The 144,179-nt window shown below is 47.7% G+C and overlaps 2 long non-coding RNA genes across 2 annotated transcripts; one reads left to right on the top strand and one right to left on the bottom strand.

Moving 5' to 3' along the window:
• Nucleotides 1-58,556: 58,556 nt before the first annotated feature.
• LOC114017399 (uncharacterized) lies at nt 58,557-127,816 on the bottom strand. Its single transcript, XR_003562451.2, has 2 exons — nt 127,358-127,816; nt 58,557-59,756 (listed from the first exon to the last, which is right to left on the bottom strand). It is a non-coding gene; the product is annotated as an uncharacterized LOC114017399 (long non-coding RNA).
• Nucleotides 99,362-102,233, top strand: LOC114017398 (uncharacterized). The gene is made up of 3 exons (XR_003562449.2): nt 99,362-99,517; nt 99,970-100,068; nt 101,705-102,233. It is a non-coding gene; the product is annotated as an uncharacterized LOC114017398 (long non-coding RNA).
• Nucleotides 127,817-144,179: the final 16,363 nt, after the last annotated feature.

Below are 144,179 nucleotides of genomic sequence, written 5' to 3'. Positions count from 1 at the left end.
TTATTTTTTGCATTTGTTCCTCTTGACTTCCTGGCCAGCCTGCCAGGCAATGCAAAGGGTGATCCTGGAGATTTCCTCAATCTGGATGTTGTGTCTTTATCCACTTTGTTTTCTGCATGTGACTCACAGAGATCTCCCTCCATGCCTGAGCACTCCCTGCTTTGCTGCTGAGAATTGTCAGTGCTGTTAGGGTAAGATAGTTAAGAGCGAGCAAGAAATTTTTGCCATCCTTGTTGTTAGATCACACTTGGTCCTGTTTCCTTGAAGATAACGTGGAATAAGCTAGTGCAAGAGAGGGCAGAAAAAGAAATCAAAAGAGAGAAAATATGGCATCTGTAAGCAAGCTTGATGGAAAGGCAGCCTCGGAGGGCCCCAGGAAACTTGCAGCAGGATGGAGCAGTTGCATGTTTGGACAACTGCTCACAGCAATGTTGCAAAACCTGCAGTCCTGGCTAGGAAAATCAAACAATTTCTCATGAGATGGCGGAAGAGGGAAAAGGAAATTGTGCAATAAGTAAGGAGGAGGAAAAAGAGTCATGAGGAAGGGATGGAAAGCAGGATTCTGAATTTTATGTTCCACCTCGTTCAGGATGGGGCCTGAACTGGAGGAAATGAAGGGGCTTTTGGGGCCCTTTCCCTGGTTCAGGCCAGTCATGTCAGCTCTTTTAGTCAACCTCTGTTACTGGGTCAGCATCAAATTCGGGACCTCCAAAATGGGATGATGGGGCAGGGAGGACCATCACCTCATCATTTCCTTCTCCGTGTATGTCTCAGCAATGCTATCCCACAGGCTGCGCCATCGATAGTCACCCCCACGCTTCTCCGCTTTATCAGATGCCCCAGCAGAACACATAGGTAGTGTCACAGGGTCTTTTGGGCAGCATCCTTCCCTTGCTGTTATTGGGCCTGACGTCTGCCAACAGCTGTGTGGGGCAGGCAGAGCCAGATGTGGACAAAGAGCACTCCTGGCTGAACACGAGTGACTTCTTGAACAGCTCTAGATCATGCCCGAGAGGACACTGCAGATTTGTGGCCTCTGAATCTCTCAGGTTCAGCCTTCCTCTCCCTCGCCCGGCAGAGATTTGTCTTGGCTCCAGGGAACCCGTGTAAGGGAGGGGAGGAGGGGGCAGAGCAACGGGATTTGCACCGTGGTGTGCTAGCTGGAATGAGTTATGGAAATCCTTAAATCCTCCTAAGAAAGGGCAGTTAAAGCTGAACTGAAAATTAAACACTAAGCTGGTACAAGCCACCTCACCTATAAATCCAGTCCTGGTGCAATTTATTCCTGCACCACACTTACTACATGAATGGGGATTTATGACGGGTGAATTTTTGCATCCCCGTTCCGCCAGAAACATCTGCGGAGTTTTACAAACTGCCCCGTGCCAAGGGTGCGCTTCCAAACCTCCACCCGCCCGCAGCCAAGGGCAGTGATGGGCAGGGAAGGGGGAGAAGGGAACAGGCCTGATTTAGCAAAGGCAGAGAGCCGGAGGCACCGAGCCCCTTTCTGTGAGTGCTCAGAGTGTTTGGATAAAGGCATCTCCTAAAGGGGGAATTTGTTTGGTTTGGACTTCATTGAGTGAAAAGCTCTCAGCCCCACGAGTGCTTAGTTATTCTCTTGTCTAGTGGCTCCTCAACAGCCCCCACCAACAGGGAGGAGGCTTCCTATTTGTGAAAGTGGCCCTGCTTGTTGAAATTCTCTAGTGACTTAAATTTATTGGTTTTTCCTGAGGTCCAGCCATTTGAATTGCAAACAATGCCCCATCTCTACCTCCTCCCCCTGCCTTCCCCAGCCAGAACAATGTGCAGAGCTGAAATAAAGCCAGGCAATGTGGACTCTTGAAACTGAGTGCGATTTCTTTCCGCATGAGCAGGGAGGTGGAAGTTTGCTGCCTTCCGGTCCCGCTCATTGATGCAGAGGATGTCTGTGAAAGGGGAGGGAGGGTGCTGCAGGAAGAAAGAGGAGAGGGAATGAGGCCAGCTCATGGATGATGATCGGAGATCCTTTTTGCTTTATTTATTTATAACCCCTCTTGCTTAAAAGGCCATCCTGAGAGGAGATTAGTGCTGGTGGCTCCACGCGTACCTCTCTGTTCACCCCACAGCATCCCAGGAAGGATGCAGGGGATGGGGAGTGGGATGTACGTGAGTGTGCTCCAAAATTATCCCATGTCTGGTAAAAGGTAAACTTTTGTCATAATTCTGGAAGTGACCAAACAGCTCAGGTGAGCCTGAGCTTATTGAACCACAGAGAATGCTGGGTTGCTGCTGCAGGGGAGTTGGAGCACTGTGCATTTAGATGTATATAAGTGAGAAGCAGGAACACAGATGCAAATGAATAGAAGTAGCCCTTGCCTATGTCAATTTTAAGGCCTGATTTCTCCTCTCATGTTTGCTCAGGGAACTTCTGTGTGGGTTCACTCACTTGGGCGCAGCTTTCTCCTTATTTATGCTGCTGGGAGGGAGGGAGGAGGAAGGAGGGAGAGAGGTTGCTCCCCGGAGGTGCTCTGGTACTGCTGGTTAGTTAAAAGCTGCAGGATAAATGATAGAAACAGCACACAGCTTGTGTTTCACTTATTTATTTTAATTCATGGGGTGTTTCTGAAGTCTTGCCTCTGCCTGGCTCTGCACTCTTGGAAAAGCACAGAAATCTTGTCTGCTAGAGCAAGCCTTTGAGGTTAGCTAACACCCATCTGGATGCCTCAGCGACGCACCATTGGGGCAGAGGTGTGCTGGGGCAGCGTTACCCACAGGCGCTGGGCAGGCACAAAGAACATAGGAAACCCCAAAGGAGACAGCCAGGACACCGCCATGGCCTTCATCCCGAGCGTCGTGCAGAGAACTGGTCAGGGGCGCAGGGCAGGTGGAGGAAATATGGTTCGTGTGCCCGTGAGGACAAAGGCAAGGAGGACGAGGTAGCTCCTGGCAGGGGACTTTGTTCATCTGTGAGGGATGCTCAGGCGTCACCACACCAGCACCCGGGGGTACATCTTGCAGGGTCAGCCACGCTGGTCGGGGGTGCCCGAGCTGTTGCGTACGATGAAACTCACCTCGGTGACATTCCAGCCAGAACCACCAGGGCCCAGAGCTGTGCAGGGGCTCTCCGCTTTAGCAACCCTTTCCGAGTTTTTGGCGTCACTTGCGGGCAAGGATGATTCAGAAGAACCCGTGGCCTTTCCCGGAGAGCCGATGTGAATTTGGTGGCCTTGGCTGCAGAAAGCCCCCGGTGAGAGGGCATGGCGGGGGTGTCAGAGGGGAAGGCTTTGGCGGCAGAGGGCAGTGGTGGAGCGCGGAGGTCCTGCCCTTTGCTGGGGTCACAGCACTGTTCTTTTCTTTTCCAAACTGGGCATTTGGGCCATCCTCACAGCACATCCTTTTTTGACTGATGGCTATTCATGTGCAATGCTCTTTCTATCACAGAATAGCACTTGTTTCATTTTACTATGAGAGGAAGGCGGGCAGAAGTCCGCTATAAAAGCACAAGACAGAAAGTTGGGGGAGCAGTTCTCTCCCTGGCCCCTGCTTTGGTGAATGCCCTCAGTCAAGTCTCTTTCTGTTTTACATTCCTCGCATAGAAAATAGCAATAGGGACCTTGTTCTTTGTGGCAGGGCTGTGTGACACCTGCTGATGAAAAGAGCTTTCTACAGGAGCTATACAACAGTTGAAGGAACGTTTTCTCAGTGACGGGGGCTATAGCAAGGTGCGAGGCGGGAGGAGAACAGACCCAGATACAACCACAGGAACATGGGGCTAAGGGCAGGCTTGAAGCACTGCCAGCCCTCAGCCTGGAGAAGAAATCCCCAGGGAGAAGGCAGGCCAGGAGCAGTCATCATCCTAGTGATAGATCCTCCTGGGGACCTGATCCGAACTCCATTCCCCTCCTTGGGGAGTCAAGTCTTGGCTCCATCCTCTAGACAAATGAAAGCAGACCAGCATCAAAAGCTGGTGTCTGAATATCTGTGGCCCAATTTGTTGTTCCCGTGACTGGCTCTTCCTTACCAGAGCAAGCTGTCCTGTGGGCTGTAGAGGCTTTGCCTGGTGCTCTGATGCCATTACCTGCTTCCCTTTCTGACCCCCTAACAGTGAACACATTTGATCTCATTAAACTTTACCCTGTTCAAGAGGGTTGGCTGCTCTGAGGCATCTTGCTGGTCTTTGCTCAGCAAGTAACCTAAGCTGAGATCAGATATGCTAGCTGTCCGGTGGGTGAATTCCTCTTTATCTGATGCTGACACCTTCACCTTGTGGACTACTGCAATTCCTGGGAAAGGCAGCTCTGAGCACTGCCCTGAGCCACACATCACTGATTCAGACCCTTCTCCTCTGGGAGGGGAGAAAACAGAGTAGGTTTCAGTGAGTAAAAGAGGAGCGATGCTTTCAGCGGACTGGGCTTTGTCTCTGTAAGAGCCTGATGTGCTGCAGGAGGAAGCAAACGGCAAAATCTTGCTGATGCAGGGTGATTATTAATTGTAAATCTGTCCAGTTTTGTCTGTGATTGGAAAAGGGAGGCTACTGGTGTGTTTGGATAGGGTTGTTCTTGCAGGAATTGCACCCTTCCCAAGGCCAGAGGGTGCTGAGGATCGGGGGTGGGTGGGGTGGGGTGTCATTTGGTGTGCAGAAGAATCCAGTTTATTGATTGTAATAATTTTTTCTAAGTAGTTCTTTGAATGAGCTTCAGAAGTGGAAGTAAATTTGATTTGCTGCTTTACCAGCACTGGGAAAAGATGCTCCGACCTACAAGTGCTGTGTAAATGGGGGAGAAAAGGAACAAAGATCTGGAGGCCACATAAAAAAACACAGAGAGGTCTCAGAGATATCAAGGACTTCGTTATCCTGGAGGAGTACGGTTCAATAGAAAATGTATCCTAAGCAAAATCTGCCTGCCACAACACATTCCTGGAGGTGGCAAACACATAAAACCAAGGCTGAGCTAAGACTTTTGGGGCCGGTGGACACCTCAGGAGAGGCATTTCCAGCCCTGGGGCTGAATACAGCAGTTGGCACCTTGCTGGGCTGCAGTTTCCCAGCTGCCTTCGTCGATCATAGTTAATTCATATTTATTTTTCCTTTTCACCTTTTCTTTAGACGATAGAGGTTTAGAAATACCCACACATGTACTCTGCTTGATGGGAGCTGTGGTCCTGCCTCTGCTCCCAGCTCCTGGAGCTGTGGTGCCCCTGCCCTTGTCCTGTCCCTCGGCAGGGTTGTGTTCGGGCGGATCAGACTCTGCCGTGAGTTCCTACACCTGCTTGTTCTCCTCCACTGGATCTTGGGGTGCCCGGCCACTGAATTCAGCACCTGTTTTCCAGTGTTTTGGCCTCGTTATAATTGTGTTCAATACAAATCTCATCTCACGGCCCAGGAAGTGGCAGTTCTTCGAAGGGAATCCCCTCTTTTAATTCAATTGATGTTGAAGCTAATTTCCACCCTGAGGCTGAGTCCCACTGCCTTTGAAGTCAATAATAGTTTTGTGCTTGCCTTCAAGCAGAGCAGGTTTGAGCATGCCCCTCCCAGCTAAAGGCTTTGCCCAGCATTTCAAAGAGCTCTGTGCATTTGTGTGCCAAGGGAGCTGCGTCCCGCTCCAAATGGAGGGGTAGGTTTCAGCAGGATGAGGCCATAAGTCTTAGAAATGTTTGTCTGTCAGCCCAGGTAGATGTTAGAAGATGGAGTGCGTATTTTTTTCGAAGTACATTCAGGATCTTAGGTGGAGGGTCCTTCGTAAAAGACAAGACTTATTGCTCTGTAACTGCTTTGAGGCTTACAGGGTTTGCAATGAAGCACATATTTGCCCTCTCTGGGTTTATTTACTGCCAGAGTTTTTATGTATGTCTTTAAAATATCATTTGGATCATCCTTTCCTGGTTTGATTTAATGGAGTGAAAACCGCAATCAACTGGCAACAAGACTTTTTCTTATTCAGGGGGAAGTGTGGAGAGCCAAATGCTGATACATTTGCCCACTGCCAGAGTGGTAACCCCGACACTCGTTTCAGACATCCAAAAGGTGATTCTCTTCACCAAAATTTGGCACCTAACTGACATACTGCAGATAAGAATCTAATTGTTTTTCACCACCCTTATTATTAGTGACAAGCAGAGGCACCTCCAGGAGGTTTTTGCACCTTAGAAGGATCTTTGCTTTGACTGTGCAGCAGCCCAGAGCTGTTGAGCCTTGATTGATCAAGGCTAAAATTAGGAATAAGCTTCAGAGGAAGGCAGCATTGGTCCACATCATGGCTTTTTATTATGCCTTAACAAAGGCATTGAGCAACTTCAGGCTTCGTAGTGATTTTGGAATAAAACTAATCAATGTCATAGAAATAAATGCAGGAATCTTTGATGTGTAGATGGAGCCATAGTGGGTAACATGTAACCCAATTGCTGGCAAAAGCATATTACATATTTTGTTATGGTTCAACTACCTATTGAAAAATACTTTTACAAGGTCTTAACGTGAAAAAAGTGCTGTTCTGCTAGACTTTGTGTCCCTCACGTAGGAGGCAACAAAACTGTAGCTTTTGGTCAAGGTTTAGTGTAGAAAGCCAGTGTATAAAGTTACACAAGAAGGTTGAAGTTGTCAGCGTGAAGTTCCACCGAAGTGAGAGGGATAGATTTTACATCATTGGTGATGCACTTCTCCACTTATCTAAAGCTTTTCCCTGTAAAGGAAGGCAGCACAACACCCCGGTGTGCCCCTCCAGCTGATTTCTAAGCTTATCAGCCTGAATTGCTGAGGGCTGCGCAGTGTGAGGGGACAGCAGCTGCTTCCCGTGATGTGATAGGAAATGATGGGTATGACACCAGGAACCGAATATGTAAATAGTTATATGATCCCCAAGGGATAATTGCTTTGTTGTGAAATAATCTTACCAGGAAAGCAAAGAAACATGACAAGTCTCATTGTGCTTTTGGGATAGACGAGCAGCCCCAGATAAATATCTGAACCGTTTTGGCTGTTGTTGGGATTTGATTTGGCAAATGAAGGTGGAACACGCTCTTTCTCACTGCCATTATTTGGTCTGACACTGTAGGGTTCCATGCGAGCTCGCTAGCAGGGTGAAAGGCATTCCCATTTATCGGATTGGACAGGGAGAACTCCCAGCCTCAGCCTCCAGCCACAGTCCAGAGTGAACAACTCCGGGCTCCAGAGATCAACCCTGTCTGTAACCCTCTGGAGCCTGCGATACCGCAGCTTGTTCCAAGGGCACGGTCCTTCTCCCTGAGATGGACAAAATGATCCTGATAAAATGAGAACTGACCCGTACCTTTGCCCCAGAATTTGAAAGTAATGGAGATCTAAGCTTTCCTTTGAGATTTAAAAAAAAAAAAATAATTATAAGTGAGGTTGGCTGGTCAGTTTGTTTCGCTTCTCTTTCCTGCTCACAGCCCCTGTGCCAGGGGCATCTTCTGATCAAGCTGGGAAATTTCCTTATGAAAGGACTGAATAAAAATGAAGTAAGGCAGCAGCCTTTACAGGTGCAGATCTGGAGTTTAGGATAAACACCTACAAGTTTGGATTTCCTGCCTTCCACTTACCATAACTGTCTAATCTAGCTACCCATTCACCTTTCCTTTCATCCCAGGATGTCTGGTCTGATCTAACTGTCTGTCCTTTCATCCCTGCTATCTTCCTCTTGATCTGTGTTTTTTAGAGCTCATTCATCACACCTTACAACATCTAAAGCACCCACACAGGGCCACAGAGTTTCTCTTTGCTGATTTAGCCAAAGTGCTTGAAGGGATGGAAGGCGCAGCCTCTGCTGAGAAACCTGGGGAGAGGAGCTGTTACTTCTTGTTTGAATCACACCCGAAAGCACCTCGATGAACAGAGAAGCGAATTGTTCACATCCTTGAAGCTTTTATTCAAATCTTTGCCCACTGGAAATGGGCAGGTTCATTAATTATGTGGCTTTCCTGGCTGCATTTTCCTCTGCGTTGGGTAGGGGATGGAAGTACGTAGGGCACCAGCGTGCCTCCAGTGAAAGGATAACGGAAGACACTAGGGCAAAAGGGGATACCCCAGAAGGGCTATTACATTCACAGACACATTTTTGGCCTGTCACTTTGTTTCCAGCCCGGGTGGTAGCTTGATTTTGATTTCTAAAGAGGGGTGGAAAGCATAGAGAACATCTGAACAGGAATAAAAACCTGAATATGGGACAAAAGTGGCTCTTTGAATATGGGACTGCATTAGGGCTCTTTATTCCAAGGTCTGAAACTAGGAAGGTCAGGGTGGAAACGGTCAGTGGAGATGAGAGAAATGAATCATATATCAGCGAATGCCGTTGTGAGTGCCAGCATCGCCTGGCTTGAAAGAGGTGCACTGATTTCTTAAGCAATTTCTAACTAGCAGCCAGCTTTAGACAATGATTTAGGGACAAAATTAGCTTTACAGGGAACACCTCTTTTGGAAGGTCTCTCCCTCATTCTCTCTTGCTCATTCCTTCTGTTCTTTTATTTCTCTCCTCCCTTCAAAAGGCGAGGTTGTTACTTGGGAGCCCTTTTGAGGGGAGAGAACCATGGTGAGATTCTTGTGTTGGCATGGCTGATGTTAATGGGTAACACTGGGGCCAAAGGTCCTTTAAAGCTCCCACATCTGCAGCTTTGTACAGACCTCACCTCCGAAATGCCTCAAAGTGTGTAGCCAGGCAGGGCTTAATGTGTATTAGCAAGACAAAGGCCCAGGGAGGGGAGGAAAGGGGGATGAGTTTTAATTTACTGAAGATTTATTAGGCCTCATGAAATCGGCCTGAACCACCCATTTTCTATATCATCTGCGCACATCTAAAGGGGGCGGCTTTGTTGTGGGGAGATGGTTGTTGAGAATTATCCCGCAACAAATCTCACCAGCGTGAAAGGGACACAGACAGGAGCAGGACGTGGAGGAGGGTTCACGCTCTCTACATAGAGCCCAAAATCTGGAAATATGGAAATGTGGGAATGCCATTCAAGATCATTCCTGCCTTCCCTTGACTTTTGTTTGTGGGGAGCATGTTCTCTTTGCTAAGCCTTGCTTGCTCCAGCAGGTGAGTGAGATATCAGGAGGGTAGAGAGAGGGAGGAGGAGGTGCCAAGGTGTGGGCATCACATGAGGTTGTGGAGCTGAGGGGATCTGTTTTGGGGGTTAGTGAGTTGTCCACACAGAGATGATACCCTTTTCCTTTCAAGTAGCTGTCATGTGTCTCCAAACCTAAGCTTCTAAGTAAGGCTTTGATGTGGCCCACAGAGCTTTAGAGAATGACCCGTCTTGGACCTCTCCAGGCTGCAGCTTGACCATGAGTTTTGCAGGGTTGAGGTTCTCCTAAAGGCCTCTAGGAAAAGGATTTTTAATCATACCTGGCTCTGTGCCTCCCTGTGTCCCAGTTTCACCGTAGTAGTAGATTTGATTATTTAATTTCTGCCATTAGCCAGCCCTGGAAAGAGCGCTTGTGAATGTTTCCGTAACACGCAGTGATGTGAAACGTCACCTCCAAGCTGACTGAGGGTAGGAGGGTTTGGGGGTACAGTTACAGGAACCACCTGATGGGGGATCACCAGGGCTCCAGTGGAGCCTTTGGGATAATAGAGCAGGAACAGGGGTTCATTAACCAGCCCCAACCTGGAGGTCAGCCCGTTGGTGTCCCCAGGAGAGAAGGGACTGTCTTTGAGCATAAGACTGACCAGGACCCCCTCAGTATTTCTTCTTGCTCCTAACATCTGCAGAGAGGAGATGATCCTGGATGGTGAACTATGTATGTTTATCCCAATGTAAAAGATGTACAAATCTCAGACCACTGTGGGTAGTTAAGCAAAGCATAAGGTGTGAGAGCCGGCAGCAGGATCCTCCGGACAGGGAGGCTGTTCAGAGCTGGCAAAATGTGTCTGGAGGTTACACAGAGGGATGCAACACCCTGATTCCTGATGGTGGGCAACTAGATATCTGACATGCGTATCCAGTTATATGTACATGTGATATGTATAAGTAAACGGGTAGCCCAATTTTCAGTCCTTGTCCAATACCCATGTTCTCCTTTCCTACAGTGCCTAAGCCAGACAGAGGTGAGCCACCCAACCTAGATGTCCAATTGCTTCTGGGCATCACAGTTTAATGGTTTTCATCTTCTAGACAAGGTAGCATCCGAACTATCAGCCATGGGAAGTGTGCCCTCCTCCAGACAGTTATCCCTGGTGTGGTTGGTTGTTTTTTTGGGGGGATGAATGGAATAGAACAGAGAGGATGTGAAAGGAGGAAGAAGATAAAGGACAAAACCTGATCTGGTCTTCAGAAACGAGGCATGGTGCCACCCCTGCGGCAGTAAGTGCTATAACCAAGATCAGGCTCCCAGTGCAAGTGCCTCTTAGTGCTGCAGTCAGTTTGGAAGAGGTCACCCTCTCTCAGAGGAAAGAGCAAAGCATTTTTGACACAAAACAGGAGAGGGAACAGTCCTCTTACTGACAAGGGGGCAAACAGGATACCCTGAGAAATCTTCTTTTTGTTCAGTTTATAGGACTATGTAGAGGACAGACTGGAGAGAAACCTATAGAAACAGCATATGTGCGCTCACACGCACACACAGCCCACTCCCAGGCATTCCCTCTATTCGGTGCCGTAATTAGCCCACATGGAAAGGTTGTTGCAGGGTACAAAGGGGGCTGGTTCCCCCAGACAGCGGCTGGGATAGCTGTACTGTGTGGCAGAGCTACAGAGTAATTGCACGGGGTCTTTCTGTGCTTACACCCGTGGCGGTGACCTGGGCAGGGACCATCCCTGAAAGGCTGGCTCCACACGCTTCGCTGGCACGAGGGTGTCCCAGGGCAGACAGAAGACATGGAGAGACATGAGGGAGGGAGAGATGTGAAATAAAACTTTCTGTGGTGAGAGGAACACAGTGAGGGAGAAAGGGAAGGAGAAGGGAGAGGGGTTGCCTGAAATCAGTAATCAGATGGAGTGTTCTCCGTGCAACATGGAGATGTCTGGCTTTGTGGGCTGATAAAAATCACACCAGCATCCGTCTTTCTTTACTGTATTAGCTTCCTGACATGAAGGGATGCTCAGCAGCTTCTGCAGATGAAGGCATCAAAGTCTTCTCCTTCACTGGCTGAAGCAGCCAGCGTTCCTTCCTTGCTGAGCCACCCCACGCTCCTGTTGCCTTGCAGTTGCCCCAGGGCCATGGCACTTCATCTCTGGCTTTCATCCCACCAGTCCAGATGGGATTCTTTTTCTAGCGGAAAAGTAAAGGAGAATCAGGAGCTAGAACCTCAAAATGTGCCTTTTGGTGGCCTCAAGTAAAATACCTTTCTGGTGCTGGTCCTCACAGTGCCAGCGTGAGAGCTGGGAAGTGAATCTTGCACCCTTGCAGGGCCAGAAACACTCCAAACCTGTCCTCCATGTCCAGGGTGACATGCAGGTGGGACAAGAACAGATCTGTAGCAGTGATGTTTGTATCAGACTGTCTGCATAGCACAGCAGCGTGTGCCCCTGAGAGTGACTCGTGGGTCTGATCCTGTCTTGAAGGACCCAGATGTAGGTCTGAGGCTGTCATGCAATGACAGACCACATGCTGTGATCTGATTAACCTGTGTCAGATGTATGTGTGTGCTTAAAAGACTGTTCCCTTCACTTGCAAGCTCCACCTGCAGTAAGTGGAAGCCTGCTGCCAGACCCAGCACTTGATTCTTCACTCTAAATTGAATAAATACTTTTGCTTCACTTGAATGATGGGTGCAAGTTGCATTATCTCCTGAAACTATTTACATCTTCCTGCTCCAGACAGTAGGAAATTGCTGTGCCTCAAATGCTGGCCAGGTAGTCCTTCTGGGGAAAGATTTCCCGAAACCTGGAGTCAGGCATGTGGTGTTTCTGTACCTTGAAATTCCTCACGTTGCCTCTGATCCTTGTAACATCCCTCCCTGGGCACGCTGAGCCAGTGCCGACAGGGAGGCTGTGTGGCACAACAGGCGCTGCATGTCGCGTGCCTCTGCAGGACATGCGCGATGAGGATGACTTGATTCCCCAAAGCAAGTGCTTGTAACCCTGAAGGTGAAAAAGAAACATTTGAGGAACTGCTAATTCCTAGGTCAAATGTCCGGTAGGCAAGTTGTTGTAGTCTTAGGAACTGCCATCTAGCAGTAAAATTTAAATAAAAATCAAATGAAGTTCTCAATTGATTACAAAACTTAAAAGCTGTTACCTAAGGTGGTAGTTACATTTTGCAGTGGCTCGTGTCACAGATTTGGCAATAGAGGTGTGCATGGGTATTTTTTAAAGGATCTTCTCTTAGAGAAAGGGTTGTGTGTGGTTGGCAGGAGGAAACATCAAAATCAAGGTCCCAGTGAGAATGTGTGTGTGTTTCTTCTTGATTTGGGTTTTGGGACCTCAGCCCACTGCTCTGGTAGAGTCAGGACCCTGCTCCGTTTGGGATGGGGTGCTGTGGGTGCGCACTGTTGGGCTGCAGAGCCACAGGGCAATACATACAAACAAAAGAGTCTAAACCCAGCGTGTTTGCAAGGGTGTTGCAGGTGCTTGGGTGAAAGGCCCCGTATACAGGTCTAGAATCACTCCCACAAATCCCCTTCTCGGCTGTACTTTGTGAAGTTATTTCTAATACCTTATTATATCCTTATGATACGTGTCACAACAAAAGTGTCGGAGACCTCCCTTGTGCTTCTGATTTTCTGTGCAAATGCCGTTTGCCATGTGATCAGCTGTGGCTTCACAGCTAAGTGCCTTGCATTGACACTTTCCAAGCCAGCTCCCTGGGAGCTGCATGGGCTTGTCAAAGGGTTAAGGTTTGTCCTATTGATACAGAAATGCCTTTAGACATCGCTATTCTTGAAAAACACTGTCTGAACCATTGAACCCCTTTGGAGTTAGAAAGCTGTTCATCCATCCTCATGAGGAAAGATGAATGGTGAACAGAAAAGTTACAGTCCATGGTCAGGCTGAGCAAACATGTAACTTTTGGAAAGCAGTCAAAGGAAGCTGAAAAGCCATCTTAGATACGGAGCTGAGCATGAGTCACCCAGGGAAGTCAAAATAGACTGCTCAAGTACTTCACTTCAAAGCCTTCAACACCATCAACTCTCAAGCATCCCAGGAATGTCATTGCTCTTCAAAGGAGGCAGGGACTGATCCCTGTGTGTCCTGCATTCATCTCCTTTGTAAGGAGAAGACTTAACAAAGCCCTTTGCAGGACATTCAGCCCCTGCTCCCTCCCTGGAGGCTGGGTACCCGCTACCCTGTTTCAGTCTGGACTCTGTTGGCCAAGTCCGGAGTTTGATCCCATGCCGTGTTTACACCAGAGTCCTGCAGCTTGCGATTCACTTTAGATTTACTTAATTGGGAAGAAAGTAATGCTCACCGACTTCCCAGGCATCGCAATGAGATCAACATCCAACTTTTAGCTGAATCCCTGCTGCTGACAGCAGGGTTCAGTGGGTGTGATGGAACCAGCCCTGCTCGCAGCCTGACCGTGGCTGCACCCTGTCCCCAGCTGAGCTGCCTGGGTACCCCTGGCTGACACCGCTCGCCGGCCGTGGGTGATGCCCCTGCCATGGGCAGGGCTCTGCCACCTGCCAGTCCCGCTGGCAGCACATGTGTGACTTTGTGGCAGTTTCGCTCAGAGAACAAAGCTGAAATTCAATATTTGATTTTGTCAAGTGTTGCAAATGCAGCTGATCGTTCTGATGTGAAATGTCTCTCTCTAAACATCCAGTGTTGTCTACAGGAATATTTCAAGTCTACTTACAATTCTCAGTTATTATTTTATCAGGGAAGGCTGAAGTGAGATATCTGATGCCTTGGTAGACAGCTCTTAGCAGAATCTGCAAGCATCAAAATCCTTTGGGGTGACCAGTCCACAAGCACCACAGTTCTTTTTTTCTGCAGACCTCTTCCTCTGACCTTGTTGTTGGTGTCCTGTCCCCCACCCCACCCCACCCCACCCCTAATATTTTATTCTCAACTCTACTGGGAATGAAAAAGTAAAACCTGGGCAGATCAAATGATCACGTTAAGAGGAAAATACTGTATTTTTGTATTTATTTTCTTGGAGGAGGACAATGCAAATCCTGCCATTTCTGCCACTGGTGGAGCTGGGATGGGTTTGTAAATGAATAGAGAAAAACCTAATAAAATTGCAGGGCTTAGTCAAAGTGAAGAGGGACACAACACAATGAGCCAGAAACTGGAGAGGGAATTTGAAGTGTTAGAGGCTGAATTCAGTTGCTTGAGTTGGAACCGGACCAGAGTCCTGGGGCTAACACCTCTCCTCCACGGAAAGCACTATAGGAACGTTAATATTTATAATGTTCAGGATTCTGGGTTTGTGCCTTGTCCAAGAATTGGATTTAAAAAATAAATGTTGATGCTTCTGAGGATTCTCACGTGGAGGAGAACCTGTGGTCAGGCCACAGATTTGGTCAAGGTTAAATATCAATATAACACCTAGGTGACTTAGATGCCAAAGTCTAATTTTCCTAAGTGACTTAGATGCTTAGGCCCAGATCCAACCATAAGCTTTAGGTCCTAGCTGGGAGGCAGGAGCTCATACTGATATTACACATGTGTACTTTGTTGGATCTGGGCACTGCAGCCCAAATTTCAGTGTAAGTCTATAGAACCATAGAATTATTGACGTTGGATGAGATACAAGTTAAGTCACTAAGCACCTTTGAAAATATTACCTGGGCTTATGGGAAATACAGTTTCCAAGCAATTTAGTGCTTGTAAGCAAGGTAAATCAGACTAGCTCAGTTATATTGGTAAGCCCAGGCTATCAATTTGCGCCGTACCTTTTCCAAGCTGCATGTCTAGCTTAATGCAATCCGGCTGACTGGGCTGCCTCAGCGGGTGGCCACGGTGGCCTTGCACCTCCTGAGGGAGGGTGGCAAAGCTGGGCAAGCAGAATGGCCCTGTCTCTGTGCAGGGTGGTGAGATGGGTAACACCTCACCTGCTCGCGCAGGTGTGTGCTGAAGGGTTTTGCAGCGTCAGAGCTCAAGTGCATGACCCTGGCAGGATGCTGCCCTGAAATTATCTTAATGGGACCTTCTGTCTCCTATTACTTTTAGTGTCCAGAAGGCAGCTGAGCTGTGGTGCATCATCATGTCTTCTGCCTTGACATCCACGCCAATTTGTATGTAGGATGTTATCCCAAACATGCCTCCAGCTGCTTACAGTAAAACCAGCATTTTGAGGCTCTGCTGGACCTGCCACTGGTAAGCGGCAGAGAAAGAACCATCTGTAGAAGAGCCAAGACAAGAGCAGGGCCAAGGCATGGTGCATCTGCGATGCTCATTCCAGGTTGGTTTGTCTGCTCACTGAGCCAACGGGACTAAGGCAGCTGCCCTTGGCTATGGAGAATTTTTCCATGATAAGACCTTCCCATTGTTTATACCGGAGTCAGCATAATTAATGGGTGCTGTGCGCAGTGGTGCTGCCATGTTGCTTGCCTTGCAGAGCAGATTTACTGTATCTGGAAAGAAGCCCAAACTCAAAAGCCTGTAATTGTTTTAATAGCAAATTAAAGCAATGTAGGACGATACTGTATTAAGGCCTCTCATGTAAATGCCGTGAGCAGCAATGCAGGAATGGCTGAGATATCACTACCTAAGACAGCCCCGGAGCTGTAGTTTTGAATGACTTATAGTCACATCTAAGGACACCACCAGGAGAAATATGTTTTAGGGTTAAATAAGCAATGCCCATCTTTCCTGACCTCATCTGATTAGCTATGAGATTGGTGCTAGATGGTGGGATATGGTTTCTGCGTCGTGCTGGAGATGATAAGACTGGGTCTTCTCTGTAAATAGTTTCAGGATCTGATCTAGCTTTTTTCTGAAGTCCGTGGGAGCTGCGTATGCTCAGCCATTTCTAAGCACAGCCCATTGCTTTTGTTCCTAAATATGAGTTTAGATGCTTTTGGTTACATCAGCAAATCTGAAAATACAGGACTCTGAGTTAGGTGTTACGATGTTATAGGGAGGATAAAGCTAACAGCCCACTTTGCAGCAGGATTAGGAAATTTGGTGTCAAATGCCATGTCCCTCCGTGCCGCATTACTTTTCTGAAGGCCCAGTATTCCCATCAGCTGTGCAGCCAGGGCCGGTCCCCAGCCCCACATCCCTAACTGAAATGGAGCCAGGCCAATGTGTGGCTCTGCTGCCCCTGCTGCGAACATGTGTAGGGCGGAGAGACCGGGGCTGAGCGAAGCTGCTTTAATGTGCATCAGTTGCTGAGCAGGCCACCATCTGCAGACCCATCTGGCAGGGGGAAAGGCTGACACAGCAGTGGTGAGAGGAGTGTGGGATCATAGAAGTTAATGTTGGAGAAGCTTTTCCATTCTTTATGGGTTTAGGGTTTGTTTTCTTCTTGTGCCCATTCTGTGCGTGAGTGAATGCCTGAGCCTGTGCTCCCTCCTTCCAAGGACCACAGTGGCTTGGTGAGGCTCCTGCCAAGCTGCCTTTGAAGTCAGGGACCATACACCCACCAGGGAGCACGGCCACAGCTGGCCGGTGCTCTGCCAGCTGCCCTGGCTATAAAGCCAAGGCAGACTCCATCCCAGCTGATGCTGGAGGGTTCCTGCTGTGTGTGTTGTGTCCTGAGAGCCTGTGGGTTTGTACGGCTGCTCTGTCCCAGGAGCTGCTGTCACTTGCAATACTTGTATTAAAAACACTCTGCAAGCTGTGGCTCTCACCCTGGTTTTCCATCTCACTTCCATGGATGTGCCAAACTATTCCTGGGTTCATCCTTGTGGTGTTCCCCTTCGGTGTGAGCTCAGGAAAGAGCTTTGCTGCTGAAAGTGCTGTTTCGAGGACAAACCTGCCCAGAGCTGGCAATGATTGCGGGCGGTTACCCTGCTGCCCCCCTGCAAAGCTGCCAGGTGTGCTGTGGTGGGAACTGGAGGCTCCGAAAAGAAACTGCTCATTCCCCAGGGATGTGGTTTGCCTCTCCTAGAGCGTGGCTCGATGCGTTGTGTGGGAACACAGGGCCAGCTGGGCAGCGGGTGGTGGTGCACAGGCTGGAGGGGTGCGACTGGGAGTTGCCCTGTCAGTGTGGTCTGCGGGGAGCAGCCTTGGCCTGGACCCCGAGAGCTGACTGCACCTAGACTCTGTCTCCAGATTTAGCACATTCAGTTCAAAAAATACAAGGAGCAAGCCAGCACGTGGAGGCTATGGGCCAAGAAGGATGAGGAACCACAAGTTAACTAGCAATGCACACACCCCCCACAGCAATGCGCTTGGCCATTCAGTTTTTTTTGTTGTGGAAACTGCCATCAGCGAGTGCACAGAACCCAGAGCACGGCCATGCTCTCTGCTGCTGCACAACGGATGCAGGTTCCCCGAGCAGCAGTGTGGCATTCGCCTCAATATTACAGCCCACTTCTCTCCTACAAGCATCCTCCACCAGATGTGACATGGGACACAGGGGAGTTCCAGATCCCTTCTGGAGCAGCCAGGGGTTCTCCATGGAATAGCTGCTAGATGCTGTTGGGGTACCAGGATCTCTCCCTCTGTGCCAGATACCTTGTACATTTTTCCAATTGACATTTGGGTTCAGGGAAATGTGGAGAAATGTTCCCTGCATGCTGAACAAAGAGGAATGATGCCCCACTGAACTCAAACACTGTGAGTCTGGACCTGCTTGGGATGTTCCCTGATGGCTCCCAAATGTCATGCTCAGGCACCACGGCACTGGGAGTGCTCAGCTGCTGCTGAGACATGCACTGCATGGCTGCTGCGGGCTGGCCACGGGCTGGAGAGGGCCCTGAGCTCAGGGACAGGACGGCCACCGCCACACAGGGCACTTCCAAACAATCTAGGGGCATGGAGTAAAAAGGAGTGCATTTGCTTTGATCTATCAGCTTTTATCATTTGTAAACATCTATTAATTGGCTGTGTCAGGCCCAGATCCTTATCATCTTCTAGTCTAATTTCCCCTGTTCGATACATTTCCTCCACTATAAAAATACCCATCACCCACCCCTGTCAGCACAGATTAAATCTAACGCTCTTTCTTTCAGCTCCTCTCCCTAGTGAGGCTGTAAAGCTGTCAGCTCCACACTTGACAAGAGCCAGGCTGCCCTCCTTCCCTTTGTCTCCTGAAGGAGGAAAATATTTAGGTGTCACTGGCTGGATAGCCACGGTGGAAGTCGACAGACCTCGACCCACTCATTGAGCTGAGCCATGAGAAGAGAGAAGAGTTTCCACTGCCAGCAGCTGTGATATTCCCCCTGGCTGGGGCCAGGGTGCATCTTTGGAGTGCACTGATCCCTGCTGCTGCCCCCCTGCCTTCCCAAGAGCTTTGGCATGCTGGCACTCAGCCCCTCGAGGCCTCGATGAGGACACTTGTCCCTTGGAGTCCCCCAGCTGCTGGCATACATGTGACACCTAAAGAGCTTCCCAGGCAGCAAGGTGCTGGCATCTTGGATAAGAGGTTGATAAAGGGTGTGATGCTGGGGCCCTTCAAAGGAGATGTGCCCCCCCCGCCCCTGTTCAGGTCTCCAAAGCACAGCTTAAGGGCCAAACGTTTTCCAAACCTGCTGAGTGTTAACATCGTGTCCTATGCCTGTGTTTATATAAAGAGCAGAGGAGTGGCTGCAGATGGCACATGTCTGCATATTTGCAGTAAAATAGGTGGTGCAATATCCCTGAAATCCCCTCTTGCCTGTGCCCTGCTAACGGGCTTCTCTCAGCAGTTCTCTGCCCACCTCCCCCAGCGACGTCTGAGCATCCCTGCAGGTGACTGTAAGGCTAAACGCTGCTTCCCTGCTGAGTCAGCAAAACAGGCATTTCCACGGGGGCAAGAGGAACAAGAGGAAAAACTTCCCAACACAGGCAGAGCAGGGATGTCCATAAGCTGTGGCATAGCAGGAAACAGCGAGAGAAGAAAACAGCTGCTTGGGGCAGAGTCTAAGCCCAGTGGAAAGGAGCAGAGCCAGGAACCAGCGTGGAGGACCAAGCTGAGCAGGCAGGAGGGTGTTGTGGGATGCTGAGCTGCAGCAGCTTATCCTCAGCTCTGGCAAACAGGAGGGAGTGTGGTTCTGCCTAATCCTCTTCGACTGCTGGTTCAGTAAGGTTACAGGTAGTCAATGTAAGGGCTTAAAAAAAAAAAATCTCTCTCCTCCCACCCCTCTCTACCTAATACAAAGCATTTTCAGGCCAGACCAGCTTCTTCTCTGAAAGCCAGGTGATGGGGAGGTGAGCACCCAGGAGCAGGGTTTCCTCGGGCAGGTGCCACTGCTGAAACATCGTGGTGATCACAAGCCCAAGTTGCCTCCTCTGGCCGTGAGCTGGAGGCACTGGCACCACGGGTCACGGCAGCTCAGCCGGCACCTTCGCCACTTGCCGAGATCCCACAGCCCGCCCGTGTGTCTGAGCCTGAAGTGTCTGCTTTGAGATAACAAGTGTTTCAGGATGGTCTCAAGAAACAGCCCAAGTGTAGTGGAGCAGAGCTGATGTACCTCCTGCCATGGATTGCTCCGGAGCTGTTCTTGTTGCTGTGCAACTCAGGACATCAGGCCAAGAGGACTCACAAATACATTTAACGTGCATGTTAGCACTCCATTAAATATTGACTATGCTTAAATAAATGATGCAGCCAACTTTCAAGGAAGAAAGTGCTTATTTTGTCAACACAAAATATCCCTCTGTGCCTTTATCCTTGTTAGTCGGTCTGTGGCCAGAAAGTGCTCTGAACGAGGTCTTTGTAACTGGTTTCGCATAACGTCACTTGTCCGAAGGAGACTCTGTTAGAGCTGAAAACTTGGTTTGGCTTTAAAAAGCAAAGTGTTTGAAGCTGAGAAAGTCAGAATGGTGACTTCAAAACTTTCTTTCAAAAAAGCTTGCATAGAAGAAATTTGTCAAACCCAACTCTTTCCCACAAACTGTTTTGACATAAATGAATCTGCATTTTGACAGAGATATGCTTCAACTGAAAAATCCCAGAAGCACCCAGAATGTTCCTGACTCACCACATTGCGGTGTCGTGTGTGTCCTCCAGCTGTCCCCAGCCTCACACAGGCTTGCTAGACTTTGTGTAGGGGGTGTGCTAATTTGGGGGCGCAGCAAGTAAACCTATCAAAAAAGGTGGACCAGAAGTCTGGATTCAGCCCACCTAAACTTAGAAGCTAAATTAAAAGAGATAAGTTGTCAGCAAAATAGCACCCAGGTTCCCTCAACAGCCAGCGGGAGGGGACAAATCATAGTCCCCCCTCTCCAGAGTGCATAGGAAGGTTAGATTTACTTGGCTGAATCAGGGCAGAGCTTTTCCCATGGTGAGGGGCAGTCACCACGGTCACTTGCCATCACTTTGGATGTCCTTCAGGGGAGATCCCAGGCTGGGGCAGGGGTGTGGGGCAGACTGTACTCTCTTTGCTGCCTTTCTTTTTCTTTTCTGCTTCACCATTGCTTTTCTCAGGCTCCCTCTCACCGCTTCTCTTTACATTTGTTTTCACAACACCTTACAAATAGCTGGTTTTAATAATGTATCATTGGAGGCTCTTTTATATGCTTTTGGTGCATCAATTATTGAAGCCCAGGACTAGCATTCTCAGTTAATAATGGGTTTTTTTGGTTTGTTTATTTCTGTTGGTTAAATTTTTCATGGGAACATTGTTGCGGTGGAAGGTATTTACCCTGGCTGCTACAGGACATGCAACTCTTTGTAACGCTTTTCATCAGTGACCTGAGTGCATCGCCGCTAGCACTGAGCTCAGCCTCCATGGGCCGGGCAGGTTTCCATGTGCCTTGGAGTAATGTCAGCCACAGTACAGAAAAGTCCCCCTGCAAACCAGTACTCGGGAGAGTCGTGTCTCCTGGGGAATCAGGACACCGCCAGCAAGCAGCTACCTTCCTGCGTTTCTGAGAAAGGCTAGAGCTGGACGGCTGGGGTTTGAACCAGCTTGTCCCCAGCTGCAGCTGTGCCAGCAGAATGGTGCCTGGGCATCCTGCTAGCACTGCTCGTGCCCACAGACAATGAGAATGTTAAAATCAGTGTTGACAGAGAGAGCTAAGCATGATGCTCAGTGCTGCTAACTGTGAGCCAGTAAGCACTCCCGGGACCAGCCAGCCAGATGGACCTGCCTCCTGATCTTTTATAGGGCACTAATAGTTACCAGTGGGCATTTTCCTCTTGAGTATTTCCACTCTTTCAAAAGAATTGGCTTGGGTTTTAGTTTGAAAAGTATCAGGATGGAAAATGTCCATCTGTCTCGAATGGTTACCTTCATTTTGCAGAGGCCAATATCGTTCTCAGAGCTGCTGGTACCTGTGTGACTTGGGGAAGTGTTGACGTTAGGATCACAGGATAATTCAGACTGAATCTGAGGAGGTCTCTGGTCCAACATCTGCTCAAAGCAGGGACAGCTCTGAGGTCAGGCCAGATTACTGAGCGCTTTATCCAGTCTAGTCTTTAAAATCTCAGAGGATGGAGACTGAGCAGTCTCTGGCTAGGAGACATTGACTTTCCATCATCCCCAGCTGGAGCCCTATTCTGACTGGCAATCTGAAGGCAGAGGTTATTTATCCCGTTAACAACCTCTGGATTTCATCCTCCTATAGAGGGAGATTCTTTTAATTTTTACCCCATCTTGAGATTGCACCATGATCTACTATTCAGGCAACACCCTGAAGGCTCAGCCAGCATCCCTCTAACTTCAAAAGCTGACAAGCGTGTCACTGTTGCGTCTATCCTTTACCTCCACAGTTACAACACGAAGTGGGGAAAAATGCAAACGGGACCATGCAGGTGGGTGAACTGGAGCCCACTGGTGCTTCAGCATGGGTTCCTGCCAGACTGGTTTTAGTCTGTTTTAAGGATTTCCTGCATCCATATCACACAGCTGCATGGTTTAGAGCACATGACGAGGTGGATTCAGGTCTAAAACAATCTGCAGAACAGAAAAGGAGGAGGAGAGAGTTATTTTTAACCCAGATCTGTTTCCAACACAGACCCCCCAAACAGCTGCTTTGGCATAACCGTGGGCTCAGCAATCCAGGGAGGTGCGTGTCCCGTGCCAGGTTTGCTGCCAGAGCTGAAGCATCCAGAAACCGCTGCCTTGGCAAACCCCGACATTCCTCCCTGGCTGTGGGCAGCACACAGCAACACCAAGGTCAGAGTCCTACTGCAGCCAAGGCAGATGTGGGGTTTTCCTTGTGGATTTTTTTCATGGATCAGCAGGTTGAAGTAAAAACCCTGAGTGAGCCTAGGGTTTACTGTAACCTGAGGCTGCCTGTTAAAACCACAGCTGCCTGCTGTTCCCGAGGCTTCAGCCGGTGTTCGTTACCTGAAGTGTGTGCTGACATGTTTGGGTCCATATGAGCACCCTTGTAGTCAAAGCTGGAAGATTCTTTGCTTTTTCCATCTTATTGGCATGTTGTCTGGTCTCCTCAAGCTGCTCTGGCTGTTGGGGTTTCCCATCAACTTCCAGGTAACTGCGCTGCTGCTGTCTGAAGTGAAAGCTACTGGCCTGGGTGGGTGGTGGGAAGGCAGGACGAGGTCTTCCCTCGGGCTTCTCTGGGAAGCAAGTATTTTTATGTGATGAGTGTTTTTATGGCCTTTTCTTCCATCAGAATAGCAGGCATCACAAAAGATGCTGGGATGGATTTGCAGTAACAGGGGGATGCACTGGGCATGCTGATTTGCAAGAACAGAGCGCAATGAGGTGGTAACAGCCACAAAGACCCCACAGAGGAGTCCATGAGATCAGGTCCATGAGATCAGGAGGCCATGTGATGGAGGCTCCAGCCTGGTTGTAGGTAAACCTCATGTCTCTTCTCCCCTGCCTTTGGTCTCCAGGGACATTTCTGGGGATGAAGAGTGCATGTTACAGCGTGGCTGCAGATTAAGAAGGTGTTGCTATTGCTTTGTAAGATCAAGACTTGGTACCTCAAGGCAAGCCCAGCACAGGACTTTGAGGGCAGCCATGGGCTGGTCCCGCTCCTTTTCTCTCTGGGAGGTGGAAGAAGCACAACACACGCACTGAATTTGGTTGTACCCCGAGGTTAGGCTTCCTTCTCTTTTAAAACTGGAAAGGAAATTGGCTCACATTTTTTGCTTGCAATGCAACGGCAACCTGACTGACACCTTGACTTTTTTCCTTTATTATTATTATTGTTTTCCTCTCCTACATGGTCGGCACTGCCCGGTCCCTAATGAGGAGAGGCCAGGGAAAGCAGCTGAGCGTACCTCCCACTTCCTTTAATAAAAAGCTGCTGTTAGAGCAGGGTTCGTGGAGCAAGTTTGCTTTGTTAGCCTAATCCACACTCCCTCACGGTTTCATACTGCTAAGAATTAAAGAGATAAACATTCCCATGCTGTTAATCTGGTAACAATAAGTTGGGGAAGCTGCTGTAGTTTACAGAGACCACAGCTGGACAGATGTCTGACTGCACAAGACACCTTATTTAAACACCATTCTTGGCATCATCCTCATGTTTTTCATTCTGGTGAATACAGCAATCCCTGAAAGTTAAATGGAGCAGCTGATCATTTTATTGCTGACACATCATGCTTTGGCATCTGGTGGCATGGGTTGCCAGCCAGCTGGAATGATACTGTTTTGGATTTGGTGGCTTTTTTGAGAGCATCTCCACATGACTTAGTGCCTGCATGAAAGGGAAGTGGTTTCACCATTAAGCAAACGTGCCCGTTTTCGAGGCCCAGCCCTGGGGAGGTGTGGAAATGGAAGAGGAGGAGGAGGGAACCCAGGCTCAGATCTTAAATTTTCCCTTCTGATTTGCCCTGTGACTTTAGGTGACTTAACACTTTTGTGCCCCAGTTTCCCTGCTGTGAAATGCAGCAGTCCTCTCCAACACCTCCAGCACGACAAAAGGAGAAGCTCATGCTGCTTACGCTGCTCCTCACTGCAGGCCACACAAAGAGATTTTCTCCTCCTTACCCTGAGCAACGATCCTAATATCCCATGGAAAGGGACAGGGTGTTCCTTATCTGTAAGATGCAGCTCATGGCTACCCTCTCTCTGCCTGGTTTGTCCGATGCTGTGGCTGGTCCCAGCCTGTGGCTGCAACTCGGATAGTCCCAAGCACCAGAAATGATTAATACTGATCAGCACCTGCAGCACTTTGCAAGACAGGCAAGCAGAGGCAGGGGGGGGCCTGGGTGCTCTGTGCTCCCCGTGGGAGACCCAGGGCTTGATGTCGTGCCAGACCAGAAATTCAGAACTGGAAATTTCCCCACAAAAGCGTTCAGAGGGGTGTGGGGAGGAGGAAGCAGTTTCAGCGGAGCCCATCCTCCTGCTCAGCAAACTGTATCAAGGTGGAAAGGGAGAAATGTAATTAAAGAGCTCCCGTGGGTTTTATTTTTTATATAACTTTTACCCTGCCATGGGTTTCCTCAGCTGCTGGCTTGTTTCACCCTCCTGCCCCCTCCTCCCTGCTGCCCAGCTCTGCTGCGGGGTGAAACCCAGCTCTGCTCCACCTTCCTGTCAGTGCACCTGAATTGCAAACCTCTTCCCAAATCCAGGAGCGTGAGGGATATTATTGGACATGGACGCTCCATGGGTTACCCATGCCCACAGCCTCAAGCCATGCCAGGAGAGCCCTGAGCATCACTGCCAGCCCCACTGCTCCCCCCAGCCCCGGGTCTTCCTCCTCGCTGCTGTGCAAGACCCTACAGGCTTCAGTGCGTTTCAGGTCAGGTCCTGTGTGCCGGTCACTCCTGGGTAACTAAATAGCTCCATTAATTGTGCATATGACTAAAAGATTGATGAATGAGAAAGGACAACTCTCCTCCCGCCCCAATTAGTACTTCATCAAACACAGGACTTACCCCTCAGGATACTGAAATGGGCTTGGTGGGAGGAGAGGCTATCTGCATACCTCTTCGACAGGGAGGTAATGGAGTGAAATTATCAGTCAATATTTAAATACAGACAAGATCTAAGCTCTTTCTGAATTGCAAGTTGGCCTATTGTGGCAATGACTCCCAGTGCCCTGGATCCCTCATTTTTTATCATGCTACATTACCCACAGGGCTTTTGCATTCCCACACCACTTGACCTCTTGACTCTGTTATCTCCATCTTGGAACAAACAAAAAACATTTTATTCCCACCAGCAAACTGTCATTCACATCAGTGGCTTCTGCTGTAAGTCCTCAGCTCGTTTCCCCCCATCCTCTCACCTGCTCCACTGGGAGCTCTGCCTTCCCAAGGTGGAAAATACAGGCGGAATAAATCTGCTCTCTAAACTCTTTCAGAGCACTTACTCCTTCTTAAAGTGGCAGGGCAGATTTATAGCAATTTTGTTTTGCCCCCCCCTCCCCATCCCCAATGATTTATTCTTTTCTCTTCCTGGGTGTCTTTCAATCAGTCATAAAGATAAATAGAAGGGTCTGGCAGAACAAATCACTTGGTAACAGTCAGATCAGTCAGGGTGGTAATTGCAATTAAGGTAACTCCCAAGTAACTTTCTTTGCTCTAGTGACTTCCTCTGCAGTGGAGCTGTGGTTGGGGGTACCAACCCTAACTTGACCCAAAGAGCAAGTCTTTTAGTAGTGGTTCCTTTAATCCATCCTGTGTAATCCAGCAATTCACTGGTTTCCTTATAATGTTAGTAAATAGCTGGGCACCTTAAGCATGCTAAGCAACCCGACAGGTTGATTTGGTTTGAATCTTGCCATGAGGGTTTTTGAAAGATGTCAGTTACTGGGATTGAAATAGCAATATCAGTGCTTCGCTAGGGTACAGACAGCCGTGTGGCAGGGTGGGGTGTTAAGCTGTTGTGGAGGACCTGCTTTTTGCTGGTGTTACATGCACTCCTGCAGGCACCCACACTGCAAACGGATCGGTGCTGCGGCTCCTTGGGCCAGTTCCTCAGCCAAGGCTCTGCACCACAGCACCCGGCTGCACTGGTCAACACCTTTTGGTTTTTCATCTCTTGGTGTGCTAGGGAGAACCCAGTCGTCCCTCTGTGTTGTCAGATGGGTGGCACCAGGACCTGGGCACAGGCTGTGCAGGAAGGAATTTCATTTGTCTTCAGATGGCTGCCGCAAAACTTTGCTCCCTCTGGTCGTGTGATGGGGGACCACAACCCTCTGCCCACAGAGGGGACCTGCCCAAGTGCCCTTATGGAGGAGCCTTTCAGGGGCTTGTGTTATTTTGGGCGCTTCAACGCTGTATGCCCTTAAGCAGCTTGCTGAACCTCAAACCCCAGAGCCCATCGCCCACTCTTTGCCCTAGTTTAGGAAACACCAGCGCACATGGCTGCGATGTCCCTTGGGGGCTCCGACTGGGAAGGTGTGGGGCTGCCCGAGATGGGGCAGGATGGCCGAGTAGGGCGGGTGGAGAGTGCTGCGATGTCCCTCCTTCCGTGTGTCACTGTCACCCACCTCTGCACCTGCCTCTTTATGCATGGGGACAAAGACGCTCACATGCGTGCCCCGCAGGAGCCTGAACCCCTTTCCCAGGTGCCTGTGAGGAACGGGGCTGCTGAGGCAAAGGGAACCGCATCGATGCCTGCAGATAAATGACTACATCCATTGTAAGGGCTTGGTAAAGCCCCCATTGAAATAAATGGCAAAACTCCCAGAGATTTCAAAGGGATCAGTCCTGAATGTTTATAATTCTCTCCTAGACTTATCATATATCCTCAGCACTGTGTGCTATTTCCATAACAAGAGGTATGGCATTCCCTTACTTCCATGTTTGTTAAGTAACAAAGAGAGATTTCAACGCCTGTAGCCTTCCCAAATTTGTCAGGCACCAAGCAGTCTCCCCCTGGCTCCATGTGAGCATGTTCCCAAGCACAGTGCCTCGTTAGTGTCATGATGGGACGTTGTTCAGATGCTATGAATATGCATCAGGGCTGCGGTTGGGGTTTTGTTGGCATACACAGTGACTTTGTCATTTAATGGTCTCCAGGGCTGTTTTAATCAACATCCACATTTTGCGTGTCAGCTTATTTCACTTCACTGGTTATTATATTATTTACAAATATTCTGGCAATTGCTTGAGTTTATTCTGTCCCATGCACCCGTAACTTTCTCCTCGCTGCTCTGCACCGTTCTCAAGCCAGGGTCTGTGGTTTCCCTTGCTTTGTCATATGGGGAGGGATCAAATTTACCCTCCGCTAAGCTTTGCTCTGATTCAATCCCCACTTCAAAATGTAAACCCAACTGGAGAGGGGGAAGGAGGGAGGTGTATTTGTTTAAATGACATTTACAACAGCATGTGGAGTCCTAGGCACTGGGGTTGAAATGGTCTAGACAGACACGCAGTAGTGCCAAGGCCACCGGGGATGTGCCTCCGTTTTCTAGTAGCAGCCCTGAGCCTATCTCAGAGATACAGGATTTATTGTATCTGGTCAGAGGGAGGACAGGAATTAGCGTGGCGCTGTGTAGGCTAACAAGATGTGCCAAAGGAGCCGATGGGGAGATGCTCCCAAGGCCCTGAGACGGCTGCTGAGAACGCCCAGAGGAGAAAGGATTGATGAGATGTAGGTCAGTAGAGGTAGACGGCGCAACCCGGGGAGGAGAAACCAGGAGATGAGCTGCCAGCACTCGGGAGGCCGATGGAGGACCCAGCCAACAGGGCAGGAGTGCCTGCGTGTGTGTGGGTGGGAGGAAGATGGATTTTGCAGTGACAATTTGGATGGGCTAAAGGGGAGAGTGGGGAGAAGAGTCTATAATCCTTCAAATACATGCTTGTCCCTCTGCATAAACACCCCCGTCACGTCCAGCACTTCACTGCATGCTTTGGGGGTGGGAGGAGATATCTTTTCCGGTCCTAGAGCGAGGTCTTTTCCTCCAAACACTCACCAGAGTTGGTGTTTTAAAGGAAAGGTGCCTGCCAGGAATTCAAAAATAAGTATTCAATCCGTGCTCATGTGCCTTGGCACATTTCCCATCACAACTGCCAAGATGTCCAAACCTGAAACGAGCAGCACAGCATCTTTAATAATTCACTGACGGATGCTTTTAAAAAATGTGTGGTTTATATTCATGCCAGCACTGACCCTCCCTCCTCTCTTCCCCATCTCCCCTTCCTCTCCTTTTCTTGCAGGTGGTCTATTTAATTTCAATTTCAAGCTGTTGCCTCCTGCTTTGGTTCAGTAAAATGACGTGTCTTGACCTATTCATTTCATGTTTCCAAAATCTTTTACATTTCCTGCCTCCTCCACTCCACCCACCCCACCCCACCCCCCACCTCAGCTTAAAAAGAAAAAAACAATTCCAGCTCACAAAATGAAGAATTTCCCTGCATCTGTAGAAAATCTGGCCTCACTTATACCTGTAAAAACAGTTGTTTCCCTTACAGGAAATGGCTGGCTTCAGCACCTGAATTCAGTTTTGTTTTTTTCCTGGTGAGATTTTGATAAATCTCTGCCTGATTTCTGGAAGGAACAGGCAAGCTCCATGGAGGCTAAGTTAGCTGTTCGGCATCCCATGCACAGGACTCCACTTTTCCTTATGAAAGCCTCAGGTCTTCCCAGTTGAGACTCCAGCTGAGACGAGGGCTTTGTGGTGGGCAAAAAACCGTGAGGAGCTGGTCCCTGCCACCAGGAGCTCACAGGGAGAGCGGGCACAGGGGGGAGCAGGGGATGTTATATTATCCTGGGCACAAACGCCGGAGCAGAAACCAGTTTAGGTGAGGCAGGAGTCTGGTTCAGGATTTATCTCCCCAAGGTTTGAACTGCCATGTATCAGCTGGGCACCCGTGGGTGATTTTAGCCATGCTCTGCACCTCGGTCTTTATTGAGGAGGGCACCTGGGGCTGAGTAAGGGGCTGAACCCAGGCCCCCAGCCCAAAGAAGGAAGCCAGGCTTCCCCTGCATGCTGGGCATGGTGTGGGTGTCAAGGAGGTGACAGTGAGGAGCAACACTTGCTGTCCTTTGCAGAAGCGAAGGTTTTTCCTTGGATAAAAAGATGCGGGTGGGACCAGACCATGCTGGTGGACAGACATGGCCTGGCTCCACATCCCTGAGAATCGGAGGGGTTTGCCAGCTCAGCAGGGGTCTCCAGAGAAAAACGCTGAAATGGGTCCTTGTATGACAGAGAGATGATGCCAGATTCTCAGTAATCATAACTGACTCCACTCTGTTGTGAACAGGGCTGTATGTATGGACCAAATCCATGGTATGAGCCACTTTCCTGCTTTGGCAGCATTAGCTCCTGCTTTGATTGCCTCCAGTATGAAGATGTTGCCCTTCATCTTTTCCATCTATACGTGCATGTGCATATGTGTGTTTGTGCATCTACCTGGGCATACAAAGCTATTCAATTTGAGTTGACCTTTTTCAATATAAAGCAGAATAGGTCAATAAAAGTAGTAAAGCAAATCATCCCCCCCCCCCCCCCCTTCCCCCCTGATGCCACTTGCCATCTGCCACCGTGCCTTCAAACCCAGCCCCGCAAGAGCAAGGCACGGCGACGTTCAGCCACTCGGCCACACCAACCTGGTTCTCCTCTGCTCGTGCCGTGACTGCAGACCACACAGCCCCGGCAGAACCACACTCCAGGGAGGGGGAGGAGGGTTGAAGTCCTGCTCTGAGCAGGGTTAAAGTTGCCATAGCTTCCCTGTGGTCTGCAGCGGCTGCGTTGGCGGTGATGCTCGGGGCTCGGGGCGAAGGAGGGCGGGCGGGCGCTGTTAGGTAGCTTAACTTTTCATTTCCTGTGTGGTTTCATATTAGGTATGGTATGCACGGCCAGGTTTAATTGATGCACAAAGCAACGTTTTATGTACGTGCTGGACTTCCAGAAATAACTAGTGGTAAGATAGACACATCAGCAAAGGATTTTCGAAGTCACCAGAGAGCCTGGCTGCCAGAATTGAGATGTTTTAGTGTTTGGTGTTCAGAAACCCCTTTTAGGTTTCCCTGCTTTGGACCCCAAAGGATGAAACACCACAGATTAATAATTTGATTAAAAAACAAATCTTCCTATTTGAAACAGTCTCGTGTTCTGAAAGAACAACATTGACAGGGCTGAAAAAGCAAAGCAAATGCTGCCATAGGTGCTCAGGCTTCTGGCGTACCAGAGAGATGTTCCAGAACTGGCTGCTCCTGGCTCCCTCCCTTTCTCCCCAGCATCCCCCATGTTTATGAGGTGCTCGGCTCCGTGATGCTCGCCTCCTGCTCTGCTACATGACAGGGCTCTGAGAGCCTTTATCCTGGCTGCCAATTTTTATTCAGCTTTTCAGCCGTGTTAATAAATGGGAGTGTTTGAAGCTCATAGCAATGTGAGAGCAGCATAGCAGGGCCAGCAAAATTTTTTCTTTGAAAAGAAGGAGGCATTTTGTTTTTCAGACATGTGTTCCCTGCATGCTCAAAGGGGCTTTTGAGCCAGGATGCAAAACTACCAGAGAAAGGAGCAGAGCAGGAGAGACACAGAGTGAAACAGAGTGTGATTCAGCTGAGGTCATTTCAGTCTGGGGAAGAGAAGGATCAGGGATGATAAGTGGCTGCTAAAGACAGAGGGAAGCAGGAGGTGGTTTCTTCCTTTCTCCTCCAGCTGTGAAGGGGAGAATTTAAATGGAAAACCCATTCCCCCTTCATCATCACCACTGCATGCTAAAGGACGAGCTTAGGACTCAGTAGTTGCACCTACACTAAATTATATCGATAAATAAACTGGAACAAGGCTCATCCTACATCCTGGAGTTTGCCGGCACAGCTGAGCTCACTTCATGCAACTCAGCCACGCTGCTGCTTGTGAACGGTCCCTGGCATCTGCTGATCCCCACCTCATGCCTGGCCATTGCCCTGGAGATGTTTTATCTTTACAGGCCAATGCTCTGCTAGGGCATGTGCATCCAGTGGGATAGGGAGGTCTGTCGTGGGTCACTGGCCCTATATATTTTCTTGGTATAGATGTAAGCGAGAAGACCAGGTTCATCATAGCCTTGCCCTCAAATCGGAGTAGACACCACTGCTCATGTTTTGTGGTTAGTGGGAAGCAGAGGAAGTGCAGTTGATGTACACAGGACAGGACAGTTGAACATTAATTAAAAAAACCAGAGATCTTTCTGCTCCAAAAGTGTTTCAGCATCCATAACTTTGGTCAGATATGTACATTGGGGTACGTTGAGTTTCCCTCTAGGGCTGGTATGGGAAATCTGGCACATGAGTGAGCAAGAGAGGTTTTCCTAAGGCAGATTAGGTGCCTGGAAGTCAACGGCTCTGCAGGGTGTTGAAGGCAGAACAGGGACCCCCCTTTAGGTCCATTTGATCAGGCCATGAGCCTGTACACCCGCTGCAGTTAGGTCACGCCTGCAAGTGAAGCACACCGCTGCGGAGCACACTGCTGTATGAAATAACGTGGTGGGGCTGAGCCTCTGCAGGGAGAAGTGGTTCGCTTTGTGGTTGGTAGTTAAGGCAAGCTGAGATCAGGAGTAGGCAGTGAACCCCCATTACTGAGTTACGACTCCAAGGTATTGCCTTGGTCCATCAGTGGGCCAGATGATTTTCCAGAACTCCCTTCCAACCCTGACCATTCTGTGATTCTGTGACAGTGGTGGCAGCCAGGGAGATCTTCACGTTAAGCTGAGGTCTTTCAATGTATCTGTAGGATGGTGCCAGGAGCAGTGGAGGTTTCCTCCATGCAGGTCTCTGTGTGTTGGTGTAATATTGATGCTCCTTCAGCTGCAACTTCTAGGTTCGGAAAAGAACTCAAGTAGATTGTTCTAGCTGGTGGTTTTCCAGGAAAATGCATCTCCCAGGGGCAAGGATAATTTTTTATGCAATTACATCACAGTGAAACCATAGTTTTGGGTGTTGGAAAAAACCCCTTAATTGGTTCTTTATCCCCTAAAACTCATTCTTTCTTCTTGATTACCGAATGATGTGAAACTCTCAGAAAGCCCATTAAAACAAAAAGTATGGTTGCTATTACTGTAATGTAACAAGTTGTGTGACTCAGTATTCCCCCTCAAATTATCCATCCTTCTCCTGTAGAAACCAAGAAATTGATCTGTCTTCTTATTCATTAGCCTTAAAGAAGGCTGTGGCAAAAACAAGAGTGGTAAGATCAAACACATATGCTACATGGTTACTTTTGCAGATAGCTTGACTTATGGTAGACATAACATCTTAATTAAGGTCCATTCTCAATGCATTTTCCCTCCATCTGCTAGGCAGAAATCACTGTGAAGCCTGCAGGATTTTGTTCTCTGTCAAGCAGAGGGTCCTGCCCAACACAAGCTTTTGAGAAGTCCTTGCTTAGTGTGACTCAGACTTAAGGAAGTGTTGTCTAGACAAGACCCCGGGTTTTTAAGCCACAGCTATGAGTGGGAGAAGTGAGAGAAGCCAAGCGGTGTCAGCAGGAGGGATGGACTGCAGAGCTACAGGGTGTCTGTAAGTGTTGGATTGCCCCGGTGCTCACATGGCATTTCCTTCAAGAGGAAAACTCATGCTTTGCTGGGAGGTAACACGTTCTCTTGCGTGCGGGCTGATAAGAAGGATGCAGGCTCTCAGTCTGTGATGTTCACTAAATAGCTGGAGTGGTTGTTGTTGGTGGGTTTCGGTTGACTCTGTGTGGTACTTCAGCCCTTCGTGCAGTCCATCCCTGTCTTGCGTATTCCCAGGCACCCTCTGGGCAGCACCAGCACTGCCTGTGCAGGAGTGTTTGCTTTGGTATGATGGTACAAGGCATCCGTGGCTTTCAAACCAGGTGCCATCACCGCAGGTTAAGGAGCAGTGGGGTTATTATCTTGTAGAGAAAATGTCTGGTTAATAATAATTAAAAACCCCCAAACAACAAACCCTTTCAGTATACAGAGCCAATTAATTGAGTTTTACGCCTTCTCATTTTCTGGCTTCAGGGTAGGGTTCAATGAAGGGAAAAAGTTTATCAGTGTGTGGATGACAAAGGGCAGGAAAACCTCAGCTTTACTATTTATGGAATTGCTGGCTCACAGTGGAGAAGGGCCACAGCCATATCTACCTAAGTTAAGAGATTAACAAAGGGAACAGCTGAACTGGGTCAGAAAATAGATTAACATTTGCAAAGGGTGGGCTACACGATGCCTGCTTGGCAAACCCCCCGAGGTTAGACTGCCTTTGGGCTTGTTACACCATTCCTCATTCAGCAGCATGGATTGCTGATACTCAGAGGTGGTTAAATATCAGATAAAAGGATCATGAAGCTGAGTCTGTGTTGATAATTCCAGTTTGGGACTAAATTTTCAGCACCTTTTGAATTTCAGATAGCTTTTCAGAAGATCCCGGACAGAGGGAGATCTTTCTACTATGCACAGTGGAAAAAAATAAGAATCAAAGCTTTGAAGTCCCAGCTGGTGTTTCCTGCTTCTAAACTACCCAGTTTTGGTAGAGGAATGGGTTTTCTTTCATAAACTCCCAATTGTACTCAACTGAATGGAATTCTGCGATTTCACTTGGCTGAGTTTCCAAGCCAAGTCAACCGCTTCATTCTGAAGAGCTGGAAAACTACTTGATCGAGCTAAGAATTGCCTTCTAGGTATCGTCTCGCTGCAGAGAATCCTTTTTCCTTCTGTGTAGGAGCAGACAGATGTATTTCTGGGTTAATTTGAAACTTGGGCACAGTCACAAAAAAATGTCTGTAAAGCAGTGATATCTCCTGAACCAAGGACCTTTTTGCTGCCAAATGCCTGCTATTTTGAAAATCTTTGAAGTTTTGAGAGAGACACCCACTAGGATATCTTTCAATATGAATGATTTTGTGCTACAGAGCTGTTGTAAAGGAGTACATGGTGTGGAGAAGTAATTACATGTGTCTTAAAACGAGTCTCTAACTATTTCAAGGTTAAAGAGTCTATTGTGGTCATCTAACTTTATTCAGATTTATATTCTTGTGAAATTCATCTGAATAATTATTTTGCATATTACTCTTAAAAATGGAATATATTGTCCTTCCATTCCTCCCCCCATCCATCAATCTAATGTAATTTAATCTAATCGATCCTAAACTAAAATAATGAAGACAGACAACCCTTCAGAGCCAAACACAATTAATTCATCCACAGCTGAAATGAATATTTTGTGGGTTTTTTCATTTTGGAATTCCTGTGTTGGGTTGGATGAGGCCTAGATTTTGCCATAACTTCAGAAGGCGGCAGCTATCACCGAATCCGATGTATGGCACAAATACACGGTGCTATTTTTTCCAAGTCAATTAACAGAAAGTCAGAATGTTCCAAAATGTAATACCGGTGCCTACCTTTAATTGACTCTCTTCGGGCATTCATCGCTCATGTTAAATATCCTAACAGGGAACTCTCAAAAGATAATTTGGATTCAATTTTTTCATCCTGCTACTTAGTATTATTACAGAGAATCTGTCGCCTATGAGAGAAATACCCTTTCCCGTGCACTTTTCCTTCCAAGGGCTTGCTGGATGCCCGCAGGGCTGGATGCACAAAGTGCTGTAGCAGAGCTGCAGAGGGACGAACGTGCAGGTCTCAGGGCTTGTCTAGGAGAGGCAGTTTAATATTCTGTGCAGAAGCTGTTATTTCCAGTTCAGAAAATTATTTTCATGTCATATCTCATGTCATTTTGGAAAAGGTTTAAGCTAAAACTTTAAACGAGAGGTTTAAGCTAAAGTACACAACACATATCCCCAGGCCACCGTGCTGTTTTGTTGGCTCACTTGTGTAGGTGTAAATCTACTTGTAGGATGCATAAACCTGAGCTGGAAAGGCAATTAAGGCCCTTGTTAAGTGAGCCAGGCTGAGGAAAGGCCTGAGATTTTGTTGGTCATTTCCCAGCCATCGGTGGAGGAAGGTTTTTGCTTTACATCAGGCTTGTATTTGTAGAATAGTAATGGGATGCTATGTATATGTGTATGTATATGTATATATTATAGGGTTTCCCTGGGTATCTGTGCCCTCTGCTGTGTCGTCAGGGTACCCTGTCCCGTGCATGCTGTCCCACATGCTGGGGTGGTGGTGCCGTGGGAGGGGACCCCAAAAGCACCCTGCGCTGTCACACAGGTGAAAAAACACATGCTGGGCTTGCATATGTTGGGGTAAATGTACCAAATTTACCAGAGCTGTCTCAAATCGGTATGAATGGAGTAGGGTTTGCTGTCCCCTTCTGTGTATTTAGTGGGAAATCTCCCTTTGGAAGGTGAGAGCTGAGGGATGGGAGAACTGCCCACCCCACCCCTCCCCCCGGTTTGAGGTCTCCGAGGACAAGCCTGTGAACTCGGCCTGCATTGTGAACCCTGTGAACTCCAAAACCAGTTCAGAGGGTTTCATGAACCCTCGAACTCCAGCAGGCTTTGCCGTGCCTGGTGGAAAGCCCTCACTTTCTTGTCATCCCTTTTTTGTTACTTTTGCTCCCTTTTATTAGCAGGGAAGCACAGCTGTACGATTTCTCCCATCTCAGCGTAATTGCATTAGACACTTGGAGGCCATCGGATTGCCATTCAAGCTGGTATATAATGAATTTACTTGACATGCAGAGGTCCTTATGTCACAAAAGGTTTTCTCATTATATCTGAGCTTTTACTTGTTTATCAAGAGTCTACAAACCCTCGCCCTCTCCCCACTCGCCGAGTGGGAGAAGTGCTGCAGGAAGCTGCCTTTGAGCGCAAGATCCATCCGAAAAGGCCCACCTGGCTGTAACTCTTCGGGTTTATTTGCAGCTTGCAGGGGGAGGTCTGGCTGAAAATGAAGCATCGGCACTGGGGAACAGCATGGGCAGAGGTGATTGTTTATAACTGGCAGCATAACGTTCTCCCTAAGGTGTGCTGGGACACCTGGGGATTTTACCTCTCTTTCCCAGTATGGCTAAACGGTGTTTGAACCCAGCAGGTACACCTTCGGCCTTGTTGAAGGTACCAGTTGGTCACATGAAGTGGTTTTGATAAATCCTGTGACAGGTTAGGCACATGCAGTGGAGCATTGGTGCTCAGTCCATCCTGGGTCCTGGACTTGACAGGTTCAGCACCCGGCACAGGCTGCAAAGGGCTCCCCAGTGTGTAGTAAATACTGTCCTCAGCCTTCAAGCTTCGGCAAGGTGGGGACAGGGGTTTGCTATCATAGCAGTAGGCTGAGTTGTGCAAAACCTGACAGGAGAGCTGCAGAAAGGATGTAATTATGCAATTCCCCATTTGCTTTGGTCCCGTTAGCCTTGGGAATACATGGCAATGTACCCTCCGGAGTAAGCTGCAGCACTGGGAGCAGCTGGGACCCCCAGTAAGAGGCTGCCTGCTCGCAAAGAGCTTTTAGCATGCAGGGCTGCCGTCGTGAGGGCAATGGCTCTGCCAGTCTTGACTAGTGTCCCCTTAAAAGCAGCACCCCAAGCCCTGCTCCCTGCCGAAGGGCTCGGGAAGGCTTTTGCAGACCGGCTTTTAGCAGCCCCCTGCGGCACAAGCTCTGCCTGCCCAGGCCTGGCCGGGCGAGCCGCGGTCCCTCCTGATTAGCCTGTATCTGCGGCTGAGCCAGGGTCGCGGCAGCACCTCGGCAATAATTCCTGCCTATTGTCTGGGGCTTTCTGGGAGCGATGTGATATTGTTGCTTCTCTGCGATGCTGGGGGCTCTGGCCGGCTCCTCTCTCCAGCAAGGGCCGGGGTGGGAGCAATGTCTCACATGAATGAGATAAGAGAAGACAAAGCAAATGGGGAAGAAAGGAAGCTTGTAGCTTTTCAAGTTCAATGAGGCTTACCAGGCTTTCGGGGCCTCTTCAAATCAGAGGCCAAGTTAAAAGAACATGCAGAATTCAAAGCCTGTCCTTTTCCAGGCCCTCTGCCGGCTTTGAAAATCCTCCCAATTCATGTTTACTCTTGTTTCTCTCCCCCCTCCCCCTCTGTCCTACCTTCCCCACGTAGACATGCACTCAACCCTTCTCCTCGTGAGCCATCGTCCCCCCCCAGATCTGTTCAAGGCAGCCCCTGGTCCGGTGATGCCCAGCTGCGGGAGCAGGTGGGGTGGCTGTTTCCATGCCCCCATATCCTGAATATGGGATGTATGCAAATGGCAGCGAATGGTAGGCAACATCAGAAAAGGATACAATGGACCCTCTTAATCCCTTGTTGCCCAGAGCTGTCTCTCACCCTGGTGAAACACAGCATCAGAATGGGGTATAAACAGTTCCTCTCACGTTGCAAACATTAAAGTGTTTCTTTTGCTCGCAGACACATACTTTGGAAAGTTGCTGCGATGGGGAGCACAAAGGCTGGGTGCTTTCATCCCAGGAATTACAGTACGAGCCACCACTTTCTGAGAGGAATCGAGGGCTGCAGGCAGGGGGATGTGGAAGGACAAGAAGGGATGCAACCTCCACTTACACTGCTTTGCAAAACGATACCGTGACTTTACTTGCAAAAGCAGGTCAATGCACCTGAGACACTTCCATAAGTAAGGGCTCTGTAATAAGTGGTATTATGTGATGTCAGCTGGTGTTGCTGGGATTGGTGTCTGGCTGTTCAAAGGAGAGGGTGCAATAAGCTGCATGGTCGTGGTAACTGGGAGGGTTGGCCGTGTGTCCCAGCTCACCCTCATCTCCTGGGCAAGCACAAGACTTTATTGTTCATGGCAACAGACCTTTGTAAGGATGGGGCCTCAAAGGTGGGCAGGGAGGTGCAGATGACCTTTGCCCATCTGCTGCTCCACTGCCACTGCTGGTGGAACATCTTCTTCTCCTGCCCAACCCATACTCCTGGGCAGGATGTAAACAGCTCATGCCCACTCTGTCCTGTGGGGACCCTTAACCATGAATTTCTGATGAGAGGTAGCTGAAGACCTCTAAGAATGGAGATTGTCCCATATAGATGGAGAGAACATCCTCTGGGCTGGTGCCTTTTTAGCCTATTGCAGCCTGACGTGGAGGTTGAACCTGACATGGAGGAAGGTTTTGCCTCTCCTGAGCCCCTGACACTGGGATTGGGAAGAGTCCACTCCCAGTCCCTCCTTCATGTATTTTGCCACTTGGAAGAAAGCGTGAACCAAGCATGTGAGCCCCAGTTCCTGACTGGCCATGGCTCTGCCCCAGCTCTCAAACCAACAGCAAAACATGCAGCTGGAGCAAATCCACAACCTTCCCCTGACTCTGTGCTGTTCTAGGGATTTAAAGGGTGAGGATCTCACCCTGGGTGTGGAAAACTCCATCAGCCCCTGTCGTTTTCTTAAAATGTGTTATTCTGTCCTAGGAAAGAACCAGTGCTGATGGCTGAAAGCAAACTATCGCTAATACTTTCATTTTCTTGCTTAGGAGCTCAGCACGTGTTGAAGGCAATCGAGGAGGTAACTGCCAGCTGTTTTTACCTCTGGTTCCACACTACTACTAATGCCATCCTGGGCATAGGACTGTAATTACCACCTCCTCTCCCTGACGGGCCTTATAAAAAGAAGGGGGAAATGGCAAACCTCAGGTCTGATAGTCTGCCTGCTCTCACCCAGTGAGCGTGAGAGGTGCTGTGAAATACTCCTGCAGGTTTTCCATCCTCTGCTGTGCGCAGGTGGCAGCAGGGATGTCCCATCTTGACACAAACCTCAGCGCTGAAAGGAGCAAAGGGAGCATCAAGCTCCAGGACCAAAGCCCAGCTGCTTAGCAGCGACTGAAGAAGGATATATGATTTTTCCTGCATACCTGGCAGGGACCCCAAAGAGAAAAGAGCTGCTGCTTCTTTTAAGCATTGCCACTTCTTGATTTTTTGGTTTGTTTTCTTTTTTTCTTTCTTTTTTTTTTTTTTTTTTTTTTTTTTTTGAAAAAGGGGTGCAAAAGTGCCTGTTGAGCACCATGCCTCCAAAGCCCTTGCTGAACAATGGGAAATTTCCGTGCCAACTAATGGCACTTTTTAGGACGTTGTTGACAGAGTCAGCAACCTCGGAGTTTCTCTCCCTTCCCAGCCATGCAAATGAGCTGAAGGGGTTGATGAAGGTGCAGGGGAGGGGGGAAGAGTGATGTGACAATCACAGCGAGTCACCAAAGCTCAGGGAGCGAAGCAGCCCCGTGTTTGAATGCAGCAGAGCTCTGTCTCCTTTGCCGCTGCCTTGTGTAGCCCCATTGAGCGCGGGGAGGTTTCTGCACTCGGTAACACAGAGGTGGATTGTGCCTCGTGGTCTCAGTTGTCACTGATCAGCAGGGAGATGACAGATCAGGACCAGCTCCTCAGATGACATGAGTTGCAAAAGTGTCACTGACCTTGTGTGGCCCTTTGTCACTATTGTCTTGGCTGCTCTGAATAGAAACCCTTGCTCTTGTTCTTCTCCTCTGGGCTGGGAAAGTGATTATTATTATGTCCTGGCCTCTGGTTGATGAAAATATGTGCAGCTTTTGTCACATGTTTCTCTATCCTGAGTATGGGTCGTCCCCCCCCCCCCCCCCCCCATTTGCTATTCACACTTTGTGTGAATCTGTTTTTTAAACTGGCAGAGACTGGGGGGAGGGCAGGCAGGGAGCCAGGTACACCTCAGCCCTGCTGGGCAGACCCCAACCTCGATCCCTATGGGGCTCAGCCAATGCACCCCACTTCTGACCCACAGCACCGTTCTGGCCCCCGCAGACATGTGCTGGCGCTGCACGCCCCCACCCACAGCCCCCCCTGCACCCCCACCCGCCTCCCTGGAGCAGCCTTTTGCTGCCAGGAAAAATCCTGCAGGGGTTTGCTAAGGGGGATGAATGCCAGGAGGAGATGGGGAAGCTTCCCAAACCCATTTTCATAAGATGCTCAATCCCTGACTTGATAGGATAGGATAGCATGACATAGCATAGCATAGGACAGCATAAGATAGGATAGGATAGCATAGGATAGCATAAAATAGAATAGGATAGTATAAGATAGGACAGGATAGCACAGGGTAGCATAGGATAGGATAAAATAGCATAGGACAGCATAGGATAGGCTGGGAAAAGGTGTGTGTATTTATAGCTACGTAGATATACTGAATATCTATGGGAGACCATATTGCCTGGTTCACTTTGCTGTTTCTCTTTGCCCTTGCACCACCCATTAGCCTTTGCCCCACTCCAAAGTAAGTGTGAAAGGTGGTCTGAAGCCTTGCCCTCCTGATGTTGCGGTGTGTTCCGTCTGTCCTGCATTGCCTTTGCTGTGGGGGCACTCCTGGCCAGCAGCGAGCTGGTTCTGAGGGCTTCTAACCTCTGAACGCCAGGACGTTACTGGACTTAACTACATGCACAACTCCTGGCTGGCAGGGTAGAAGTTACTTGCCTGCCTGTGCAGGATATTTCAGAATTCGGTTGCACGTATCAGGGGCACTACCGGGCCTGTCCCCCGCTCTGCATGATGTTTTAGAGTCACTCTGGAGTTAATAGTCACACAAAGGAACACAGACGAAAAATCCTCCCTGGTGCAGGCAGCATTTCTAAACTGATAGAGATCAGAGGCATTGCTGCTGCGGTGTTTATGTCTTCATCTCTGTGTGTCCAACAGCCCTGGAGAATGGCTTGCGAGGCTCCTGTTCTCCCCGTTCCCTCTGAGCCATGGAGCAGGGATGTTATGTTCTGGTAAACTGGAAAGATTTAGTTTCTATTCCTTTTTTTATTTAAATGCATAGGGGGATTTTTTTTTTTAAATCACTGTTTTGATATAGGTGATACTATGAAGGAGACAGTAGAACCGGGTTTACACACATTAAGAAATAATAAGGGCTGTACTACGTGTAAGCCTGGGTATGATGCATTCAGCTGGAACAGTGTAAATTGGGCTGTGGATAGATTGCTGTTTAATTACCTGTTTGAGCTGCAATTCAGCCAGTGCTGTCTGCGTAATGCTCTTGCTGAACAAAATGTTAGTGCAAACTTTAAGGGCCACAAACCTCCCTGGAAAGGCACTTCTCCTAAGGGGACCGGTTTACAAGTGTAGATGGTGGCTGTGTTGAATGGAACTAGTGGGAGCCCCCAGGCAGATCGTCAATCAGACAAGGAGGGCTCCTCAGTAAGAGGAGGTTTATGTTGTGGGCTTTAATGGCTGGATGATGCCAATGGAGGAAGAGAGGCGATGGGGGAAGCATCAGGATCCTGCTGTGTGGGAGGATGGCATGCAGCTGAAGCTGCCCCCAGTACTGCCAGCAGATAATGGCCATTCGATATCACCCAGTTCTTTTGGGCTGTGAAGCTGATAGGCTGAATCAAACTCTGGTAACAGCGTTGATTTAAAGAGTTAAGAGATGCATTCTGTTCTGCAGTTGCTTCTTTTACTTTCCATCTAATACAGCACGATGAAGTCCCCTATCTGGTGTCACTCCAGTAGCATCCGGTAGTGGGGACAGCAGGTAGGGGGGACAGGTAAGGTTAGGGATGTGTAGCCTTAGACAGGAGCAGATGAGAGGGAAGAAGCTCAGCAAAACCAGTCTGACAATAGCAGCACGTTTAAAACAAATCCTTTCAGCAATGGACTTTGGCAATGCTCAAAACGGTAGCTCAGGACGGTGAGGCAGGTGTAGCTCATGCACATAATGAAGCACCATGTAGTGGAACTATAGTTGGGTGAATCTCTGGGAGCCAGCGTTGCCCAAACCCAAACCATGGATTCTGCTTCTTGTCTCTGCCCCTGAGCTGCGTGGAGGCTGCTGTGGCTCTGCCTGCTCATTCCCCTGGATCCCACCAGCTGGGTTCAACTGCATGTAACCAAGGAGCAGCGGTCTCAGAGCTGATGGCACACAGAAAGAGGAGGCTGAGCAGGGGGCAGGCAGGCGGGCAGACCCCCGGGGAGGCTGCAGGCTCAGCCCAGCCCTTAGCAGACACACAGGAAGACCCAGATGAGCAAACGCCACATCGTGGCCCTTTAAGTGAGGAGCAATTGCCACGTTCAGAGTTACTTATTGCTAGGACCGAAGCCAGTGTTTGAAATAAATCTTGGTGGTTTTAGCAGTTTTGCTAATGCTTGTGGAAGAAATAGACTTTAGTGCAGTTCCTCCTGATTTATGCAAAGTGGGAGAAGGATTAGATGAAAATCTGAAATGCAAGTGTCAGTGTCCTTCAAAACACTCTTAAATGGGGTCAGGGAAAGCAATTTAGGGGGAAGCAAAGGGCTAAATATGAATCCTTTGGAGAAAATGAGACACTGGATCAGCTGTGCCACCACCTATCAGCTGGCAGGCTGGAAAAGGGCTGAGCCATTTAAACTGCTTCATGTAATAGTCTTAGTCCTGAAGAACTAGTCTACAGATTAATATAAAAAAAAGTAAAATTAAGTCAGATGTCACTTATGAAATGATGCTCAGATCCTGGCAGTGAGTTGGCATCCATAAAATAAAGACAGTGGTGTAAGAGAGGTCCTGTGAGTGAGGTGGCCCTAAAGCCTGGCCTATCTCTGTGCTGGGGTGGCATCGTGGCGTTGGCTGCGGTGTGTTTCCAGAGTGCATTCACTTAGAGAGATTTCAGACTTCACCTTCCCCAGGAACTGGTGAGCCGATGGGGTGCAGCACCTTCTCTTTGGTGTGGCTTTGTTTGAAGGTTGTGGGCGACCGCTCGGCTGTGTGAATGCAGCTGTCTCATAGCAGATGTCTTCGATCTGTAGCTCACGTATGCTCATCCAGAGGTTAAAGACAAGATCAACTTTTCTGAAAGCAAGGAGTGAAACATGCCCTTTCCCTCCCTAAATTCTTCTGCATTGCTCTGGTGGTTGTGGTTATCATTAACTGCAGTCAAGCTATTGTCAGGAGACTTTGCTGTAACAGAAACCATCCTCTTTTGTTTCCTTGGGTGGTATTAAAAAGCCACAGGGAGATCTCAGCTAAACCTGAGAACACACCTGTTCCTCAAAAGTGGACCAGAAGTTGAAATAATGTCAGTGCACCATCACTGGGAAGGGTAAACTCAGCACTTCTTTAAAGCTGCAAAGGTAAAACCACCAGCAAAGATCAGACCAATCTGTGGATTCATCTCTTAATTTGTGCAAAAGTTCAGATTTCTTTTCTCACAGTTTGTAGACAGATTTTGCCTCACTGCTCCAGTGAATATCTGGCCATAACCTTAGGGCAGTTCAGAGAAGAGGTTGTTAAGTGTCAATGACTTTTGGAAGATGGCTTGAATTTTTTTGGGCATCTTGGGTCATGGAATTTGGATGAGAAGTGTTTGTTTCTGAGCTATCAGGGTTCCTGCTTTCTGCCAGAGCCTGGGAACAGCATCGGCCGGGGGACTTCCCTGCTTGCATGTCCTCCTGCCCTCCCTGCACAGGTAGGGTGGCTGCAGCGAGGGCCAGCGTTGCTGCGGGTTGTACTGAGTGCGTAACAGAGAGTCAGCCTGGCACCTGCTGGAAAGGGCTCCTGCTTTACCGGTACCCACAGATCCCACAGGGGGATTCAGCAGTTAGCAGAAAGGCCAGTGAATACACAAACTGGCTGAACCGTGTTCCTTCTTTACCCCGAGAAAGAGCTCTGTGGTTCAAGGTTGAAGCCAAGAGATGTCCTGGGAGAAGCTTGCGTTCAGCTGCCTGTAGTGCTCTGGTTCTGTGAATAATGGGGATCGTTTTGTTTCCAGGACTGTTGGTCTTTGCACTTAATATGCCATTTTTTACAAGGGCTGTAATGATGAGGAGAGCCAGAGATGCTGAGGAGCAGGCAGGTCATTCCTTACAAGCGCCAGATGATATACAACATACTATTAGCAAGGCGATACACTTCTTTCAGAAACCAAGCAAGGTTTCTTATGTAACCCATGGGTTTGATCTCCACCAGCCTAGCTCTTTTTTCATGTTTGTCAGTTCCAGTGAACCAGAAGTATTTCTGCTTCCTTGTCTGTAATAAATTCAGATAGGACTTGTGCTGGCTGTAAGGCTAAAGCTGGAAGGTGCTCCTACCATGACATTGAAAGGAGCTGAAAAGAGGGACATGAGCAGATTGCCAGGCAATCAAATAGCCCCAAGGTAATCTGTGCTGGGGGATTTGCTTTGGTCTCTTGCTGGTGCCCATCTTCTTTTTCTTCTCACAACGTCAGTACTTTCTGCCAGATGGCTATTATTTTTTACAGGACTACAGACAATTATACCTGTCAAGGGCATGCCAGAGTAGTTAGCATTTATGGTGTTAAGGAGATTACCTTCTAAATGTTAATAGCAGACACAGCCGTGGTAACTTTCCTACTCAAGATCTGTATTAGGTCACTGCTTTGCAGGGCTGAGTGGATGCTATGAGATTCGCAGATGTACAGTGTGATCACTCTACTAGTACTAGGAGCATCCCTGTACACAGCAGGCATGCAGCTGATGCTCACACACTTTGTCAGCGCATGTAAGCACAACAGGGTCTTCCACCATTCACACATGACAAAGTTGTGTGGCAGCCAAGCCCAGAGATGTTTGCTTTCATGTGATTCTCTGAGCTGGGTCACATCTACAGGCATCAAGGAGTTGCTGTGTGTTTCCTTGGCATTTAGGTTGTGGGGGACATTCCTGTTGCCGTTAGAGCCAAAATCTATGTGGGGACCCACTAGGTTTGTTGTCTCTGCTGCTGCTTGCCTGTGTTTTCAAGGGCCAGAGGGTTTGATGGGTTGTCAGAAGCTTGGGAGGGGGAGCACCATGTAAGGGGTTAGACATAGAGTGGTGTAAGACATGTCTTATCCCCCCAGGGCTTCTGGTGAGTCTCTGAGTCCTCTCCAGAAAGGATCTTCCCAGCTCAGATTGCACACACGTCGAAGCAGGAGGCAGCTCTTCATGTTTGTTTGATGGCACCTGCTGCAACAGGGCTCAACCAATGCTTCCAGCTGCAGCTGGAAGGAGAAAAATCCAAAATAGCTGCTGCTTGAAATGGCTCAGAGACATAAATTTACACCAAAACCATCCATCTGCCTTAGATTGGCTGGAAACCATTCCTAACTTTGTGAACCAGAACCATTTTTCAGACATAAAACTGGTAGTTGCTCCAGAGGAAATACCACACCTGGTACCCTTGGGCCCCAACCCGAGTGCTGCCAGGCTGTAAACTCAAACCCTGCTCCTGGCTGTGGTGGGTGGCCCCACCACTCAGCACCAGCGCTTTGCTCAGTGTGCTCCGTACGGACTGTGTGTCGCATCTGGGCAAGCAGAGGGGCCACCATTTGTTGTCTTGCTGGGTTTTGGGTCATGAAAAAAGTGAAGGCTGAGGCTGGACAATGAAGTCTCCCAGCCTCTTGCTGGGAATGCAGACCTGGAAGACACCCATGCTTGGCCCCAAGGAGACAGCCCTTTTCCACGGTCCCAGAAAAGCTGAAGGAAAATTCTCGTGGCAAAATCCCTTGGCTTTTCCTGCTGGTCTGCAGCCAGGGTGGCCGGAGGGTGCCAGAGGGTGGTTCAGCTCACTGTGCTTGAGGCTGTTTCTTCTGTCTGAAGCTTGCTATGCAGGCACGGGGCAGGATTCGCCATGCTGATCCAGGGAAGAGCGGTGGTTGACACCACAGACAGGGCTGGCCCTTCCTGTTTATTCTTTCCAAGGGCATCTGTCCTCCCACGGCTAAAGGGGAAGGTAAAAGAGAAATGAAGAGGAGAGTGTCCCAGGCACTGTCCTTGGGGGGGAAGAAAGGAAATCTGAGTGAAAAAGCGAGTAGTTAAAATTTTCTGTTTCTTCAGGTCTCCTATTCCTGCCCTTGATGTATCAAACAAAGGCAGAGGTGAGGGGGGTTAGCAAACCTTGGGAGGGGGCCCCCAAAACCCAATTTCTTTGACACTAATATGGTTAAAGAATAAGGAGATTCATTACTGATTCTTAGATGTGGCTCCCTCCCTAAGCACAGAGAAATCCCACGTCAAGGTCGGTGGCTGAGCGATGCCCTTGGCAGAGCATGCGCTGCTCTTGCTGGGTCGTATTCTGCTCTCAGTTACACCAGCACAAGTGCAGGATGACTCAGCTCAGGTCAATGCAAGGGGTGAACCAGGGCATAGCTGCCAAGAAAGAGTTTGGCTTAGCAGGGTCTTGGTTTTTCATTGCCATGCTCTGCACCAGGGTATCTCCCCTCCACGGATGCCCCTCTCATCCAGGAATCTGGAAGGATGGGTTAGATCAGCTGATGGGAGTCAAGACCTACTGTGAGCAAATAGGGGCAAATGTGGGGCAAATACGGCTGTGTTGTGACTGTTTACAGGCAGCATCTGCATTTCAAATGGGAAAGACGCTTTCCAGTGTTCACAGGATAATTAATGAGCTGGACTCTGGCAAGGGTGTTGGGTTGGCAGGTAGGCTGCTGAGCATACAATCCAGCCATGGTTTTTCACCAGAGCCCAGATCTGTGCACAGCTCTCCAGAGCATTTCCAGCCAGTGGGATAAGTTAATAACATCACATAAATGTGAATAATCCTCTCAGGTGTTGCAATGTCAGTGTGACTGCGGCATCTTGATTATATCAATGAAGAGAGTGTTTTTGTCTTGCCAGCTGAGCACCCTCCCGAAGGAGGAGCGAGGAGGGAAGGCTCCAAGGACTGGCATTCCCCACAGGGAGAGGTTATTAGTGCAAGACATGGCTTTGGTACAATACAGTAACTCGTCCAAAAAAAAAGAGGCTCCAAATCCAGGAGCAGTGAAAGGAAACCAAACATTTGCAGAGAGTCCATCCTCTGTTCATTTGTTTGTCTGTAGATGTTGCAGAATCACCCCACACTGAAAGGACCTTTCCCACCTGGCATGTTCCAGCAATTGCAATGTCTTTTCAAGAGCACCATGAGCTTCGCCAGCTTCCCAGGACTAAACAGAGAGAGACATGAAAGGTCTCGGGCTAGTAGCAAATGTGCCATTTGCACAGCACAGCAGGCTTTGTTTCAGGAGTAGAACAAATTTCACAACAAAGCTGAAAGGCTTTGGAAGTGTCCCCTGTTTTCCTGATATCTGTGGACAACTAAATTCACTGAAGATGAGGGAAATGGCAAAATTTCCACTGGTTTGGCATCGTCTGGGTGGTTTGATATTTTAGTTGATACTCTCATTTTAATGGAGACTTGGGGATTGGCAGAAACAAAATTCAGTTCTTATTTCTCTGAGCAGGACATTCAGTTTGGTCACCTTTGGAGCCCTTCCAGCTCAAGATTTAAAGTGAGATTCTAAAGATAAGAGCTATATCCAGAAAAATGCAGAAAATCTCCATATCCAAGTCATCTTTGGCTTGGAAAGAACAGTCGCATAGCTATGAGATACCATCTGCATCTGTTCTAGATTGGATTTTACTGTTCTTTCTATTGTAAGAGCTGGTTGAAGGTATCTCACATATGTTCCATTTCATCAAAGTTTTGAATTTCCAAATTTTGGTAATAAATATTGCACCTATCCTCCACTATAAGACTGATCCTTTTTTTCTTTTTTTTCTTCTGCTTTTAGTATTTTTAGCTTCAGAATATTGAATGATTGAGTAGGAAAACAATTAGGGAGGAATTTCCAAAAACTGTATATCTTTCCTCCACCCTCACTGTTTTCCAGGGCTCTGGCCAATGCCTTCTATGCCATTAAGCCTGAGAAAGGCAGCACCCTTTCTCCTTTGAATATCAAACTCTCAGATTGCAGAAGGTGCCTATAGAGATACACTATAACCACCACCTTAAAAGTACTGAATCAGGCAGAAGAAAAGGCTCTTTGAAGAGCAGAAGCATCTTCCTCGCTTTGCTGTTCGGCAAGGCTGTGCAGATAGGGAAATGCTGGGGAGCTGAGTGCTGCTTGCAGAGGGTAAATGCTGCCGGTTCGGCACTCAGTAAGCTTTTACTTGAAAGACCTCAGTGTTCAGCTTTAATTCCTCACAGGCTGAAAAGACTTCTGCAAAATCTCAGCTAGAAAAGCAAACTCGTCTAACTCTGCCTGCAGCTCCTGCTCCCTGATTATTTTCAATCAGAAAGCTCAGATGCTCAGCTCTCGTAAACCAGCCTGCTCCTTTTTTGAAGTTAACGGAGCTACACAACTTTATGCGGCCCAAAGCATCCAACCCAAGGAGCACTGCTATTTCCAAAGGTAGACATTTCTCTCCTTCTCTTTGTGCTTGTTCTTATAATTTTATTCACTAGATATACCTCACAGGAAAAAAAACATCTTTTGGTTTTGAAGGGAGGCAGTGACACCTTATCTACAATTGTGCAAACAGCTGTTAAGTTTGTTTCCTGCAGCCGGTTTATGTATCAGTAAAATGCAGTCGGCTGCGCAGGTTGAATGAAGCATTACACTTAGCTTTGATTGCATTTTCCCTGGTTCTGCAAGGCTTGACCTGGAAATGAATACCATCCATCCCATGGGGATGAACCACTAAAGGTTTGTGTGCTGTTTGCTAAGTCTTCTCTGCTTGGGACATTCACCAGGCACAAGCAAGCTGGCCAGCCCAGGCTGAGCTCTTGTTCATCCTAGATGCTGTATCCCTTACCCAGCGATGCAGTGCCTGCCTCCAGTCTGCCCAGTGCTAGTCAGGGTGTCTCCAGTTTGGGGCACTTCATCTCAAAAAGAAGGTATGGGGCAAGAGTGGTAGTTCAGAGCAACAAGTAAATGCGATTAGAGGCCTAGAAATCCTCACCTGCAAGAATGGTGTCATTGTGGACTAGAAAGAACACAGTCCTAACATGAGGAAAGGCCACCTGAAAAGGTGTAGCCCCTCATCCATACCCTCTGCCCACAGAGGAGAACCCCCTGGCATTAAGGTTTAGCGAAGATCAAGGTTAGAATGCCAGGATAAGCAAGAAGGGCAGCAGAGCTTGGGCTAGATGTGTGAGGGAGGCAGCAGGTGTCCATCTCTGATGGTCACTCTTCAGTGTAAGCCACCACCTCATGTTGGAAGCCCACAGCTGCCACACCTCAGCCTGGCTGGCTCTTGCACAGCCTGTTCTGCCGTGGTGAGTGCTCCCCCCAGGTCTCCTAGTCCAAACAGATCACTGTCACAGGGCTGATGAAGAGTTTTTCTTTGCTCTAAGAGCATTTTCAATGAAGGGCACCTGATACATTAGGAGAAAGTGAGGTGCCACCATTCACTCCACTTGTCACTTTATATCTGGTCAGCGGTGCCAGGAATGAAATCCAGCGGTCCAGGAGAACAGGATTAATTTGTTAATGAATGACAAGAAAAAGGCCTGCTGCAAAGGGGTGCTGGAGGAGGCAGCGTGCAGAAGTGGTCGTTAAGGAAAGAGCTGTTTCATTGATGCATGAGATAAGTGTAGAGATAGATGGATACTGTTCGGAGTCAAATGCTAAAGTATATCTCAGAGACACAAGGTGCCTCCTAAAGAATCACCGTGATATATTTGGGGTTGGGTTTTCAAAGTCACCTAAGGGTAATTTCTGTAGGGTTTTTAATACAATGTATTGGTTCGCTAGGAAAAAAGAACCCAATCAATTTTAAACAACCATGAGAAGACAAACAGTCAGCTGTAATTGAAAAGCATTGAGAGCTCCATATCCATTTTGAAGAGGAGAGTGATTTGTCAGAGCTCAAAGCGATGAAGCACCCAGCCTCTATCGTACTTCAGGGGAATGTCAGCACCTAATTCCCTTTAGTTAAAATTGAAACACAATGAATTTCATGTCAAGCCAGTCCTCTGTACAGAACAGCATGTAAAAAGGTTTCCAGAGGATGTTTAGAGGCATAACACAGGGCTATAATATGAAATACATGGCAATTTAACATACAACTACGATTGTATTATATAGCTGTTATCGACAGCGCAACTGACGCAATGTCCAATTACAAAGGGGGAAATGACATTTCTTGCAGCTTAACAGCTACACCATTAAATATGGTCAGTTTGTGCCTTGGGAGAGTTATTAAAATGGCAGAAGCTAGTGTTAAAATAATTGATTGGCATTTCCTTAAGATGCAATAATATTCCCGTAAATCTCCTTTAGATAAGAGGAATGTACCTGAGACATTAAAGGACTTTAGGTCTGTGTAGTGAGGGTGACTCTCAATGAATAATAAATGGCTCTAGGTGACTTGTTGTTATGGCTCTGATACTGCGCGATATTAACTTTTAAGGCATGCCTTCAGAACTTGGAAACTTTATGGACTCCCATGTTTTATGATCTTGTAACCTCAAGTCCTTCATCCTGGAGACAGCAGCATTTTTGTTCCGTCTTGTGATTACCAGGTAGCGCTGGCGCCGCTTCCCCCTCCGCACCTGACTCTCCGCATCACCTTCCCTAATGAATGTTAGTCTTACTGGGCTGGAATTGAACCACTTTAGACCATATTTCCTCAGACATAAAAAGTTATCTAGGGCTTTACCATTCCTAAGTGATCTATGCACATTAGCTAATTAATTAATCTTGCTGAGTAACATATTAATTTCTTTTAATTTCCTATCCCTACTTGAAAGGTAGCATTTCCCTGAAACTAGTGCGGCGGTATAGGAAAGGGTTTGCAAATTTAGGCTTTCAAAGCCAGCTTGGGGATTTGGCTCTGAGTTATGTGGCAAGGCAGACACACGAGTGTGCACGTGCATGCACACACAGACACACACACACACACACAGACCCTTGCCTTCACAAGACAGACACACCCCGTTTCTGTCAACAAAACAATAATTCTGGTCCAGAAGGGCCTTTTAAGGTAAGTCAGTCGCCTAGGAGCTTACCTCCTATTGTCAAAGATGCCCAAAGCCTTATGCAAAACAGGACTCAGGTGCTTCAGAGGAATTTTGATACCTAAATCCAGCATGGCATCCCGGCCCCTCTGCTTAACCCCTGCTGCTGGCTCCACAGGCTCCTTTTTCCAGTTGGTAGAATCAAGGCTCCCTTGTTTTGGTGTGTACACAGGTACTTTGGTCCTCTTTGAAGACCAGCCCTGATGTGAAGCTGGAAGCAAAGCTGTCCTCCATCCAGGTCCTCCCAAAAATTCATTCCAATAGGCTATCTGATGGCACATCCACCCATGGCTGGACATGCCTACCTGCACCTTTGTTTTTCCTTCCAAAGCTCATTCTCCTGGAGGGACTCCAAACTACCAGGCTAGATGGCTTCTAGAGCTGGGTCCTGTGGGCTTTCCTGGGAGGTGGGCAAGGACAACACAGCCTTTGAACCCTGAAAGTGATGGTCAAGCTGGATGGTCCCCTCTGGACTGGGGAAACCTGTATCACATCTATAGTAAAGTCACAGCTACCATCCAGCTTGATCTATTGGTTCATTCATCACAAATCCCAGCCTCCAGCATGCCATTTGGAATTTAAGGGTGTCCTCAGAACTGGTCTGATGCCAAAAGAGCCCATTTCTGAGCAGTTACAGGGCTCTGGTACAGCCTTACCTCTCCCTGAATCTGCATCTAACGCAGAGCCTTTTATACCAGTCTCACACCTTTGTGCATGGGACAGGGACATGCACCCAGATATAATTATTCCAAAGGATCACATCAGTGTGATCATAGGTACTTCTGGAAATAGGCTGGGAGAAGCCCACAACACAAACTGCAGACAGGCTGGGAGCCATTGCCACACCTGGGGTCTAGGTGCCACCAACCAGCCATCGCTGCCCCTCTGAACTCATGTGTTTTTCCGTAGCACTGATCTGGGGGCACCCCAAGGCCTTTGACATCCAGCAGGACCTGAGTGATGCACAATCTTCACAGCACCCTGTCTCCTCCAAGGGGTGACCGCAGGTGTGCCCCAAACCGATCATCCCCGAGCGCTGCCATCTCCCTCTGCTGTGGTTGAATGGTCTTCTTCACCGGCAAGGCACGATGGCGGGGCAGGTTATCAACCTCATCACCACCCTCCTCCCAGCACGTTGCTTTCCCAGGATGGCAGTGATCCTTCTCTGCAGGTGAGTGTCAGCCACAGACATTTTGATTTTTGCATGAAACGTTCCCCCTCGGTGCTGTTCTGTCTCTTGCTCCCCAGCCAGCCCATGCTGCTTCCCAAGACCTAATTATGCCCCTTCATCCGTCTCATTTGTACTGTGCTAGCAGCGGTGACAGGGCTCACATTCCTCTGCTGAGTTTCTCAGGAACTTTTTCTTTGTCCTTTTCATCTTCTTTTTAAGATTTCTCAGCAATTCTGATCAGCTGTTTATATTTAAAGATTGTCAAGTTAACAAGAACTTTCTGATCAGGCTGGAAGAGGGCAATGCTCCCTCTCATCTTCACTGTGATGCTTTTTTAATTGTCCTCGGCTAAAAAATGCTGCAAAAAAAGATGAAGGAAACAAACAAACAAAAGTGTGGGTGTTTTTCTAAGTAAGTGCCACAAATTCAGAGCTTTCTTGCTTCTGGGCTGATTGCATTTTTGCAAGGATGGATGAGACTCCTCTCTTCTACATGTCTGATATGGGCTGAGACAGTATTTGTATTATGCTGGAGTCAGTGAAACGGTGTACTTGTCCTATATAAAATATAGGAAAATATAAAAAATAGATTTTTCTTTTCCCCCTGGGAAAAACAATTAGTTCAGGGCATGTAAAATGTAACATTTTATTAAAGACATCTGCATGCATGGAATGGGGTCTTGTTTAACTAGACTGAAATAAGTTTAGAAATCAGGTTATTTTTTGCATTGAAAAACCGCATCATGTCACACTGAAAAAACGTACCTGAAAAGCACTATGTTGCTTGAGAGCACAGAAAATGTGTGCAGGAATAAGGAAAGGGCTCTTTGACACATACAGTCTCATGAAGTTCCTTCAACGTGAATTTGCAAAACAATTTAGTTGAGCAGATTTTTCTTTTTTATGGGAAGTGTATGGGTGTAAAAAAAATCCATTGCCTTAGGAATATCATCTAAGTCTGCTGTCCACCGTCCTGCCCCCAGGGCAGCGGAGGCAGGACACAAACGGGTGCTGCTCAGCCTCAGGTCCTGGTGCTGTGGCACAGTGTTGTGGGGACTGACCACATTTTCACACTGTTCCTCTAAATAAACCAGGAATAAACCAGGTCCTGGGTGGTACCAGACACAAGGCATCTCTGCAACTGCCTTGCTCCAGAGGTGCTGGCCTTGCAGTTAATGTGACATATAGGGAGAAACTTTTTTCACTGTTTTTTCCCCATTTTCCCCACTGTAATTTGTGTTTCTGACATAGAAGAATTCCCCCCCTACCCCCAAGGAGTAAACCTGTTTGATAACTGGATGGTGCATTCAGGGAGAGGTGGAAAACTGGGCTAGTACAAACTTGGAAAAGTCAGAAGTTTGTTCAAAATATTTTTTTCTAATTGAGTTTTCCTAGACAGTTTTCTTAGTGGATGGTAAAGGGAGTTGTGTGTGTTACAATATAAAAGCAATAACTTCCCTATTGAAAGTGTGTGTACACACGCACAACTCTGGGCTTACGTACAGTAGGGAGGCGGGGAGCACTAATCAAATCCAAACATTTTTTTTTGGATCGAGCTGTCTGGGTTGTCAGTTAGGGAAATTAGCTCATCTATCACAGATCTCTAATTTCCCATCACTTTCCCTGAAACCTGTAGGCTTTTAGAGAAACTTCTTCATTTTCTCCCCTCATTATTGTTTCTTTTTAACTTCCTTCTGTTCTTAAGTAGGAAAGTCCCAGAGGATTTAGATGTGTCTAAAAGAGAAACTTTGGAGCTCTTCTGTTTCTTGCATGAGTATCAGAGAAGATGCCTGGGCTACCGTGCTGGGGGCATCAGCAGCGAGGGATGAGGCGAGGGTGCATGCCCAACCCAGTGTTGGTGCCTGCACGGTGGTCCAGGTGGTGGGAACATGTTACGGGGTGTTTGTGCAACACGCTGGGTGCATGTTTGCTTCGCCTGGGGTATTTGATAGTCTCAGCTCCTGTACACGTTTGTTCGTGCCCCTCGGTGTTCACGGGGGGCTGTGTTTGTGTTGGGCTGGACGTGTGTGTGTGGCCCTGGGTGTATCTGCGCTGTCACCATTCACATCAGATCCCCATCCAGACCACCGGCGGGTGCACGGCCCCTCACCCTCTTTTTGCGTTCACCTGCACGCCTTCAGTTTCCTTCTTTATTTGATGTTGTGGCTCCCCTGCAAATCCTTTGCGTTTCTGAATTTATGAAAATGGCAGAGTAAAAAAGAAAGCTGGAACAGCTGGGGATGCCTTGGGGACGGCGCTTCCTGGCCCCAAAGATTACTGCACTATCGCATTGCACTTAATTGTTCCAGTGTTTAGCAAATTGCATTAATTAAAGTGGCACATCTGGCCTTTTTATCAGAGGCTGTGCAGTTCTGGTTTTGATCCTGCAGTGACAGACTCCGACAGTATCAGCACCCCCCGGGTAAACACTCATTACACCAGGGAAGGCTTCCTTTATTCTGCGGGAAGCCAAAACCCGGGTCCGATGGAAGAACAGAAGCCTCATTGAGAGGCTTCCAGTAAGCCCTGGGAAGGAAAACCCAGTCATTAGCAAAGTTCAGTCACCAAGGCTCTCTTGATAGCAACAGCTACCCTGCCCAGAAAGGCTGGGTTTTACCTCTTCCCCAGTAAATCGGCTTCCACTCATGTTGTAGGTTTGTGCCCCAAAAGCAGCTGAATTGAACGATCAGGTTTGTGCCCAAAAAGTAGCTGAATTGAACGATCAGCCAAAGCCGAAGCTCCGCTCACCTGGGGACTCACCTTCCCTCTCCCCTGTGAGCACCCCGCAGCCTGGGCTGCAGCCCCCCCTCATTGCACAGAGTAGCTCACCAGCAAATACCTTGTTTAATTTTATTTATCTAACTCTCCCAGCTTTCTAGAGTCAAGGAAGGGAGCTGAAACTCTCCAGAAAAGAATTAATGCACTCTGCAATAGATATCTTTTTCAGCTCTGAAGCTACCCACAGTTTTTCTGGGGGTGGTGGTGGTGGGGAAATCCGAAATTTCAGCACAGGGACTTGGTCCCTGCACTCCTAAATCACTGCATATTCCCTCCATTGTTTCATCCCTGGTATTTTTAACAATGCATCCATCACCTTAGTAGCACAGGTAAAGGATACTTTGCCCCCTACATCAGGAGCTATTCTTAAAATAATGGGCCGTGAATGGAGCCAAATTATCTAATGGAGCCAATTATCTTAGCGGATAATAACATTTAGGTAGTTTTCCTATAACCAGAAACTTTGTCTGCTTTTTATTTTAGTGGCATTTATATCCTGGTGCGTTGGGCATGGCATTAAAGACCTCATCAGTTAAGCTTTTCAAAAGGAGGGAGAGGTAGGGGAGAAGGAAGAGAAAAATGAAGTAGCAGGTCCTGGCTCAACATACGATGTCAAACCTGGCTCATGTTTGCCTTTCAGGAGAAGGACTTAAGAAGTTTACAAACTTACATACGAACGAACTCACGTAATACAGGCATGTCTGGGTGGCAATTAGATGATTTTTTTTAACTTCCTACTTAGAGTTGTGTGTATTTAGGGGCCTTTCAGAAGACAGCTTCTGAAAGCCTGCAATTTGTGTGCTAATAGAGTCAGCCCCTCTCAGGTCTGCAGCGTGGCCCCGTGCTTGGCTTAGCCCCCTGCATCCCCCAGCTCCACTCCAATAGGAGAGAAATTACCCTAAATGCTGTTTGTGATGGCCTGGAAATTGTAGATAATGACATGGTGCCTAGGACAATTACTCCACCCATCTAATCCCAGGCTGCCAGGGCAGTTCTTCCTTTGGGATGGCTGCCTGGTGCTCCATGGGGTCTTTTTTTGGAGGAGGGGCTGCCAGCAGGCAGATTGGGCTCTGTTTTGCTGGACACATTGAGGAGCACTTGTTTAGGAGTGCATCACCTTAATAGCTCAAGTGGTGCTTTGCACCCATTAGAAGCTATTCTTAAAATAACTGACTGTAAAGGGAGCCAAAATAGCTTCTGGAGCTGGTGGGAGCTGTGCCGCTCTGCCCGCTCTGCCCGCAGCTTGCTGAGATCCTCCAGATGTAGCTGAAACACCAGCGTGGACCACGCTCCTCCAGGAGGCCCTTGGGCTGAGCCCAGCCGGTAGGTCCGAATGCTCTCTGACACTTCAGCATCCCTGCCAGATCTCTGTCAAGTTAGCTCAGGGATCCCAAAGTTACGGCTCCAGAGAAGGCTGTTTCCTTGCTAAATTAACCCTGCCTTTGGCATTGCCCTGCAGAGAGCTCGGTCCCAGGTCAGACTCAGCCACCAGCCTCAGCAAAGGGCAGCCAGGGAGGCAGGCACAGCATCCCCATTGCACACAGGTTTGTCTCAGCATCCCGGCCCTCAACCTGCCCCGTTTATTCTCTAAACACCTGGGGATGGATGCTCAGCTCATGCAGTGACAGGTCGCCACTGCCTTCAGCCTTCAGCCTTCAGCACAGCTAGCCCGATTCACGGCGCTGCCAGCAAACCGTTCGCTGAAGAGCTAAGAAGCGAGGGAGGAGGGAAGGGTAAACTTACACACAGGAGCCTAAGAAAGAGTCCACTTGTAAATCAGCCACAGCCAAGCTCCCATTAGAGGCACAGGCACAGAGATACAGTTGCTCAAGGCTGTAGCAGATTTGCAGTTGTATGGGGTAAGTGTTTGCTTCCCTCTCTGTATAATTACTGTTACTGATATCATTACAGTGCTCCACTTGGCACATCCGTTCACTTGGCAGCTTGGCTGAGGCATTGGGCTTTCCAGCCTTTAGAAAGCTTTGCAACACTTCTCCTCAAGCACACGCTCTGCAGCTAAACGAGTAATTATCTGGGAGCTTTAATCAACCTTCATTCTAACTGAGTTTGCCACTAAATTTGTAGCAAAGTCTGAAGACCCTCTGAAGCATGAATACGTGCTGGCATTTTGTGCAGGGAGGGCCTTCAATTGCCTTGCTGGTCTGAACAGAAACTTTCTGTCTTCTGCAACTGCTCTCGCCTTGCAGTATTTAAATGAATGGGTGCTTGGGAGCGCGGTGCACCCGAGTCCCGGCAGAGCTTTGTCAGGAAACAGCTCAACATCTGCCCTTAGCGTGGGACGTTTTGTTTATGTTTCCCTTGGCAAAAGAAAAGGATCTGTGAGCAGGAGGTGGGAAAAAAAAGGTGTTCCCTAACAAAAACAGCCAAGGAGTTTGATTCCTATCTGCAGTCACAGTAAAAATTACATGGTTAAAGATGCAGAAGAACTTTGAAATGTTCCAGATTTTGCAAGCCTGCATAGGATAAGCTCCCTTTGTGGCACGGCAAGCCTGCCTAGTGCCCTGTTAGGGGACTTCTGCTTTTTGCTTGCATCAACCTGCTCTGCTCAAGCTGCTCAGAAATGTGTAACACCCCTGACTGCTGTCACAGCCTGCTGGAGGGCAGTTGTTGCCTGAGGAGAGGAAGCTTTGCCATGAGGACCCTGGGTGCATCCACAGTGAAAGCCAGAGCCCTGCAGCTGGCCTGGCTGCACCTCAGGCTGCTGCTGGTCCAGGAGTGGGAGACGGGCTCAGGATGGGCTCGGTGGTCTCCCTGCCTCTGCCATCCATCTGTACAATGTTATGCCAAAACAGGAGTTGCAGAACAAAATGTTTCTGCTGTCTCACTGAGCACGTAGTGACATTTTCTGATGAGGCAGGAGTTTTGCTCACATGAATTGTTCCTTCTGAAAATGCTAGCTTATGTCCCTCATTAAGTCTTAATTTCTTCTCCCCCTCTCTCATCAACATGAATTAGTTTTCTAGCTGGAGCAACACGGGCAGGTGAGCACCTCCCATCACCATCCTGCACCCTGCATGCCCCACACTTCCAGAGAGAATAGAGGGAGCAGCAGAAGCTGGGTCTGGTTTGCCCAGCCCCCAGCCCAAACCGTGCATTTCCAAGCCAGAGGATTTCCTACACAGTTTCCTGACTTCCAAGACCTGACTGGGGCTGATGCTGTGTGGATGGATGGACTCACAGGCTGGATTCACCACTCCACATTCAGCTGACTGTAGAGCAAGCATCCAGAAGGTTATATCACCTGATATGACCCTCATAGAACAAGGGTCATAAAATACTGAGTTACTTCAACTTTTAACCTAATAATATGTAGCTGATTATAATTTCACTTCCAGTTATGAAGATTTTGTTTGCAAGCAAAAGAATCCATCAGTTCACTTGGTCTTTTGTTCCAATGGCTAATTTTCCTCATCCTTAAAAATTTATGCCTTATTTCTCATTTGAATAGGTATAATTTTAAATAGAAGGCATTGGCTTTTGTTACTAAATGAAACAGTATTCTGGTATTAAATGTCTTGTCTCTGATCTGATACATATTCTGCTGCACGTCCTTTGCTAAACTAAAGATTTTTAAATCTCTCACAGTAAAGTGTCTAAGGTATTCAATAATTTTTGTGTCCACTGTCAATGCATAGACCGAGGGACCACTAATAAAAAGAGCAGCACGTGGAGATAGAGGGTCAGCTAGATCAGTAAATGGAGGGAGATGGATCCAAAAGTAGAGACAAAGAAAGGGAGCAATAGATAAATCAATAGATCAACAAAATCACAGACCCCCCCTCCAGGTTGCACCGAGTCCTTCACATTAGTGAACAGTTTTCCTTACCCACAAACTGAATCGGTTTACACAATCCATCACTCTGCTGATGAAGTCATTTGCCGCCTTAATTTCACCTGGAAAACATGTCCAGTCACCGATCACATGGGAAGCAGCCTCTGCTTTCACTCCCAGATCCCTGGCACCATTTCTACTATATTTAGCAGTCACGTCTTCCCGTCACTCACCAAAAGCGCCTGGATCCGACACATTCAACTTTGCACCGCAAACTTGCCAACTGGCAGGAGCAAAAGCAACTTTTTTTTTTGTCCTTAGTCGACTCTGGCCCCCGGCCAGTCAGTGTCTTCATTTATTGTAATGAATTTGTGTCATTAATATGTTGGATATGCACAGCAATTGCAAAGTAGTACATTAGTACAAAAGCTATTGCTCTGGATGCCAGCCTTTTATTGCCACAGCTGATTTACAGGCTGATAAGCAAGTTTGCAGTTGTCCTTGAGGATGGGAGAAGGACAGGTAGCGTGGCAGCGCGAGGCAGGCGAGGCAGGCGAGGCATTGTGGCGGCCGAGGGAAAGGGTGAGATTTCCCAGGCCTCGCACAGCTGGGGGTGGGCTTGGCGGTTTCATCTTTTCTCTTTAAAATGTCTTCGCCTTAGTGTGAGCGCTGGGCGATCCCGGAGAAATGCTGCAGACAAAGCCTGTGCGAAACTCTCAGGCACTTGGAAAGGAGATTAAATGCCGTTACAATACTGTAGGTTTGGGAGCTTCTATGTGACTAGCTCATAATAGAGCCATGTCATCACTTTATTGCAAAGATACGATAAAGACAGGCATTATATGGTGTTAACATTTAACAGCCATAACTTAACTTTCAAAAGACTTTACAGGCCAAGTCACAGTGAATTGTTTCTTTCTGTGCATTTAATCCTTGGCTCACAAGCTATAGAGCAAGGGTTTTTTTGCAGAAAAGATGGAGCACTAAGCAGACAGACTGACAGACCTGTCTGTCTGTCGGCTCTGGAGGGTAATCCGTTGAAATGCAACCTTAAAAAAAGGAAATCTAAAAGGAAGGCGTGAAACAGGACCAGCGCAGACAACATACTTGACTGTCAACAAGAAACACCAAGCATCTCCCTCCTGGGACTGATCCTGTGCCCAAAGGACCCAGCTGGGAGCCCCTGTATGTGGCGGTCTTGGTGGAGTGGGAAGGGTGAGAGTCACCAAGAGACTTGGGCAAGGGCAGAGCATCAATTCAGACCCATTTAGGCACCAGAAAATGACCTGTGGGCCAAGAGGGATCCAGCCAAGACGCTCCATATCCCAATGATCCCCACCAGCATAACACCCTGCTTGGGCTCCAGAGCTCATCCCAGCACGGAGACACCCAGATCAAGAGTCTGAATTTGGAGAGTGAACTGTTGGTCAGACACTTTCCCAGGAAACAGTTTCCGTGTGGTACTCACTGCTACAAGGTATGACCAAAAGCACCGTGCGACAACATCAGATGTCCCCTCTGTAGGAGTGGTGTGAGCACCTGGAGTTACAGAAGAAGAGTGACTCACAAGGTGTCCTCTTTGGAAAAGGTGCTGGATCCTCTTGCTTTGAGCCATGACTCAAAATTTCACTCCTGGGGAGGAAGGAGGAAAATTCCCTGTGGATGAAGCAGGGGAGAGAGGATGTTGTTGCTGTTATCACCCAGTCCTGCCTCTCCTTCCTCTGCAGCAGTTGGGATGAGCTATTGATCTGTGGGAGTCCCGTGCCCTCCCATCTGGCCACCTGGAAGGCAGGAGGGACGATCCCCCCGTATTTCACAAGCCCTGAGAAAATGGAGTGGGCAGTCCAGGGACCACCAGCCTGTCACTCCCCATCTTAATTAGGACTGTCAGCTTGCCTTGCATTTTAGGTAATTAATTATGCTGCTTCATAGATGCATTTCTAGTTGACACCAGCGCCTGCCGACGGGACGGGGTATTGATTTCAGCAGCTTCCCGGCCGCCTTTCTGTTTGTTTGTGCTTGCAGTCAAACTCACACAACAGGAAACATTTGGTGAGTGCTCAGGAAAATAATCAACAGCGTTATCTGAGAGCCATATCAAATAGATTTGGGCCAGAAATGGACTCAGCTGCTGAAAACCTATTAGCAGCATCTCAGATTTCCTGTGTACCAGCAGGTTAGGGGGCAAGCACTTTAACATTGCCCACAGCTTGTGGTTAATTACTGTTTGTAGAGTTACCGTCTGCAGTTATGCTTGACAAAATGCCCATAAAGACAAAAATGAAATGCTTGCTGCTTTTGGATGGATGCCACCTGGTCCCACTACCCTTCCTCCCCCACTGGGTGACAAAAAATCCTGCAAAGACAAAGCGGAGCTGGCGTGGTGTAGAGCTTTTGTGCTCGGTGCGAGCAGCAGTGCCCTGGAGCAGCCGTGCTAACGGGGGGACTCCGATCCCACGCTGCAGCGGAGCCGTTCAGAGCTGTGACCCGGTAACTTGCCACAACTCAACATGGCTCTTGCACGTGTTCCTGGTTGCTCTCCGGAATAGCCACTGGCATGGCAGTGGCACAGCACACCTGACCTACCTGCTGAAAGAAATCCAGAGCCAATGCAGCAGGAAAAAGGTCTTTTCTAGCCCTGAAGATTTTTCCCCTCTTAAGAGCTACAGCACAAGGTCCTCCTTGGGCTGGTCTATACTGTCAGCAAGATGTATATATATATATATATATATATGTATATATACACCATCGTATGAAACAGGCAGAGGTGTGAGCTGGTGGGACCGCACAGTGTGGGATGGGCTGTGCAGGCAGCTGGAGGCTCCTCAGCCTGGCAGGGACACGACCGGAGGGGGAACACGAGCAATGCATGAAGTTCAGTAGCTGGTTGCTGCCTCCTCTGATAATTAAATCTGTGGGTAACATCAAATAACTTGATCCAGCCCTGGACTCAGAGCAAAAGAAGGGGGAAAAGCAACAAGGAGGAAGGAAGGTGGCAGAAAAGGCAAGAGGAAGAAACAGGCTGGTAGCAGGTATCTGTTGCCTCTCCGTGTTTGCATTAATTCCCATTTTTTCAGGAACACTGGAGGAGCAGTGAGGTTTCGGGGGGCCCTGCGGGTGAAAGGCATGGGTCTGGTGAAGGTGGCTGGCCTGATTTCTGTGTATCCATCCCTGAGACCCTGCTTGGGACCGTGATGTCGGGACCCCAGGATCACAGTCATGACTGGGGAAGTCTAAAGAGCCCCAGCAGCGTAATGTGTAAGGACAGGCTGGAAATGGGTGTAAAAGGGGTGGCCAGTATCTGCCCCCAGCCCACCTCGGCAGCCCCAGCTAACAGGACAGGTAATGGGCTGAGGGCCATGACCCGGGCTGGGCATCCACTGCCGACCTCTCCCAGGGGTTGTGACCTGCAGGTGGAGAGCGACTAACGTGGAGATTTATGCCTTGTTAATAACAGAACTGAGCAATCAGTGTAATGAAATCCATGCTCGGCATTAATGACTGGCCAAGGCAGCAGGGTCCGAGCCTTGCCTTCCCCCAGGGTGGGCAAAAGGAAGGTCTCTGGCTGGATTCAGTCACTCCCTCCAGAAAACGGGGCCATGCCCGTGCCCGGCAGGACCAGGACCCAGCTGCATTGCAGCAGGACCAGCCCCAGCATGGCAGCTGTGAACGGGCATGCAGCAGTACAGGAATGGTGAGATGTTTGTCCTCCAACAGGTTTGTGTCCCTCAGATGCCATGTATTGCCCCATGGCATGAAGAACCCCAAGTATTTTTCCTCTGGAGTACAAGTTTCAGGTTTACATCACTGCCTGGATATTTTGGATTACTTCTCCCGCATAAATTCCTGGCTTCTTTTCATCAAAGATCAGGAATAAGAAGGCATGAAGAGTGTGGATGTACACCTATACCTTCCCTGGCCCTCCAAATGGGTATTTCCATATATATCCAGAAAGCTCTTTGCATGAAAACACATGCAAGACAAAGATGCTGAAGTGACTCAAATTTTTCCTAGTCACTGTGACATGCAACAAATTTTGAATTCTGACATTGTGATTCAGACACAGCTAAAATTAGACTGTGGCTCTGTGAGTCACTTGATTTTTGCTTCAGAAGGATGGTATGACTTATGCAAAGAAGTCATGCTATAGCCTACTATAGCCCAGATATGCAGCTCCAACAGCTATATAAAAATCAGCTGTGCAGCCCCATCTCTTACTGCGAATATAGCCTTACTATAATAGTATCCCCTTACTAAGGATGCCAGCTCCATTCCTTGTTGTCCAGCAGGACTCTGGACTTGGAGAATGGAATTTAAAAAGTGAGAACAAGCAAAAAAAGTCGCATTTAATTTTATTTATTTATTTTTTTAAAGAGCGTCTATTTTAAATTGGTAGGGAAACTACGGAATAGAATCAGCTAAACTGCCAAGCATCACTAGGATTCTGTCATCAATCATTTCAAAACATTCTCCAGAAGAAATAAAAAAATAAAAATGGTTATGGTTTAAGTTTTGTGGGGAAAGCAGTTTTGAGGAAGCAGTGGAGCCAGTGCTGCTGCTCCTGGAGCGTCCACCCCTGCCCTCATGGTTCAACTGCCCACCAGCACCGGGCACTGCACCTCGCTCCGCCAGCTACTGGTGTCCACTTAGCTGTGACAGGGGAAACTGGAGGAAAAACCATGCTGTGAGCTTTGCGTCCAAAGCTCTGCAATGGAATGGGAAGGAGGGAAGCTCCTGGGTGGTTGTGGCAGGGTTTGCCCCAGCAGAAAGGGAAGGTGGAGGCTGAGCATCCATGTGGTGATGGGCAGCTGCCAGCCTGTCACAGGGAAATGAAGATTTCCAAACAGGCCTGCAGAAACCTAACTGTAAAATAATCGTGGTTTCACTCGTGCCAGGGAGCCCTGCTGAGGTTAATCTCTTGCCATTAAGGATTTATTAAGGCAAAGCACGGCGTGCCCAGGGAGCTGTGCCTGCGTGCACCCAGCAGTGCTGGGAAGAGGAGCACGCTCCGAAACCTGCACCCCCCATGGTCCGCACTCCCCATCGCCTGCACACCCCTCGCTGCCGGAACAGGAAACATCCCATCAACGTTCCAGTATTTATTTCTCTTTAACCTCCCACCCTGCTAACCGCCCCTGCACTGGAGGTGCAATTAAGCTGGGTTCTCGTGGGAGCTGGGGGAGAGGGGCACTGGGAGCAGAAAGCTTCACCCGCTGTGTCATTAGTATAAATTGTGTTTGTGCAAGTTATATTTTATGGCAGGCGTGTCAATTAGTGTGTGAAATTTAATAACCCAATTGAGCTTCCCTCGCTCAAAGCTAAATTGAAATCTGTTGCCTGTTTGGGAGAGGGAAGGGGGCTGTCACGGATGGGAGGTTGAGCTGGTGGGTAGGGTAAGGGTGTTTTTATGTTGATTAAAAAAAAAGGGAAGGGTTTTGTCATCCTTGGCCAGGCAATAAACACCAGCTTTGCTTGGAGAGAGCAGCTGATTTGACTTTTTTTTTTTTTTTAAAAAAAAGTGGTGACTTTTTTTGGTGAGAGAATGCTTGGGAAGGAGAATGGGAAGATTATTTATTTGATTACATTTGGTTATGTTTCTAGTGGGGGGTAAATTTCCCCATTAATGACTGCAGCACTGAGGGTAGCTGCGGAGCAATCCCAGCTCTGAACACCTGGAGCCTGACTACCAGGAGGAGGTGGACATGCACCTCAGCATCACCCTGTCCCACAGCAAGGTGAGGGGTGTGATGGGTGGCTGCCCAGACCCCCCCAGAGCACAAGCACCAAAGATGAGACACGCGGGGTCAGGAGGACCAATATGGGGAGCACAAAGCGATCGGACCTTGCCTGTAAGAGGGGCTGCGCAAGCTCCGGAACAGGGACCATGAGCAGATATGTCTGTTACTGGTTCATTTAACTTACTCCAGGCTTCGGGGCGGTTGGTGGCATCAGCTGGCCCTACCCTGCACGTGCTGTTTGTCTCACCACTGCCATAGAAATACATTCAATAAAAACATGAAAGTTAGTGCTTTCACCTAGTGGCATGGCTCCAGGAACTGAAGACTGGAAGCAAACAGCAAAACTGAGACTTGTGAGAGCTCATCTTAGTCTTTTATCCTCACTTCTGTAACACTTGGTGTTTTTTTCAAAAATGCCCAGCCCCAGAATCACAGCACTGACCCCCTCTCGCCATCAGGGGATGGCCTGAGAACACAGCTCTCCACCTGCCACCCCTGGAGACTGGAAGGAGAAGATCTAGACCATGAGACGAATGCAGAGTCTTACAAACCAAGCAACAAATAACTATAATTCAGTGTGAGATACATTCAAGGCAGCAAACCTTCCAGGTCTGTATTTAATCACTTGCTCCTTTTGAGCTCTGTCTGCCGGACTGGGTTTGTCCATACCCATGTGGGAACAGCAATGTCCTTCATGCCAAATACACAATTTCTGCTCACGGCCCAATCCCATCGCTCTAAGCTGCAGTTTGCCCAAACATTCTGTTCTTCTGCTTTTTGAGGTGGGGTGCTGCATGCGTCCTCCTGCCTTCCCAACACCTTGGAGCTGGCCAGAAAGCCTTTAAAGAGATGTGGTTAGGAACGCAATTCCTGAAGGAGTGCTCCAACTGCCATCAGCCTGGCCTGGCCTTGTTCTGCTGGAAACGGGGAAATGGTGCAGCTGTGCTCACGCCGCAGCGGGTAGCTGCCTGGCGCAGACTGCTAAGCACTTTTTCGCCTGTCTTTTAGCTCGTGGGTGTTCAGCTGTGCATGCAAAGCAGAGCAGCTCTAAGAGGAGATGGAAGAACCAGGAGGAGGGGGGGGGCATGAAGGGTAAGAGAGGGCAGAGGGAGAGGCAGCAGCCCCAGGCGTTGGGTTGCATGTGATCAGGTGAGCGCTACCTGTGCTCTGCTTGTTCTCTGGGGAGAATTCCCAAATCGGAGCAGCCTCAGCAGGACAAGGCATACTGAAGCTATGGGGTTATTCACAAAGCACAAAGCCAGTGTGTATGATCAAACATATTGTAGTGTCTCAGAGTCCCTTTGTTATCAGCCTGGGCTGCGGAGAAGCTCTGCACACCAGGGTGTGATGATGCAGACCTCCAAACTGTGTCCAGGAGTGATAACAAAGCCCTGGCAGGAGAGCTTGCTCACTCCTCCCCTCCAGCAAGCATGCTGCTGGTGGTCATATCTCTAGCAAAGCATAAATCACGGCAGTCAGGTGTGTTGCAGAGGCTTTCTGAGCTTCCAGCTGGAAGCACCACATGAAAAGGCAGCCCATCTCCAGGTCAGCAAACCTGCAAGCATCCTGGCCATCGTGCAGCAGAAGCCGCAGGAGGACAAGTTGCAGTGAGGCCATGGGGAAGGCAAAACTTGTTCACCAGTTGACAACACAGCATCTGGGGCTGTAGACCTTCAGTGTGCCCAGCACTGAGCTTGAGGTGTGGGAGACTCATGACTTCTGATGATGCCCATGGGCAACCAGAAAGCTGGAAGGGCAAATCCAGAGACGGTGCCAAATGGCAAACCTTGCAAACCAGACTGTAAAAGGGGTCCCCTCTCGTGCTGCTCTCCCCTTTTTGCACCCACAGGGATGTTTGGCCACAGTTTTGGCTGCTGAAGAATGATGGAAAACTTAAGCACTGGGGTGTCAAGTTTGGAAATGCATCAAGACCTGAACAGGTCACAGCCTCTTCATGAACCTAATAAGATTCAAGAGGAATCTTTTTTTGATGACCAGAACTGCCCAGTTATGAGATAACAGACTGGTTTTCTGATCTGCTGTTACATGAAGCTGTAAACTCACCCCCACACCACCTTCCTTGTACTCCCCCTCAGGAAGCCGTGCGTGACAGGGGGCTTCCCCTGAGAAGGCCACCTGCGTGAGACACCACCATCCTTCCCGGAGCATTTACTCCATCACAGAACTATAAGACTTTGGGTCATGAGGCAGATTGTCCAGATTTAGCAATTCTAGGACATGTTCACACCACCCAGGTTAACACCCAGGTTCAGGATGGTGATGGCCAAGTCACACCAACTGTTATCCAGAGCTGCCAGCTTCCAGCACAGTGAATGGAAAGAAGAGTTCAGACTACTTTCTGTTGAGATCTGTTTTAAATGCTCCCTGTTTATGTAGGGAGACAGAGACAGGGTCTTCTCGGCAAGAAACTGTCTGAATGATAGCTGCTGTCCCAATCAGGGAGCTATGACAAGTCCTAACAGGAGTTTAAGCTTCTAAAGATGCTTCGTGCATCATTTTGGGGATAGCAGTCTCTTTATCCAGCAGAGAGAAAGCCATTCTACAGCCCTGGTGCTAAAGATAGCAGGTTCATTTTGTACAGCTCACTGACCTCCTCTGTTCCTCCCCTCCACATCACTCCTGCCCAGCAGAACATGTGGCTTGCTGTATTTCTCCATGTCCCAAAGGACAACATCTAGCTGGCAAACAGTCTCCCTCCAGTCCCATGCCCAGGCTGTTTTTCTCTTCTCTCCTCACTGGCAGATATTCTCCAGCCAGGCTCCACTGCAAACACCTCCTGGGCTGCTGGTCTCAAAGCTCTCTAAGAGACCCATTATCCAGCAGACAGATGTCTAGGACTGCTCGGCTTTCTTGGAGGAAAACAACACAAAGGATAGTTTTGTGGTAGCATCTTTTCACCAAGCCCTGCTGAAAATCCAGGCAGTGAGCTGGAAGCAGCAAAGAAATGTTTATGAAATTGCTTTCACGGACACTGCACATGTGGTGATATGTTTGTAAATCAGGCCATGTCATTTCCTGAAATATATGAGCGAGGTTCTGGATATTTAATGAAATAAAGATGTATTTAGTTTCAGCTTTTTGATGCTTTGGAAAACAGCATCACCTTGGTTTGAAGGGAACTCTTAAATAAGATTGAGTTACTATGCTGAGCAACCTACTGCAAAGATACAATCTAAGGAGGGAACCTGACCCTGCCAGGATTTCCTCTGTTGTGTGTTTGCATTGTACCAGCTTCTAATCTGCAGCACATATCTACATTTGTCTGTGTCCCATTCAGACCAAAAAAGAGCCAGCTGAGTAGCTTCATAGAATGCTAAAAAAGAAATTTGCTACATGAAGGAAATTTTAAGGTTACAATCTGCATGGTCAATAGTTCAGGTTTAAAGCATCTGAAATGCTAGAGATCTCCCATGTCCTCCAAAAATCTTAAGAAGAAAGTTAAAATGCTGCAGAACAAAAGCCTTTAGGAAGGTTTGCAATGGGAAAAAATACTAAACTTAAGATTTGGGACACTAGTGACCCGTACACATTTTTCAGTGAACAGCAAAGTACCATTGAAAGAATTCAGTCCCCTTCACCTGATCAGCCACTAGCAATGCCCAAGGTATCCCAAGATCCCAAATCCACTCTGGATCTTCTTAACTACCCAACTACTTGTCCCTGGTTACTAATCTTTTGACCAACAAGGCTTGATTTTCAGAGGAAGGAGGTGAAATATTCTAACAGGGTACTGCCAAAGCTGGTGAGAATTTCCTGGGAGATGCAGAAGAGATGCCCACAGCCCAAGGTCAGGTCCCTGCCTGGGTGCTGACAGCACGGCTATAAACGATGCAAATGTTCTAAGGCACCCAAGATGAGCAGAAGTGTTAAGCAGCACAGCCATTAGAGCAAATAACTCATAGCAATGTCCACTCCCCAAACCCGTGCTAAAAAGGACCTTCTACCCTTCCAGCAAATAAAAGCTAAAATTAAACTGCTGAAAACTAGTGATTAGAAATATAACGAAAGACTGGTTTTTGTGGGCACAGGGAGGGAATGTCTTTAAGTCCTTCACTAGAAAATCCTAGGCTTGACCATACTCCAGGCTGCTGCAGGGCAGGCTGCTTTACCTTTACATGCAAAGAGGCATGAGGACCGGGAAGGCTTTATAGCACTCCAACTGGGCAGGTCTCATATCCATGTGGGAGTCATGATTTTCCTTTTAGAGAGCCTTCAGGTCCTTAGAGAAATATCATCTGGCACTGTGGGAACAGGTTCAACATATACAGAGAAATACATTGATAGAAAAATATTGCTTCCAAAAGAGAAGTTAGGTTCTTTTTCAGGAGAGAAGGAAACCTGAAAATTTTTCAGGGATGGAAAAAAAAAATGTCTTCATTTCGTAATATTTGAAAAAAAGTTCTGGGAGTCAAGGAAAATGACAATGAAAATGAGAAATGTTGACAATGGAAAGAACTGGGGAAGGCTGCAGGAGACTATCAGGGCCTGGGTGCAAGGAAGGGAGAGGTCAATGGGCAGCCTTGCAAGAGGCACTGCAGTTACTTGCTGGAAAATGAGGGGGCTCACTGAGTTTGTGGGATGTTTCACTGAGGGTTCTGCAGTTTGGAGAAGCACTGAACTTCCCCTGAACCCCCACCCCAAGGTGAAACCGTCTCCCTCGCACCCGCAAAGCACAGGCTCCCGAGAAGTGCCATCTCCTTCTCCCCTTCTCCTCTCCATCCCTCTTAATATCACTGTTCTCAAGTTGCCTGATGTGCCGTTTATGACAGAAATAACCTGCCTTGGCAATGACACTTGAATTTCACTTAAGGTTCATCACATTATTAATGACAAGATCAATATTACCGAAGCCGCAATAAGAGCTCTTACCATTCATCCTCCTCCCACCCCTCCCTTTCCCAAGCACCACGCTCTTTAAGACTCCAGCTCTTTTCAAGGGTATTTGCCCAGCCCTGGCAGGACAATCGCCCACTGCCGGGGTCAGTGCGTTCAGTCCCCGGCAGCTGCCCTGACATATTTCTCCCGAGCCTTGAAACCTGAGTGATAAAGCTCAGGAGTGGAATAACCCACAGACTCTGTCTAATCACAGCGACCGCCGTGGCCTTGCTGAACTCTCCCCCTACAATTAGGTAATCACGCTGGCAGACAAGTCTGATTCATATCGTTTTACCATCAGTAAAGTGATATCTATCAACCTGACGACAGACCTGTTATTGCTGCAAACCACTTCAACCTACCCAGTTAAAAACCCCTTGTAAAAGCAAAAAAGGGACTTGGACATATTTTATGGTAAATTAACTTTTAACATATTCTTTCCCTCCTTATATGGAGATCACATTCACGGCAGACACTTGCAAGAACATCTGCGCTCCTCAGCAGCTGCAAGGGTGATGCTGGGCGAGGGCTGGCAGCACCCCTGGGATGTTGGAAGGGATATAGGATAATCTGGAGAGGGGAATTGCCCTCTCCTTTTGCTCATCTCTCTTTGTTGACTCCGGAGGAAGCCCAGGCTAGGTGAGAGTAGTTATATAGGATGACTCCTACCCCAAAGATGAGTCTCTGCCCCAAGGAAGGCAAAGGCACCCGAACTCAAACTGAAGCTCTCTCTGGTCCATTGATACTGAACTGCTTTAGCTTTGCTCTACTGGACCCCTGATGCAAGTCAACGAAGACAAATTGTAAACCTCATCAACTCAAACGAGCTTTGGATCAGGCTACAGAGCAGACTGGAAATAAACCACATTCCCTCAGCCCTACCCAGTGCAGCCTCTCAGCCAGCCCAGGGAGGGTGAGGGATTCATCCTGGCCTCCAGCCTGCACTAAGTTCTCACCTGCTGCCCATCCAACGGGTCTTGAAGTCCCATCCTCTAATTCTGGGTTAATTGCTATTCTAAAAGTGCAGACATTTGGTCAGCTGCTTGGTTGAAAGCACATGAGCGTTTCAGTGGCCTCCACAGACCCCAGTACTGAACCTCGACCAGGACTCCTCTTACCTGAAGGCAGACAAGGCTCCACTTTGGAACTCCATTTCAGTTATTTTTCCCTGAAGGAAATATCTCACAAATGCAGGGCAGTGGGAAACTGCATCTTTATCATCCAGGGCCATGTGTATTTTTATTATATTTTCTTTAAACTCTGATTTTTATTCTATTAATCCATTTCTTCTAGGCTTGTACCTTAACAAAGCCAAAACCTGTGGTAACAAAGTGCAGCCAGGCCATTCCACAGAAATACCTTCACTACAGAACATGAACTTCCCATTGTAGAGGATGCATACGGGCACTGATTGATCCCCAAACTAGCATTTCAATTAATTTCCCACTGGAGGACTCATTCATTATGGAGAAATAAGACTATTAAATGCATGATAAAGCACATGCATCAATAGATGAGGCTGGTGGTTACTTGACTTTACCTATCTAAACAATAGCTGGTAAATAAATCTATTTGTGATCACAGAAGAGCTTTTAAAAAGAATAAGGAAGCAGTAATTATTAAGCAGCAGATTAAAAAAAATTGCTTGCCATTATTACCACCATGTGCACACACACACACACACACGCACATGTATTTTGCTGTTGCAGCTGTGACTGCAGGACAAAGGCAGGTCAGACGCACAGATTGCAAACAAACTGCCTACAGACCTGCTCAGAGTCCCAGTGGCCTCTTTCAGATGTGTGCAGGTATGTGTGTGCTTGCGTGTTTATGTGGCAGCAAGCTCTTATCTCCAGCGGTAGGGAAAGACACCCAGAGGAGACCATGCAAGGTGTTTTTATCAAGTAGCTATGCTGTTTTGGGTTGGGTTTTTTTTTTTTCCTTTAACTGATTTTCCACCCAACCAGCCTCTGGGAAGCAGCAGGGTGACTGTGCTCTATAAATGTGTCTTTCTTTTTTTTAAATATATATCCCTCCACACCTGCAATGGATGAAGGAAAAGCAACAACAAGAAAACCTGAGCACATCGATGGTAAGGGAAGGATCCCTGTATCATGGTCTTCTCATATGGTCAATGACCCTCTGGCCTCTCTCCTTACCCTCTGCAGCCACTGTCTCTTCACAGAGCTGTCTTGCAGCATCTCCCTCCCTGTCTTTGGCCTCCCAGTCCTGCTGCTTCTTATGGCTTCACCTTCTCACTTGGGAAGGTGCGTGAGGCCACTTACACTGGCCCTGACTCACCATGATGCCCCCTGTCCTGGACCCTGGTGTACAATCGTTTCTGCCTTGCCAGGAGTCTCCTGATAGCAGGTTTTGCCCTTCATCCACACTCGTCCAAAGATACAACAACTTGGAAAAAAAATAGTAGCTGTGGTTGTGTGCTGGGTGGGGAGAGATGAGACTGGAGCAGCTGGGTGAGAGCACCAAGTGGTGCCCTCAGCCCCAGTCCTAAAGATTGTCTACGGTCCCGTCAGTTTTGGTGAGGTAAGGTTTGGCACCAAGGAAACATCCCACCTCTGATATAAAGCTACTACTCCCATTTGTTCTTTTGAATCTTCTTTAAAGTTTGAGGAAATTAGACAAAAGCTTGAACACAACCCCAAACTCTGGAGATAAAGAGCTTCCTGGCATCCTCATGAAAGTCACGGGGATTTCAGATGAAAACTCTACCACCACAATAGCTAAAAATTTATTATTTTCTGCATTTAATCACATTTCCTTTCACTGACCAGATCTCGGGTTTGCCTTGCTGGACAGCGCAGGTGTTCGTGCTCATCCCTGGACAACAGCGGAGACCCCAGGACAGCCTGTCCCCCCCGGGGTGCTCAGCAGTGCAGAGCTCTGCTTCAGCGGGGACGGGGGAGAGGCTGCGACGGCAGAGACAGACAAGACAGTGAGAAAGGAAGAGGAAGAGGAAGAGAGAGGAAGAAATGGACCTTTCCAAAATCAAGAGATACAAGTTCGTAAATAATCTGAAATGGGACCTAAAAGGCTGCAGTGGGCAGAGCTGACTTTCTTTTGAAATTGTACAAATCAACCCAGACTGGTCTTTTTTGTGCCCATTTTTGAGGACATTGAACAGTCCCACAACTGCTGCAACAATCTTGTAAAAACATATGGATGGAACTTATTTTTTCCTCTCCCCTCCCCTGCCCCCGCCCCCAGCCCCCTTTGAATACCTGCCCCAGAAAAAAAAAACACCAAAAACCACCCAACAACAAAAAAACCACAGCACCAACCGACCCAAACCCACAACAGCTCAATTCCCCTTTAGCCATGTTCTCAGACCTCCAAGAAGCCAATGTCAGGCTAAATAGATGTGACATAACTCAGCAGATTTTCCTGAGCTCTAATTGAATTATAAGCCATTAGTTGATGGCCGCGTGTTCCAAAGCTGAATGTTCCCTGCCCGGTAGAAAGTGATTGACCGATGTAGCAGGGCACAGTGAGCCCGGGGCAGGCTGATGGGCAGGGTGGTGGGCAGGGTGGGTGATGGACCTTCCAGGGACCGTTCCAGGTGATGGTGGGCGAAGGACATCTCAGCTGTGCAGGTTGGTGCCGAGGACAAATTGCAGAGCCGTAACCAAATACCCTCACGCGCTGATTTAAGTGAAACAGAGGGGGGAACCAGTGACACACGAATGGCCACTTTGGTCTCCATCCTAAGATAAATCAGTTATCTGTTTTTTCTCACTGTGCAGGCAATGGCATTTTATGAAGCAGCTGTCTGAAAGGAAATTTACTGGACAATTAAAAGTGCTGACTTTCAAGCAGTGCTCTCGAGGTGGAGTCTAAAATTATTGGGTGTGAAATGCAAATAGATTTAACAGTTTTACTGCTATTTATATGACGTTCACCCATTCCCAGCTATTTTTCCTCCCCTTTTTTGCTCTGATTTTAAATGGTCCCAACTTTCACAGGTTTTAACAATCTCAGACACATGCAGTAAAACCTGAAGCACACTCCAAGGCTGAACAAACCGAGACCAGTGGTGTGTGCAGTGAGGGAGGGTGGGTGAAAGTAAATTCTATCCCAAATCCCTAACAAAATATTAATTTAGAAATAAGCCGGTAATTACATTCAGCTTTGGGTCTGCCCCACAATCCTCTGAGGCGGTTCTTATTCAATAAGCTTTTGGCTAGTACCCAACAAACCTCCTACTTGAATAATCACAAATTGACCCAACTAGCTGCTCTCCCGCTCTAGGAAAACCTTCCCTGAGGAGGAATGTGGGAAACCCACAGCCTGGCGGCAGGTGAGGCTCCGGAGAAATCTTGTTCCCATGGGCACATCCATGGAGCACCCATTTCCCCAGCTGCTCCCCTGAGGTTCAGCATGATCTAGCAGACCTAGGAAGAAGTTTTTATGAGGTTTTATTCCCTGCCTGTTACATTACATTAAAGACCAAAACAGTTCATGGCTTAATTAAAGATTAACTGTATAGATCAGTAAAGCAAGATTGTCTGAGGTTGGCCAGGCAGGGCCCTGGAAGGAGTGTGAAGGGATGAAAAACAGTGGGAGAAGCAAAGTGAAGCAACCCCTCTGGAGCCTCCAGCACTGCAGAATTAGGACTTTCATGCCTTTTGGCTCATCTGACTTCTTAGTTTAATCGAGGGGAAGTATCTATTATTCCTGCCTACCTCCCACTGGATCTCACTTCATAAAAGGTGCCGCTGAAATGCTTGCTACAAGGAGGGATTTTCTGTGCTACTTGTAATGGACCTCTTGTACTTGTAATATCTGGTGCTGTGAGATTTACCATTGCTGCGGAGAAATCTTTGCTTCTCAGACATTTTGGGCTGTTGTGTGAGGTCTGTTGTATTGAAAGAACTCTAGTCTCAACCTAGCTTGGAGCCAGCTCTACAAATTCATTGTTTATCTTAGTTTCTGCGCTTGTGACCTTCATTATCTTTCATGGGGGATCAACAACCTCCCTACCAGGCTTTTCCATCCCTATCTTGCCTGTGAAATAATACTTGTGACTGCTCGGAAACCGCCGCAGCCAAATTCACATACCAGTCTGTGGGTGAAGTATCCTTTGTTAGCATGTTCAGATAGGCACATACATCCACATGCTTCTCTGCCATGTTGTCATTGTGACCCCAGTTCTGCACAATTAGCTCTAATTAATAGATGTGCCTACACCGAAGTCCATAGAAAGTTCACTCGTTTGCTTCCCTGTCCTATGGGGAGCTCTACTTATTGAGCTGGATTTCTTTCTCATCTCTCTTTGAATGCAGCCCTGGTGAGATTTGGCAAAATGTTTAAGTAAAACCATAAATTCCATTTGTCTTGATTTCACCTCACCAAGGGGCTCGCTCACCACTACCCCTCCTCTGCCCTAGACATCCCCCCGCTAGGGTGAGGACATGAAATACTCTTCCAGGTACCGCAGAAACAACCCACCTGGACCAAAAGTGAGGTGCAATAAACACGCCATGCGCCTGCCCCTCTGCAGGTCCCTGCTGTGCTGCCACATACCGCGCCGAGGTGCCCGTGGCCACTTACAGTGGTGGCCCCACGTATTGTCTGTGGGTCAACACCTACGTGCCACTCTCTGGGACTGGGGTCGAGCAGAGAGCTGAGGGACTCTCTCCTCCTCCTCCAGTCCCCCCCCCGGCAGTGAATCTGAACTACAGCCCTCTGTTTGCAGCTGCAACAGTAGAGATCGAGTCAAGTTTTCCTTCATTTCTCCTTTTACAGAAATCAAATGTGAAGAAAGCAGAGCAGTGTCTTGAATGTGAATGCCTTTCCCTCCACCCTCCCATTACAGAGCTCACGTTCCTGTAACTCACCCATCAAGGCAAAGCCCCCAAGATCCTTCCCTGTGATCCAATAAATAATAATAATAAGCATTCTACCAACTCATATTTCTGCAAGCTGGCACTGATTTATTTTTTTGGCTCTTGCATCTGAAATAACTGAAAATATACAATGGGATAATGAAAAATCTCACTTTTAATTCTGAAGTGAAGTTTGCCAACCTGGAAGGTCTTTAATAATGGTTTTCTGATGAACAAACACTCATTGGATCTCCACTTGGAAGCTACATTTTGATTAAATCCCTCTATGTCTGTATATCATATATGCAAATGTAATTATAAACAGTTGGGGGGTACACCATATAAACCTAGGGACTCATTCAAATAGATTTGACTTAGAAAAAAATGTGTTTCTAATAGAAATAAATAGGACAGTTCAGTGGAAACCGTGCCCATGCCGGAGGGATTTTGCTCCTGGTGCAATGTAGGAGTGCTCACAAGCACTTTTATTACATTTTTGTCTGGAGTTTCCCAGCTGGTGATGTCTGTGCTTGCACTGCATAGCTCGCAGGCAATGAGCCTGACTCCTCCAAGATGCATCACCACCACCCTTGCTCCACCCCTGAGTGGATGGGGTGCAACCTGTGAGCGTTTGTTATAGGGCTGCTTTGCACAGGAGCCATCAGCCTTAAAGACGGCGCACAGAAGGTCTGGTGTTCCCAGCCGGAGAGAAGAGGGCATGTCCAGGAAAATCTGGCTAGAGGCAGTGACCTCTCCAGCCAGAAATAATTTAATAATAATTAAATTAAATGCTTCCTGCATGCGCTGGAATACCTAGGTGCACTGATACCTCCTCCCATGTGTCAGGCACCGCTGGGTGCAGTTCCCAAACCCTAGGGTTCCCCCAGGCTGGTGCAAGGCCAGCAGCACCCAGGCTGGCTGTGGAGCTCCTCGGGGGGGGACACAGGGATGGGGACAGTCTAGTGCTGCAGGTGGACAGCCCCCTGAGCCAAGTGCCTCAGCCTCATGCTCCATAGGTAGGAGCCTGTACTTCTTTCACCAAGTGCTGGACAAGATGCGATGGATGCTTTAAGGGGGGGTCCAGCTGAATTAGGATTTGGCAAAAATGATGTCAAGAGGGACTAAGCAGAGCAGACAGTGTTAAGAGCAATGCCCTTGCTTTCAAGTGCACTCTTAGCTGCTACTTGTGCAGGGTCAATGGGGGCTATTTGCTGTTATGCAGAAATGTGATAACCTCAAATCTTTTGTGGTACATCCCAAAAAGGGCTGCAGCTCCCAGATCCCTAAATAAGTGAGGGAGAGCCTGAAGAATGGTTGAAATTACAGGATGGTCAGCAGAAATAAATGCCAAGTCTGGAGTTCCTCCTGTATGTCATGGTACCTCTGGATGCCTTCCCTTTTTAATGGGCAACAAAATGGGCTGTTGTGGTAGAACAAAGCTAGTGCAAATGAAGAGAGTTGGGCTCCTAATAAATACACACATATATATGAACATATGTATATAAATATATCTATATCTGTATATTATTACTTTGCTATGAAACTGTGGTCTGTAATACTTTGTGTTCTCTAGCCTCCCATCCAACGAGAGCAGATTGTAACTTGTCCCATAATGGCTTGTTGGAGGAAAAAAATAAAAAAGTCTATCTATTCCTGTTTAGCTTTCCCAGGAAGAACCATCTGAAAAACAAAAACATGTTTGGATTGCCTGTGATTTTCTATTAACCAGAACAAATTCACACAAACTTCAGGTTATGGCTCAAATAGCAAAGAAATTAAAAGCAAGGAAGGTCAGAGCAGAGCTAAAGGGTTGCCTAGGGCGTGAGATTTCACAGCTGCTGAAATGTCAAAAGTATGCTGAAATGTCAAAAGTACCATGAGGACAGATGGATTTTAGGGTGGGCTTGTAGACTCAGAGGGGATTTCTAGATGGGATTCCACAGTGGATGGAAGATGTGGTTGGACCAACAGACAGGATGTTTTTTAACCAAGAAAACATAGATGGGGTTTTGGGGAAGAAATTAGGGGTGTGGGGTCAGGAAAGAAAGGAAATAATGCATGAAGTTGTGTTTGATCTTTCTGGATCAGCATCTGATAGGAAGAAGTCCAGGTGCTACCTGGTGTCCCGCCTGAGGTGAGGGGTAGCCATACATCAGCGGAGAGGGCGCCCAGAAAACCACAGCTCTGACCTGTTTGCTCAGTATGTAGAGATCAAGTTCAAGCGAGTGCTATACATGCTTCTCTAAGGAAAGTCACTTAAATGTACTCAATGCCAAGCAACCTTCTTATCTTATCAAATGTGGCCATTGGACCAAGTGAAATCTGACCACCACATCTGGAATGAAACAGCTGGCAGCCAGGTGCGAGTGGAAGAGGGAGCAGGATGGGTAAAACCCCTTCCATAAGGCTATTTCATTTCAACAGCGTCAGAAGATTTTGTTTCTAATGTCATATTGATTCATTTCATTTTGACTTTTATATTAAAATACTAATTGTATAATATATAAATGTTGACATTCTATTAATATATTAATATTGTAGTGTAATATAAGTCAATACAAATGGAATGGAAATGACAGTGCACATACCAGATGTGTGAGCCCTATCAACAGTGAAACCTCTCGTGGCCCTCGACATTTTCAGAATTTCTTTCTGCCTCCTATTTAATCTGTTCCTCCCATACTGGATCAGCTCAAACCATCTCTGAGGGAGCTGCAAGGAAGAAAAATCTTGTAGGTTGGCTCCTAGCAATTGCATAGCCTGCACGGGTTCCCAGTGTCCTCCCATATCCCAGGGCAGAAGACCTTGGGACAGAAGATCTGTCCCCTCAGTCTCATTTTAAACGTGTGGCCCTTTTTCACATCCTTCTTTCATTTTCGGCTCCAGGCACATGGGGTGCCTCCCTCCCTGCTCCCCCAGCCCATCACACCCTGCCCAGCACTTTCAGCATAAAGGGCCGCATTCACGCCTCTGCTGATGGCACCGAGAGGGAGAGGAGACAGTGCAACTGCTCACATACTGGTATGAGAAACAGAAGAGTTTTAACTTGAAACAAAATTCAAGGAATCTGCAAAAAGATTTGATTTTTGCCTTAACTCCTTCCGGCAAAAGCTACTGCCTTTGCACACGATTTATGACCGAACTTTGCTGCGGTTAAATACCCACTGACGCTCATTTTTTGTGAGCATGTAGAGCTGGTTTGAAGGAGGGTCCCCTCCATCACATGAAAAATATGGTCACATTTTTCCTTAATTTTTAAACAGAACTAAAAAGAAAAGATGATGTTTAGGCCTCTTGGTTTTTGGAAAACAAAAACTTTTTTTTTACAGTTGGATCCTTAAAATCTGTTGCCAAAACCCCAAAGCTTTTGGATTTTTGTCCAAAAAATAATACAATTGGGTTTTGAGGTATTCTTTTGGCAAGAAAGCAACATTTTGAGGCGAGCAGATGCTTTCTGTAGGAAAATGACATCTTGTCAGAAGCACAATCTTCCTTCTGAAAGGACGTTTATGCCAGAAAGTACTCAATCAGCATCCCTTATCCTCTTCCAGGGATAGCGACATGGTGACTGCTTTTTAACAAGATGAGGCTTCCAAGAATAATTACTGAGGAATTATGAATTTCTGATCATATCAGGGCTTGGTACATAGGATTACGAAAGGAGCCAGTCTTACATTCCAAACCATAGGATCCACCTATAGCATGGCGTGCAATTGCTGTTAATAAAATGACTCCATACTTAAATGCAATTCCTCTGTTGTATAAATATATATTTCCTCGGCGGGACATTGTGGTTACTTTAGGGAGCTGGAAGACATCAGAGCATCACGTTCCAAGCTTGGCATTGAACAAGAAGCCACCAGAGTTAAATCAAAGTGCTTCTTTCTGGCAGGCGAAGCAAGTGTAATGAAAATTCCAGCCTTGATCCTCTGCCAGTGGTAGGCAGCAAATTGAGTGCATGCCTACCACTCCCAAACTGAAGTCCCTCAGTCTTGCCCGGGATGCCAGCTACCAGAAGTACAAAAGCTGAAAACAATCTGCCAGACACAGCAAACCAAAGCGCTCTCTTCATTAAGAGGAGCTTATTACTTTCTTCCAGCTCCACCCATGAGCAAATCTGTCCTGCTTGATCTTGTTGGGATTAATAAAGGGAGGTTGACTGCTTACGGTGAACTTGGTATTCCAGGAAAGCTTTTGAGATGTCTCCTCCAGCCACCAGAACCCACCCCAATTCCCCCCAGAAAGATGTACATTCTTTCCAACTGCAAGGTACAAGAGCTCAGCGGTTACAAAGGCAATATCCAGTGAAGCTGGCTGGAGAGCCAAGGAGAAGCACCACCAGGAGGAGAGGAGACCACTCCTGGAGAGGAGACAGGTTCACAAAGCTGGCTGGCTTGCGTTCTCTCACTCTCAAAGATCTGAGCAATATCAGCTGTTGAGAGGAAGTGAAGCTGTCTTCAAAGGAAAAATATTTTCCTGGTGGCATGTGGCATACACACTGCAGCTGGCCTGCGGGGTCGTGTCAGGCTGCCTGCTGTGCCGACCCACCAGCTCTCCCTCCGCTGATGACAGAGGGAGCCACGGTCCAGCCGCTGCAGACAGAGAGGATGGGCACCCAACCCCCAGAACAGGCACCGCAGCAGTCACAGACATCACGTTTGTATTTGAGAGCAATATTCAGATCACTGCCTTTTGATGCTGGCATGCTGAGATTGCCCACCTCACTGAGCCCCCTCCACCCCAGGCTCCCTCTTGCCCTGCATCTATGTGGGACACCCCCCACCCCGCACCGAGCAGTGCTTGTCCCACCGCCCGCTGCCGCCTGAACCTGGCCCGAGCCCACTGATGGGAGAGGGGCAAAGGCAAAATCTTTAGGTGTCTGGAGAAAGTCGTGCTTTGCCTTCATATGCCTTGTGCTCCCAGAGCAACTCTGCTGAGGTCACAGAATTGCTCCAAATTAATAGAAATGAGGCTAAAAAAGCAAGCTTTTCCCGCTGGCGTGAGGTAGCTGCGGGTAAAAGCTTGGGAATATTGCTACAGGACTGGGTTTGGCAGGAGCAAGGGTAGGGTTTCCAGAATGGCTCAGCCCTATTTTCTTAGGGACTGCAGTGAGAGCAAAGTTAGAGCAACACGGCGTGGTTTTGAAGGTGCCATCCTGCACGGAACAAGAAAGCAAAGCTTTGAAAATACTGAACAAAAAAAGAGGCCTTTGAGATTTTTATTTGAAAGTTGTAAGAATGGCGTATCCCAATGAATGAACACCCCCTTTAGAAAACACTGGTAGTTGCCTTTATCTATACATTTACTTCAAGAAATGTGGCCATTTAATAATTAATGTCTATAAGTGCCTAGCTATGAAAATGCAAAATAAAATATTAAATAGAGTCGGTACCAAATGGGAGGACTTCCAAAAGGAAACGAAGAAAGCCGTGTCATTCATTATTCCCAGGGAACAGCCCCAAGGATCTAGAGCAGAATGAATCCAGGTGGATGAATAAGAAGAGCTTGGTAGCAGGAGGGAAGGTGAGTCACCGATATGATTGTCAGATGCCCTGGCCCCTTGCAAAGTGGAGACAAATCACTCCCAGCAGTGGCTGCCTTGCTCCCCGTGCCCAATCCAGCCTGAATTTTGACAGGCACACGCAGAGCACCTTCTGGGCCACCAGCTGGTGAGATCTGCAGCTGAATATGAATAATGAAGAGCACAGCTTATGGAGACAGCAGCACAGGCTGAGGTGCATGTGTAACCTCCCTCCCCATCCTTTCGTTAGCTCCTGATCCACTTCAGATAGAGAGGACACTTTGGAACAACTCGAGAGTAATCAGCCTTAGAGCGAACCATTTCTGTTATCGCTGCTGGCAAGAGCCAAGGTTATTAATCGTCTCAAGACGAAGAAAACCTGGGTAGGATGTTGATATAGATACCAGGAGTATATAGTGTAATAAACAACTTGGAAGTAAAGTTAAACCTCACACTCCAGAACTCAAACACATCGCTGTTAGAAACCAAGCTGAAATTACTGCGGGTTGCAGATAACCACGTTTCTGCTTTTGCTAGGAATTCTACATCTTTGGCAGAAGCACCAGTTTTGGGAAGGCTAATTTTTTCAGGTTTTCCTGGATGTTCCTCCTCAGAGATGTGGTGGTGGTGGCAAGGGGTTACCTGGTTTCCCAGGATTCCTGGTTGGAGCCGACATGTAGCATTTCCAGCCAGGCTGATGACCAGCAAGGCATGTGCAAACCCAACAAACAGTATGTTTGTGGTAGATCCAACACTTCTGGTAAGTGCTGGCCTTACCACAAGCATATCACAGCAGTGCCAGCTGCACGTCAGCCTCCAGAAAGGCTGGACACAGGCCCCAGAGCTCACATCTGTCAGGGAAACCCTCAACAAATATGCAGCCGCGCTGGGTACTGGCAGTCAGATGTAAATATGCTGGGTTTGACAGCTCTGTTCCCACACCTAAACTCTTCTCTGCACCCTCACAAAGCACCACTTCACGGTACGTAAGTGCAGCAGTGTGCCTGCCCCACCACATGGGCTTTGGTTTCCACCTACACGTAGCTACCTCCATGGTGGGACTGTCCTGCTGGCCTCTGCCACCAAGAACAGGCACCGCCAGCGAACGGCCCCAGTGGGCAGGGGTTCTGTGCGGAGGGACAGGAGCAGACGCAGACCTGCAGGGCGTGAGAAGGCTGCAAAACGGAAGGATGCGGCTCTTACGTGGGATGCACTGCAGCTGCTTCCAGCCGGCAGCAGGAGCTGATCAAAACGTGGGATTTTCAGGGAAAAGTAAAGACATTGCATTGACCATGAGCAGAGGAAGGAATCAGCTCTGGGCCCAGGGCAGCGCTCCCTCACTTGGGCTTTATAGTCTGATTCCACACATCAGAACATGCTACCTTGAAAGTAAGAAGAGACTCTGGAATCCCATTTCATAACATGGGGCCAAATTTTCACCTGGCTGAAATAAGAGCACTCAGCAAATTTACAACCAGATCAGATATGTCCTGTCCTGAAGATGCAAACCTCCTTCATATGTTTGCCCTCCACTCATCACAACAAAGGAAAGCACGAGCTCTCTGAATCATCCCCAGCCAACTGTATAGCCGTTATTTACTGCATTTATTTCCAACTCCAGGATTAAGCAAATGACTCCAGCACTATGACATCTATACAATTAAATCTATCTTTTTCCCATCAGCTGCCTGGCTGTGCCAAGCTGGGCAGCTCAGATCCTGTCACCATATGGAACGCATCTCTGCCTGCACGAGACTTGAACGTGACAATTAGAAATGGGCTGGGTTTTCCCCCTACCCGAAAAGCAGCAAAGCACTCTGGAAGCATTTAGGGGGGCTGAGAGGCCTTCGCTGTATCAGCAGAGCAAAGGGTATTTGTCAGCCCTTTCAATGGGACTGCGCCATGAGCTTTACCTGATGGCCCTCATGGAGGCTGTTGCCCAAGTTTTCCTATCCTGAGCAGGACCAGTGGCCCTGGGAACTCCAGACCAGCTCTGAGGACCCTGTTCAGGGATTTCCTCCACCCTTGATATCTCCACTCCAGCCTCATCCTGGCAGAAAATGTTACACAGAAAAATCCAAAATCTGAGAAATTATGGAGTAGTCAGTCCTCATGGCCATTTGGCCAGGGCTTTCCTAGACACCTATCAGAGATGAGGTTTGCCCTTTGAAAGCCACAGGAGAGCTCCAGTTCAAAGCTGTCTAATATACAATTCCCCCAAAGCCATCTGAAGGCACCAGCCTCCGCTCTGCATCCCCTTTGCTAGCACAGAAGGTATTCTCCACTAAAACATCACCAAGAAGGTTTAGCTGCAAACCAAGTGCTTGGCACCGTGCAAAGAGCACAAAGACACCACTCTTTTCCCAGAGTTACTGCAGACGTTGCTTGTCTCATGCCCGTCTTCCAATCTCCAGATGATCTCTGGAGAAAAGGGGACGCTGCTCTGCAGGGCAGACAACAAGGCTGGGCAACAGCAGTTGCTTTCACAGACATGGACATGACAGAGGAATTAACCTGAGCTGCTCTGCACTTGCTGAACCAGGTCTGACCTTCTCTTTTGCAACCTCCTGAGATGACCTTGATCTTATTCATGTTCCCACTGCTCCTGAGGCTGGGTTACACCCTTGGTTCTGGACTCTGTCTTAAGTCTCCCATGAATAACAGTGTCAGGTCTTCACACAGCTATCTCAGGAATGTGGCCAGGCTGATCTCCGTGCTTACTCAAGGTGACATTGATTCATTCTCCCTCTCATTGGCCAGATTACATTATGAAAATGCACTTCATAACATCTTTGCTCATCCGCCACCACCACCCAGCTCCCATCCCCGACCTCCACCTTTGTCAGCCCCCCACGGTGGGATTTAGTTTCTCATCAACAGAAGATACAACCAGAGGCACTTAGGTTTGGGCTGAGAGATTACATTTAGAGATGCATCAGAGGTCAGGATGTGAATGGAGGCCCTGTGCCTACGCTCCAAACCATTTCATGCTCACACACCACTGCAGAAACCAGGCACAGCTCCAGGGAAGGCAAAAGAGCTGGGGACGGGAGGACCATCCCCAGACTCAGAGCCCAGAATCCATCCAAAGGGGAGGAATTGCACCTTCATTGATTTGCAAGACATTACTTTCACATCCAACCCCCCCTATGGAACCGCAGCCTACTTCCTATTCACGGCCTGGACCTGTACCACCTCGGGAGTATCTGTGCTCAAGGCAGTGCTGAAGAAGAGACATCTCTTCTTAACCACAGAGGTGTTCTACTTATAACACATGGTTTGAAAGGTGTTTAGGCAAGGAACTAGGGTTTGTGAAACACATCCAGGTCTTTGTTTTTTCCAGGCTTCTGGGAAGAGCTTAAATCAAGGATTCAGCTTTGGGGAAAAAAAAAAAAAAAAAAAAAAAAGCAAGGGAAAAAACAGACAGACATCTGGAGTGCTGAAGAAGGTGCTCTCCTCGGGCTGACCTAGTTACAGTGTTTGGGGAGAGCATTGCCATCCTGTTCAACAGGAGGAACAAGCAGCTGAGGGCTGAATTCAGCCTTGGAGCAAACACACACAGCTCTCACCACGTGTGCTCTGCGCATTTCCACCAGGTCTCCATCTGATCACAGTCATCAAGAGCTGCACATCACCCATCCAGCATGGAAATGGGAGCCCGGAGCAGGCGCTCGTGCCCATCTGATGCCGGGAGAGCCCAGAGACACCACCGCCAGGGCTGATTTAGGTGCCCGTGGCTGACGGAGGGCAGATCTGATCTCCCAGCCCAGCGGCTCCTTGTGCAGTTCTTGTGCACAGACGATACAGAGGACAAACAGCAGCGCCTCTGCCATGGGGAACAGCAGCCCCAGCAGCCCTACCTCCTCCCTGCCCCACGGGTGGCCCCAGAGACATGAGCCTTGTGGCAGCACCATGCCACACCGCAGCCTGTGTTCAGGTCACAGATGCCAGGACAGACCCGTGCCCGGCTCCCTCCTGTGTGCCCAGCTTTCACCATGGGTGTTCCTCACCGTGAGGCAAAGGAAGTTTTCCATGAAACTCACAGCAACACACAGGTGGAAGGGAGGGCAAGACTGGCCACACAAAGCTCCTGCCATTGCACGACTGCTTGCTGGGGGCAAAGGGCTGCCAGGCTCTGCAAACCCAGGGGTGGATGGGTTTGGCTCTTTGGTGCAGTAGGGCTCACGCTTGGGGATATTTCATTGTTTTCCTTCCCAGGCACTGAAAAGAGGAAGCAGAGCAGGTAAAGCCTGTGTCTGCAGTTGTGGGGGCATGAATCTGAGATCTAAGCTGATGCCAAAGGCCACCTTCTTAGAGCCTGGGCAGGGGAATCTAAGGCAGAAGGACACAAGCACTCCTTTCATTATATGGCACTGGTCAGGGATATCAAACATCTTCAGTCTGGCTCAGAGAAGCAATTCTAGCTCTCAGCTAAACTACTTTTAACATGGAGTAGGGGAAACAAGAAGAAACTTTGGAAATTATCTGAGTAGGGGGAAACAACAAGAATCTTTGGAAATTATCTGAAACTCTAGTTTACTGCTTGTATTTTCCCAAATGCTGATGAAGGTTCCCACCTTCAAGTGAAATAATTGCAGAAATGTCAGCACATTTCCTGCAAATCAAATCTATTTTTCAAGTTTAAAAATTAAGAACTACGAGTGGTGCCCCCAGGGGTTTCTTTGCAGGCTGAAGTCCATTCACAGGCTGCCCTGGGAGAGCTGGGGCAAAGTGCAGGTTTGATTAGACATTGCCAAACAAAACTGCTGGGATTTTTTTATACTCGACTTTATCTCTTTCAGCTTGCTACTAATAACCTTTTCCAAAAACCAATTTCAATTTAAAATCATGTTATTTACAGTAGAAGATGTCATCCTGAATGTTTCCCGAGATCTGGCTTTTGTTCACATAAGATCGTGCCTGGCTGCTGAAAGGCAACATTTCGCAAAGCAAGTTGCTCGAGGTATTTTGGCACGAAGCCTTCCACTTGTGAACAGGGGGGTAACACAGGCAACACAGAAGCAAGATAAACAAAAAGGATGTTTTGGAAACATGTAGGTTTAAATCAGTGTTTTGGCCATTGTGCTGGTTCAGAGATGAGCTGTGCAGTTCTTGCCCAATGCAGAGCAAACCGGGGAGAATTATCTTTGATAAAAAGAGGTCAGAGGCATGAATTTCTGAACTGGAAAAATGAAGTCAAAGGGAAGAAGTCAGGGTGAAGCTGCTGGACCCTCAGGAAGGGGTCAAAGAGGAGAAAGCTAGTTAGTCACAGACAAAACAAGCCCAAACATCTCTATCAGCGAGGCCTTGGAGAGATGCTGTGTACTGTAAATGCCACCTCCCAGGTCAGTGTCCTTCAATCCATGACCAGGACAATTTGTACTGTTAATTTTGCTGCAAGGGATGTGCACTCTGGACTTACAAGAAACCCAGTGTTTGTTTGCTGTAACAGCCTCCCCTTCCTGATAAGGGCTGCCCTTGGGATGGTCCCATCGGTCTCCTAAACAACCAGACCTCCTGTTAGTCCTCAGCTGCACCCCAGCAAGCAATTTATTTCCTATCAGGTCTTAAGACAGTTCGCAATATGCCAGCAGACTGCAGTGCATTGTGCCAGACCAAGACAACATTTCTATTAAAAACTTTATCCCCTCCTCCCCCCAAACAAACCTGCTCAATTTTTCTTCATCGTAAGCACAGAAAAGCCTGACCTAATGAAAGTAAAGGCTGAGAAGCAAAGGCAGGACTGCTGTTCAGATGTGAACAGTGAAATATCTCACGCTTCTTCAGGGACCTTGACAGACCCCAAACCTTGTCTAGATCTAGTACTATTTGGGCTTCATTCTGCAGCAGGTCCCCAGAATATTGCAATTTTAAGCAAAGAAAGAACAAACGCAAACAAAACCCCAGTTCTTCATTGCCCCAAAACAAAACTAGATTTTTCTCTTTTAATAAAACCCCACAAAAGATGAAAAATATAAATTTGGGAAGAAAATGTGTGGCCTGCTGATAAGAAGATTTGGGTTTTTTTATTAAAACAAACCAACAAGGCTGGATTGAAACTTTCCAGCTTTCTCTATGTTTTCCTTTGCTGCTCAGCTCAACACAGCATCCACACAGCCTGGACCCCTCAGACTGAAAAGCCACAGGCAGCTTGCTAAATGTAGCTTTGAGCTGCGCCCAAGCCCCTCATCCCACATTATCCCTGTCCCACGTTTATGGGGCTGTGGAGAGCCAGCAGTACCCTATGGACCTTAAATAGTCCTGCTGGGCTGCTGATGCTGCCCTGGGAGAGGCCTTGTGCTGGGCCAGCTCATGCGCTTATCACCCGCATCCCGCTCCAGCTGCAGCTCCCTTCTCCCTCCTGCAACCCCAGTGATGGATGCAGGCAACTACTCTCCCTGCCAACTGGCCAAGTCCATGGCAGGGGTCTGGGCACAGCCCATTTGACCGTTTGCTTCCCAGAGGACCAGTGAAGACACCCCCCCAGCTGCAGCACCGAGCTGGTGCTGGGGGCTATGGCTGACCTTGGTCTGCACCCACCACGCGGTTTAAGGTGCGGGTGCTCATGTCTATCGCAAACCCAAGCACATGAAGAGCAGAACAAGGCAAGGGAACGGCAGGCAACAGACATGCCCAAGATTTTCTGCTGATGTCCAGCCCCTTTCTTCTACTGCCTGTGAGCATGGTGTCCACCAGCAAAACCCACCCAGGAACCCACCGCAGTCTCAGGGTGCTGAGAGCAAATGCCACCCATGAGGCAGCTGTACCGGGGTACCACCACGTTTTTCTTTGAGGATCACTGGGAAAGAAAGGTCCTTTTCTGTTGGTGATGAACAGACAGTTTGTCCTTGCTCAGCACAGAACGTGCCTCCTGCTGCCCCGTGTCACGTGTGCCAGCAGAGGTGGCACAGGCTGTGCAGCCCAAACAAAGATAACACTAGGGGCATCAGGTCAGAAAAAGCTGGGGTTTTTCCTTCAGGGAGAGCCCCTGTAAAAGAAGAGCCAGACCCATTTCAGGCCAAGTGGGAACTTGTAAAAAGAGCCTTTCTCCATGCCCACTGGGATGCTAAAAGCTTACAGCAATTTTCCCCAAAACAAAAAGCAGCAATGAGTGAAAGTGCATAGAATTGAGTGTTCCAGGCGGCAGAGCACCCACTGCTAGGAAGTGAATCAGTGTTGATCAAAGGGAAAGGGTAAGCCTTGAATGATGCAAAAGCCAGTCCCGCTGTTCCTCCCCAGCAGCCAGAACAGGTTGCACCAGGGATCAGCAGGGAACTTTCCACTGCAGTTGTTTTTTTCTGATAGAAAATAACATTTCTACAAAGCTAAACTACGTTGTGGGAAATGCTCTTCTTTCCCACTCCCCCACCCCCCAACCAAACAGAATTTTTCATCCAGAAAATCAAAATTAAACATTTCCTTTTGGACTAGTTTGAGCCAAAAAAGAATGTTTCATTTTGTTGGAATTACCTGAAATGTTCTGTTTTAACATAGGTCTCTAAAGAAATCCAGCTCCCTTTCCCTGTTAGCATATTGCCTAATGGAAAGGTCCCTCTCCCACATGCTCCTCTCTCTCTTTTCCACCTAGGACTGATCCCCTAAAAATCTACTTCTCCCATCACCCCCCCCTCCCACCAGCCCCAGTACCATACACTTGGGGAGACGTCCCACCTCACCAGACCCCTGGCACCGCAGATTTCTGAGCAAACATCTTCACAACCCAGCACAGCAAAGAACAAAACATGAGCCAAGCTCACAGTATTTTCCTTCCCTGAAGCTATCTTTTCAGCTACATCCCATATTCCTTTAAAAAGTCTTTCAGCTCCATTAATAATCTGAACAGATACTGGGGGTCTAATTAGCAGGCTAATTGGAGAGTACAGTTAGGCATGTACTCAGGCAAGAATTGCAATGAATTGTTTGCAAAGGCAGCAGCGCTGGTTTGCACCAAGGGCTTCGTTTTATTGTTGATTTATAGGCAAGGTCTCAGCCACACAAACACAGGTTTGACGTAAAGCAACGTTTGACCACAACGAGAAATAGCCCGGCGGAGGAACACCTAACCCCTCAGCTTCACCAGCAAGGATTTTACACATGCATACATTAATTTCACACCCCACACTCTATTTAAAACAACTTTCCAAACAGCTTTCCAATTTGGATGACGTCGGGAAGGGGGGCTAATTTTATAAGAGTTTCCAGAAGTTTCAGTTATGTCATGTATGTGTCACACAAATGTATAGCCCAGGAAATAGCTGAATTTCAACACCTAAAATTAAATTTTTTCCGGGGTAGCATTCCCCTTAGCAGCCTGAAGGAAAACATCCTCTTGTTTCACTCCTAGAGGTTAGCATTAGGTGAGAAATCCTGCCAGGGATGCAAGGTCCTTCTAGCATGGATCTCCTACAGCGTTAAGGGCTCTCTTTACCACAATAACTCACGCATGCACACACACACACAGACGCACACACCTCTAAGTAAATAATTCTAATTAAACACCAGTTTCTCTGCCTGAGAGTTTGAAATTATTACTATTCTGCAAATGTGTTTGGGGCTGTACTAATACCTAAGTCTGCTCAAAAATCAGAATTTCCATTTCTCGGCATGTTTCATTCTGTCCAGCCTAGAGCTGCAGCCAAGCAGGTAACGCCACGTCCTGCTCCATGTCCCCTTCGGGCCAAGTGTCCTGCCCAGGCCATGTCCCCGCTGCTCTCACAGCAGCAAAGCCCACGCACATCCCCAGGGATGTGTCACAGGTCAGGGGGCTGCTCTCAGGCAGCAAACGTGAATTACTCCTGAACTGACATTTTTCCATTCCATTTGAGAAATTAAATGTTTCACTAAACGCCAAATGAAAGACACTGGTATGTTTTTCCTGGTAGGAATTTGTTTTTCAATCAAAGTTCTGATTTTGTGGGAAGCCTGTTTTTTCTACTGAAACCCCTTTCAGCAGCAAAATCCTTGGCAAGCTCCGCTGCTGGCTATTACATCAAGGCCACGTTTGACTGATTTTAAAAGATGCCCCAGCCTTGGGAATGCCACATGGCATTCACAGCATCACACGTGCTCCAGCACTGTGGAAAGGCTGACAAGCGCGTGTGAGCCTGGTGCGAAAATCCATCGCTTTATTAAATGTAAGTGCTCTGCCAGACCATGTTCGCTCCTGCTCAGAGAGATGTATGACTGGCAGTGGACATGCTCGGGGGCTTAAAGGATAGTAGACATAAGTAGCACAACACATCTTCATTGCGCAGTCGAGCATATGCCAGCAAATATGTATATATATATATTGCAATTAAAAGGCACCTTTTTTGCACAAAAAGAAACTCTGTGTTGCACACAGTGGAGGTGGTCATAGGTTCACAGCTCCCCTGGATCAGTTTTGGCTTTGGAGCTGGGCAGTGTCAGCCTTCGCCGAGGTGCAGGAACACCTACGTGTTTTGACAGCCCCTTCTGCTGCTCATCTGAATTTCGTACGGTGGCTGCAGGCTGTGCCGGTGTGCACTTCCAGGTAAGATCTCTGCTGATTCCTCTCATTTACAAACACAGCAAAGATGGCCACGCGCAGAGCATCGCAGCTTGTCTGCCTCTAGCCCCTGGTCTTGGGAAGCTGAGAACTGCTCGGCTCTAAATACTGTTAAGTCTTGTGACATTTTCCAGCCCTTTCTAAATAAATCCCGTCTTCCCCCCACCAAGTCATTCCTTGCTGCCCTAGGAGATGTTTTCCTCTCCCACATTAGGAGATGGGGCAATTTTTCTTTTGCAGAGAGGGAGCCCTTTCCAGCACATCCCAGCTTTGTAAGAAAGCCCTGCATTTTGCCTGAGCTCTTGGAGGCAGGGGATGACAGTCCTTGGGTGGCTTGTTCATTAGTGCCTGGTGATGCTCAGATTTTCATGTCTGCTCTGGATGGTTTTAACTGGGCAGGACATCATGAAAAGAGACAGATGCTTTGGTTTAAAAGAAAAGCAAAAAGAAAAATAGGTGCCTAAACAAGTGATATGGCTTTGCCCTGTAACGTTCCCAGCCCATGCAGGGGGGACCACCTCGGCTTCTAAGCCGAAGGATCAAAACAGACCAAGAAGGAATATAAGCTAGGAAACTACTGTGTGCTGAAATTTCTGTGAAAGATAACAAGCTGGAGCATTCCTCCCAGCTGCAAAGCCAACTCCTTTATCTTTGAGTGCACTGACTCCTCTGCTCAGTCCTGCAGTCACTTCACATGCAATTTAGCCGTGCTTTTCCTCCTGACGCAGAGCCCCAAGAGCAATTAAAGACTAACCGGAGCTGACAGATGTTAGTAACATGCAGCCCAGCCGCGGAAACAGCAACGCGGGCAGATGCAGAGGTGCAAAGGGAGAGCCCTGCATCTGTGGGTTCAGAGAGCTGATAAGCTGGAGGGGCCGGAGCAGGGTTCTGCTTCAGGGCTGTGTCCGTGCACTGATGGGAGCTCAGCCCTGTGATCCCTGACCGAAGGGAGCCAGTCCCTGACTCCCCAGGTGGGGAAACCCACCTGTGCGGGGGACCAGTTTAGCCCACCCCTAAGCTCTGGCCCTGCAAACACGGGGTGTGTGTTGGGGGGGGTGGGGGGTGGGGGCTCAGCCAAAAAAGTCACTTGGCTCTGTCCTAGCCAGGGGTTTTGGGGGCTGTTCCCACGGGCAGCACAGGCACGGCCGGCTCGTTATCTCACCCAGACTCACTGCTGCCATGGCTCACCAGCGATGCCAGGCACTGATCTCTCCACCCAGGCAAAGCCAGCAAAGTCAAAAGCTTTGTCTTACATCAGATAGTAGGTTTTAATTAAAAATGCCCAATCCCTGTAGCTAATGAACAGTCTCCGAATTCCATTTTGCATCACTTTGAGCTTGAGATTAATCTGAATGCATAGTTTACACCACAGCTTCTAGCAAGAGCAAGCTTGATTGGTGTAACCATTACTTTTCCCTTCCTACCCATGAGGTTTTCACATGCCAGGAATTAAGTTTGGAGCAAATCCCCAGTGCAAAGAAAGCCCCAAGTTTATCAGTAGCTCCTGCAACTGATTCTATGTCAGTCTCTAGATTTTCTGATTTTCTGTATGCATTAAATATGCAGCAGCTCTTGGGATCCTGTAAATACCACCCAAGAAGAACTGTGCAAAGGCAATAACATTTGGCTCAAACACATTTTTCAACCACCTCCCAGCCATTCCGTGGCCTTTTGATGCCATTAACTACCATGTAGCCCTTCACTCCCCCCCAAGATGTTCATCATTTGGAGCTGGGGGTGTGAGGTGAACCAGGAGGCAGCAATTCTGCACCAGCTGGAAGTGAACGGAGCTGGCAGAGGTGGCTCTCACAGCCACCTGGGCAGCAAAACCCTCTGGGGAGCAAGTCCGTTGAAGGACTTGGAGTAATGCCCTTGTGCTCCTGAGCCAGCCCTCGTGTGACTTCTGTCGTGGGTTTACACCAGCTCTAATTTACTCTGAGCTGGAGGGTGCACTGGGCCACCAAGTTGCCACCAAGCGGGGGTTGCCAGACCCCAGCAGAGAGCAGGGATTCGGAGAGGTGCCAAGAGGCTGGCAAAGAGGCTTTTGAAAGCGCCGAAGCTGTTGAAGTCTCAGCTGCCTTCCTTGTGCAGGCACTTCTGGAAATCACCCATCGGGTTTAATTAGCGTGTGAGCTACATGCCAGTGCTCAGCAAGAGGGCAACCTTCCCCTGGTGTCTCGCAAGATCCCCAAGTAAAACCTCAGCTGGCACAAGAAGTCAGTGCCCTCCGTCAGCAGGATTACGTGCCATCCACCCGTGGGACTGTCATATTCAAGGCGTCGACTCTGACCACGTAAAGAAAGAGGAAACCAGAAGCACCAGGGCAGCGCGGTGCCTCTGGGCTCTGCTTGCATCCAGAACCACAGCTCCAGGATGGATTCACAAAACAGACCCTGGTTTGGCTCCATTCAACCCCAAAGCCGCCCCGTTTAACTGGTCCAGTGCAGCAGGACACCCGATGTCCCGACAGACCGCAATGAACCCTGAAGGCGCAGGGACTAAGCACCACCACATCAGCCAAATGATGGGATTCTCAGCAGCCAGGTCACATAGACAAACAGCTGCTTTGCAATGCAGAAGTGAGAAATGAAGCCCCCCAAAACTGCTGCCCCCTCTCCCAGCAGCAAAGCTCCACTGTGGCAGTGCCGGGGCCAGCGGCTCCCTCCTGCATGGTGGCGAGGGCAATCCCCGTGCAGCCGATGGAGGGGTACACACGCACTGTTATTCCCAGTAATAAGATGCCTGTCAACATATAAACCAATTAGGTGCAGCTTTTGTGTTCATAATAAGGCTGGGCAAAATGCTTTATACGAGCAAGTGCTTTCAAGTGAAAAATAGCTTCTGAAAGAATCTGACAGTTTGCACATGAGGTTTCAGTTTGCTCAGGGTTTGGTGTTTGTGTTTTTGTTTTTGTTTTTTAATTCAAGTAATGAAAATTCTCACATTGTTTCAAACCAAGAAACTGTGTCTCTGTTTTCAACGATCCTTCCCTCACACACATGCACACACTCAGTTGCTGTTAGCTTCAATTCCCTTTTCTTCTTTTCTTTTTTAACCACAGGAAAAAGATGGAAAAAAGGGGAGAAAGGGAATACCATGTCTGAGAGGAAAACACCGCAAACAATTATTTTCTTCATCTTAATCATATGAACTTATTTCGAACTAATGTTGTGTGTGCTTCCAATGTGCTGCCAGGCAAGATCCACGTTTTGGGGTGCAAAGTATTTACCATTATAGTTTCAGTTTTCAAATTACCAGTTAATCACTGGCATCGCAAACTCACCTTTATCTTTAAAAATAAACCCTGAATTCTGGCTTAAATTAGGGATGAGGAGATGCAGGCACCCTTGTACTCTGCCTCTAACTACAGATGCTCCCAGAACTGTTTTTGTCCCAGGTGGAAAAGTTGAAGAACAGCAAATTAGTCCCATATATCATACAACTTTTCAAAGGACAACAGGAACTCCCATTTAGTCTAAATGGAGATGTCAACCAAGTTTTGCACTTGGGGTTCAAGCCCAGAGTGCTACAGTGAGGCTGTGTGATTTGTATTAATACAAACCCAAAGGTGCTCCCTACAATAAGGACCCAGCAGCGCTGGCTCAGCTCCACTCTCCAGGGATGGAAAGGTCCTGGGGAGCGACTTTAGCCCCATTAGAGTTGTGCAGCTGCAAAGGCCAATTGTTATTTGTTACAGATAACATGAGAATTACAAATATTAAAAGTCATTATCATCTCCCTCTAGTGGTTACCGAGCTCCCCGGGCCCTAGGCATGGGATCTACGCTGCGAAAAGGCAGCGGTGCTTTTGGAGAAGAACAGCGAGGGAAAGGAGGAGCTGCAGAGGAAGCAGGGTTTGCACCAAGATGCTCGTACAGAGCCCCGTTTGCACAGCTTGGAGGTTAAGTCCTCACAGAGTTTCAATTTGGCTGGCTAAGCACCGAAACTCTCCTCCTCCCTGAGACGCTGCAGGTGGCCCTAAACCATCATGCAGCATCTCGAAATAACTACAGAGCGTAATTCACTGAAAGCAGAGTATGTCTGAGCCATCTGCGCTGTGTTACAAAGATGTGGGCAGCATCACTTGTGCTGTACCCACAGCATCAGCACTGCCCTGGGCTGTTCCAGGCTGGACAGGTACCTGTGGCTATCTGTGCAATGCAGGATGAGTGAGAAAGAGCAGCAGGGATGGTGTGAAAGATTCTCTTCAGAAAAATGTGTCCTTTTTATCAGCTGGTCAGGGAGCACAGGAGAGTTATTCTGTAATCAAAGGCAAAATCACACATCCTGGCACCTGCAATCCCCTTTCAATAAATTAACAAGTTACAGAGACACATTTACTATAGAAAGCTGTTTTCTTTTAGAGATGGATCAGTTTAAGAAGGGAACTGGCAGCAGTGCCTTGTACCAGGATCCAGCCTCGCACATTCCCTGCAGCCCGTGGAGCAAGGCTAGGCACCCAGCGGTCTCTGCGTGTTTTGCTCCCAGGCCCACCTGTTACAGCTGAAGGGGTTTTGTTCCACCTTCCAGAAAGAAAAACTGGGGGGAGGGAGATATGAAACCTACCCAAATGTTTAAAAGAAAGAAAAACCCTCCCGTCACAAGAAATAGCAAGCCTCGCAACATGTGCAAAAGTGATTTCCAGAAACAAGTGGAATCCAGTTCCCTCTTTACACAACATCAGCGAGGAGATACGATAGCAGCAGTACAGGAAAGCAGGAGGAGACAGGGCACTTGGGATTCATGCTGGATGTTTGGAGCCAGCGAATCTGTGGGTGGAAAGTACTCATCACCCTACAGCTCTTGCTTGCAAAGCAGCCCAGTACCTGCAGCCTTTCCCTCCCATGGCAGGAGGAGCCTGACAAGCATCATTCTGGCTACAGATTTGGAGTATCCCTCTATGCAGGACCAGCAAGGCACAATCAGAGATAACAACTCTAGCTCAGGCTCATCTCAGCAAGATTTTTTGATTTTTCATGAGGAAAGAGCAAGTGGAGGAAAGGGGCCAAGGGGCTGAAAGCAACATGTAGCTATGGATGTGAACAAATAGATTTCAATTACAAAAAAAAAAAAAGGATCAGTAAAGGTCTGTACAGCATGAATGATCTGTGGAATTCCCAAGGGGTGCTTTGAAATCTAAAGTGTTATATTTTGAAATGGACACAGACCTTGGCGGGAAGTGGGGGAGCAGACAGTAATGGTTTAATAGACTGTGGAATGGCTATAAAAAAAAAAAAAAGAGAGGGGGAAAAAAGAAAAAGCAGATGGCAGCCCCTTCGCAGGAGCCATAAAATTTCATGGTGTATTTTCTATCCATGGCTTCACTGTAATTCAAGCCTTGGGGGCCAGCTTTCTCTGGCAGTGGTTACTGAGGGGCCTTGGAGGGCAGCAGTAACAAAGGGTGGACACTTCTTGGGGCTGCTGACCAAATGCTCCCTCTTGAGCTGGAACAGGAAATAAAAAGCAAATCATTTCAGAGAAACACCTAGGGGACTTCCCAAACACAGCCCCAGAGCAGCAGGTCAGAACCCCAGGAATGGAATCAGGAAAACCTAAAAAGGTCCTAGGGAATAGAAATGGAGAAGGTGGCTCTTTGCATCTGCAGCCAGAAAACAAAGCTCAAAGGAGGCCTACCATCCCTCAACGCAGCCCTCATCTTGCTTGAAAAAAACATTTTAATTTCCACAGCCGTGTCCTGCCTGGGCCGCTGGGCTCTTGGAAAGGACACACGGTCAGACCAGGACTGTCTCTATCTTACAGGCAAACCTCTTAAACCTGCACCTTTTGCTAGTAACTGTGCTTAAACACTGCCCCTTGCTCCAGGCACCTGTCTCTAAATTTGATCTCAACAAGCTCCAACTCAAGACTGCATCTAGAATTGACTTTGGTTTATTACCATGTAAGATTTGAACTAAGATCCCAGATACACATGCGAATCAAAACAGACTGTAAAGGCTAACATGTACATATTTCGGTTCCGTCTGCAGTTATTAGCAGCATCCTGCTCTTCAGGAACAGAGTTTGGGCCAGCTCTGGTGGTGTTTCATGTTTTCAGTCTGTCTGTTATGAAAGTCCACCCTCCATACCATCAGATTTTTGTTTGACACCATGTAACACAGCACTATGTAACCGTTGGTACTGTTAACCTGGCCCTGCATCACTCACTCATCCTCTCTTGCAGGTACAGGAGGGCATCACCAAACGCAGAAATGCAACACACCTTCCGCTCTTTCATCCTCTCCCATCCAGCGCATGGTCATTTGGGATGTGAATACAACACAGGAGACTAAATGTTAATTTGTCCACAACATATAAATAAAAAAGCGCAATTACTATGCTGGAAGAAAAAAGGGGAGGAATTCTTTTCATTTGATGTATCTTGCAAATATATTTTGACACAGGAGTTCAAAGATTAAGCATTCCACATCCATTAGAGATAAAAAGCAATAATTAGAAATGAATGCAGTGAAAACTCAACTTTTCTTCCACCTGTTTCCCACTGGAACAATTGCTGTGTGGAGCATAAGAAGAGAAAAGAAGCGGAGGGGGGTGGAAAGCCTTATGAAGCCCTGTGCTTCAGTTCCATTTATTCTAATTATGCCAAGATTTGCCTCTAATATGTTTGCAAAACTCTTTGCTTCCAAATGATATCAAAACCACTTGGAAGATGAGAATTATTTTCTCAAGTATTAATGGTTGTTTTTTTTTTAAAAAAAGCTTCATTTTAAAACTCACCAATGCAAACAGTACTCAGAAACACTTCTAGGATCTTCATACAGATGCTTAGACTCTTTGGTGAAATGCATATATGTAGGCTTAAATTTTTATTTCTTTTTTTTGTAAATAATATAAAGCTTATAGTTAATGACAGTCAGACTCAGGGGCTGTGAGTGGCCAGTGTTACACAAACCCAGGGCAGCAAAAAGGAGGAGTTAAGATCTGAGAGCTGGAGATGCTGGCAGCAGCTGGGTGCACGCTCAGCACTGGGCATGGGTGCACCCGAAGCACCTGCAGGATCCAAGCCTCCTCAAAGCAGACCTCAAAAATTCAGTGTATTACAGGTGTTATGCAAGGTTGTATATAGCAGCAGAGGGAACGTGCAAAGGATACCAAGGCTAAGAGCACAGAAATGCACTGGTGGGTGTGTGTGCACCTGAACACCAGTTTCTCTTGACGAGCAGCTGGCCAGCCCAGTGCTTCATCCCGGAGTGGTAGGGATGCCTCACTGCCCCCCGTGCCACAGTTGCCTGCCACCCATACAATATCATGCTGCAAGACCTTCTACATGGGGGCTGAGTTTTGCTATTGCTCCTCATGCCTTTTGTTGAGGTGGGAATGAAAAGGACGGAAAGCTGGTAATTTTGGTGATAACACAGCTGGGAGGGGGGAGAGAGACTATGAGCCCCCTGCCTGCGTGAGGAATTAAAGCAGCTGGAGATGCGGTGAGTAAAGGAACCTCGTGCTCTCCATTAGGAGGCCAACTTTTCAAAGTCCTCAGAAGCTAAAATTGGGCAGCAGGAAAAAAAACACCTTTTCTTTTCATTTTGCTGGTGACACAGGATGAAATGACCCATTTTCTCACTGAGGCAGGGAGCAGGAAGAAGGGGGAGAAGTGGAAGAGGGTTTCCCCCTCCCCGTGCATCACTGAGATCCCTTTATTGCTGAAAAACTGAAACCCAGAGATGCCATTGCTCAGCAAATTACTTATTTCAGCTCTTTCTTTGGAAAGATCTCACAGGTGCACATCATTCGCAGGGCACCAAAGGTCTATTTTTACCATCTCTGGGCTATCAGGATCCATAAGAAAGGGACAAGCAGGATTCCCACTGCTGGGAGCCAGCACCATCCCACCCCGCCATCGTTTTGGAGTTGTTTCTGCCTGTGTGTGCAAGCCAGTGGCACCGTTCTCCACTAATGAGCAATTCCTCAGGAAGGTTAAAGAAAAGTCAAGGTTTTCTTTAAGGGGTTGGGCCACTTAATTGGTCTATTCTGACAAATGCAATAATATTTGCGGAAAGGCTGGGCAGATAAAGAAAAAAGTAAACAAGGTCAGCGGTGTCTGTGTGAAACAAACCCGTGAAGATGTGGCTGGAGAAGGGCTGCTGCCACCAGAAAGGGGAGGTTTCACCTCATCCCACCTCGCTGGAGTCTGCATCGCTGCCTTAGGGATGAGCAGACTCGTGTTGAATTAATGCAAAATCTCCGGACACTCGGGGGCACAGCCTGGATGGGTACTACTTGACCAGCACCGCCAACAATGCCCCAGCACGCCTAGGCTGGGAAAGATGAGGCCAGTCTGCGCAACTCCATTTGGATGGGCAGGAGTGGAAATGAGCTAAGAGAATATGTGTTTCCTCTAAACTTAGATTTGATAACATAAACCCATAAAAAGCACTGAAAGTATGTCCAGGAAAAGGAAGAAAGCAAAGCCGCCCCCCCCCCCCCCGCCCCCGCCCAAGTTTTTTGTTTTATTTTTTTCAGTTTTGTGCACTCCACCCTGTTTCATTTATTTCCTACTTCACCTTCTTTAAGAATGGAAATTTCCCACCAAAAGGTGTAGAACACTCCAGCTATTATTAGACATTTTCAGTAAAATATAAGGAAGTACAAAACCCAACAACAGACCAGAGGGCACCATCCCGTCTCCATCTTCAGCAGTTTTTGCCCTGTTGTCATCAGCATTTCAGAGCCACCTCAGCTCTTGCTGGGAGGCTCCTCCCTGGTAACACCCTGAGTGCCCGGCAGTCCGCAGGATGCTCCTCTGACACCAGGCACCCGGGCAGATGAAACGTGAAACATTCGAAACAGACCAAAGGAAGCATTTCTAATGTGAGTAATTATCCTGTGGCACTTCCTGCCATGCGATACAAGAGAAGCAAATAATGCAGGATAATTCCTCAAAGACTCAGTTACTGAGTTGAATAACAGCATCAGCTGCAGTTGCGCTGCCTAGGTCTGGTATTATGAAGGCTCCTGGTCCTTGTGCTTCAAACTAATCCCCTGCTGGGATTAGAAAAGCAAACAATATCTCAGTATCCGTGACACTCACAACTTCAGGTAATAAGGAAGGCTCAGCCGTTGCTTCTGGAGGCTGGCTTGTGAAGGAGATAAAGCATTAGTTTTACTTGCATCTTTTCCCATGGACCGGTTTGGTTCACCCATACTGTTTTCCCTACAGTGTAGAGGAAGCCTTGAAGCTTTTCTCTAGTGGGGATGCCTCTCTTTTGCTTAAAGCCGACTGCTTTAAAAATACAAAACACCTTAAAAGTGTAAGGAGCTTGCATTTTTCCAAACAAGCCAACACCTCCGGCTGCAGGGAGAGTCCAATTCACACTTGTCATCTGCCAGCACCTCCCAGGCACATTCAGGTGGCTTCACATCACGGCTTTCTGGGTGCGGAACTCCCCTGTCCCAGCCCACAGCACGGAGCACGTTTTCCCAGAGCCAGCCCTCCCCGCTGGCCGGTGTGATGCGCAGTGATGCCGAGCTTGGAGGAGCCGCAGGTGTCACGCTCAGGTGGGCACATACGCTCCTCCCCGGAACAGGTGCCGGGGCCGCTGCTTTGCAGTGTCATTAAGAAGCAGCTATTTCATGTCCTTACACAGGAACGCCGATGCTGCTACATGAGTAAACTATGAAGTTACACATTAGGTCGTAACTTTTCAGGACTTATTAGGAACAAAGTGCCTTTGTGAACATGCGGGTTACTGAATAACCTCCTCCGTCCCCATAAAAAGCAGCAGCCGGGATCAAGCTTTTTTTCTTTTTAAACAAGATCTGGTTTATATGCAAGTCAGGATCTTGAGGCTCCTTTTTGTGTCTCCACAGCTTGCTTGCCTTGCTCTCAGCCATCCTCAGAGCGGAGTTCCAGTAGGACTGAGCCCTAAAACAGCTTTTGGGTCCCAAGGCAAAGGGGTCTGAGATCTTGCTGTGTAGGGCAGGAGCAATAGTATCCCTGAAACACCCAAGCCCACCCATCCATGGGTGCATTACATATGCTCCATGCTGCCCTGGGGGGCTAATGAGACAAGAAGCCAGGATTTTTTTGGGGGAAAAAAAATCAGAGCCACCCTGTGAGGAGGGAGGGAGGGAAGAAGAAAATACCACCCACGTGTACATGTAGGTATGCTGCAGCTCATCTACTGGCATGAGATATCCTCGTTAACAACCTCGAGGTCAAAACTTGACCTTCTTCCAGTTCACGGTGGTTGGACGGATTCAATGATATGGGTGATACTGGGGTACCCTGCAGTTTGTTGACTGGGCCAGCAGCAAGGTGGGAGGGTGTACATAACCTCTGAGACCTTCCCTGCCCTCTGCAGCCACCGAGTACATCACTGTTTGGGGACTTGACGTGACGATTTATCACAGTAACATTTCTCAATCACCTGCGAACCCACTGGAGAGGAGCCAGAACTGCTGTAAGTACCAGACTCTGGACCCTGCCCAGCAGGCCTTCGCCGAGCACATCTGAACGCTCAGAGGCTGCTCGTTTTCCTGCTGCTTTCCCATCTGCTGTCTCCTCTGGGCTACCTCGTACTCAGCTTTCTCCATCTCTGCCATAGCCATATTTTTTTATGGATTAGGCATACTGGAGGCAGTGGTGTGCACGGAGCACTGAACCCCTCCGCCCCATCGCTGACTGTTGCTCATTTCTGTACATTTTCTGTAGCACTTTCTAGCGCTGACTCAGTCTGTGCCTTAAAGCCAAAGTGGGATGGGGAGACCTGGAATGGGTGGGAGCTACCTGGGCTGGAGTTATGTCTCCCTGAAACAGGTGGTCAGCGATACTGAAATGACCCACAGCTCCCTGCTCGTGTGCTGGACTGAACTGTTACCACCTTCTGCCAACAAGCCCCCCCTTCACACGGAGCCAGCTGGGTCCTCTTGCCCTTCTGCTGAGCTCTCCTGCTTTTCTCCTGGAAGCCTCCCCTGTGCAGAGCTCTGGGAACTCAAAAGCAACAGCTCTGTTCTTTTTGACCCTGGTTTCCTCTTCTGAGCAGAAGAAAGCAAATCTCTTATAGCCAGACATCCCAGACTTTGCACTTGTAGGAACATGAATGTTTCTGTAACTCCAGTTATGTTAGTTGCATTTAAACCGACTGGCATTTCCCACTGTCTGCAACGGGGACTGCGCTGGGTAACACCAGGCTGCAAGACCCAGAGGCGTTTCTGCCATCAAAGGCTCCCCCAAAATCACAGCAGAGGAAGCAGCAAAGTCAGCCCATGAGCACACACGTCTCCATTTCCAAACTAGCACCCTCACCTGTGGATAACGCACTTAAAAGCACATCTATAAACAAACTTGGGCCTAATACAAACCCAATTAGAACACACTGGCAAATTATTCAAGGAGGTTGGCAGACACATACTTCACTTCAGGTGTCAGCCACAGGAGAGTGTTGTGGGTTTTGCATTACAGGGGACGCATTGTGACTTGGAGTTATACTGCACTTAGCCCGTAAGTGAAACAATAACAGCTTGGTCTATGGAGATAACGCCCCAGATCAGGTCCCTACAATAAATTAGTGAAACATTCCACTCTCCAGCACTGCAGTCTCACACCTCTAAATATCAACACAAACTCCAAGGGCTTGATGGAAAAAATGGTGTTAAGTCTCATGGCGTTTGAGGAATTTCCCAATATGCACTAAATTAACTTTCTGGCTGCACTAAACAGAGTGGTAGAAAACAGCCCCATCTGAGACAGATGCAAGGTGAGAGATCCAAGCAGCTGTTTTGCACATGAAATCAGATTGAGATTAACACTTAACCTTGGAGTTCTCGCTCTGAGGGCAAAATATAGCTGCAGGGACCCCTCTGTTTAAAAACACCATGAGTTTCTTCAGTGGACAAGGGTGAATTGGGAATTTGGGATCTCCAGGCCGCGAAAAATCAAAGAATAAAAATCTCCCTCCAACAGCAAACCCATTGGTTTACAGTCATCCCTATTGTTTCCTCTAACTTGGCATTTTAAGGATTTTGCCCAGATCATGAAAGTCTAGTTCATCGGATTCAACTGGAGAAAACCACTCACTGCTGCATTTCACTGTGCAGGCACCGACATGATTAAGGACAGAAGTGAAGTTCTGTACAAGGGAGGAAGGTTTCTTAGTGGGGCAAACAGCTGGAAGGAAACAGGAAGGTTCTCACGGACACAGCCTAGCAAAGACTTGTGCACTGGAGAGATCAACCAGGTTTGTTTGTTTGTTTGTTTTTTTTTTGCATTTGGTGGTAATTACATAAATTCAAAATCCTGGAGGAGAGGAGGAACAGTCCAGGTGCTGACCAGCCTGAACAAAATTGATGCTGGCCTCTCTTTTCCCCCTTCCCAGGCTAAACGCGAGCCTGAGCACTCCAGCAGACAGCCGGTGCATCCCCCGTGGCCCAGCAGCACATCCCGGAGGATTCAGCTCATTTAGGCCACTCAGCAGATAACACGAGCTTGTTTTTGGAAAGGCAAAGCAATCTGTCCATAAGGATTTCTCATGCTTCACATACCAGCCCTGGCCAGGGAAATACAACATTAACTACATCAAAAGAAATTGTTGAATGAATAAATTATAGAAGCATTCAGGGTACCTATCTGGGGTATTATTTTCCACACTGGTGCCGAGTAGGTTAAAGGAGCATGTTTTGCTGTTATTGCATTCCCGGCTCTGTTTGCGAGGACTCAGCATTGCTGTGAAAGTGAGACTATGGACACGAGCTCCCTGCCGGCACAGCAGGACCAGACGCAGATTTTGCTAATGTCACCTCGCCTCTAGGCGTTACCCTTCAGAGAAAGACAACACAAATGTTGATCTTACGCAGCACCAGAGGCAGAAGAGCCCTCCAGAAAAAGCTAAAGGCAAGTCCATTGAAACAAGCCCTCAAACTGCAATTGCACAGACCCATGCTGCCTGCTGAGCCCCGTCCTCCTGCTCTCTGCAGCCACACAGCTCGGTACTAATGTCTTGCTTTGCCAGCACGCATCACCCAGAGATGTACAGCTCTTTACATGGACAAAGCTGTTTGGGCACTTACATACCATTTCACATTGAAGGATTTCAAAAAGCTTTGCAAATATTATACAATTAAGCCTCACAACCCTTGTGCAGATGGGCTGGGTATTATTCATCACAGTTTCTCAGCCACAGAAAGAGAGGTAGAGAGTCATTAAGTGATTTATCTAATATCACACAGAAATCCTACAAGAGAATTTGGATTACCACCCAGATCTCTGGATTACCAGCCTTTTTATATGCAATTTATACCTGATCAAAACCATACAGTCCACTTCAGGGTTTTGCTCATGGGAAAATTTCTAACTATGCATTTATACAGTTGCATTTTTTTTTTTTAACAGGGAAGAAAAAAAAAGAAAGAGAAAAGGACCAAACCACCATTTCAACCAGCAAGCATAGGCAAAGTTTGAGCCTTTGTGCTAAGAACAGTCATCGAGGGGCTTCCAAATCAAAGTTTCCTAAATAGCACAGGGAGGAGCACCCAGAAGTTGTAATGGTAATCCCAGAATTACCTCCTTTGCAGACACCCAAGCTCCATTCATGGAGCAGCAGGGTGAAAGCCCGACTCCGTAAAGTTACGGGATCACTGCCATTCCCATTGGTGGGGCCAGGGTTTCACTCAAGGTGGTTAGTGGGTGAATGCTGTTGCCTTTGGCATGATAGACCTCCCTGGGTCACTGTAAATTATTACAAAATGGTATTAATTTTGGCCTTTTACCCAAAGAAATAAAAGCCTGTTTGGGACTAAAGCCTACCCACATGTAGACAGGCTACAAGCTTCAACCAGGGGAGGAAAAAAAGGCAGCTCGGAGCCAGAGGCAAAAACGGGGAACTGCTGCTGCCTCGCATCAAATTCAGACTTCTCATCACAAAAGATTTTAATTTGGCCCCTGCTGTACAACCACAGTCCCTGTTAGGCTGTTCTCCCCAGGCAAGGCAGTAAATTACGTGTCCCTGCATCTGGCCCCTCTGGTCTCCTGTCCATATGTTAACTCTCAGCACTGGTTAACCCGGCTTGGTGAACCCAGGCTCTTGCCCTGAATGTCCCCCAGGTCCCCCCAGCCAGCTCTGTGGGTGATTTCAAGGTATATCATCACAGCTACCTCCCAGAGGTGTTATTTGCCATCTGGAGCTGGGCAAGCATTTCAAATGAACGCATTATCCATCAAAAAACACACTTTTCTGCAAACTCAAATTGTTTAAATTTTAAATATATCTTGGTTAAAAAAATTTTCCATGAAATAAAAATATTGGTGTTTTCAAAGCAAAATACCAGTTTTTCTTTGAAACAGTGTCCTTATTTTTGAAGTGAGAACAAGCTTCATTTATAGAAAGAATTTGAAAGAATTAAAAACTTAAAGCCAACAGAATATTTTCTGACTGACTCAGGACCAGATGGTCAAATGGAAAAACAAAACACCCAAATCAAACCCATTGCCTTCATTTCCCTCTTCCCATGCCCAAAAAATTTCACGTCGATCCAATCCAGCTTCAGCAAGTCCCACTAAAACCAAAACCCAGCCAGCTCAGGGGGCACAGACAGTGGTGCAACATGTGCAAGGCTCTGCAAAGAGCCAGTTTCCATCAGAAACCAGCAGGAACGAGCTCCCCAGTCCCCCCTCGCTGATGGAGCTGTTGCATGTACAAGGGGACTCAGCCGAGATCCCCTAAAATCCCATTTCTTCCTCTGTGGTGCCCTGTGACTGCTACAGGAATAGGAGAGACACAGCTGCTCCTATTTCCTTCTCTCTGGCACTATGTGGTCCAAAACACACTTGGCCTGAAGGTTTTGGGGACCCCAGGATTTTACTCTGAGCCAATTCACTCCTGCTGCAATGCACACAACCACTGTACAAGGGATTTCAAAAGCTTTTCTGGCCCATTAGCCCTGATGTTGACCACCCTCCCCTGCTTTTCCATCTCCAAACCCAAGATTCATAAGAACCTGCAGATGTGCCAACAGCTGGGCTTCCCTGAAAGCCACTGTGGGTCCTGCAAAAGCCCAACCCACTGAAGCAGCACCCTGGGCAAACTTTTCCTTGCACTCAGCAGATCATGCAGAAAGGGGGCTCAAGGACAGGGAATGCAAGTTCACTGCAACTACAGTTTGAGACTTTTTTTTTTTTTTTTTAAAGAAATGTGTCTACCAAATGAAATCACTGTGACTCCAGGCTGTTTACAGCTGTCACATCTGAAATGGATTTTGCTATTTTGGTCAGAAGGCTGGGTCTGCAAAAAAGAGACATAACAAAAATCCCTAATGATAAGGAGGCAAATCATTTGTAAATTGAGCCATAGAGTCTTTGGTTGTACGACATTAATTCTCTTATTGCCATGCTTAGGCAGAAACACTCCCTGCATAGCTAGTGTTCATAGGGAAAAAGGTAATAAGCATATAGCAAAGATCCCCAGAAACAAATAATGCTGGGCTTTTGAAGGGACTGTGTTTTGGAGTATTTACATTTCAATGGGATGGAAAACATAGTTTCTCAACTGTGCCTTGCCAACTCTCTGGAACACCCTTTTCTTTCTGTTTGATTAATTATTTCATGCCTAGAGTCTTTTAAAATACTGCTACTTCTAGCAAGCAGCTAAATGTGCATCCCTTCAAGTAAATGATGAACTTTAAGGCTCTGCTGTTTCACTCTTTTCCTTTTCTAGCTACTTCAATGCGTAAATCAGAAAATACACAACACAGATTGTCTGGCTGTGTAGGAACAGCTAGTGGATTTGAAAGATGAAAGCAATGCTACAGGTCCCCCTGCCTTAGCGAGGGCTGAGAAATTACAAAAGCCAATCTAATAAAAGGGTGAATTTGTCCAAGTGTGCAGCGTGATTAAATATCAGCCAATTAAAGTTCTGATTCAATATAAACCCTGAATGTTTCCAATTGTATAGAACAGTTGACATCGGCATGACATCTGCCCTTTCCCTGCAGCTCTCCATATGGAAAAGAGATCTACCTGCTGTCTCGGTGCTGCTCTGTAGCAAAGGAGAGTGGGCTGAGCTAAACTAGGTTTGCCAGCAAAGTCTTTGCCCCTAGCACAGGTGCTAAACACAGACTTGTTTTGCTTTTCTACAATTACTACAGCTACTATATTACACATAAATAATATTCATTGCCGGTTCAAACTGTCTTGCCCTGGATGCTCACCTGCCTCTGACAGTGGCTGCAGGAGATGCTATTTAGAGAGAACATGTGAGCCTGGCCGCTTGCTGCAGTCCCTTCCCTTGGTACCCATCGAGCATCTTCAGCTGCTGAATGTGGGCTGCTAGAGCCATACCCCTGCCCAGTCCTTTCAGTGCCCATTTACTAAGCCACTGTGTATGACTTTTTAAAATTCCCCTTTGAACTTGCTGCCTCGCCACCTTCATCATTTTACAAAACCTCTCATACATCTCAGCTTTCTCATCTCCAGACTGAAGAGCCATGGCCACAGAAAACAGTTTTTCCATCCCCATTGTAGAGCAATACCTTCTCCAGCTATACCATGGTCTTCACAGGATTCATTTTACTTTATTTCAGGACTAGATATAGTAATGAGACAGGTCAAAGTGCAGTTTGGGCAAGTCTACTGCAAAGGGGACCAAGCACTACAGGAGCTATGCTGGTATACGCTCAGCACAGAGAGCAAGGAGCTCCAGGAGACCAGCTCAGGTCCCAGATGCAGCAGTTTCCTTGACCAAACACTCTTGCCTGCGAAGAAGCCCCTTTCCTCAGCACCACAAAGTCCTCCACACATCGGATGATCCTCCTGCTACCATGCTCTTTCTAATCCCAGGGACAGTTTGGTGGCGCTCATCAATCTCAACCCTATCCTGCATTGCACAAGGTGGATATGACCACCACAAACGCTGGAGCATCCAGTTCTCCCTCAAGGAGTGGAAAGGTGCAGTGGCATACACAACAGCTTTAAAGCTGACTGACAATTTTTTTAACCACAAGGGAAGCTGAAAGTTGGCTTAAATTTCATTTTTAGCGATCACTCCTCATTCCTAGGGCTTGCATACATCAATGTCATAGGCAGCAATAATATATTGTATATGTATTCCTTGAGTGACTACACACTCAAGAAGTATGGAATACCTTTTGTGTTCCACTTATGCATATACAAAACTACTAATGAGCAAACGGGTAGGTTTCACAGAAAAAAAAATCCCAAGGTTTAATAAATGTCAAGGGCAAAAGTAGTCCTGAAAACAAAGGAAAGAAAAAAAAAAAATCAGCTTGAGAGGACAAAGGGAATAAATAAACTGAACTGCAAACCCAAGCGAGTGTTTTGGGTGTGAGGGGAGGAACCCAGCCTGTGTTTCTGGAGAGCTGAACCCTTTGTTCCTGCTGTGTGCTGTTTTAATCACCTCCATGCTATGAAAAAGGCTGTTCTTACACTTCTGTTAACCTGAGTAACTCACAAGTCTGTTTATTCATTTTTTTTAATTAATTTTATTATAATTCTGTTTATAAATGAATGTAATCATTCCTTTATAAAGCCCACAGAAACTGCTGACATTTCTCAAAAGACCCTCTGGGACTTCACATTCCCATCAGTTTGGACAGCAGCATGAGCAGTGCTATCCCTCCCCGCGAGCTACCAGGGAGCTGTGCAGAGGAGAGATCTCTGCAGGAAGAAGTCTTTAACAGAAACACCACGAAGCAAACTGCTACTGCCTCCCATCTCCTACTCCAGCAGCCTCCCTGCAGGTCTTCACCATGCCGGGTAGGTGAGACAAGAGGAGCACGTGCACCACTCATATGTGTAATACCACTCCGACATCATCCAGCACCCTCCTGCCCTTGCATTAAAGGGATTCTAGGTCTGTCCTGGATGAGCAGAATTTCCTGGAGCCCTTGTACCTCCAAGCATAAGGTGAGTTTCCTTGACTTTTCTTAGTACAATTAAAGAAAGCAGTTGTTTCCAAGTCTCACACTTGAAAAGGAACAGGAGAACACACATGGCAGAGGTTAGTCCCATGCCCAGAAGGTACTCAGACACAGGTGTGGCTTGGCACTGAGAACTGCCCCGGGACGGAACCTTGCTGCCTAGAGGATGAGGAGAAAGAGACACGAATGTATTCCTCCACCCTGGCCCTCTTCTGTATCTCATCCCATGGGAACATATTTATCTCTGTCCTCCTTGGAGGAGGTAACAGGAGAAACAGGTCCAGCGTGATGCTTTTTTGTCTTGGACATCCAAAGACTTGGTACACCAAAGGCAGCACACATCTCCTTTGTTTTTAATGAGACCATTTACCCAGCTCCCAAAAGATATGTAAGGATTTTGTTTTATCTTTAAAATGCGTAACTCAAGCCAGAACCATTTGTCCCTTCACTTTTGCTGCTTTCATCTTGGCTGAAATACACTACAAGAACAACTTCCAATGGAGAGCACAGAGTGAAGCCCAACCCAAAGGAAAACAGTGTGTCTTCACTTTGACCACACCGTTTGAAAGACAGCCGATTCCTGGTGCTTACATCGGTGCTGGACACCACGGCCCTCACCTGCACATGAGCTGCCTCTGCAAGGCAGTTTGATAACTGGAGCTGAAACCCTGAATAAAGCAGACCTAGCCTTGCAAAGCATGCCAGGCTTTTATGGCTAAATAACTCCTGTAATATGCTGTAATCACAACTGCATTGCAGCCTGGTATTATTTTCATAATAAACCTGTTTTATAGTATTTTACATCCAGGTAAGCTCTACAGGGCTGTTTCTCACAGAGCAGCTATATCCCATTCTCAGGGAAACCTCTCCTGTTTAACATCCCCACTGCAGGTTAATAAATGCCATCGTGTCATTTCCTCCACTGGTTTTAGCAAATGTCAAAGGGCAACATCACCGTAGCAGAAACCAAGTGTAGAAAAGAAAAACAGCAGGCATCAATAATCTCTGAAAAGTTTTACATCCTTCATCCAAATTCTTCTAGGTTTACTTCATATTCATGTTTACTTTGAAGAAAAGCTCTGATTTATTATCATTGTTCAATCCCAATGTTGTGCTGAATACCAGCAAGCTGCTGGTGGAAACAACTAGATATAACATCCCTCATTTCTGAAAGCCCAGACCATCAAAAGCCACCTCCTTTTCTAGAGTTGTACAATAAATGCAGCAGAAAAATGAGTTCGGTTCAAAGTTTGTTGGAGAGATTCTTAGGTCCATCTGGCACTTCATTTTAAAAAGCAAAACAAACAAAAAAAAAAAGCCCTGCCAACAAAAACTCCTTAAACTACTACTTCAGTAAGATTAAAAAAAGACAGACTGAAACTCTTCATTAACCGTAATTCTCAGGTTACCATGAGATTTGTGTTGGGAACACTTGAACTATCCTTCCTCCCCCATCCTGCGCTTCAGTCAAAATGATATTATTACTGTTACTGAAAAAAAAAATAAAAAAGTAAGAGGCTTTAAGGAGCCATTTTGCCCAAGGAAATGCACGGTGTCTACCAGGAATAATAACTGTACCAAACAAGTGTGCAGTGTGATCATGTTTTTGGAGTGAAAAGGCGAATTGACAGAGATGTGTTTTAGGATTGATGTAGTTGAGTGACAGATCATTGCCTGAAACCAGGCCAGTCCACACTGCAGCGGGCTGTAGGAACGAGCAGGCACAGCACCAGCACACACCTCTCCCCACGGCTGCCCCCACACATCCCGGCACCCACACAAAGGCGCCTCTCCTTCTGTGGGAGGATTCTGCATTTCTGGAAGCATCGCTACACAAGAAAGGCTCTTCTATTCACCGTTTGGAAGCAAAAGTCCAAACAGGCCATTCGAGTCTGCAACATTCCCTGCTCCCATGGGGAAGCCCCAGCAGGAGCCAAGGATCAAAGCCCACATACCCACCAGCATCAGCTGAAAGTTTTTAACTAGGATTTCAGCAAGATGAGCAGTGGTTGAATGGCAGCTAACCAGCCGGCAGAGACTGGAAAGAGAAGGCTCCACAGTGACAAATTGGCCCTGAAGCAGGAGGAAAACCAAGGACATCCCATGAGATTTGTCTACCCATGCACTTTCTTGATTGTCCACCCCAGCTACAGAAAAGCAGCAGCAAGACAAATGGGTGTGACGTGATCTTCCGCAAGGAAGAGTTTTCTGTCGGTTTTCCATCTTGTATCTGTTGTCACAGGCTGTTGATGGGCTGCCGCTCAGAGGAGAGGCCAGTGATGGATGCTGCCCTGACCTAACAGCAGTGAGGCCTCCAGGCCTTGACCCATGCAGGTTCCAATTAGCCAAAATTAGTCAGCTGTGGCCAGGGTTTGTCTTCCTTTAAACACCTAACTGTGTGAAAGCAACAGTCCCTTTCTCCAAGTTGCCCACTCAACCCTTTGTGGCCTTACACCCTTCCCCAGGGAGCCTCCTTCAGTTTTGTTTCTCCTCTTCGTGAGCCATGCCAATCATTAAAGAGCCTTAGCAGCCCCATTATCATCCTGGGCAATTCTTAACTCATTAGGCTTTAAAGTTGTTGGACTGCAGAAAAAACCCCAAACCAAGCAAATGCTTGAGCACGATACAAGGATGTTAATGTTTTACCCCACTGACAATGACTGAATCTGTGGGACAATTATTACGGATATTTCCATGGGTTTAGTGTTACTTTTTCCTGACATGAGGTCCTTTGCACGGCATCTAATTAAAAATGGAGGAGTTTAATCTGCAGCCAGCCTCAGAAGTTGATTTGAATTCTCCCACTGTGAACTTTCAAACATGGAAGCATGCCTGTTTGCACCGATGGGATCCAATATCCTGCCTTTGCAACAGACTTCTTACATCCTGGCAGGCTGCACGCCTATGATTGTGCCAGACTGCAGCATTAATAATTCACTACCTGATCTGATCTTTCAGCATGAAACACAAGTAAAGACGACATTAAGTGCTGCTTGGATGCCCCTCCTCTGCCATTCTCCTATTGAGTCTTCAGATTGTGCTTAATCTAATGGGAATTTAGTATTAAATTAACACAAAAAGTCACGTCTTAGGAGGTCAGAACCACATCTACTGCTGAAGCGAGAAATCAGGCTTTCCTGCCGAGTTCACCTTTAAAGCCAACATTTTTATTTTCGTTTGAATCTCTGTATCAGAAGGAGATGAAACGCAGTTAGAATATGATGCAGGAGAGGACAGCAGAAATTTTAGATTCCTAATGAATAGCATATTAACACTTTTCCCCTGGCTGTGTGAAAAGGCAGATCACCTGCAGAGATGAGAGGCTATTCCCCTTCTTGAGGGGAAGAACACCATTTTCTAGGGAGATTTGCAAGTTTTTCCTCTGTATTGCAACAGAAGGAAAAACCTCCTTTCAGAGAGAAAACTGCACAAAAACATTTTGATATGGTCAAAAATTGTCCGAGCCATTTCACTAGTGCCAGGTGACACTCAGCCCCACACACAGCTGCACTGGCTGGAGTGAGGAGCTGTGGACCAGGTACTCCCAAAAGCTTTCTGCAGTGGTGGAGCTGCTGTTACCAGAGTCCTCAATACCCCAGGTGACCTAAAAGCTTTGGCAAGCTACAAATGTATTACATCCCAGGTCTTCCCCTTCCCAGGAGCTGGATTTTGTTTCAAGTAAATAAAAACCAAAAAAACCCCAAAACCCAAAAAACCCCCAAAACCACCAACAACAAAACAAACCACCCAAAAAAGCACCAACCCAAACCTGGAAACTTGAGGAAGGTAACCTCAATTTTGACAAAACAGTTTCTTTCAAAGCCTTTTGTAGGACATGCAGATTTTCAAGTGGTCCTATGTGGTTTCTATTTGATGCCTTATTTATTGCATCCCAAAAGCTATTACAAGGAAGGAAAAATACTTATTCAAAATATACTGTTGCTATTTTGCACTCATCCACTGCTCTGGCGCTGTTATCACATTAACACTTGGCGATCCCCAATAAGGTCAATGCCTTTGTCTGTCAGCCTGGTACAGGCAAAAGACAGTCCTTGCCCCAAAGACCTTAAAATATAAATAGATAAGACAGACAAAGGGAGAAAGAAAGGGAACATTTCTATCATTGTCACAGATAGGAAACGGCAAGATAAAATGTTTTGCTGGAGGTCAGTGACACAGAGCTGGGGAAAGAACACTCTCAACTCTGTCAAGTGTCTTTAACCATGAAGCTGCCCAATAAAAGCCCGTATTTCACCCAGCGTTTCATGCAGATCCCTGCAGAGATGCCCAGAAAAGGGAGCTGTAAGGCATCATTGCAGACCTTCAGAGGTTTAGTTTTCAAGAAGAACTTCTGAAAGGGGATGAGGCAGGAACACCAGAAGTTTGACCAAAGCTAAGTCCAAAAGCAGAGACCAAAAATCCCAAGTCCAGACGCAATCTCCTAAGTACACACAAACAGAGGAAAGCAGGCAGGCAAGCCAGCCCAGCCCAGAGCTGCTCCTCAGCATCCGTGCCAGCAGAGGAAAACGGGATGCTGTGGTACAGAATTCACTCTCCAGGTGATAAGGGCAGGAAAAATCAGGTAGCAACTGGCGGCAGGAGGGGAGGATTTAACAGCCAAATTGATCTGCCTTTGGTATGTCGGTGACAGCACAAGGATGTGGACAAGATGCCTAGTTTAGTTCCACATGCCCCAGAAAGACAGATACATTAAAAAGACAGCAGGGCCTGTCTTGGGCAGAATCCAAAGAACTGAAGGACCGAGCTCACCACTACCCTCTTCACTTTTAAAGAAAGTCAGGGTCGGGGGGTGGATGTGAGGGAAGCAGACCTTATGGCATAAGCAGTTCTGCAAAAGAATTTGCACTTCAGCCCTATTTAGGGGCTGGCATATGCCCTGTCTTCTGAGATTTCCCACCCTTTATTCATTTTTCTCCTTGTGTCATGAAAGATGTCAGAGAAAGAGCTTTCTCTGACAGGCTTTATGTCCCAGTGTATCAGGGACAGCTGGCTCTGTGATTAACTGCGCTGTGTGGTGGCTCCCATCCCTGGCTAGGACATGTCAAGCAGGTAATGTTAGAAGTCTTATGTTGAAACAGAGTTTAAGAGTCTGTTTAGTTAACCCAGGTTAAGATCTGCAGTTTCTCTCTCCTTTCTCTGCCTTCCCCCAAGCATAACTGGTCACAGGAATCTGCATTTTTTTGGTTTTTTTGGAAGCCTTTGTCTTCACAGAGTCTTCACATCTGCTGTAACTCAAACTAAAGAGCAGTGCAGAAAAGTCTGAGTTGTAGCTGAATCACTAACAGCTTCCAATGTGTGATTTGTGCTCAGGGTTGTTGCAGAACTATGGGCTCTGACGCAGGTGGAGAGGCTCCACTGTGGTGTTAGAGCACAGGTCAGCATCCCAGTCTGGGCAGCCACCGAAGAGCTGGTCCCAGCTCGGCTCTGGCCCAAAACTAGCGGTGCTGGGGTTAGTCCCAGCCTGGGCGAGTGTCAGAGCAAAGCCGTGTGTGCACTGCACGGTGCCTGCCAGCCCACCATGCCCAGCTGAAGGGCAGGGGAGGGCTTGTGCAGCATCAGCCTGGACCAGGATTCATTCCCAGCTGTCACAAACCCCTTCACAACACAGAGGGAAGAATGAAATCAGTTAAGCCAGTCCTGGAACGCAGGCATAATGTCTTCAGCAGAAAACAATTCCCACCTGCAATACATGGGGTAGGCACTGACACAGCACAAAGGTACCCCGACCTGTAACGGGGTCTTCAGTTGCTACCATACCCCCAGACACCAGCAGAGCTTGCATTTTACCCAAACCACTTCCCTTTCCCAGTCCTACAGCCTGAGACCCACCTTGGCTTTGCCACCCAAGTTTCCCTGTGGAAACCAACACCCCTCTCCCCGCTCTTTGCTTGAACACAGACCTTCCTGCTACAAAGTGCAGGCTGTGGCTGTAGCTCCTGAGCTATCCAGAGCCTTCACTCATGTTTAAGGAAAGCTGGAATTACTGATGGATGGGAGGCTCTGGCTCACAGTTCTTTGGTGCTGGTTGCTCCCGTGCCAGTAACTATGCCAGTTTATGCAGCCCTGGTGGGTTGGTGCTCAGCTGTCCCAGGGGTGTTGCAGAGCTATGGGGATCCTCTGCTTTCCAGAGGGAAGGATCCTGCCCAGCTCGCACAGGACTGGACCCAACCAAGATCGGGAAATGAGAGTGTTATGAGAAACAAGCACATAGCCCAGATCAGAAACACAGCCTACCTAAACAGGACTGATGATATGTTGCATCCCATCAATTTGTCCGTTCTTAACACAACTCTTGGAATACTTTGTCATCCTTTTTCCTTCCTCACATCTACTACTCTCTCCTCTGCACTTCCCACAGACAGTAATGTCTTCCGATTCCCTCCTCATTTTTCTCCCCAAACACACACAGCCTGCTGAGCAGGGTGGGGAGCAGAGGCCCCTGCTAATTGGAATCGTCATGGAGATAGTTCGTCTCACAAGAGCAATGCAGCCGGGGATGCCCCAGCACCCCATCCCGCCTGCAGACCCACACCTGCCCTTTGTCACAGCTGGGCTGCCCAGACCTGGAATCTAATCCCAGGAGGGCTGGGGAGGGAGGTTATTTTATCTTCAGAGAAAGGCAAACAGGATGGGCACTCATCGATCTTGAGAAAGAAACATTAGCCAAGTCAAACACACGCCGGGGTCTGGAGCAACAGGATGTCCATGATGTAATGCCTGGATTCACCTTGGCATCTCCTTTTACACTAAGGACAGACTTGGAGAGAAAATGAATAGATGCGAGTGCAGGACAAAGGAAATTTGCAGAGAGCAAATTAACCAAACCTGTTCTAAATGAGCACTGGCTTCCGACAACAGAAGGCAAGTTCAGGCTCACTGCTGGCAACCACCATGCACAGCACCATGAGACCCACGAACCTACCACCACCTGTCCTGTATGTCCACCCAGGCCAGGTCCCCACCTATCACAAGTGTTGTCTTCTGCTGCCTTAAGAAATTCAGCTATCCACCAGAACACATTTGCAGGGCCCACTGCAAAAAGGTTTTCCTCTTATTTATTCTGTGGTGGTGCCCCTGGTGAGATGGAGATCTGGCTGGGAGAAGAGCCCACACACCCCAGCTGCAGCCAGCCGTGGCTCAGCATGAGCAGAGACAAAGGCACCTTGGCAGGAGACGGGAACAGTGGGACACCAACTTTCTGCCACATCACATGTGATTTTGTGCTACAACGGATGCAAGGACTCCTGCAGAGAAACTCCTGCTGGCAAACTTACCTTTATCCAAGGCTACAAGGCTATATTTTTAGTTACTGGCTCAGACCCTCTCAATTCTAGCCAAGGAGCACGTAGGAGGCAAACCAAAAAGCCGTTGTAACCACCCTCACACTGTCCCTTTCTGGAGCCAGCTGACAGTCATCCCAGATCACCGGGTTCAGTCAGAGCAGCAGTAGGATGACATTGGGACAGGGAGAAACAAACAGCTCCCGGCTCAGCCAAGGCCATCTATCAGGAGCCAGGAAGCTACTTTGCCCTTAAAAATGTTGGTGAGATAGGTACAGCACAAAATAACCTTTCAGCTCTGGTCCTGGCCTCCAGAATCAGCACACCTGAGCCAACGAAACTGCTGTGACTGCAAGCACCAGTGTGCAGAGGTCTGGTTTGCAAACACTCGTGGAAGCCCTGTGGTCTCCATTAGGACTACAATGGTCTGAATCTGTTTCTATCACCAGTGAAGGTTTATGCTATCTCTACACCTTCACAAAACAAGTTCCCTGGTAAAACAGAAGCCAAAAGATCCATCACTCCTCTGCCAAACCTAGCTGCCAAGGGGCAAACGAAGAAAGCTCCAATGAGCACTGTCAAAAGCAAGGCTCCAAAGTCTAGGTCATACCAGCCCTCTGGCAGGAGCTCCAGCATTTTGAAGTCTACGGTGCTTCCCAAGTCTAACTGGCACAGATGGTACCAGGAGGAACCACGGTCCTTCCCCTGCAGCCAGTTTCTCTCGCCAGAGAAACGGGAAGAACAGAAACATAATTAAAAAGCATTGGGGAGAACTTAATGGCAAGTCTGCAAAATGGGTGGTGGCTCTGTTGGAGCTGAAAGTCAAAGTTCTATTTGATCTACTCATTTACCACAGCTAGTTCAGAGAGCTGACTACTGGCATGGACCTCAAAAGTTTATTTCCTTGCCAGTATTCCCAGGCTTGTATTACCTTCTTTAACAATAACACTATAAAATTAGACCTTCGTTAATGCCGAATTGCACAGTAATTCACCAAAGAGAGCAAACAGACCTAATCTGACCATCCAGGCATTGATTAAAAGGAGCACCCCCGAGAACGCTGTAATAAAGACTCAACACCTCCAGTGCCTGCCATTAAAGACCTGTCTTTTTGCAATGATTTGCCTCATTAAGCCAGGCACCGCGGACCTGCCATCCCTACTCAGATGCCTTCCGACCCTCAAAACGGTTGCAAATGGGAGGCAACACATCCCACGGAGGTTTCCCTTTACCCAGCCTACCTTCTGTTTCTGGTTAAGAACTTCTAGCAATTACTTTTAATGCCAAAAGACAATGTTTTCCAGCTGATAGGAGATCTGTACATTTCCAATGGGAAATGAGAATTTATTTTAGGTGGCTTTTGCTGGAAGAATGCTTTCAGTAAGTGGAGGGTCTTCCCAGTCCCCATCCTTCCTGAGGAAGCAGTTCATACTTCCTTTGGAAGTTTTCATTCTTTCAGTAAAATATAGTTTGTTTTTAAGCTGGAAGTTTTTGTTGTTTTGGCATGTTGTTACCTCTGGGGATTTAACAGTTTAATATTACTTCTTTGAAAAAATATGAAACTGACCTAAATGGGAGCCTTTATCAGAAAAAGCCATTAAAAGCTTTAGAGAAACTTTTGTCTAATTAAGAATTGCTCTTAAAAAACACTGTAGTCCTGCTCAGATTTAACTTCTCCCTGCTTATTTTATTTACAGCCTGCACCATGCTCCTTAGCAGGAAATCTAAATCAACCCCAATCTCAGATATAACATCAGCCCTTCCCTCAACATGCTACCAGAGATTTGCGATTGTCAGCTTTGACTTGGAAACATTTGGGTGATAAACCATTTAAACGGAAGAGTTTTCAAAAATCTCTGTTCAGGATCAGCACATTGTAAAATTGCATGTCATAAACTGAGTCTGACAATTGTTCAAATCTGTACTGAAAGCAGAAACTATATCTAAGCAGTTATAGAGAAATATTATTTAGAAAGAAAGAAAAAAAAAAGGAAAATCAGGTTCATCGGAGCATTTCTGAACTTAAAAATTAAAATATAACCAATTTTAAGGTCTACAGAAGGTAAACAATTGACACAAAAGAATCCCACCAGAGACACCTCACAGTGGCTTTCCATTTCTGACCAGCTCTAGAAGTCATTCAAACTTAGCAGTAAGAAGAAAAGTTGTTTTAAATAAGCAACTTTGCCCACCTCTGTGTCCCAGAGTATCTGCAGACCATTGCTTCCCGGGCTGAGTGAGCAATCGCATGGGTCTGGCTTGGCTTAGCACAGTAGGGTGGAAAAAAATGTCTTTCCTTTGGCACTTTTGTTTCCATACAGGCTATAAAACAACAACAAAAAAGCCAGATCCAAAATCAACCTCCTGATCCAACAGCAGCCAGCCTGGCACTTTATCCACATGTTACAGTGGAGCCAGCCCAAGTGTAGCACCAAAGAGAAAGAGCCAGGAGTAATTCCTCATGTTTATTTTCTCTTGGTGTGCTAAGTCCCTGCCAGGCAGCACCGCTCCCCTCAACGGCTCCACAGAAGGTACCTGGGGAAACTTAAGCAGTGGGGAAGGTCCCCTGCGCCCCCTTCACCCCCCCAGACTGGCATCCACCCACCGCTCTGCAGGGAGAGAAGGCAAAGAACATGCAACAGCCACTAACATTTATTTTAACGTCCAACATTTGCTCAAAATGCTCATCCCCTCAGCCTCGCAAAGAGATGAGCTTTGCTGCAAATTTGGGTCTCCCCCCAAGAAACACCCCCACCCTAACCCCCTCCAGCACCATCCCTCCTTGGGGCCGTTAGACCCAGACCCTCCTCTTGCAGGGTCAGGACTCCTCTTCCCCCAGGCACTTCTGGAAGCTCTGGCTGCTCAGAGCTCCGTGCTCCATCCTCACCTCCACAGCTGCCTCCAGGTTGCTGCTCCTCCCTCTTACAAGGGCCCAAAAGACACTTGTCCAGGATTAATATGGAAGGTGGGCTGCTGAAAGGGTTTGGAGGCTCCCAGAGGCAGCTCCAGGACACAGTGCTGCTTGTTTTTCAGAGAAGGTCCACTGCAAATCCACCCCAGAGGAGGAGGTGCAGGGACAGAGGCAGGTAAGGGGAAAAAGCCCTCTAGCTGGCCAGGCATCCCAGCAGAGGATCAGCAAGCTGGTCTGTGCCAGGGCAGCAAAAACGAAGCCCAGCCTCTCTGGCAGGTGGGTTATAGCAAACGCAATCACTGGTGGAAATGGAAACACTCGCTGAGAAGAGCTAGGTGTGCCTCTTGGGATGGACCACAAATTCCCAATCTCTATGAAATTCAGTGCTTGCAACCCTCCAGCCTTCACCAGTGCCACAGCTGGACTGATGTGCCCTCGTGCCATCCTGCGGCGCAAGGGTAGCTCCTCAGGGACCCCCTTTCTTTTTCTCTTGCCCAGCAGAGGCACCAGGCAGGAGCCCTGCAGAAGGTGATGGTGTGCTGATTTCTTTATTTCACCCTTTGTTTTCAGCTTTTTAGAGTTATTGTAGAGCTGAGAAGGGCTCTGAGATATTTGTTCCTAGCAATCACCCTGACTGCAGCATGGATGGGCTGCGGCTCCACACCAAGGAAGGTGAAGGGGGCTGTGGCATGTCTCATCCAGCAGTTTTTGCAATATCAAGCTGATCCACCTCCACTTGTGTCCTCTAACAGTCAAATGCTTGTTTTCTAACCACAGTGGGATTATTGTTGTGAGACTGACATTATCAACCTCCAGAGCTGAACGAAACACCGATGCATGCTGCAGTGCAGGGATACAGCCACCCTCAGCCGAGCCGACAGTAACCCATCTTGCAATAGCAAGGGTGAAGTTTCACTTGTGCACATGTATGTACCCAACGAACATCCATGCTGCTGCCACGACAAGCTGAGTTTTCCCCTTCCCAGCAGCTGCTGATCCTGCCTGGCATTAGTGCTTGCATGGGAACAAGGGAATAAACACGGAAAACTAAATGGTTTGGAGGGTTGGACATTGGCAGGGTCTGCTGCAAGATCCAAGCAGCTCGCTGGTTCTGCAGAGGCAGGCAGTGTGTACGAGGGTCCCGGGCGGAGCAGAGGGGGATGGGGCTGGAAGCTGTACCCATGCCCGGCAAGCCGCGGAGCGGAGGCCACCAGGATGCGGCTGGCTGAGGTGCCCCTTCCCCATCTTCCCTGACCAGCTGCTCGGTGGAGCACAGCAGAGGGAAGAAGTCTTCATGTGCAATTTCTTTCTCTCTCGTGAGCATTTTTCATCTGAGCCCCTTTGTCTATGTAGAACATCTCACTGTCACAAGAAAATGTCTCTTTTTTCTCCCTGAAAATGGTCCTTGAAAGCCCTCAAACCTGCCACTTTGCTTTGCTTTGCTTTTGTTCCCTTTCTTTTCCCGCTGGCCCTCTGTCCTGCTCTGCAGATAAGTGATCTGTTCTCACCCTCTACCTTCCCAATTTGCCTCTGTAAAAGGGAGATGGGAAGAAAAAGTAGAAAAAAGAATTATAAAAATAAAATTTGAGGAAAAAATTGGGGCCAGCTTCCTTTTCCTACTGTTATTCTTGCTGAATACTTTAAAAGTTGTTTTTTATAATTATTTTTTTTCTCTTTGCAAATTAATTTTCAGCCAGCTTTACTTAAGCTTGTTATAGATGTAAGGGGGAACTAAGGGAAGGGTTGGTCAAAAAAAAAGCCCAAGAATTTTTTATTTTTTTAAATCTTCATTAAATATCCATTTTTCAAAACCAATCATGACCCTCACGAACAAGCAACGCTTCACAAGCTTTTCACTCTGCTACATTTCTATGATCTTTTTTTATTAGCTGTGTTTATTTTTCTGTCCACCTGTTTCAGGATTCTCTTTCAATGGGCTCCTGGCAAGGGCCGAGCCGATCTCACACACACAAACCCCAGCCCACTGAGCAGAAACCTCGTCTTCAAGAGAGCGCTGCAGAGACTTCCCTGAGCAGCTAAACTCACCTGCGGCAAGCCAGAGGAAACCTGTCAGATTTATCTTGTTTGATTCTGGCCAGAAGAAATCCTGTAAAGTGGGGCAGTGGGAGGATGCAGGGGAGGGTGTTTTCATCCAGCCCAGGATGCCCAGGTTGCTCGGGAAGAGGCTCATCAGCTTCTGGGCTGCCCAGGGCTGCCTGCGGAGCACCAGCCCTCGAGTGCTGCTGCTGCTCTAACCCAGAGCACTGGGGTATTTGAAATTTCAATTATTTATGTGTTCATGCTGTGGGTTAATGCTGACTGACACTAAAACACTGCCTAGATTTAGCTTCATAAAAATTTTATCCCCACTATGAACTGCAAGTCTTTCTCCAATTTCATTTAAAGGAAACAGAGTATTGAAAAGCCTACTGAGGAATTCATGAGCAGCTAGCTACAACCTCACTTTTCCTCCTAGCCAAATCCTGGGACTTCATTACCATGGCAACATATCATAATTTTAATTCCCTTCCTGATTGCCACTGCACAGAGACCAATACATCTGCTTGCTTCCCTGGGAGTCTGCCATGCACTTTGCAGCGGGTACAACATGGCACTTGCTTCTTGGGGCTCATGAGGGATCCAGAAAAAGATGCTGAGTCCCTTTTTTCAGTGGAACTCCCAGAAAAGGTCAATAAAATTCAGCAAACCCAATCCAGGCAGTGTGGATGGTCCTCTGATCTTTGGGCATCTCAAACATGCAGGCATAGCCCAATGCGGTGGGAGCTCCTGGAAAGAACAAGTTTCGTGTCCTTTGTGGGGTCTTACAGGTTACAGGGAGAAGGGCGGGCAGCTTCCACCACTGAAATGAGAACTGGAAGAGGTATGAGGGGTGTCTATGAAGACACGAGGTCTCCAGCGATCACAAGTCCCTGCTTCAAGGTTTCTTTTATTTTAGCAATTATCACACTCCAAGGCATTTACAGGATTATAGTCTCTGGTTTACTGTAGCAGGTTACAGGCACTGCAGCTGCCTTTCTGAGCTCCTCCACTGCGCCTGCACAACCCCAGCATCGAACAGAGCTCCCTTCGCCGGACCTCGGGGCTGGGCTCTGCGCTGGAACCTGCAGCCAGACCCTAACCTGCCAGCAACACCCTAACTGGCTGTTATCTTAATTATCTAATTCACGTAAAATCTGTTGTTCACAGCTGAAAAGCCTCGTTCAGACTCAGAGCCCATCCGGGAGCCCTGGGCTGGGGGGGTGGGGTGAGGGTGGTCACAGGCATTTGGTGCTGCTCTGTGGATAGTGGACATCAGGCAGTGAGAGCTGCAAGAGGCTCAGACAAGCTCAGCCAGGGACGAAGGCAGTTGCTCCATTTTTTGAGGGTGGGACCATGAATCAATGGAGGCAACATGCTGCAGCCCCCGGTGCCCGTCGCAGCCCCCCGCTTGGGCTGAGAGCTGCAGTGGTCCCCTCTCTGTACACCCCAGCAAGGATGGAGGTAGTGGGGTTCTCCCCTACTTTTTGAAGACCTCCCATTGGCAGAAAAATCTGGGTGGGTTTTTTTTCCCCATCAAACCCCCCACATTTGACAAAGTCTCCTGGAAATTCCCAGCACTGACAAGGCAGCTGTGTGCATCAGTAACTCACCTGTGACAAAGCGGCCAGCAGCAGAGATGCACACGCAGGTGAGCCGCTGGTTTCTGTAGTGCCCGTCACTCTGAGGTGCCAATGGAAAGGACCTTCTGGAGTATGGACCTGCCCTCCAAACTCACTTAAACTGCATTATACATATGTATTTAATCCCTGTGTGTAGATATATAATATTTATTATATATATGTATTTATAATGCCCAGTTTTGTTCCAGACATCTGGAGAGTCACAACTCATTTAAGCACAGAAAAGGCATGGAGATTCACCTTTCTTTCAGGGCAGGAATGAATGCTCCATTGAAAAGAGCAGACTGAAATCTTCGTGCTCTGTATGTAGCTACAAGCCAGCCTTTTCCTCCACCTCTAAAGATCCAGCCCTCCCTCTTGTTGAAGGGTTAAAAATTCTGAACAGAAACCACAGTGTTTTCCTTCTTTTTCTGAGCCTTTTTATTTAGTTACCCTTTCATTATTGTTTCCCTTCATCTAAAATAAAAGTAATCTAAGTAATTATAATCATAAAATGGATGTGAGCAAAATGGGTACTGCGAGGTTTATAAAATACAAATTTCCCTTTTCTGGGAAATATAGTCTCTCCTGCACTTAAACCTTTCAAGCTCTGCCCAGGCTCCTAAGGTGGCACAAACCCCACAAGGCTTGTAACGCCCCGGAGAGGAAATCACTTAAATATCCAGCCCTCCCCAGCAGATGCAGGGCTGCTAACCAAGTCCTTCAACTTAAGAGTGTGCTTCAGCACCGCCTTGAACGGGGCTGCTGTCCTGTCAGAGCTGGAAAGGATCGGTGTCCAGCATAAATTAATAAATGCCTAATGGATGAGTTTGCTAACACCAGGCACGCACAGAAATGTCTTCAGTAGGGGTGAATCGTCTAGCTCAGCTGAACGTGCCCAACCCCCCCTAAGTGCCACCAGGCTGTACGTGACCCATGCCAGGGAACCCATACGCAAGCAGGAATCAGCTCCTCAGCCAGCAAAGGACCCCTTTTGCTTTGGGGTTTTTTCTTTCCTTTCCTTTCCTTTTTTTTTTTTTTTTTTTTTAAACTGTTTTCTGAAAATGACCCAAGAGAACCCTTCCTTGATGTTCACTAAGCAGTTATCGGCAAAATATCACTGATGTGAAAACCAGGAATCTTTCTTAAAGATTGCGTGTATCCAAATTGCTCCAGCCTGATCAAGTCCTCTTTTCTCTTTTGCTGTTCTTTTATTTATTTTTTGACTGATAACTGCTCTCTGCATGTAAGTTAGGCAGAAAGGGGGAATTCCACTTTGATTTGGGAAAGGAAAACACCAGCTATTAACCTGAGACATCATGTAATCTCCATTAGAAATTATCTTTTATTTCCAGATTGCTGGAATACCCTTGGAGAACAGCAGGCCTGACGGTTGGGTCCCCCAGCCCCAGGGGAACTCCTGGCTCCCCTCTGCAGCAGCAGGTAAGCAGCTCACAGCCTGGCTTTGTGTTCAAAACCCACATTTCGCCTTTCATGGTCTGTTTGCCACTTTAGCGCTGGGGTAAGAACTGCATGGGAGATGGTAGTGTTTGTAAACGTGGTATCCCAGATCCTCTGCAGTGTCTGAAATGGATTGCAGTACATCCCAAAAAATTAACTTAATTCAGGTGTATGGACCAAAACTTTCTCTACAGATCCTTCCAGAGCTGTTATTTTGCCCAGAGCAATCAATTAAGATTTTTTGAGAAGACACTGCTTTACAGCTGCTTCTTAGACACCAGTATCCTCAATGGCAAGAAATAAATTCTCATTACTTTAAATAAACTCTGTCATTTCAAAAAGTCTCACAGCTTTTGAACTGAAGAACTTCTAACTATAAAAACTGACATCCCTGCTGCCTGGCGTAGCCTCACCATGCAGCCGTCCGCAATCCCAGTGCAATCCCAGCATAGGGCACTTTGTCTTCAGCAAAGTGGGGGTGGCTGTGCTGCTCCTTCACAGCCTGTCTGTGGGATATGGGCACACTGCTGAGGGTGGGGAATCTTCTTGAGCGTCCTCACTGATGTTCAGGAGGTGAAGAGCCAAGTCTGAGCTGTCACCACAATCTCCCTGCAGTCAGAGCAGGGGAGCAGCCACTGCCAGAAGATGGTACCATTCACACTAAAGTCAATGTGCATGGTAGAAACATTTTCCTCCTCCCTCCCATACAGAAAGCTGTAATTTAGAGTCTACATCTATGGAACGTTCTCACCCACAGCAGGAGGTGAGATGAGTCCCACCTTGGCCTCACTGAGCTCATCTGCTGGGAAAACCCTGCAGGCTCTGCAGCATGAATGCCTCCAGCCCGGCTCTCCGCACGAGCATCAGCATGGTCTGGTGCAGGACAAACAGCCCCATCACAGGTGACAGCAGGGCCCTTTCAGGAAAGCGTGGAACCCTGTGGCAGTGCTAGGAAGAAGGTAAGGCAGAGGGATGTGCCTGAGCTCACCACAGCACGCCCGACCTCCACAGCAAGTTGGTGGGTCTTTGCTAAAGGGATCAGTGATTTGATTTTCTCCTTGGCTTTTCTGCCCATGTACTTATCTAGACCTCTGTGAAATCCTAGGAAGGCAGATGTACCAACCACCCAGTGTAACAAAGTAAATTTTTACACTAAGTACATTTTTTTTTAATGTGCTGACTTTTTGGCAACATGACTGCCAAGTTAATCAGGCCTTTCATTTCTTTAACCAGCTTTAAAGGATTTGTAATATTATACTCAGTTATTGAAGAGCAGAGGGAAATTGTTTGTCTGATTATGAATCTGTTATTTATTGTGAATTAAGAGCACAATCACCTATTGCAGTCAACAGCAGGATATTTTATCCCAGTTTTAGGAAGGTGGGGGTAAAAATCTGCTGTGCCATGCTACCAAATGACATAAACCGACTCTGATCTCAGAAGCCACCTCCCGAATACTAAAGAGCTGGGACATAATGGCTTTTAAAGAATATAGTTTCCAATTAGGTCATTGGTTTCAAACACAGGGTGTACTAAATTAGTAACATTTGGTGGTAAATTTCTTTGAAGTTCTCATTAATCTTGGTCTTGGATTTGAACTTTTCTTGGCCATGTTCCTTATAGAATTTGGATCCCACTTATGTCAAAACAACTGATTAGCCCCACAGTTTGAAGGCAGGGGGGATTAGGTAGGGCGGGTGTTAGGTTTCATGAAAGGCCTATTTACCTAGTCGTTTAGCATGACCAAATAGCAGGGCAGCCAACAGGGGTGACGTGTTGGAAAAATTCCAGCCTTCCTGGCTCATTAGAGATCTCCACAGCAAATGGTAGCATTGCGTTTGTGATAAGAGCCACTGTTCAGATTCAGCTGTCTACCCGGTCCAGACAAGGGCTGAGGGCTTTCCTTGACCTGTGATGGCTCTCCTGCATAACCAAGCTGCCCACCTCTTCAGCTCTTGTGAAACCAGTGGAAAGGAAGAAGTGCTCTGAAGGAACACATTCAGGTGATGTCCCTTCTTTTTTGTGAATGACCTAAAGCAAACTTCCCCCCCAAATCAATTGAATTCTTTCCATCTGTTACAACACATTCAAAACCAGGCTTCTGAATAGCTCAGAATCACCAAACCCAAGAACTGTTAAGAAACTCAATGGGATGCTCTCATAGAGCCTCTGTCTAAAGAAGCAATAAGTTTAATTCATGAACTAATGAACCATAGCCCAGAGGAGAAAACACACTTTGAGTCATGGCAGCAGTGAAGCTTGGGAAGCTCTCAATAGGACATGCTGCAGCGAATTGAACCTGCAGCACTCTCGTGGCCATGGTGCACATCTCCTTCCTGAGGCTCCAATTAGTCAAAGAACAAAGAAATACACCAGGAGGCCTTTCCTGGAGATCACAGCCCAGCATCAGAGACCTGACAAGCAGAAGACTCAGAAGTTTCATGAAGAAACTTGCTCTGTCTTACTGAAGCATGAAACGATGGAGAGCAGCCTGAGGGACAGGCTACTGTTGGTCCCCAGGGGACACCTGGTCTCCAGCCAAGACAGTGCCAGCCCCGGAGGGTGCAAGGTCAGCGTTCCTTACACGTCAGGTGGATGCACGCAAACTTGGCACAGCTTCAAGCCCCTCGTCACCTCTTGCAGTTACTGCTCACTTCCATGGTCCTGGAATGGGCAGGAACAGCATTTCTGGGTGGTAAAGCTGCATGAGACATGAGCCAGTCTTCACATGGCTCGGATGCTCTTGGCAGCGCCCTGTGAGCGGTGCTGCTCCTGCCTGCTGCTGGAGATGGCTACTTTGTTTTGCAGCTGAAACGCACGAGGAAACTGCAACTGGCGCAGCAGTGGCAACACTTGGTAAGGAGCTCTGAAGGCACCCATAGAGTGCTCAGCCACAACAACATGGTATAAAAATAAGTTAAACCCATCTTTTCCTCAAAAGAAAAAAACCCAAAATCTTGGGATTGGGCTTTAATTTGAGGAAATCATTCATTCAGGTCTTATTTTGTATGAAACTCTTCCTTCCGCCTCTAGACAATCTATCTAAAACACTGCACCAGTGATCAGAAAGTCCTTTCTTACACCAAAACGCAGTGAAAGTCTGGGTACAGACCTTGTTCTCACCAGCCCTAATAAACACATTCAAGCTTCAGCACGGATCCAGCCCCACTGGCTTTGGCGGGAATTCTGAACATTAATAACGTTTGTACATATGCAGAGGTGTTTGTAGGATCACGGCCACACAATTAATATAGAACTAACTTTAATAAGCCTAATTAGGGTCATTCCCCAGTAGTGTGAAAAGTAGCACTGATACTTATTGGCTGGAGAGGGAAAAATCACAAGTCTGGTCAACCACGTGTTACTTCCCCACAAGTTGGTGACCTCAGGGCAGGACTTCAGAAATCTCTCCTATAAAACCGGAGCTACAGAAAATCAAGTTGGCTGCATTTAGATGGAGCCATGGAAAATACTTGGGGCTTGGTGGTTTGGTGGTTTTTTTTGGTTTTTTTTTTCAGCAGAACATTTTGGCACAGAACCATTTCTTCCACAGTTAGGAGCTCGGTAATGTCCCTCATGTAATGATGTCAAAGCACGGAAAAAATAACCAAGAGGAGGAGAAAGAGTGTGTAGGACCCCTTTTGGAAGGACTGTATTCTAAAGAAAGGGAGCTTTTTATGGTGTTTAATAAAAGTTACACAGTCAAAAAGAGAAGTCTGTTGCGGTGCTTGCTGTCTTGCCTCCTGCAGAAAGGCAAGAACACGAGTGTAAGCTGCAGCTGAAGGACACATGGCACAAACCCAGCTCACTCACCCGCTGGCTTTGGGACCTTGTTTTGCCACCATTTATGAAGTTCTCCTCAACAGTCATTTCCTCCACTTGCCCTCATCTCTCTAGCTCATCTCCCCAGCCCAGCCCAACCAACCCAAACCCACAGGGTGCTGTGGGCTTGCCTGCACTGCCCACCCTGACCCCAGCACCTGGGTCCATCCCACCTGGCCAAATCTTCAGCAAGTCCAAAGACCTTGAGCTGTCCTTTGAGCTTTCAAAGGAGACACTAACAGCCATTTGAAAGCTGGATGGTATCCCTGTGCCTCGGGGGAAGGGAAGGCGTCCTTTCCTGGGGTGAACCATGACCATCCCCAACCCATGGACATCACCAGTGCCTCCAGCAAGAGGATGGTGGGAGAGAGCTGCCAGCCAGCGTGGGTGCTCAGCACTGGAGGGAAGGTGGGAGTTTTCCAGGGTAAAGCGTTTCCTCTGGTACGCATCCAATTAAAAATCATTTGGTGGCCTACAGCAGCTTCTCATCTGGCATATCGTGAAACCACTATTTCAGCACAATTTACAGCCTTTTGGGAAAGGGAGAACTTGGTTATTTAGTAACTTCCCCGCTCGCCCTCAGGAAGGTCAGATCCTTTTGTTCCCTGCCAGAACAGTGAAAGCCGTAAACTACAGGAGGGAGAGTGTGTTGGGAGCTTGTACTTACAGTGTGGTGCACCTGGATAACCCTGCAAACAGCCGTACAGTGCAGGGAGGTCACGTATGGAGAATCAGAATATTATGGGATTGATGCATCAGAGCGTGGAACGCAGCAGCAGTGCTGGAGGGCAGCTTATGAGCTGAGTACGACAACACAAAGTACATAGATTAGATGCATTTTACTGAGATTTGGATGAAATCTGCTGCTTAAAAGCAAGCATTCAGTGGACACCAGGAGGGGCTGATCGCCATTAATTTCCCCTTCCTAGCCTTTTTCCCGTTAGGAGACGGAAAATAGCAAAGCAAGCTTCAGATTTTCTTCCCCACAAGAAACACCACTTCTCAAGCAGTGTGGTACTCAGCTTTGCTCCCAGGCTGCGTTGTCAGCTTGCAGGGTATTGTAACGCTTGTATGGTAGCATGTTGAAAAAAAATAAAGGCTAAGGCAGGAATGAAACTAACTTGCCCAGGACCTCCCCCCACAAGAGAATATTTATTACTAAATTTTAAAATAATCAGGATTTTTAAGGAGAAAAAGTTAGCAGCGTCACTTCTATGTTGCCTGGTGTCCAAAGTTTCGGGGCTGTGTAATTGTTGTCATTTTCAGACACCTCAGACAGGCTCGCATGACACAGATACTACAGGGGGAGAAGCCAGCTGAACACACAGCTAATTGTTGCGCTGTATTTTCCCATGAAGCTCACCGAATTTCCAACCAGGGGTTTGGGGAATAAAGTTTAAAAAATCCTCCAGGCTCAGAAAATTCACAAGTGAGAGAAGGAAACATCTTCCATTGCTGCTATACATTTGTTAACATTTCATTTCACCAGAAATCAATACAGCCCAAACTGCTTCTGCCAAAAAACCAAAGGAACAATGGTCCAGGGGCTGCAGCCTGCCTAGTGATTTCTTTTTATCACCCCACTGAGGTATAAAACAAACACTTTTCCTCTGCCTCCCTATTTATTCTTAACAATATTTGTCCAAGAAGAGCTGAAACTTATCGGCAGGAAGTTTGCAGAGGAAAGATAATGGATGAACAGAGAATCAAGAAAAGCATTTTGAATGGTCCAGGCAAAGATGGCAAAGCAGTAGTTCCTCACATCATCTTCATCTCAGCTTGCTTGCTCAGCCTGACAATCAACATCTTATTATGCAGTCCTAACATTTCTCTGCAATTTAAACAAGGCATCGGTAATGGTGTGTGATCTTCAAGGTCACTTTCTGGAGAGCTGTCTTTAGCCCAGTGGTCGCTAGCTATTTAGGAATAAAAATGACAATTTCACTAAAGCAAATTACATCCTGGAAGTATAATACACTTCAGCAAGTGCAATGGAAATTATCAGATGGGAGATCCAGCTTGGAATACATTAACTTTCATGTGTATAAAGTAGGTTTCTGGGATCCGGAAACATTCCTGTGTAGCCCTCCGAGAAACAGTGGCCCCGCTCCGTTTATCTCTAGGTACATGGATTTATAATTATAGTTCATTTAAAAAAAGCAGTCTCTTGCTACTGTATCTGGATACATCAGCCTATTTAGAGTTTATTTCCTTCGAGGTTCTTTACCTTGCAAAAAATAATTCATCTCTGCCACAGTCTTTCTTCAGAGAGAGAAATACTACATTCTGCACATAAAAAGCTCCTTTAACCTATCATGCAATTTCCATTATTTCTTTTCCCATGCTCTTATCTGAAGATAATCTTTTTCTTCCTCCATTGGGCAACTAGCTCCCGTCTGCCTTAGCCAGTAATTGCCTGCGGCGTCACAGTAATTCCTGTGATGATTAACCGATGTCACCAAGGCCACGTTTTGACATCACAGAATAAGCAGGTTCCTTTTGGGAACAGATGGATTTATTTATTCAGATGTAACCAATGTTGGCAAATGCCACGTGATGTGTATTTGCCAGACCCTCAGGAAAGGTTTTTCTTACCTCATAGCGAATAAAAGACGAACTGAGGTTGGGCAAAAGGGAGAGCATTTGACAGCGTGTAAGTCGAGTTCAAGTCAACTTGATAGAGAAAATCATGGTCTGACGTATGGTGAAATGAAGGTCTGATGGATGGGTGGGAATGTAGATCCATGGGTTCGCTGGAACATGGCACCAAGGTGGCCACAAGACCGTAGATGGAAGAGGAACGTATTTAAATTTACCTGCAGTGGGTCAGTAATTCCCAGTGGGCAGGTTTTGATGCCTTTCCCCATTTCATAATGACTCCCTACAGAATGTACAGTTATCATATTCTTAAGTCCTATCAAAGTTCACATTCTACCAGTTATGATTTGCAGACAAACCTAACACATCCTAAGCCATGACTGTGTCACTGACTTACACAGAGGAGGCAGAACCAGCCCCAGCTCATGCTGGTTGCAGAGAAACCCCCTTATAAGTGTCTGAGCAGCATTCAGATTCTTGGGGCTCGCATTTATTAACAAGCCAATTTGTGGTTTAAGATGAAAGGGGGGGGGGGGGGGGCGGGAATCTAGCAAATAAGCTTGTAAATAGGATTTTTTTCCTCCTAGTAGAATGACAGCTTTTGTATGTTAAGTGTATTCCTTCTAGCTGCAGTGCACATGCAAAGAATTTGTGAGCAGAGTAATGCTGCATGCATGGAGGTCGGTAACCTGGAAAAGAACACCACACACACACACACCCCCCGAAAACAAAGTCTACCATCAAGGACAGCCCCCAAAGCCAGAGCTAGTGATCGTTAACGGTCTCAGTCTTGCAATGCCTTGTACTTCACTCAGCTCTTCTTAAAGCTGCACTTGTCATTTTAGCATCCATCAGAGGTGTGCACCTCCGTGGGAACACAGAGGCTGACTGCAAAGTGGCAAAAGGATTTTAGCTGTGCTCTTTTGGAGACAGCGGTCAGAACCACCATGCCTGCTGGACCAGACTGTCCTTTAGACTTGTTTCAGAAGTGAGGGCTGGAAGAACGTAACAGCCCCACCATAAGACCTCCCTGGCTTTCAGCAGTAGGAAGCCTCTGAGGTTCCCCAGTAATTTCCAAAAGAAGTATCTGTCATTTTACTGAAGAAGGTATCACAGCTGGAAACATCACAGCTGTTCCTGCCAAAAACACGTACTGGAATTTTAACCAGCCTCACCAGAACTTTACCAGTTACACCTAAAACAACCTCAGAAACAGCAGAAGCAGTAAGTAAGGAAGAAGCTAGTCCTTAAAGATGATGTTCTGTCCTACCCTAACCCTGCGATGGCCATCACTGCCTGGCTGCTGGCAGAGCCATGCCACTGAGAACTCCAGAAGTAGCTGCTTACACACCACAGGATGCTCCGGTGCTATTTTGGGCTCTTTCATATCACAATATCGCCTATCACGAGTGCCGCGTGCAGGGCCACGTTTCCCTCTGCTGACACCATTATACACACTGGCTCGTGAGCCTGCTTGTGTCACTGAGCTGGTTTTTCAGATGGAGCAATAGATACCTGTATTGTGAGATGCTGGGGACTTGGCTTCAACCTCTGAGGAGCGAGGGCTTGAAGGTGAGCCACAGGCTGCCTGTGCTGGCGTTGCAGGTTGCATTGCTCTGCTTCATCCAAGATCATCTCGCCAATGAAGCCCTGTACTTTGCATTTAATTGAGGAGGCAGCTCACAGAGCTAGTGTGCATTACATACCATGATGCCTTTACTGAAAAATCCTGAAACTTTCGTGAAACTCAGAGCACTGAAAAATAATTGCCAAGACCACGTGTCTGCAACCTGATATTCCTTCTGTGCTTCTCAGAGTGGCTACAAAATTCAGACGAAGTCTTCAAGTCTGCCAGTAATTTTTGATCAGAGGCACTACATCAGAGCATCCCCCTCTGGTAGAAGAAAACAGAACAATGCTATCTTTCAATTGATTTTGAGATTAAGTCACTCTAATTATCACAATCTGACCTCTCCTTGACATGACACCCACAGAGAATGGTGGAGCCTTGACACATCAACCATTGTTGGACTGAACAGATCGAGAAGAGACATCCTTGTTCAGGAAGACCTTGGGGGAAGCAGAGGAGAAATGCTCTGCCTTGTGAACAACATCAGAAGCCCAGGGCTCTGTCTGCAAAGGAGAATGTGCTGGTGCTGCAGCATCCTGGCTGCCTGCTGAATCCAGCCCTGGCAGCTCCCAGACTTGTGCCTGGCCCTTGCACCCATCTGCGCTGCACCTATGCTCTGCACCCACAGCCCGGACTTCCCTTCTCCTGAAGCAGCTCCAGACCTGCAGGGTTACTTGCTCCCATGTCCGGCAATGCAATGCAATGCAAAATATCTCATTTTCCCTTAAGCCCTGCTCCCTGTTAGCGGTGGGATCAGCCACGTCCTCTTAGCTGGGCAGAGGTACCACTGAGGTACCGAAGGGATGCACAGCAAACACCAGTGGCAATAACCACTGTGACGGAGAGACAAAGGGGCTGACAGGCTGTGCTGTGGTTCCTACGTATGTCCGGCCATGCCCTGCCAGGCAAAAAGCCACTGACATCTAACGTCAAGTGTTTCCTACTGACCGGCCTTAAACCTTGAGAGACGACTGACCAGCAGGCAACCCATGGCTCAGGCATGTCACGGACATTTGGACTATCTTAAAATGTCCCTAAATCTTCACGTATTGCCCAATTCTATGGTGTCAACTGTCGCAGCACTTTGATTCAAACACCCCAAGGCTGGGAACAGGACCAATTTGCCAAGAGCTCGCAGACACGAGATTAAAACCTAAAACATTAAGAGCCTTCTGGGGTTTGGGTTTCCCCCCACTTCCTCTCTTGCTGGAATCAGGAAGTGCAAAGAAGCAACTGTGAAAATAAAACTTAGTTTCTTTTCAGAAAGTTGCTTGAACTTTCTGAACCGTACGTTTCATTCCCATTTAGGGCAAAGATCCAAGATAGTTAAGTTATTCCTGTACTTAAACCAGGTTCAGTCATCCTTAATAATTAAGGGCACTAGATCAAAAATTAAATTTATTGTACCAGTAACACAACCACAATGGATCTTCATAAAACTTAACCACATGGAGAAGCAGGTTGCCTGAGATCTGCCATTCAAGCGGCCTTTATTGCATTTATATATAGAATCATGAAAAATGAATTAAGAATGGGGATGACCCTTTGTCTACCTAGAGGCCTAGGAAAGATGTTTGCCTCTGAAACAGTTTGAAAATTAGCATTTTATAGGGCCTGGGATGCTGCCTGACACACAAAATACTTTAAAATTCTGTAAATAATGTAAGTAAATTAACAAGAGATAGTGACTGCAATGAATAAAACATAAGTTAAGTACCTTTCTGTTTCCTCTGAAGCCTAGAGGAAAAAAGTGACTAGATTCAGCTCTTTGGGGGAAAGAATTGAAAGTACTTGTAATGTTGGTAGGAGAATACACAGATAATTTAGAGAAACACTGAAAAGCCAGTTTGAAGCATCTTTGACGTAACTATGAGAAAAGCCAGGCTTTTGTGGCAAAGGCAAGGCCCTTGCATTGAGTTTTAGCCTTGTTTAGGACAGTCCAACACCCATCAAGTGCTTGGGAAGATCATCAGGGATGGGTCTTCCCACCTTCCTCGCTCCCCTTGCTCCCCCTTCACCACTCCAGCAGGCTCCTTAGAGGAGGTGGCTCCTGGGGAGGCCAAGCACAGCTCAGGGGGCTTCCTCCTTCCAGTGTGAGCTGCTGAGCCCCACCACAAAGTCTTCCACTCTCCTAAGCAAGTCAGAGCTCAGGGAGCCAAAAAAGAACACGGAAGTCCAGGTTCAGTGCTTCTTGCTCTACCATAAGGGATGAAACTGTAGCAGACATGCTTCAAGCTGAAGAGCATGACCATCAGCAGCTGCAAACCCCATCCGACATCAGCACAGGGCTCTCCCTGCTTCATTAAGCCCACCCAAAAGCCTGGGCATACCTGTGCAGTCCTAGCATGGCTCTGTTGGCAAGGTAGCATGTGGCTGTCCTGTAGACTTATCTGGGAACAGAGGTGAGCTTGGACCTCTCTTAGCATGGACTGGTGTGCAGATGGGGTCGCCCATTTGGTTGCCCAGCTTCCTATATCCTTTTAAATAGAGGCACTGTGACGAGAATTTGATAGGGCTTTGGCAAGAAAATTATTGGCCCGTTTGTGAAATAAAGCGCATGTCCCGAAGGAGAGCTGTGAGGTCAAACGCGTTACACTTGCCGAGGCATTTGGTTGACACAACCTCTATTTTCACATTTAAAGCTTGAAGCCCTAACCTGACATCCCTGGCGAAGGCAGAGCAGGAATCTTGCAGCAGCATGCCGGCTCGGAGGCGCGAGCCTTATCAGATGGGCTCTGATATGACAGCAAGAGCCTCTCCCAGGATGTTTTGGCTTGTGATCCATGATGAACACCTGGAAGCCAAAAGGAGCCTGGAACAAATTAAATGAATTGGCCAGACTTTCTCATCTTGTTAACATGCTGCAGGCTTCATTTGTGTTTTGGGCAGGGATTCAGAGTGGTTCTTTATTTGATTCAAACCAGATAGCCAATCACAAATCCAAAACTCCTGCTCGTATCAGCAGCACCCAGACCCTGTCCCTACAGAAAAATTCTTCGCGACAAAAGCATCTCTGACAAAATCAAACAGCACACACACGGACTGGAATTTTGCTGCAGATAAAAGCTAGCAGAATATTCTACTTGGTCTCTTCTCTTCCCACTTTTCATCTCTTTTCTAACTCTTCAACTTCTAGTTTCACTGCCCCAGATCACAGGAAGATTCAAACCACAGCAGCTTCCAAACTCTGCATCAGGAAGTTCAGCTGCAAACTCTAGAAGGACAAACACCTACAGCATCTCCTGGGAGAGCCTCAACCACAGCCACAACGTGTGCCATGGCTGGGGCATTGTGTCCCATCACCCCAGACAACAGCTTCTATTCATTTTCCCCCTGAACAGCAACTTTCTTACCTGGTATTTATGGAAACGACTCAGAGATCCTGCAGAGATCACGTTTCTGTAGCCATCTTGTGCCTTCAGGAGATGTGCAGCAAGGGCAAGTATGCCCAGATGACACCAGCGAGGACACACACACACTGCCACGGCATTCTCCTCCAACCCACCGTCCCTGTTTCACCTAGCACTCACAAACCCTTTTTCTCAGGGAACACGATGTCCTGTAAGATATAAGGAATTTAAATTCAGTTGGGTGGCAATATTCAACCAAGAAAAGCATAACGTGGGCAAGGACTCAAGGCAGCAACACCAAAGGCATGAGACAAGCTGTGTCTCTGGTACTCCTAGACCAAGTGGTTCCATGACCAGGGAAGTCCCAGCATGACCGTTTGCATTTGCAGGTAGCAAATAAAAGCCAAATACTTCAAGAGAAAGGCAGCTCCTTCTCTTGCCCCTACTCCTGCCAAGGACTCAACATCTCGTCCATCATTTCCACCCGGTTTGTGCTGACATATGAAAACATGCTCCATGCAGGCATTAAACTGCTAACATCAATGATCAAATCAAGAAAATGGAGGGATTTTATCAAGTACCGTTACTGCCAGGTCTACCTGTGTGTAAGGCCTTCCAGCAAAGATATAAATCAATAGTTAAACAGTACAGAGTGGGGCGTATGGCCCTGCTGCTAGAAGACAGTGTGGCTCAGAGGGAAATAGTCCTGCCCTGCCCTTCCAGGGAAACACTGCTAGTGCCCTCTCAAGTCTCTGCACAGCTAGCTTGAAGCAGGAAATAATTGGGTTCTACCCCAAAATCTGTCATTTATTCATTTTATAATCTTGGGCAAGATACAGCCCTAGTTTTGCCTCAGTTTCCCTAGTTCAAAGTGGAAGTGAGCCCAGCCATCTTCTGAAATCTGCTCTAATATTCATGGGGAAAAAACAACCATCATAAAAACACACACCACTAAACCCAAGCAAAGATCTTACAGACTCATCAGTGTGGGGAACCAGCTACTACATTTTTCCCTGCTCTGCAACAGCAGAGATCTACACTAAAGCCATTCCGTGGGTGTAGGCACTCCTAGCTGGCAATGGGAACCACACAAGGAGTGTGGGTTCCCCTGTTTGATGCTTTTGGTCAAAGCAGCCACTGCTCAGGGGCTTTTCTTTCAAAGGACACCAGGATTTAAAGTTAATTGTTTTACAAGCAGGCAGAATGGGTTTGTTGTTGTTAAAACCAGTTTCCAGTGAGAACTGCCCAAAGAATTTTCCTTCTCTACCTCCCTTCTTATTCCCCTGCCCTGATATACTAATGTTATCGATTTTGATCTAGCTTTGTTTAAATGCTATTGAAAGCCAAGCAAGAGAATTTTGTCTGTCAGAACTTCCCCACCTATTGAATTTTTTAGAAAGAAAAGTCCAGTTTTCTTCCAGATCAGGACAGTTGGCTCACAGCACCCAGCTCGCTGTGCCAGGGAACCGGTGGCCGCTCCTGGGCTCTCAGCTTCATTTTAGCACCTCAGTGTTCAGGAGCGGATCCATACCCAGGGAAGCCCCTGCCTGGCTCATGGGGCTTTTCTGGAAGATGGAGGGTCCCAGGGAACCTCAGACACCATAGCATGTAGCGGTGGGTTGCTGGGCCAGTGTTCTGGGGGAAACGACCATTAAATCCAACCCAAACCCAGCTGTGCTGGGCTTGGGGCTGGCTCGGACACTGGCCAGAGAGCCCAGGGTCAGCCCTTGCACACACTTCAGTGCTCTAAGGGAAGCAGAGCAAAGAGGGCTGCTCAGCAAAGCGTTCCATAATTTGCTATTCTTGCAGCACAGTCGGCCCGATTTACAGCGGGAGGTGCTCCTGGAGGAGACCTCGACTTCAGACACAGCTGTGAAGCACCTGACGCTGCAAAAGGGTCTGCAGGAGCTGCGCTGTGAGCCCCAAAGTACAAGATGGTGCATAGGATAGAATTAATCAGTCTGCTCTGAAGAAGGAATTCTCCTCACTAGGGAAGGAAACAGCTTTGCCTGCATGATGAAAAATTTAAGAACCCCTGGCCTGGCAGTGTCCTCCTGGGGAAGAGTTAAAGCAGCAGCCTGAAGAGAGAGGCAGACGTTTCCCTTTACATGTAAGCTGCAGATACGCTGCTCCATCTCAGTGAGTTTCCTAAATAAATTGCCCTCCTTGCTCTCCTCAAATCCAGCGGGATGTTCATTCCTTCCTCTCTCCAGAAAAGAACTAAAAGTGGAAGAAACCTTGCCTTTTTAGTTAATATTTTGCCGAGGCTGAACTCTCAGAGCTGCACCACCCTAGCCTGAGCCAACCCCAGCGTCTCCCTCACACAGCACGAGCATTTGCTGCTCTGATTTTGTAGGGAAGAGGCTAAATTTGGGCATTTACTAGCCCTGGCAGCCTTCCCTGCAAGCCAGCCGACTGCCTGACCAAGAAGACCATGTAGCTGCAGAAAAGCAAAGCAGCTCCTTTCCTCTGGAATTTCACCACTTTCCCAGGGTGAAGGGGGTGGGAGCATCGCCCTGCTGGCATCCCGCTTCCCCCCAGGGTGAGAGAGGGAGGACAGAGCCATGATGCAGGCACGGGCACCCATGGCTGGTGATGGCACCCACCCAAGCGGAGCAGGCTGTATTCTCCCACCCTGCCCATCCCTCCTTGGGGGGACACCTGGCTGTCTTCCCTGCTACCCCAGGACACAGACAAGGTTTGCAACTCTGCCCCAGGGAGCGCTGGCCCTGCTCCACTAACCACCACCGAACCCCCGAGCCGGCTCACCGGGGGCTGCAGCAGAGCTGCCCGGGGCGGGCAGCAGCACCCCTGGCCCAAGCAGGGCTTTATACAAACATCTGCACCTCCGCTCCTGCACCCGTCAGGCCAAACAAAAACAAAGGCACAAGCTTTCCATTTTCTTCTTTTATTACCCGCCTTCAAAAATCAAACAAAACACTGGTCAGCCGCAGGATTCCTGTTTTTATGGAGGCCATCCTGCCACGCTATTGCTCCACAAGGACATTATTAATGCCATTTACAGCTCAGCTAATAACTGAGCCTCGGCCGCTCTGTAGGCGAGAGCTATGGAGGAGTCATTACAAAGGTGATCCCAGCAAAACTTAATTCTGCCTGGCCACATGCTGGCAAGGCCAAAGCAGCAATCATTCCGCATCCTGGCTGTAAAATCAAATTAAATAAAAGATCCCATTTCACCGAGGGCCTAATACTAATTTGTGTAACATTTCCATTAAACAATGCTGCCTACAGAAAACATATACTAAAGCACTTTGACGATTTAACAGGGAACATTCCAATAGGAAACATTATTAGATTTTCCTATTAAGCTGCTCAGGGCACACGCTCGCTTAATAGACGTTAATTACATTAGTGAGGCTGCAAATTCAGTCCTGGTGGAATCTAAGTGACTTTTGCAAAATTGACTCAGTCCTGGAATTTCTGTAGGGACAAAAGGTAAAAAAAAAAACCCCAACCAATACCTAGATAGAAAACTGGAACAAGGCCATCATGTCACTTTTTCAGCAGTGTTTTTAAAACACTTTAATGTACTGGCGCATTTTGCTTTCACATTTCCAGAGTGGAATTTTCACTAATTTCCCAGCTTGGCAAAATAATTGGAGACAGCTCATGATATTTGATTAATGGATTTTTTTCTGCCAGTGGAAAGAATGGTTGAAACAGCAAAAAGGCTGAGTATTTAAGTTCAGTGTTTTTGTAAAGCCACTAAAAGTATTTTGTATTTCTTCAGCACGTGCTTGTGTCCTATTATGTTCAATGGGGATTTAAATACACGCTTTGAGTTAACAAGGCATATAATGATTAGCCTAAATCAAGATCTAATTACAGAAGATTGTTGACAAATGATCTCAGACAACATGTAAACGCAAGCCAAACAGTATTTCACTTGCACCCAGCAGAATTACTCTTTTTGAGCTAATTAGCTTTGGCCTAGATGTATCATACCTAACATTTGGGTCTATGCTTCCACAGACAGCTAACCTCAGCCACATTTTGGAAGCATCCCCAGTTTTCTACTGACTGCTGAGGGAGTCTAAGCATGGATTTAGGATTCCACAGCTAAATAAAATTGCATCTGGCTCAGTTCTTAATATTTTGGAGGTACAATTCCTCTTAGGTCATGCTGTCCACCCTTACACTCCAGCTCTTTTTCACTAGTAAAAGGCAAGAACCTTTAAAAGCTCCATGACAGCTTAAAAAAATTATTCCCACTTAAAGGGCTGGGAATGGCAAGCCATTTGCCAAGGGCAGGGGCAGAACTGGGGGTGAAACGCACTGCCGGGGACCCCCAGCCCTGCCTCAGCGTGTGCACATGGCCGTGCAACCCCCTCAGGGCTGCCGTTGGGTCCCCTGCCCAGGAGCCGCAGCGTACAAGACCCATCCAGGTTTTCTGATGTTGTGTCTCTTCCTATGTGCAGGCACAGGAAGGGCACTATGTAGGATGCAATCTCCTAAATCTTAATTAGTCATACCGTACCTTATATTCAATAACGAGCTGATGACTCAGGGCCCTTGAAAAGCCTTTCTGTTCATTTAAACAATGCGGTATTAGAAATACTAAATACAATAGGCACTTCAAATGTATCCAGAACCTTAACCTCATCCCTTCCCTTACTCTGAGCTTATATGATTTCTAACAGATGCGTTGCATTAATAATTGAGATACATTTAAAGAAAGATTAGGCCTGAATGCAAGTTTCTGGAGAAGTGGGAAGTTACAGAGTTCAGCACAGTTGCACAGCAAGGTCAAGGACCCACTTGAGCTGTATTTGTTACTGCTGTGCTGGAGGAACATCATCTCTGCTCCCCCCAGGCTTCACTGATGTTGCTCCTAGCTGTTGGGTTGTAACCTCAGTGGAGTTTTATCAGCTTCAAGAGGGGAAAATCAACCCTGAGGCTCCTATTCATTTCCACTTCTGCAGTGCTTGGGAGCTGAAGCATGGCTCTTGCAGAGGACTCTCCAGCTTTGGGTCCTGCTAGGTTGCTGTTTCCCATCAAGGTGACACAGCATGTGACAGCTTTCCTCCAAGAACAGTGACCACCCTGTGGGTGAGCATCCTGAAAGAGCGTTCACATTCCCCCCTAGACTGGTGAGCCTCCGTAGTTCATTACTTTGAATTCAATCTAGCATGGGTGCACCCCTTGGCCTGGCTCCCCCCACGAGCGCTACAGATGAGGCACCTGCAGCTACCCTGCTCCTCCTCTCATCAGTTTGGCAAAACAAAGACCTGCATCTTCCCCAGATGCCATCTCTAAGACTCCTAACTTCCAGAGCTGCCTGTCCCAGTAGCCACGAGACCAGCTCTCCCAAGACTCTCCCACTCCACTCATGGCCACTAACCCAGGACTTCCAAGGGATAAAGGGGTCTCAATTTCATCTCTTCCAACAAGAAACCAGCCGGGATAAACACCCAAGGAGGAATTAGATGCCCAGGTACTGCCCTCTGTGTGCCCTGTTGCTTTGCTGCAGGATGACCCCGTGCCCGGTGAGGAGGGAGCCCTGGTGCTGACTGCCAGAGAGGCTCTGGAGGGGGGACACCTGGGCTGTGGGGAGCCAGGAAAGGTGGAAAACCATGGAGAAGAGGGGAAAGGTATTTCATCATGACAGTCCTGGGTAGACCCTGGGTTTGAGGCAGCTTTGGGTAACCTCTGCTCAGCCCCTTGCAGCTCGCCCCGACCCTTCATGGGCAGCAGGCGATGGGCTCCGGCTCTGTTCCCACCCCCTCGGGGCAGACCCGTCTCTGCACTTTTTGGAGCAGAGGGAGAGGAACGGCCAGTTCCCCACAATACACCAAGGAGGCAGAAACAAGAAACTGCTTGTCTTGACATAAGATTTCTGACAGCTTTTAAGTAGACGGACATGAGCTGAAAGCCACCCATTAGCAACCCGTCTCCCAGGCAATTGCTCATGTTCTGTCATTTTGGCTGAAGTGTCATTTAGACTAATTGGCCTTTTTCAGAGGGCAAATACCACTTATGAACCCTCCTTTAAAACTACATGCAGCCAATGACATCTCCAGCGTGAAGTCTTTCAAGCTCAAAACTTCTAATTAAGTAGATGATAACATCAACACAACTTCTGCTCCACTCCAGGAGCTGTCATCACATAGAACTACTGCTTTCTGCAGTTTTTATCATGAGATCCATTATATTTGGCATTTCTCTTAAGTCCCTGACCCAAGGACACACACTACTACATATGCAACTCTCAACTCTCTAATTTGACTTCATTTCTAGCATTAATGTTTGGAAAGAAAAAAAAAATAAAAATTTTAGAAGTCATGACCCAAGTGTAATTGAGGCCTCAGAAGTAGAAGCTAATTCAAAGCAAAACAGACCACCATCCCCACACCCCACCACACCCACATTTCCAACAGCAAAGCTAGACTCAGAACCACTTAAGATATTACTCAGCTCAAGTGATGTGTCAGGAGCAAGGCTCTGGCTGCAATGAACCCACTGAAAGCAGCACTGAACACCCAAAAGCACGGAAGGATCTCGTACCATCTCCCACGTCCTGCTGTGCGCTGGGACAGCCCAAGAGACCGTGCTTGGCTGGACAAGATGATCTTGTTCCTTCACAAACCCAAAGCATCCCAAGAGGCTGAATGAGTGTAGTTAAGCCAGGGGTATTACCCATCACCCCAAACCCAAGCATTATGCAGGAAACTGAGAGCCTCAGGCAAGCTGCAGTGCCACCAAGGCAAAGGACTGGAAAGGAGCAATAACCAGATGGAAGAAGAGGGATTTCTGGGCTGAGCCCAGTGAATGCTGCCTTTCTGGCAAGTTTTCACAAGTAACCTTCTGCAATTGGAAAGAAATCTTGGGTTTGGGTAGCTGATGGCACTAGGGATGGCAGAGGGCAGATGCAGAAAGGAAAAGCACTTTGAAGTGCAGCTGAGCAGAAAGTGCAGCCCGGGGGGAGCCCCAAGCCGGTGCAGCCAGCGGGCAGCTGCCGGAGCCAGCAAAAGGAGATTCTAGCCTGAACGGGATATTTTGTTTGTGACAGCAGATTTGTTTTCCCTCCTGCCCCAGCTAGGTTCAGCAGATTTGTTTTCCCTCCTGCCCCAGCTGGGTTAGACACTGAATTTCACATTGCAAGATGTATTCGGCTCTGCTCAAAGCATGCACAGAATAGAGACGCTGGACTGACAGCTATGGGCATCCTTCAGTGGGCAATTCCACACTTTTCCAGGCACTGAAGGCATGGCTGAGTCTGCTTTTAGGAATAAGGGGCTAAAGCCGTGGTGTGGTTTAACCCCAGCTGGCAACTAAGTACCATGCAACCACTCGCCCACTCCCCCCACCAAGAGGGATGGGGGAGGAGAATTGAGACAAAAGGTAAAACTTGAGGGTTGAGCTAAAAACAAATTAATAATTGAAATAATTAAAATACTAATAATAACAACACTTGCAATGAAAAGGAGGGAGGAGGGGAAGGGAACAAAATCCAACGGGAAGAGAAAAAACTCAAGTGATGCCCAACACAATCATTCACCACCCACTCACTGATGCCCGGGTGGTCCCCGAGCAGCGATCAGCACCTCCCGGCCGGCTGCCCTGGTTTATATACTGAGTGTGATGTTCTATGGTATGGAATATCCCTTTGGCCGGCTCGGGTCATCTGTCCTGGCTGTGTCCCCTCCCAACTGCTTGCGCCCCTCCAGCCCTCTTGCTGGCAGGGCATGAGAAACTGAAAAGTCCTTGACTGGGTATAAGCATTACCCAGCAACAACCAAAAACATCAGTGTGCCACCAACATTGTTCTCACACCAAATCCAACACCCAGCGCTGCGCTGGCTTCCAAGCAGAAAATTATCTCAGCTGAAACCAGGACAAACTGACAAAACTGCTGTTTCATCTCAGGAAAGGCCTTTGCATCTCCTCATACCTGTGCTCTAGATAGGAGAATCTAGTCCTCCAAAGCAAAATCCATCCTCCTGTAGGTCTGACAGATTCAGAGGCCACATTTGGTAATCTTAGGGGCTGCTCCCCTCTAGCTATCTGCCAAAGCCCCACTAACATCAGGCAGCACCATCTGAAATTGCTTTATCACTGTGAAAACACACCTCTGCTTTCCTTTTTATCAAAACCCTTCCGAACTCTGCTACACCTTTGGCTCCTTCCTGAGAATAGCGCCGATCAACATTTGTTTGGGTGTTTATGCTGTTCACTTGCCAAGAGGCAACTCCGGCGCCTTTCTGCCATTCAGCACCCCATAAAAACGCTGGAGCAGATCATCCTTTTCAGGACCAATCTCTAGACAGAAGCTGTTGCTAATCCACGTGCAGCACACACCTCCCCACCGGTTTTTGTCAGTAGGTCTAGGGTTTCAAGACGACAACTCTTAAGAGGCTGACTACCTGCCTGTGGTTCCCTGTGCTCCCAGGCAGGGCAGGGACCGGTGCACAGTGAGCCCACAGGCTGCCCGTACCAGCACACAACCCCGGCAGCAGCACCATCCGCATGCTTACCTTCATCCACGAGCCGACCTTGGCTGATGAGATCACAGCCCAGAGAGGTATGGCTGTGGGCCAGTGAGAAAACAGATGTCTGCTACAGACACCACTCATTGATACTTTATTCCCATTCGTTATTTATTAAATACACACCCCGGGTGGATCAGGGTTCTGTTACTGTGAACTCTGCACTAACATTTTTATAAACAAGGTCTGCCTAAGGATGACTGGAGAGGCTCCCTTGCCAGGGGACGCCATAATTCAGTGGTTTGTTGTAAGAGGAAGATTGTCTCGGTGATGCCTGGTTCCCCCCAGCCCCGTCCCCCCTCCTGTTTTGTTCTGTGTTTGCAAAGTTTCTAATCCTCTGATAAGAAACACTTCAAAAGATTTTTGAATCAGCAGCTCAGGGCCTTTTCCAGCCCCGTGGCATCCTCCTGGAGGCAGAGCTTACCAGGGGTTCAGTGGGAGTCTGGTCTTCAGGATCGAGACCCTGACAAACAGCTGAAGCACCTGAGTGCCAGCCTTCCCAGCACAGTGCGGGGGCTCCAGCCTGGGACAGCTGCGGAAAACTCGGGATGTGCTGCAGCACAAGGCCGCCGCTCCTAACCCAGCCTCGCCACCTTCTTGCTGAAGATTTCACAAACAGGTTTTCTTCAACTACAGTTGAGGGAGATGGGAGGAAACAATAGAGAAAAGGAAAAAAAATTGTGCTTTTGTGATGTTAAAAGGTACATAGGAGGACAGTGCAAAGATTGATCATGTCACCATAAAAGCAATTGAGGGTAGAAAGGGAAGGAGCAGGGGAGGAGGAAAGTTACCCCATGGGGGCAGGGAAGACTTCTGCCATAGTTGGGAACCCCTGCCATGGGCAAAAGCAGGTTCAGAGTCTATGTTTTCCTTAAAAAAAAAGTATATTAAAAAAATAATAAAAAAATGAGAGATCAATCTGTTGCTGTGGTCTTCCAATGACGAGAGAAATGATTACCGAGGTATGTGCAACCAGAGCAGCAACTCAGGTTACTGCTGTTTTGCTGCAAGGAAAAAACCTCCTTGTCCGCTTTATCAGATCTGCCCTGGGACCAGAGATCAGCCATATGGTTATTTTGGTCCAGATTCACCTCAAACCCATGAGATGCCCGATTCAGTAATATCGACCTGGATCCCTCTACCCTCACTAGCCACAACAAGGCACCTGGACTTACCCACGACAGTTCAGACTGTTGGAGAGGTCTAGGCTGGGGGTATGATGGGCATTTTATTCTCCCCATGCTCCAGGGCAGTACAGGAACGTATCCTGATCCAACATAATCTGTAGCATCTTCCCAACTGCCTTCAGTGGAACCCAAAAATCAGTACAGGTGTGCCCCAGGTCCCATTCTCACATTGCATTCTGGGGTGAGGGCTAGGGAGCAGCCTGTGCAAACACAGCCA

This window comes from Falco cherrug, chromosome 1 (assembly GCF_023634085.1).
Source record: "Falco cherrug isolate bFalChe1 chromosome 1, bFalChe1.pri, whole genome shotgun sequence".
Taxonomy (NCBI): domain Eukaryota; kingdom Metazoa; phylum Chordata; class Aves; order Falconiformes; family Falconidae; genus Falco; species Falco cherrug.
Note: the sequence above shows the minus strand (reverse complement) of the source record. Positions and strands in the feature narration are given on the sequence as shown.